This window comes from Cygnus atratus, chromosome 1 (assembly GCF_013377495.2).
Source record: "Cygnus atratus isolate AKBS03 ecotype Queensland, Australia chromosome 1, CAtr_DNAZoo_HiC_assembly, whole genome shotgun sequence".
Taxonomy (NCBI): Eukaryota; Metazoa; Chordata; class Aves; order Anseriformes; family Anatidae; genus Cygnus; species Cygnus atratus.
The window spans coordinates 147,414,092-147,558,270 of record NC_066362.1 but is presented as its reverse complement, the minus strand read 5'-3'; the positions used below and the strand labels follow the sequence as shown (position 1 = coordinate 147,558,270).

General features: G+C 42.6%; 1 protein-coding gene across 1 annotated transcript; it reads right to left on the bottom strand.

Moving 5' to 3' along the window:
- Positions 1-44,259: 44,259 nt before the first annotated feature.
- On the bottom strand, positions 44,260-45,384 carry SOX1 (SRY-box transcription factor 1). The gene has a single exon (XM_035557088.1). It carries the CDS (start codon positions 45,382-45,384, stop codon positions 44,260-44,262), a length of 1,125 nt encoding a protein of 374 aa, XP_035412981.1.
- Positions 45,385-144,179: the final 98,795 nt, after the last annotated feature.

The following is a 144,179-nucleotide window of genomic DNA, read 5'->3' as shown; positions in this document are numbered from 1 at the left end:
GCTGACTGCACTCTGAGCATGACACATCTACAGAGGAAAGTGTCCTCTTGGTGGCTTCCCTGCTGTAGCTGGAGCTGATGCAAATAATCTCCCATGCTAGAAAGAGCTGCAAACCCTTCCTCTCATGGAGATGGGGTCGTAAGTGTTGCATGAGCTTTACAATTCTGCGTGTAATACAACATGAGCTGATAAGAGTCACATTTTGAGTCAATGTGTTTTTCCATACATTGAAATCTACATTCAACCTTTGCAAAAAGTTACCTTAAAATAGAACATAAGATACACCCCACTTTTCCTGTGGCTTCATTTTTTGCTTTTGTGGAAGTAAGAAACCAGAAGAATGCATCCTTAAGCAGAAGCTTAGAAAAGATTTTGTGTGTTACTAAGGGCAAAGAAGTAGTAAAACAGGACATGAGAGGAGGGAACAACAAGCAAAACTGTCTAAGGAACTCTTTCTCCTTTGCAATGTTAACAATGACTGAATAGTAAATTGCTTTTTAATAAGTTTTGTATTCTCCTGGGATATGGTTAAAGGGTTAATTTAACGCTTGACCCATTAAAACCGTTGAGTGCAGTGAGAACCTTGTAAGGCTGATCAGATGATTATTTCTGGAAGATAAGTGGTTGAAAACCGAGCCTCACTAGTTCAGGTAATCAAGGGAAATCGGCATAAAAGAGAAGATGCGGCTGAGTAAAGACAGAACAGCTACCTGAGATTCTATTACTTGTCGTCTTTCAAGCATAATGATGAGATTATAGTAACCCTAAACTGGCTGAAAACAGAAATCTGGCTGTCTGTCAAGTTCATTGTGTTGAGTTTTACAACACTCCAGATCTGGTTCCTCTGAACCTACAATAATTATACCAGGAAGACAGGCTCAAAGAAACCCTTTTCAATCTTGGACCTTTGTCAAATTTGGGCTTATGACTAGAATACCATTGTTTGTGTCATGGGAAAACAACAACAACAACAACATTGTTAATGTTCATTATTATTTTTTCATCATGCAATTCTTAAAAAAAATAATCGCCACAAGTCTTTCCTTGCTCCAGCTGTCACACTGCCTTCTGATTTCCTGAATGAACTTGTTATTGAACCATGAGCCTCTTAGTTTCTCTGTGGTTATTCTAGTCAGAGCTTTTTGCTGTAATAAGTTTTCACACCTTTAATTGTCACATGCCCTCATATCACACACGTGATAGTGCTCATACTTTAAAAATATAAAATAAAAAAAAAAATTACATGAGATACAAAGATAAGGAATCCACTACATTAACCTCAAGTGTACATTTGTTTCCAGCCTGGACTAGTCTCAAATTCAGGCTGTCTTGGTGTGGAAACAATTGTCTAAAATATTGCCTGTGAGACCCTGTTTTGAAACTGCTTTGAGATAGCAGCTGAAAGATTGCAGTTTGGGAAAGGTTTTAGGCATGTTTGAAGCCCAGCTGGCTCCAGCTCTGTTGGGTGCATCATTCCTCCTTCTCAGTGGGAAGCCGTAGCTGTCCTTCCTTCTCCTATGATTCATGTTTGTAGAAAAGCTTTTTGAGGTTGACGTAGGCTTGGGCTGCTCCTGTGAAGAGCTGTTTGCATCCACACTTTACTTCAGACTGTGAAGAAAGCAGTCGGGTTAAAAGTCTATGTTTGTACTGCAAAGAGCTGTGTGAGATGAGAGTGTCCCCAGCCTGTTACTGGAGGTTGCTGTTGTCACCGTTCTATGGACAAAGCTGCCTGGGTTCTCCTGGACAAGCCTGGCAGCTGGCATTAACCTGGCTGCTTTCTGCCAAAGTGTTCTTCAGCCAGAGCCACTGAAGTGGTAACATCCTGTGGTGGCCAGGGATCAGCATCTCGACCTAGTACTGCTTTCGCTTCATACAGCTGGAAGAGGGAACGTCTTTCCACAGCTCCAGACTTCCTTGCAATAGATGCTGATTTCCTGGCACTTGATGCTGGCAGATGAGCTCTTTTGCCTCTATGCGATTTGTGGTCTTGTGAGCTGATTTAATTCAGCCTCCAAAGAAACCTTTCCCTTGGTCTGAACTGTGACCCCGGAGGGAGGCAGAGTGTAGGAATGTCAGTCTGCAATTCCAAAAAGTCCTTGAGACAAAGATCAGGCCTCAAATACAAGTATAATATATATAGGAATTTGACTAACTGATTTGTTGAATAGCAACCTGAGTTTGTAGCAAGCATACTTCAAGCAGGCACACAGGCATTCAGTATTCGTTAAAGGCTGCACCTTCAGCAGGCTTTCTCACGCCTATGGGATTGTGACATTGTTCATAAGCTGCCTTTATTCTCATTTTCAATTCCTTAATATCCATGTAGAAAAAAAAAATAGTATATCAGTCACCCTGAAAGCTCAAATTAGAATATATCTATATTTTGAGCTTCCTTTAAAATGTATTTTAGTTGCTATAATGTAGAGTCACAATCAGCAACACTATCATGGGAAAATTCTCCAACACACATCACTGGTGCTAGAACTACTATTGACATATCACATGCTACTGATTATGGAATAGGGATAATAACTCATTCAGCTGCCATCCTTGGTTGCCAATGAAGTAACTACTTTGGATGCCTAAATACGTTTGAGTCCTTAAAAGTGGACAGAAGCCTAATTTTAGATGCACCTATTTTTTTGAATATGAGTTCTGTATCTCAATGCAGAGATGTGGCCGTGAGAGGGCCACATCCTATGGACCTTTCTCATGTCAGCAACACAGAATAGTTCTACAGCCTTAGCCTTAAAATTGAATGGATTTGCCCTCACCAGGGTTTTTGATGAAACACACAGTGGATGTATTTATTGCAGATATATCTTTCCTGTTCATTCTAAAAATCTGATTCTGTTCCTCATGACTAATAACCAAGGACCATACAACTACCCAAGTATTTGTCAAAGCAGAGCTAAATTATTAACAACCTTTGCAGTTTCAGGCAGGACCTGGTTCTCATAACTCAAAGTCTATTCAGTGATGTCTCTGTAGTTCATAAATCACTGACTGTGAAAAATGAAAATTCACAGTACTATGGTGTTTGTAATTAATACAGACTGCAGTGCCAAACCTTCAGAGCCCTCCAAAATAGCATTTTGGGTTGCCTCTTAATATAGTTCAGTGCAGAACTAGTCCAGGAAAAAATGAAATACTGAAGTTACACAGATTGGGGGATTTGGCAGCAAATCAGATTTTTCACTACAAAATGATGGCTCATCAAAACAGAACCATTTCACAGAAGTGTATGTTTTAGCAAAGCTGCCCTGGGAAAGTTTAACCAACCTAAGAGGGGAATGCTGTTCATTGTGTAGAGAGAAAACAGCTTGAGCCAAGCGGAGCTGTGCTGAGATGAATGCCTGCAAACTGAGCCACTATCACTGGCTTTTTATCTTACTGCATATTTTTATTCAAAAAAGAAAAAAAAAATGTTGGGTATGAAATCCTAATACTTCCTTCCTTCCCAGATTGCACAGAGAAAGCTCACAGCACCACCTGAGCTGCCCAGAGGGCGTAGGGGTGCAGGATTTGGACAGAAGGGATTCCAAATGCTCCCATGCACAGTACTCTGTTCTTTCCCTCCTGACCCCATCTCTGACCCTGTATCTACTCTCATGGACTCAGGAGTAGCTCACAGAGCCTATACTTCTGTCATTTTCATCAAATATTTCTGGCTAGATCAAAGATGCTAATTTCCATTTGTTTGTGGAATAGCAGGCTCCGCTAACGTAGTGCTGAGAAACTCATTCTTGTTTCTTCTTTCCAATAAATACACCAGTGATACAGTTTGGACATCATTTTGCCTTAACATGGATTTAGGATCTCATCTTTATATGTCTCTTAAAAAAATAAAAAGATCCTTATTTGTGTGAATAAGTGAAACAGAAATGTGAAAAGAAACATGAATATTCAAACAGCAGCCTGAGTCCTGAAAGCGAGGAGTTAAGGATGCTTCACTTCAATTATCTTAGTATTAACAGCTTTAAAAAAAAACAATGCTTGCAATAGTTAATGAAACTCTACAGGGTTGTTATGGACAAATGGTATGAAGGAGTTACAAAGAAACTGCAGAATTAATAGAACTGATTCGAAGAAAGGGTTTTTAAAAGTGACTTAATCTGAGGCTTGAAAACTGAAAGAATTTTTATCCTTGTTGAAAAACTGCTGGCTCCCTTCACCCAAACATATTTATATACATATTTAACTGATTTCACTAGTGAACAAGCTAATGTATTCTAGAACAATTTATTTTAAAATGTGAACTGTAAAATTATGCTACAAAGTTTATTAAACTTTCAGGTGTTACATTTTGACATACTCAGATCTTTCCTTTAACAATGACAGAATGCTACACAAAAATACTGCATTTCATCTGGTGTAGGTCTTTATCTTATCTTGACAGATTATTGCTGGTTAAATTGTAGAGCTGACTTAAAGGCAGGACTCTTCAAGGGAGTGAGAAATTAAGGCTTCACCAAATGGTAATAAAGCTATTAAAAATGCAAACAGCAAACAGCTACACTGTACAGGTTAGACAGCTAATCCAAACTAGCAGTTTAAAAAAGCAGAGCAATTACACTTTTATTTAAATGCAAGGAATATGAGCAAGAATAGAATGAGGTGCCTTGTTTAAATGCATTCTTTTGAATATTTATTAGAAATAATACATGTAGTTAAGCCACTTATCTGATTTCAGTGAATAAGTAAAATGCAAAAGATCAATTTTCATAATTATACCAAAGAAGTCTGTCTTTCATAAAAATCTCATTAATAACACCATTATTACTGAAAAAAATATCTCAGTATTATTATTGTTATTCTAATTATCAGCAAAATGCTACTGATAATGTTGTCATAAAATTCCTTTTTAGTATCCTATTAAGGGAGATAGACTAAGTAGTGGTTTAAGTTAAATCTAGATCCTAAGTGGCATTTAAAAAAATCTTCTTTGTGTATTTAGATACAATACATTATGTGTATAATTACATAAATTACTTCAGGTTTAGCAAACAAGAGATATATAGATAATGCACACATGCATATATATCACTATATCTATAGAACTATACAGCTAACTCAGTAGGAAGCACACCAAGACATGTAAGCACAGTAAGAAAATGTAGCCCAAGGACAAAAATAATTTTTGAGCAAAATTTCAATTAATTACCATTTTCACTTATGTACTATTATCAGAGGGCCCATCAATACTGACTATTTGGTTTTGTGCCCTGGATTTGTTAAATTGCTAAAGAGTTCTTGAGACCTGGATTTATTACATTGCTAAAGAGATTGTGAACTATAGAATTCAATATTAGGAAGGGCACATTGTCTTGCACATGAAGGAAATTTTAGCTGCTGACATCCATTATCCAGTACGCTTCAAAACTAGGCCAACATGGGTTGCAAGACAGAGGGGGAAGCAGGAAGAATGTTTGGAGCATGAACCTGACAGTTCATCTTTACAGCAGACAAGGACATGCCAGCATGGATGGAGAAGAGAATTTGTTCCCGCCATGTTACTCATCACACATATTCATAGCACATCATCATGATGTTCAGGAGCCCCATGTGAGGACCAGAACCATGTGTGTTCCCAGACAAACAGAACAGCTGGTTCCCCACCTAAAAACGAGATCAATAAATAATAGTTACAGTAGTCACCAAAGTGAGACAAAAACAAGGACGCAGGCATCGTTGGTAGGTCTGGAGCTGTGAATAACTTTCTGAAGCAGGAGACACCTGGAAGATGAAGAGACAGCTGGAAAAGTGCAGAAGTGCTCATGGGAAGGCAGTCTGCCACTCTGCTGCCCTCTCCGAGTTTCCACATCACATGAAAAGAAACATGCCACTGGAAGCATAGAAATCGTACAGACTTTATCTCTGCCAACATAATGTTGTGAGACATGTTTAGGCTTCTTGAGTAATAAGATTTTCATTTATTTAAAAGTTTCTGGCAGCTTCTGGTTCTTTCTTTACAACCATAGTGACTTAAACAGTCATGGAGACAAAAACATTTGGTGGTGTAATGGAAGTCCAGTGTCTGGGAGGCAATAAACAGAGTAGGCTGAAGGATACTTTTCTGCCCAGATCTTATTAATTATTAATAATATATTATATAATTATTATATTAATTTATTATTAATATATGTGTATATTATTTATATATATATGTAATTACATGCACAAAAACACCTGGGGGAGTGACGGGGGAGTGGGTATTTACCATAACACTGATAATGCAATGCCTACAATCACAATTAAGAAGTAACTAAGCAAGAACCCAAGGTTTTTCCTAAACAGTGTTAGAAATAAGCACATGGCTATGCAGTTAACAGACTGATTTTCTGTTAAAGCATGTATTATTTTTTGTTAATTGTTATCTTGTTCTGAAAAACTACCTAAAAGTGAAATTTATTTGTATCTATAGCTTGACAGTCTTCCCCGTCTTAAAATGCTTGAACAAAAGTAACTTATCCAAGCAGAGAGAGTCAGGTAAGTTTCAGAAGCAACTTTCAGTGTATTGCAATCACTGGATGCAATAGAGATAGTTATACTTATCCCAATGTGTCACAGGTGGCATTTACCACTATGCATGAGTGTTAAAGCAAACAGAAACAGCTTTTATCACAGCAGAATGTCATGATCTGCACTTATGGTTCAATCTTTCCATCCAGTATGTGGGCACAAATTGACATGCCTCAGAGAGTAGGATTGAATTCTCCACTTATTTTAGAAAGCATTCTAAAAATACAATCAATATAGGGGGATGTAAAAATAACTTCTTTTTTCTTTTTTTACTTGCTAGGAAGAACTGTGCATAAATTATGGATTTATTTTCTTCTACTTGGGAATTATGTAAGTTGTACAAAAAGCTCAAAATAATTTAATACAACTATTGTGCATTTGCATCTGCATGTCTCTAGTGATTTATCTTTTCCCCCTTTTTCCTTTTTCCCCATTCTCTTGTTCTCTCTCTTCCTCCCTCTGTCTCAGTCTCTCTCTGTGACTCACATGCACACACATACATGCACTCTCCAGTAGCAAGGGCATCTGCAGCAGGCAACCCCCCAGTTTTCCCACTTGAACAATGTTCCTGTGGTTTCCAGTATGATTTTCCTCAGCTTTTATGTACAGCCACCAACCTCTGTAAGACAATTTCTGTTGATCTCTTGGGTGAATGCTTAGGGAAGGTTTCACTTAGTCTCTGTCTCCATCCTACTGTTTGGAGGTATTGTGGATACTCTATAAGTAGTGACTGATTTTAAGGAGGAAGAATACAAATAAAATAATAATAAGACTGCATACTCTTCAGGACAAGAATTGTCTCATTTTGTCTAGCGCTATTTCTGCTATTGTAACAAAGTGGATTATAATTAAGCAGAGACACAAAGATCACTCACATTTGGACTTAATCCTGCAATTTTCCTGTCCAAAAGCCCTCATTGGATTTTCTTTGCCAAACAGTTAAAAGTCATATAACAGCAAAGCTTCTGTCCCATATATATAGTTAGGAACACGGGTTTCCTATGTCTGTGTGTATAGTTAACTGTACATTCACAAAAGGAGTGACAAAACTCATTATAATCTGGAGGTGCTTGCACTGTCACAGTCTTTAATCAAGTGATCTTAAAGCACCCCCCCAAAATTATACAGATTTTGTCTAAAAAGTTAGGCATGCATGGCATTTTACAATACTCTTTAACAGAACTACATTGATTTACACGTCAGAGTCTCTGTCACTGTAATCTCTCTTCTCCCTAACATGTTAACAAATTTATCAGCCTTGATGTGCTGTGTACTAACTAAAAGAAAAATCTTGTTTTCTTTTGGAGACAGTACATTAGAAGCAAAAGTGCTTACAAATGTCATTTAAGAATTTAACTGTCTTGGTTTTTACTATATCTTCTACATAAACCCATACCTGTTTTGTGTTTTTCCTATGACCAGTCCTTAAGCTGTTTCAAGACTGGTATTCATTCCTCTGTTAGATCTCTTTTTCTTCTTTTTCTTGTCCTTCTCCTTTTCCTTCTCTTCTCTTCACCTCTCCTTTCCTCCTTTCTTTCTCTTTCCCTTTTTTATTTTCCTTTTTCATCGGAATTTGCACCTTTTTTGCTGATTTGTAAGTCAACATCATCTCCATAAGTCAGTAAAAATAATCTAAAAAAAATTTTCTCAGAATAGATACTTAAAATATATGTATGTATTCAAATGTTAACCTTTCATATTTTAATGAGCACAAACACAGAAATAATATTTACAGTGGATATGCATTCTGTGGGGAGCTCCTGAAGCATCATCTTTTGCACAAAAGTACCACTGCCTCTTAAGACTACTTATATGCATGAAAAGTCAAATTTGGACACTTAGACACTTTTGAAGACTTGAAACAAAACATTAGTGAAATAATTGCTGAATCCAGGAAATTACGGTGAAATGATATGTGACACATAATGTCTGTCAGTGTTTCCGTGTGTGAATATACTTGAATATACTTCAGGCCAGAATTTGGCCATCCACTGAGCATTGCCAGAGAGGCAGAGTTGGCTTTGGCAGCCAGATAGTATTTTTCTCAACTAAAACAATCTTTTCTGTGCTGTGCTGCGGATGTGGCTGCTGTTCCCAGGATGGGACAGGGAAATGGGTCAGGGAAAATTAGATTTTATGGTTACTCTTTGGGGTAATCACTGGATGTTAGTCCCCACCCAGAATGGGTTCTCCTGACAGTGCAAGCCAGGGCAGACCCATCACTATTCTTGCTTTGCTCCAGGGAGCAAAACCAGCCATTTTCATAGAATCATAGAATCATAGATTATCCCAAGTTGGAAGGGACCCATAAGGATCATCAAGTCCAACTCCTGGCACCGCACAGGTCTGCCCAAAAGTTTAGACCATGTGACTAAGTGCACAGTCCAATCGCTTCCTAAATTCAGACAGGCTTGGTGCAGTGACTACTTCACTGGGCAGCCTGTTCCAATGTGCGACCACCCTCTTGGTGAAGAACCTCTTCCTGATGTCCAGCCGAAACTTCCCCTGCCTCAGCTTAACACCGTTCCAGCGGGTCCTGTCACTGGTGATAACAGAGAATAGGTCACCTGCCTCTCCACTCCCCCTTGCGAGGAAGTTGTAGACTGCGATGAGGTCCCCCCTCAGCCTCCTCCAGGCTGAACAGGCCCAGTGACCTCAGCCGCTCCTCACGTGTCTTCTCCTCTAGGCCCTTCACCATCTTCGTCGCCCTCCTCTGGACACTCTCCAACAGTTTAATGTCCTTTTTGTACTGTGGTGCCCAGAACTGCACACAGTACTCGAGGTGAGGCCGCACCAGCGCAGAGTAGAGCGGGACAATCACTTCCCTCGACCAACTAGCAATGCTGTGCTTGATGCACCCCAGGATACGGTTGGCCCTCCTGGCTGCCAGGGCACACTGCTGGCTCATATTCAACTTGCTGTCAACAAGCACCTCCTCACTTGGAAAGCAGTGGGGAAGTCTGTGCCTGTGCTCTGCTCTTCCATGCTGACTCTCTGAAGGGACAGCTGCTACATCACATTGAGGAACCGAGTTTTGCCATCCTTACAACAGCAAAAAGTGTTGCTAGCCACTGCTCCCATGAATCAAAGATGATGGGGAAAATGTGTGTTTGGTGAAAAATAGGACTGTGATTACAGCAGGAAATGTTCTGCAATGTATGTGGTAGCTGCTCTGGAAATGTTCAGCACACATTCCTGGTATGTACAATGGGTTTATGCCCTGTCTTTTCCCCACCATCAACTCCCTCTCTTCCTCCTCCTTCCTCTCCCACTGCAGCACGCGATGCCCACTGTTGCCTCATGGGAGCACCCAGAGCCCTGCAGCCCGCTACATGGTGTGACTGACCCACTCGTATGCCCACGGGAAAACCCGCTATCCCACTGGAAGTGCCAGGTGCAAGCAGCCTGACACTGGCACACCGAGGAGCATGCTACATCCTGAACCTTGACTGTGTCTCCTTGGGAATATGACCAGAGCACCGTGGATGTGCACAAAGAAGCTCTCACCTCAAAACATCTCAGGAAGTGTGTGGCAAATCACCCATTGAAAGTTAGAGGGAAACAATGTTCTGTAAAGCTCACCAGGCAGTCCTTAGATGCACCTGTAATCCTTTCTCCACCTGTATTATCATGAACTGCAGCACTTGTTTTCTTCAATTTCTAAGTGTGGTATGTCCTTTTAACTCCAAATCTCTTATTTTCTCTGTTATATATTTCAGGTTCTCTACAACAGTTCCTGTAAATGTCAGCATGGCTCCATATGTAATTTCTCTTCACTCATAGCTGTTGTTAGCAGAACATTACACAGAAAAACATATACCCCATCTCTCCAGGCCCTCCACCCCAATCTCTCTCCTGATATTGGAGGTGTATTATGACTTTTATTTCTATTTGGTATTTTAGGAGAAGGTTATGTTTATAATTTTGACAATGCATGTGTTTATGTTTAAAGTGTATTTTCTGTCTCAAAGTAGGAAGGCAAATAACCATTATCAGTCACCACTTATTAAGTAAAATTGTAGCTAGTAAACAGACAACTTTAGCCATTTTTAAGTCCAGCCATTCAGTTAGTATGGCATTCCCATTTAGAATATATTTACCTTTAAGAAAAAATACAAAAATAAAAGATATATGGGAAAGGGAGAGGAGGACTGAATGATTCATAGGAAGAGTCATGGCTCCTGTGGAGCTATTCTTTGTTTCACAACACAATCTGATCCATAATCCTGTCTGCTCAAAAAACAGTGTAAAAGGATATGTTATTTCACCCCTCGTTTACATGGTAAGAATGTGTTGTGATCCCCAAATGCTGAAGAAAGAAATACTGTAGTGCATGCCTCTAATTGTACCTCTTTCTTTATGAAAAATCACATTACTGTAAATAATAGCTCTAATAGGCCTCAAAACCACTGTTCTTTATCATTGTTGTGACAAACATCAACCTGTCTTGGCTGTGACTTGCCCTCACTTGATGGTCCACGGCTCTCTTAAAGCTGCCTTTTGCCAAGCCAGCGCAGCTTGGCTGACCCAAGGTGTACATAACTGTGCCACACAGATGTACTTGTGCCATGGTGTCTTCACAGGCTTGAAGCTCCTTTGAACTTCAGGACTCCTGAGGGAACATAGCTCTTTTTGCTGCATACATTTCACAGAATCACAGAATGGTTCAGGCTGGAAGACGCTGGAGGCCATCTTCTCCAAGCCCAGAAACCCAGAGCAGGTTGCCCAGGCCCATCTCCAGGTGGCTTTGGAAGGCCTCCAAGGAGGAGACCCCACAGCCTCTCTGGGCAGCCTGTGCCAGGGCTCCTCACCCGCACAGCACAGAAGTGCTCCTGGTGCTCAGAGGGAGCCTCCTGGGTGCCAGTTTGTGCCCAGGGCCTCTGGTCCTGGCACTGAGCACCTCTGACAAGAGCCTGGCTTTGAATTCTTTTCACCCACCCTCCATATTATGATGCATATTAAAAAGATCCCCCAAGCCTTCTCTTTTCTAAGTTAAATAGTTCCGCCTCTCTTAGCAGTTGCTGTATGTGAGATGCTCCAGTCCCTTAACCATCTTCATAGCCCTTTGCTGAACTCTCTCCAGTAGTTCTCTCTCCTGTACTGGGGAGACTTGAACCTAATGCAGTACTCCAGCTGTGGCCTAATCAGTGTTAAGCAGAGGGAAAAGATCCCCACCCTTGACCTGTTGTCAACACTCCTCTTAATGCAGCCCAGGATACCATTAGCCTTCTTTGATGTGAGAACACATAGCTGGCTCATGTTCAGCTTGGTATCGGGATTCCCAGGTCCTTTCCTACGAAGCTGCTTTACTGCTGGGCATGTCCTGGTGCCAAAGTTTGTTCGTCCCCAGGTGCAGGACTCTGCACTTCTCCTAGTTGAACTTCATGAGATTCTTGTCAGCCCATTTCTCCAGCTTGTTGATGTCTCTCTGTATGGCTGCATGGCCCTCTGGCCTATCAGCCACTCCCTCCAGCTTTGTGCCATTTGCAAAGAAGTGGTTTCCAGGATTAGCTGTTCTGTCACCTTCCCAAAGATTGAGGTGAATGGCCTGTAGTTCCCTAGGTCCACTTTCTTGAAGACAAGTAACATCTGCTTTCCTCCAATCTTTGGGCACTTCTCCTAACCATCATGATTGATCAACAATTATCAGGTGGCGTCTCAATTATCATGAAGTGATGGAAGTCCACCAGTACGCCTTGGCATCCTTTCTAACTGCTGAACAGGCTGATCATCAGCTGAAGGGAAAGTGACTGCTAGCGTTGTTACCCAAATGCTGAGGCAGGATTGCCAGCCTGGGTTGAAAACAACATCAGACTCAGGTTAGAGTTTGTTGGGATAGATGGGAGGGATGTTAATAGTGTAGGAGCAGGGTTTAACCCTGCAACAAAGGCTGTGTCCACTAGTTTAGCTTTACATGTTCACCCTGCCATCTTACACACACACTACTTCACACCTAATTCCTTTCTACAGTTAATCACTTCTTTTCCTGTGAAGGGAAGTCTAAGTGCAGTTGGTGGGGTAGTTTACTGAAATAACCCCCCCAAAAACCAACCAAACAAACAAACAGACAAAAGCTAGGCTGTGGACTGCACCAACCATAGCTCATTCTGCCTTGCGTCATCCTGTAAAACTCTCCCAGAGAGTTGCATGAGCTGTCATTCACATGTTATCATGCCCCCTCCCATGTCACACAGCACATGCCATCAGCATCACACAAGAAAATTCCTCTCCTGCAGGTTCTGACCCAACACCTCATCATATTAGACACTTTGCACTGACAGCCCACAAAAATCTGTAAAGAGTGATGTCTCACACCCACAGGAGTCCCACGGGGGCCTGGATTAGGTTGTTGCAGGTAATGTTATGCCAAGGCAGGGAGGACAACAGCCAGCCCCACATCACGCAAGGGCCCTGAGGTCCCACCCCAGTGCACTGCCTGGAAGGTCTGGATGTAGAATAAAACATAGTCTCTTGTATCTCTCCATTTTTTAATGTTATTTTTTTTCTAGCTGAAAACAAATAAAACTATAAAAGATAACAACAAAAACATCATGAAGAAAAAAAGTCACACACCCTCCCATGGGTACACAAGGGGCAAGTTCCTACTGTGTTGCACTGCAATTGCAGGCGCCCAGCATTGAAAAAAAAATAATAATAATAATAAAAGATGCAAACCCTGCTGAACAGCTGTGAGAGACCCCTGTGAATTCAGTGGAGGGAATAGCTTTGATCTCCAAAGACTGGATGCTGCAAAGGGAGCTGCCCAGAGCTGCAGTAGAAACAGAGCTGAGCTCCTTTGTATTTCTGCAGGCAGAAGGGCCCAGCTTTGCACTACACATTTGCCACCCCAGTCTGCTCAGTTCAACAGTGTCAGTTGATTTTGGAGGAGTGATATCCAAGAGACAATGAGAAGGCCTCCTTTGGCTCACCACAGCAAAGAAAAAAAAGGAAGCAACAAGCTTTCAGACAACATGCAATCTGAAGCACAGTTGAAAGTGCTCTCTCATGTTTCTGCAGAGTTCACAACACCTCCACAGGGATCAGGATACCCTGACAGAGTTTGAGCCTATAGCACCCACATCTCAAGGTACACCCCTAATATCAGGTCCTTGGGTCACCTTGTGGGCATATTCTTCATCCTAGCCTGATGCTAGAACATGGGCACAACAAGAGGGCGAAGAACTTCAGTCATTAGGCTCTCACTGAGTAGACAGTTCTTGGAAAAAAAAAAAGTTAAAAAGTAAAAAGTTTTTTTTTTAAAAAAAAAAAAAAAGAATTATCTTTCAGGACGTAGGTGATGTTTAGGTCTCTTTGAACACATTTAGATCACGAAGTAGCTCAGGCAAGCGGTTAGTCACCAAAACTTCCATACTGGGGTTTTCTGAAGGTGTCTGAAAGCTAACTTTGAGCACCTGAAAAACTCAGGCTAAACACTGAAGCAACCTGTGTAGAGAAAAAAATAATCTTGGGCACCTCAAGATTTTGTCCCAGCCATTAGGTGACAGTCACTAGAGACCATTGTTGTGATCAGTTAAACTCTGACAGTCTCTCAGTCTGAAACAGAGATATGCCTTGCCATTTCTTGGTGGCTTCAAGAACTTCAACAGTTATTGCATTTACACCAATATTTGTGCTATGCTCACTCACTATTTATAATGCTATTACAGATCAATCGTCATTGTAATATATATTCTGAAAAGTGGCAAGGTACTTTGGGTGAGTAAAGAAACACTGGCTATATCCAAATGAGGTAGCAGCTACTTATCTTAATATATGTCTGATATCAAGAGGTTTTGACTTCTGTCCACCAAATATATTCAACAGGTTTACTTTTTATTTTTCACTGAAAAATTCTTGAAGTGGGATTTTACAATACCATTTGTATTAGTATTATATTGTACACATTCCTATTTTCATTACTGTATCAAGTGTGAGATTTCCTATGTATGAATCCTGAACTAAAAAAGATGCATTGCAGCTTTCTTTCTGTTCCAGATAAGGTGTTGACAAGTTTATACAAATACAGAAGGGAAGATAAACATGCTCTGTATCAAGGTCAAAGTAAGTGGAATCATCATTTCAAAAGCACTGACAATTTTAAAAGTGTTTTATAATGGTACTAAGAGGTTTTCCTAAATATGTAACTTCTACTAATATTGTGCTATGATACTCATATACAATAATGTCAAACACCCTATAACGACCTAGAAAGAATATAAAACTTTCTTAAATAACCATGAGTCAAATTTTCCACCTATGTAGACCTTTGGATGTTAATGGAGTTTTACAAGCTGCAGTACAGAAGATGATTAGACCCAGTCACATTTACAAGACAGCATACCAGAAAAAATACAAACTGTAACCAACATGAGGCTGCTGGATGATACATTTCCTTGAAAGTTTAAAGTTATAAAACTCTGAAAACTAGGCTGCTGAACAGAAATTGAAAGCACAGTGGTAAGACTCGAGGGGCAACAACTGAGGAAATTAGAAACTGAATTTTTATTTAAACTCACATTAAAAATATTTAATTTTACATTTAAGCTCTCCTCTTCTACTGATTTTTGACAAATATTCAGGCAAGAAAAAATACACTTTATTTTTCCTGAATATAATTCTGTCCAGGCTTATGGATGTAGTATATGTCAGATGGCAAGACTGCTTATCTTCCCATTTTTTCCAGAAGCAGTTTCATAAGCCCTAGTCTGCTGGGCCAGAGAAGTACCTTGTTCATCCTTAAACCACTTAAATCCCATGAATAACACCACTTTTCCTTTTATTGTATCATATGCTATTTAAAGCCCTCTCTAAAATCATGAATAAACACTGAACATGTGAAATGAAGCCACATTTCAACCTCCTGCTGAATGTTCACCAGCTTGTGAGTGAATGCAACTTTTGGATACCAGGTGTAGCCTCTGAAGAAGACAGACCCAGACTGCCAGGCTTAGGCTGGACCCAACAGTCTCAGCTGGAACCATGATATGATTGGTATTGCAGGGACCTAGCAGTGTCCTCTCCATCCCAGAAAATGTATAGTGATTCATACTGGGTCACAAATGTTTGTGGCAATGTCAACAGTGCAGCCAGAATCAGTCTCATGACAGTACAAGGCACAGACCCTTCCAAAATAAGGTGACTTTTGCTGTGGTCACGTCAATAACAGCTCCTTCCTTCTCTGGCCTGGAATTCCAAGCAGTTGTCCCAGCTGCCTGTCTATAAAGGAGACTGGACGCATTGTAATTCAATTTGTTAATATATCAACATACAGTTTTAGTTTGGGAGGGAGTGTTGTGAGGAACAGCACCATGGAGCAAAAATACTACCGAGGACCAGGCAAAGCCTTGGGAGCTCTGCACTTACGCAAAACTGACAAAACTGTGTGGACATCATTTTTCACAACCAAGAGTTCCCCCAGAACCCCTCCCAGGAGGCCAGAGGAGCAAACAAAGATCTGACCATGCCATTCAGAAGGCCTTAGATATGTGTGTCATGTGCAATTACTTGTATCAGTAGATGCCATGGTCTTATGCTTATATTGTTATATTTTATACTTTATACTATACAATTTATAACATTTATTAACATTTTAAGAAGTCAAAAATTTAAAAGACATGCCAGAAAAATGTCCAAAAAAGTCACAATATGCTCCTTTCCCAGAATAGCATAAAATCTTAATTTCATGGGAAACAACCAAGATGGTGAGAAATCAAAGCAGACAGGAAAAGTTGTAGGACTGGAAAAGGAGCTTTGGAACCATGGACCTAGCAAGAAAGTCATGTGAGTCCTGTCAATGAGACATTGCCTGCTTTCTCAGTCATAACTCCTTACTTGTTTCTCTTAAAATGGAGGAAAATTGAGGGCAGGGGTGCAACCACAGTGAAGTACATCTGGGAAACTATACTTCAGATATGGAGGCTGGCCGAGGAGACTGAGCATAGATGCTTATGAAGAAAGAAGATAACACGGATGCTGGAACTGATGTGTGCCAGGGAGCAGAGAAGGAAGAAAACAAGAACACAATGAGCACAATGGGTGGAAGTAGACATGGCCACTGGCAATAGTTTTATATTCTGACAGTTTCCAAGGTTATAATATTCAGTTTTGTTCTCGCTAGCCATAACTCAGCCATCTTCACAAAACAGAATGTATTTTGATATTTTATGAAGATTAAAGAAAAAAAAAACAACTGTAATGACAATAATTCTGACCAGTCTTAGCAGAAACATTAGCAGGAGATGAGCAATGCCATTCATTGAAGGCACGGGAACAAGCACTGACTTCATAGGTGGCAGAAACACCATGGGGTGAGATGTGGATTGAAGAATGGGTCAGATGGGTGAAGCTACAGTGAAACACAAGAACCATAAATATCAGTAACAGGCATGTAATAAATTAAAATTAAACAACATAGTATGGAGTATTCACCTTGTTGGAAAGGACTATTTTAATCACAGAAATCATAGACAAGTGGGGCTACGGGATACACTGCAATGTGCTAAAATTCTGAGCTGTTAAAATATGATTAAGGTGGAGAGACCGAGCCATATTTGTAGAAACCTCCATCACATGGCAGACACACAGAGATGGTTGTTGAGCCCAGTAAGACTAACTGATGGGATGTAATAGATTCCATTTTGTTTGTTGGCTTTTTATTTAAAGAGAAGATGGTGTCAGCATTCTTCCATGTGGTAGATGTCAGGAGAACTGAAGTTGGTCCCCAGAAAACACATTTCAAGATAACAGACAAAACAATGATTATGTGTGTATGTATTCTCTAAAGAATAGAGATAGAAAGTAATGAACTTTTAGATCTTTTTCTACCTGAGAACAGAGCAAAGAAATATTTGAGAACAAGATTTCTTGCAAAACTGATAAATGAGAATTAATTTTAAATTTGTTCTAAGCTTGTGACTTCATATCATAAAGTTATAGGAGCAGCTTACCAGAAGAAAAAAAATCTGAAATTTTCACTATAAATGCTGACTCTCAATTTTTATTTATTTATTTTTTTTCTGAGGGAATCGAGAAACAGGAATCTTGAACTTCCAATATGATATATTAAGCTTGAGTTGAGTAGGCTTGTGCTTGCATAATCAAGTCAAAGAAAAAGGGATTTGATTTCCCAGTAAGAAATCAGAAATTAATTCATAATTCCAACCTCCTATTGATTAGTTCCACTCACCCAGCAATGGACAAGAAAAAAAAACATGTGACTAGGGGGACCAGTTTCTCTGAGAAAATGGCAAGCAATGAATAGCAAAGGCAAAGATCGAATGTGCAATAGATTGAAGTTGGATGAAACATGTTCCCGTCATGTATTTCTTGAATACTTGTAAATAACAGCAAAATACCAAAAATTAAAAAAAATGAAAAAAAATTGTTCCAATGGCTTAGTAAAATAACAATAGCCCATCATTTGGAGAACAGACTATTTGCCATCAACTGCTTGTCTGTCTCTGCTGATGATGGGAGAGAAATGAGTGGACAGATGTTTCTTTCTGCTAACTTTGACAACACTTGGGTCCACAGTCCTTGACCAGAGGAACTAATTAAGTAATAAAATCAGCTCTTTGTGAGACAGGAAGAAAGAAAGGGCAAAACCACTGAAGAACTTGAAGCACTGATTAACTCACAAGTGTTTCCTGTATAATTCAAATCATTAATGCTTAATGCTTTCTAAGAGCAATAAACCAGAATTGTAAGTATAACCACAATATCACAAATCATATATGTTGCCTACAGGATTCTAGGATATCCTTCTCTTCGTGAATTGCTCAATCTGTAAGAAGAATTGTTTTAACTTCTTATTTTAAAACCTTTATATTTTGATTCTGTAGATTGCAACTGAACTTAGCTTGTAGGTTCTTTGTATCATGGGGAATGAAGAAATAAAAATAAAAAAATACCTCTCCTCAATTAACAAACTGTGGAAAACTTGCCATAATTAACACAAATGCAGGCTATGATCAATCTAATATTAAATGAAAATTCAGTGCACCTTTCCTCTGCTTGTTAAAGTACTAATTGACGTGATATTGGTGAATAAAAGAGCTGGTATTTCAGCCATGAGCTCACTTCACCACTGCAGTTTACTGAGAGCCCCAAGCTGCCGAGCTCATTACAGATCCCTTCGCTGAACTGGCTTTACAGGCAATTTTGTGAAGGGGCAGCATCAGAGCTAGCCCACTGATTGGGACTCCATTGGCTCAGCAGGGCTCCAAGAGTTCAGGGGAGAGAGCACAGCATTGAGCTAAAAATACGTCTTTGCCTCCGTAGTGCCAGGAAGATTGCCTGGCTGTGCTAATTGGGAGGGACCTAGAGATCTGGGTGGTATTTTAAGCTAATCTCAAGGTGGGACCTCTGCAGTGTGTATGTGGCTCTGAATATAATCTCCTTCTGCACTGTCATTTATACCATTGCAGGCATTTACAATCAGAACCATCCTTGATTGACTCGTGGCTGTTGCTGCACCCTAGACTCGTCTTGCAGGAGCGAGGGGGGTGAAAAAGGTGAAATGGCTGTGCACTGAACTGACTTATGAAACCATGTAACAGTTTTAGCACGACATTGAAGTTGCAAAATGGGAGAAATTAGCCTAACAGGACCAGGTCTTAGGGGGACAGCACAGGTATGTGGTCCTCCCTCAGAAATTGACATTAAAGTCACACAACAGAGATGCTTTTCTTAAACTCCCTCTTGTCAGGATTTATTTTTCAGCCCTGCTTTCTTTGTCCCTCTAGTCTTATTTTTAATTATCTGAAGCAGTTCCCTAGCTTACCTGTATTTACATCACAAAACCCACATGTTCAAAAACCAGGGTGGTCAGAGGAATCTGTGATTGTGCTCATCCCACATAGACTTGGCTAGGCAGAAGGAAAATAGAGGAGAAAGAAAAACAGGAGGAGTGCAGGAAACAGTGACAGAATAAAGGCATAAACAAAACCAAGAACAGCAGAAGCAAAAAGCCTGATGGAAAAGGCTAGAAGAAAAATAAGTTATTCATGGGAAAACAGCATTTTTTCTTTAAATAACAAATTGAGCTATGCCTTATGTTTTTGTTTGTTTGTTTGTTTGTTTTTTTGAACAGATATGTAGCTTTACTTGCATTTCTTGCTCTATTGGTAGGACATATTTCATCAAAGCAGGGAAAATTAGAATATTTCACTCCTCCAAATTTGACAGGATCTATTTTTGTTAAAGTAACTTTGTAAAATACCAATGTGACTTCATGAAAAATGCCAAATGCTCATTGCATGAAATATCTGTGTCATGGATCAATCTACCGACCACCAATTGCCAGTTGAAGTAGCTACAATAATTTTTATAGGCTTCTTCATGTGACATAGTAACATTTTCATGAAGCAGTTGCACTAGAGGTCTTTTATCAGCTATGAATTATAACAAAATAATTATTCAAAGAAAATGCAATTATGATAATAAAAATTTTGTCCCCAAAGCAAATGCTTTATAAACTTCACTGGGACTGTTGTTTTCCACAGCATCAGTCCTCCAAAGATGTTTCAGCAGTGACCTTAACTTTGGACACAAACATTAGGCAGCCTTCCAACAGCAAAATGAAGAATGGTGTCCTCACTCAAAGCAAAATGGAAAAGCTTAGGGTGTGAAAACTGCATTTACAAACAAATAAAAGGAGGACTTCTCTAGATCATCTGAAATAGTGCCTCATGCCAGGCACTTAGATGTATATTTAGACAATCAAATCAAGAGGTTAATATTTATAAGTCCTAAGGGCATAAATAGCTTTTATTTTCATGTTAACTCTCTGTCCCTAAAGCTCTAAACTTGAACTGCCAACTGATATGTCTTTCTTTTTTTTTTTTTTTTTTACAACTCTTGCTATGTATTTCTAATATATTTATGAATAATATAATTCCAATAAGAACTTAACACAAGCTGATACTCAAGGTTTAAAATAGTCTTAATGTTGCTTAGATGCTTGAGAATACCTTGCTATAAACCTACATGATGTTGGAAAGACTTCAGAGGAGTATGGTTACAGGACTGGAAAGCATTATTGAAAATGTATGTAAAAGAAAGAGAAGGTACTGTGTCTCGATCGGTCATATTAAAGCCTAAGTTAAAGGATGACTTGATCATGCAAGTTTCTATATGTGGGCAGAAGGATGGCTGCAGACAACTCTCCAGTCTAGCAGACAAAGGAATATGTCACACTGTGCCTGAAAGTTCAACTAGACAAATTCTGACTAAAGAAAAGGCCTAAATGATTAATGATGGCAACTACCCACTGGAATCATCTACCTAAGACTATGGTGGATTTTTCATCCTTACAAAGGTCTCCAAATAAAACATCTTTCTATAGTATACTCCAATTTAACCACAGGTTTTTTTTTATTTGAAAGAGGAAATAGTGCAGGGAAAAGTAAAAGGCATTCATAGACCTAACATCTATAATACTTACTACATCACTGAAATGTAATACCTAACATAACAGTGGGCAAGTCATTTTCTTTTAATGCTCAGCTAACTCTGTCCTGAGAGTCACTGGCAATATATTCTTCAAGGTTTTGCACAAAACTATCACTGATGCAGAAGAACAAAAGAGAATAGAAGGAACATCCTGATTGCAGATCTGTGTTAGTCAATAGAAAAGAGTATAGTTGGTTTCAGTGACATTTGGTTCAGGGTCTTACTTAGAATTTGAGAAAACAATAACTATTATGTTTTCTGGCCATATGTGTAAGTGGGCAAAGACTTAGTGAATTTTCTGTTTTGGAGGAAAAAATATGACCTTCTAGTGAGGAAAGAAAGAATGTTTCTAATTACCATGGTCTTTATTGTGTCACACTGGTAAGTTTTCTGTCATCTGCCTGGTATAAGTTTGGTGATAAACTCAACTGATTTCTGCAAGACAGCTTCAGCCCTATCATCAAAGCAAAAAGTTATTTCATCTCTAGAAAACTCTTTCTGGAGTAAGTGTGCAAAATGAGTCCTACAATTTAATTTAAAATGTTGAAAATAATGCTGCATATGGAAATCTTGTTACCATTCTTTACCTAATCAAGCAAAGAAAGTGGAAACATTTCTGCTTCCTTGTAAATTTTGAATCTTTCATGGTTTTGACTGAATATGGTTCTGAACTCCAGATTATTAATAGTAATTATAAACTTGAGTTTCTGGACTCTGTAAAAGCATACACTCAATTGCAAAATTAAGGAAAAGGAAAAAATGCACATTTAAAAGCAATATCTTGTTAGTTCTTTGATTCCATTGAAACTATAAACTCTGCTTTTACTGGCTTAAACTCTGAATTTTTAGATTTCACGGTGTCAACTTTTCCTAGCACACGGAGACAAGCTGCATTCATACAGTGAATGACCTGATAAATTCTCTTTAAACTTAAAGTCATGCTAAAGTGAGATCTGGACAATAAATTTGAAAGATGCCTAGTATATAGTAGTAGAAAATAGCATCTTGAATGTATTAGCACATACAAAGATTGCTTTTTAAAACCAGCTCATTGTCTGGTTATGGGTTCCTGGAGGAATCTCGATGCAAGAGGCATCTTTTTTTAATATTCCCTGGAACAATAGGAAACATAAAGCCTGGTATCTGTTTCACTATGAGGTCCTGCATTCACCCACCTGAAACTTCCACCACGTATGGAATGCCCAAGAAACATGGGAAGGAACTGTAACCATTAAGTGATGGTATAATGGTGAGCATGCTGCAGTTCATCTACACTGGTGCAGGAAAGACCTGCACATTAAGTTCCCACTCCTGTGAGTTATGGGTCATTTGCTCATTAGTGAAGTGACTAATCCAGTAGTGAAGAGGATGCCTAGTGAAAATAAATTGCATTATATTACCGACTGCTATGATGGATTCTTTATATGCTCTTTGTGTTATCGTTCAGAGAACCCCTTTTACCCAACCCTTGGTGTTTCAGCCATGTTATAAGGAATTTTATCAGAGCGAACAGGAGTCTTCGCAAGGAAAGAAACAATAGAACAAGCAGGAAATAAATAATAAATAGATAACCAGGAAACAGCACTAACACAATGGATGTTCAGTCATTAGTTTAAGCTGTCACATTTGTCCTGAAATGATCAGAACAACCACAGTGAAGCAGCAACAAGGAAGTTTACAATAAATCCATGCTTATGGATTTTGAAGGCCACTTGAGGAGAGTTAGAGAAAAACAGAGGCTAAACTTAACGATTAAAGTATGTGAGCTGGAAACATTTTCAATCATTTAAATTCCTTAAAATTTCCAAAGCACTTACCACTTAAAAGAAAAATTGCTTCGCTTACCCATTTATTATGACCTAACAATAACAGGATAATCTAGAGGGGTCATTTAATTATGATTGGCTTCTTTCCACATATATCATCTTCTTGGACGTGGTTTGATGAGGGGAGTCTGTTCTGCCTTTTCAATTCACGTAAATGGTACGAGATAGTCTCCACGCATAGAAATAAGATTCTGCTTCTGTCAATCACTGGTAAAATGTTACTGATTATAGATTATGTAACCAGATTACATTGATTCTGAATATTGGACTGAACAATATTTATGGGGACACTGTAATCTGTGAAAACTAAGGCCATTTACATCATGATTTTATCTGATTCAACCTGTGCAGCACATAGAGTATGAAGCAAAGAGATGGGTAGGTTCAAGTTGGCTTTGTTACCTATTAATGCTTACCAACACATAAGGACTTTGCTTTATACTTATAGCATTCAGATTGTTGATTTCTCTTCTATACCTCTTTTATTGGAGACGTTTAAAATAAATTCTACCACTTTGTGAATAAAATAAACTCTAATAGTCTGCAGCAAAGTTCTACTTGTTTTGCTTTACAGCTCTTAGAGTTAAAGCTAAGTTTAATTGGAGCTGATCTGAGTAATCTCAAAGAAGAAAAAAAAAAAGAAAACTTTTTTCCCATACACATTGCCATACAAAGCAGAAAGAGATTTGAGGTTTTAATTGTGGTTGTTTATGACCCTCTTCGGTAAGACTTGCTGAATTTCTAATTATGTGCTTAACAACTGGAACAGTCTCCATATATTACTGCATAAAAAGTCTCCCTTGATCGCTTTCTTACAAGTTACACAGCAGCCTCGATCAGCAAAGGTGTGGGATTGCTTTTCTGACATTTATTGAATAACCATTATTTAAATTATTTTCCTTGTTTCAATGAATTTGTCATACATTGTATTTTACAATAGATTCCCTTTTCACTTGTTATTTACATAAAAATTGCAATGCTCTGTTGCCAGAATAAGGCAATGAACACATACATGTAAAGGTAAAATGCGATTCACCCCAAAATCAAAAATGAATGGAAATAAACTGGAAAGTGCAAGTTTTTATTTTGCTATCAAACTGTATTTGTAAGAAATATTTGAAATATGAAGTATAGCCATAAAATTTAATGCCAAGCATCTCTGTTCAAGCATTTCCAATTCATTCCAAATTAATCTGATTTCACAGGAGAAGAAAGACATAGCAAAAATAGCTTTTCTCATCCTAGCGGCAATGGTGTAAAAGGCCTTGATCCAAAGCACACTTGAAGTCATTACAGTGACATCACTTAGCCTTGGATCAGGGCTACAGCAAAGGATAGATTGAATTTTAAGCAGATGTGACACCAGAATCCAGTTCAATATACAGACACTGTAATAATCACACTGATATCTCTTTCTCTATTTTAGCAGGCTCACATAAGAATTTTGCAATTGTACACGTGTACCTTTTAAACAGAAATTTGATTTTTCCAAAAAAAATCTGACTAGCTGACAATTTTGTCCAAAGACATATTTTCTTTCACATTTTAGTCGAAGCTATCTTTCAATTTAGGAAAAAAAAATAAAAAGAAAAGAAAATGAAAAAGTACCCCAAACAGTTTTTTCTTAATAGTATTTGTCACAATTTAGCAATGGCATAGAATTCTAACTGGAAAATGAAACATCAACAACAACAACAAAAAAGTGTGTTTTTCCATGGTGTAGACGTTGTACTATAAACAACAGCAACTCAGATTTCATCATTATCTTGCATTTCTAGGGGTTCTTCAAAAGTTTACTTGATAATGAATTTAAGATCACTGACTTAGATCACGATACAGTAATTACATGAAATTAAAGTAAAAATTGCAAGAAAATGAATCAAGTAACACAGCACACAGAGCAGTATTTTTTTCCACAGGCAACTCTACTTAATAATAATAATAATCTTACAATGCATGTATTATTGTGCAATAAAAATGCTTTGACTATACAACTGTTACAAAACTACCTTTGAAACAAGGTGGCAATGCTTTCATAGAATGTACTGCATGTATTTTTGTATCTACTATGTAGATGTATTTTTACATCTATTTTCATGGTAGCAGTGAGAATAGCAAAGGTCTCAAGGGCTGTGGCGTGGCTCACAGTGTTCTAGTGCTTCAAAGTAGTATGGTTTGTTACATATCACTTGCCTAGAATAAATGCCTTGTGGTTAAAATAACAACTTGAAAGACAAGAACAAATCCTGGGCAAAAAGAGTTAACACAAACATTTGAAAGTAATTCTCTTCCTTATCTGAACACAAGGTGAAATGAAACACAGGAGGAGGAAAAGATGAAACAGTGTTTCAGCAGAAGGTGTGTTCTTGTCTTTTCTTGGTGTCACCACTCTCATGTAATTTTTAATTTCGTAACTGGGATTTCTGATCATTTTTCATGAGGGTGAATTGCTCAGCTATCCCTTTTGCATAATTTTAAACTGAAACTGGAAGAATAAGAAAAACAAGACAGAACAAAACCTAAACCCTGTATGCTCCATTTGCTGAATATATGGTTTTCTTCCCCCCGTGTGTGCATGTGCCAGATGGCACTATGCTGTGTCGGATGATAATAAACATGAAAAATACAGTCAGTGCACGAGCAGAGATAACTGTGGCTGAATATACCAGGGCTGGGGCTGGTAGGGGGAAGGGGCAGAAGTTCCAGCTGTGAGAGAATAGCGAAGTTCAGCTCCTCGCAGGAGGTGCTGCTGTTGTTTCCAATTATCTCATGCTGGCAGGGGGACCTGGGGACGCAGGGAAGGAAGGTAAGGGGCTGAGTTGGACCACCCTGGCTGTGGGGCCCCGGCTGCTACCCCACATTCCTTCCTGAGGGGCAGATTTGGGGCCTTTTGCCTTCCAGCAGAGCCCAGCACAGTCAGCCTGTGGCGATGGGTCCACAGAGGGACAGCAGGTCTGAGCAGGGGGTGTCCTCTGGGCTCCCCACCACTAGGGCACGAGGCTGGCAGCTGGTGAGAAGTGGTGAGCTCCAGCTGGCAACACGGGCCTGAGGGTCATCATCCATCCCACCACTGAGCTGGAGCTGTGAAGTCCACAGAGAGGACCCCTGCCTCCACGTAGCCCCATGGCAGCACCTTCATAGGTGTGTGGAGGCACAGCTGCTCCCCTTTGAAAGCTGCTGCACCCTCCTCCTCCTCTCCTTCTGTCTTGTAGTGCATTGGTGGGGACCCAGGCAGAGATGCACCCACTTTCTGCAACAAGGTGTTTGGCCCCATGCCATGTGCATTGCTCTTGTGCCCTGCGTAGGCCTTAGCTGCACACCACTGCTTTTCCTCGGGGTTTCTGTGCTCAGGGCCTCAGAAGGCAAATGGAGCATGCTCAGGACCTCCTAGGAGATATAATTTTGTGGATCCATTTATGTTTTAGATAAAATTTTAACTGGTAGGGGAAAGAGTCTTGTGGACTTCTATCAACAAATCCTTGGAGGGGAAGGGTGCTTACAGTGCATATCATCTCTATTGAAATATTTGCATGAAGTGGGGAACACTCTGAGATCCTGCTGTTACTCATTTGACCAAGAGGCCAATGCAGTAGGAAATTGTTTTTCTTTTAAGCTAGAACTTGTCCGTGGAAGATGTCTCTCAGGTTCTGTCTTTGGGAAGGGGAAAGAAACTTCCAGACAGAAGATCAAATGGCACCTATGCAGTCATTTATTTGCCTTGTTCAGTTCAACCCCTCTGTGCTTTTGCTAGTCACCCTCACCTTTTTCTTGTTATAGACACGCTGTTTTTCAAAAGTGGAAAACTTAAACTTAGAAAGCTAATCAAATTGTAGTGGACAATTTAGTTTTAAAAAATCCCATCATTTTTTCCTTTGTAATTTACGTGACTTTATTACAGAATACATTACCCCATCAAAAGTGAGAGAGCTTGTTTAAGGAACGGGAAAGAAACACTGAGGTTTTCTTGGTCCTGCAAGGAACACAATTAAGAGTTTCTTAGCTTAGCTCTCCTAGGCCGATGAACCTTTCTTCTCTGTTCCTGGGTGAACACAGTCTGCCCTGAAGTGCGACCACTCAAATCCATGCCCACTCCGTCTAGAAGCATCCAAGACCGGCTGGGCTCTATCCACCTCTGTAGGCCCGCTGTTGGAGAAGCAGCCTTTGGTTCCCAAATTCCTGCTAGATAAGAGATGGTGAGGAGGGAAAGGTAACCCCCAGCGTTTTGAGATCCCTCTCGCACAGACCTTTGCTCCCTGAGCACAGGCTGCTGGCATGAGGGTGGAAGCCAGGGGAGTTTCCTCTGCTCGCCACACGGTAATCACAAATGTCACCTGCAGACAAAAGGAAACGAAAAGAAACGAGATGTGAGACACGGGCAGTGATTCAGCCGCTCGAAAAACGCACATTAATCATTCGGCAGAGCGCGGCTGAAAGTTAATTCCCCCCGCCGGGTCCAACTTCGGGGCCGGCACTGGGAGGTATGCTGGGGAGCGGCAGCTGCAGGAGATGCTCCCAAACCGGGTATTCAGGAAAGTCCTAACGGAGCCGGCTTAGCTGCGTGTTAATCACTCGCAAAGGCACTGGCTGACTCCCCTAAAAGCCCGCGTATCCGAAGTTTTGGGAGCAATTGCGAATAAATGCTTCACTGCTCGCTCACAGCGACGTTTCCTCGGAGTTAGCTCATTAGCTTGCCTGAAAGAGACCCGACATAAAATAAGTTAAAAACAACTTGAATCACCATCTGATTCGGCTCTAAAAAAAAACACCAAGAAAGGCGATGCAACCAGAAGGTAGCAAAAAGCATTTTGCGTCGGCTCTACCACAGTAAGTAGGAGCCCAGGAAAAGGGAATCAGGGATCTTATGGGACAACGTGGCTCGAGTCCCAGTCCCCAGTTGTCGTGTGTTTTTTTTTCCCTTTATTTTTTTTTTATTTTTTATTATTTTTGGGTGACTCCGAAGGATGTCACGGAAAAGTGAAATCTTCGCGGAGGGCTGCTCATGCATTCAGACTGTATAGTTTTCAAAATGTGATGTTTTGCAATGATGACATTAGAGTAGCAACCAAGGGTCCGAGACAGCAACGCCTGCTGCAGCTGGGCTTCGCTTTGAAATTCCCAAGACAATGGGGGCCACTGTTCTCCATCGCTTCGCCTTTCCATTCCATTTGCATAGTCTGTTCTGCCTGATTGACCAGCTTGGGCTGTCCAAGGGACCAGCATTGTTCACAGATCACTTCAAGATGGCACAGATGACAAGATTCAGGTGAGAGATGAAGTGGGATGATTCTCAAATGCCATAAGAAAAAGCTACCCTGGGAACTTTCAGCGCAAGTGAAAGAGCCCGAGAACTGAAGCAGTTTTAGGATTATTTTTTTTTAAGACACTGATCGTATTTGGAAATACTCTGCCTTGACACACAAACTAGTTACAGGAGGCGGTGTGCTTCGATGCGATATTTTGCTTGGTTTGTGTCTGGGTGTGTTGACTTTTTTTTCTCATCCCAGACCTCACCTTCCCCACGGCTAAGATGTGATCTGTGCCACCCTTTGCAAATCAAAGTTTGCTTACTAAAATCACGAGACGACAGTAAATAAAGCACATCGCAGCGGCGAGTTTGGAAATCCCTTGGTGCCCGCTCTGCAACCAAGTGCCAGGATTTTTTAGTGAGTGTTTATAACGCGCTTTGAACGTGGCAGAACCTCCTATAAATGCAAAGCGCGAAGCCAGTGATTAGCAAGCACCGCACAGCACAGGCGGGACTGCGGTATTTCCAGCCCTGCCGGCGGGCTGGGAGCGACAGGGAGCGAGGGGAGGCTGCAGCACGCCTCCTTTTCCCTGGAGGAGTCGCAAACTCTCTGCTGTCCGAAATTCCCCACCGAAATGCCACGATTTGGACTTCTTTCCTTTTTTTATTTTTTTTCCTCTTTTTTTTTTTTTTTCCCTCACAGGTACTCGAGTAAACACTCACACGGCAGCGCCCCTAAAATGAATTTCATTTGACACCGCTGTTTTGACTTCATCTTAAAAAGACAAAATCTTTCTCATACAAGTATGTTTTCCCTGGAGGGGTTTCCAGCACAATTTGCTATAATTTCTTTACACCTAACGGAACTGATGGGATCTGAGCAGTAAAGCGTATTCCCACAGTAGTTCCGCTCTCTCGCACTCTCTGTTACCCTCCTGGGGTTCAGATCACTCTCTAGTACAAATATTGCCAATAATTGTGCTAATACGGGGAGTCTCAGAAGGAAGTAGAACTCTCTCCTGCTCGGCTGCCAGACCTAAAGCCATGCAACTTCTGCCTAGTCTCCCCGTGTATTCTCTCCTAGCTGCTCGACTTTCCCCTGCAGCGACTAATACACTTAATTACATGATTTACAAGAATTGCCAACAAGGTCCCGGGGGCTGCTAAAGACTGAACCCTGCACAGCGAGCGGGGCGCAAGGTGTGCGCCTGGGTCCGCAACACGGGGACCTCGAAGGAGGGACGAGCTCAACGGTGCTGGGCTCCTCGAAAATACCTAAAAGTTCAGGCCCTTCTCCTCTGTTTCACCCCCCCCTTTCGCATCCCTTCGGTTTTGGTCCCGTTTGGGGAGGTTGGGTGGGGTGTGGGGAGGGTGGTTGTTTTGTTTTGTTTTGTTTCATTTTTTTTTTTCCCCCCAGAGAAGGGGTTTAAAAGCTGCAGAGGAAACTTAAGTGGCTCTGGAGTTTGTTTAATTTCCCTCCAGTGTTTACCGATAATTCGAGAGACGCTTATCTCGGGGAATATAACGATTAATACAACCGCAGGTTTCCAGATAAGTGATTGTGATGGAGATTGTTGGCGAGAAAATAGACAATTATCCGCTGTTAGCTTTACATAAAGATCGCATTAACTTGAATTAGTTATCAGACAAAAGAACATCAGAAAGCCGCACCTTTCTGCCAAGGCAACCGCTCGCAGGCGGTGCGCCCCGCGCAAGCGAGCGCATCTCGCAGCCGTGGGAGCGGGGGGCGCGGGGCTCCGCGGGGCTTTGCGGGGCTCTGCGGGGCTCTGCGGGGCTGCCACGCTCCTGCGGGGCCGCACCGGCCGGGGGATCGCTTTAATATCAGCTGCCCGGCCGGGCCGCTTTCATTTCCATAGGGCGAAATTAACATGGACGTGGGGCGGCCGCCGGGGCCGGGGGGGCGAAGCGCGCCCGAAGGAAGAAGCGGCGTGGCTGATCGCCAAGGAAACCTCGCTGAAAGGGAAGGGGAGAGCATGTGGCTGTTAAAACCCCAACACAATAATAACATTAAAAAAAAAAAAAGGCGCTATAAAACCATAATGATAACTTGGAGGCAGCTCGCCATTTGCATATGAAACCGGCGGCCAGAAGCACGGCAGCCCCCTCGCCGCATTATGTGCTCCGCGGTCCGAGGTTCCCCCCAGACTGAAAGCCTTTTGATTATTTCGCCTCTCCGTAGGAAAGGCTGATTCCTCGGTAATTGATAGCGGGGAAGGGCCGTAATTAATTTCTCAGCGAAGTAAGTGCGGCTTCTTCTCCCCGCTGGAGGGGAAGGGCCAAGGGAGAGGAAAGGGGGTGAGGGAGCGGAGGCGAGGGGAACCCACCCCTCGAGAACCGCGAATTGGAGGAAATCACGCTGTGGAGAGCCGAGACCCCCCTCTGCTCCTCGCCACCCCCTCTCTCCCTGGGGAGCAGGAAGGGCAGGACCCGTGGGCTGTTTTGGGGAGGTCGGGAGCAGCCACCAGGCGCTTGCGTGGCAGCGGGATGCTGCGGGAAAAGGGCGTTTGGCGTAACTGGGGGGGCCGGGGGGGCGGGGGCGCTGTCTGCTGGTGTCTCTCTGGAAGTAAAGGCGGTCTGCAGCACAGGGCTTTTGTCGGGGAACTTCGCCCAGGAGGTGCGCTGCCATTTAGGAGCAGCGCGTTTTTCTGCGCCGGCTTTCCAGCCGGCTCCTTACGCACGGGGTTTTTCGGGGAGGGGAAGAGAGGAGCGGGGGGGGGACGACAAAGGGGGGTGCGGTGGAGGGGGAGAGAGACCCTCCCTGCACGCTGGGAAAGAGCTGCTGGGGTACACTCAGCATCGGGGGTACACCGACGGCTGCGCTCAGGAAGCAGCGGGAGGGTGCTGGTGAGGGACTGTGGGGAATTGGTGAGGAGGGGGGGTCAGGTGCAGCCGGGCCGCCCCCTGCCGGGCCGGGGAGCCCCGGGAGCCGCCCCCGGCCCCGGGACGTGCCGCTGCGGCCGCTGGGTCCCCGCTGAATGGAGCGGATAATGATCCCCGGTTCCCAAGGCAGGCTTGCTGCTGCCTGGTGAGCCTTGGATTTGTGTGGTCCGAGCCTTTCCCAGCTTGTCCCATTCTGTCACCGGGATAAGGGGCTCCCTCGGCTCGTTTGCACCTGCGTCGCTTTTGGCTCCTTCAGGAATGCGCTGAAGCTTGTAATCAGCTTTGTGAAGCCATTGAGTGCACGGCTGAGTGAAACTTCCAAAGCTCGCGGAAAACTGGCCCGCTGAATAGGAGTCAGCATGGGGCTTCTCTCCAAGCCCCTGGCCTGCCAAATTCCAGCAGAGCCCCTCACAATCAGTCCACACAAGCTTTACTGCTCTCCCCGCACTAAGAGAAGGGAGAAAAGAAAAGCTAAAATACCAGTCACCGAGGTTAGCAGTTTGTTCCCAGATTAATGGCAAACGCCTCTCCCTGATGCAACTACCCAATTCACTCGGGAGAAGTGTGTGTACATATATGCAGTTATATATACACGCATCTGAATACATATGTATGCCTCTGTTATAACAAGGGAAGGCAGAAAGAAATAAGGGAAGGTTGTTAATTTTCACTTTATTTGACGGCCGGCGTCAACGGGTCTTTTGGCAGCAAACAGGTAGCGGAGCTGTCTTACTGTCCCGCAGGGTCATGCTTATCATCTCAGCATCATCTGCAACGGCACAGCTTAAGGCTCTGAATGAAGGTGACCCTCAACCGCAGCCTGTCTTGGGCTTAGGTTTTTGTTTGTTTGTTTGTTTGTTTGTTTTTTCCCCAGGGAGAGGTGGTTGCGTACCAAGCTGCTGCAAAACTCCGTGGGAGAGAAAGTTAAAATGGCCAAGACCACTGCGAACCTGAGCAAAGGGCAGGTTAAAAAATACAAACTCAACAAGAGCCCCACCAGCACCAGGTTCCCCTAGTGAACCCTTATCTTTACGCCGAGCCGAAGGCCCCGGGGCGCAGCACACGGGGGGGGTCCCGCAGCGGAGAATTCCCGGGCTCCGAGCACCCTCTGGACGCTTACGACATTTGCTGCTTCGCTGCTGCCTGCAACTCTTTCGGCATCTGATTGCACAGGCAAGCGTGACGCTGAGCAGCGTGGCACGACTTTTTTTTTTTTTTTTTGGAAAAAAATCTGTCATCCGGGTTCTGAGAGTCTGTACGTGGTTGGGGACTCACATGTATTAGGGGAAGCAATTACTCGAGTTATATAAATGCCCTGCTTTCTAAAGCAGCCCTTTCACAGTAACGAATGCTGCAAAAAAAAATCCGTACATCTGCTAAAATTGTAAAGACGCATGCACTATGGCATACAATGTATGTTATGGGTATAGATCCACTGAGCAAGGATCAGATCTTGGGACCTTTCAGTCTTTCTACGTCCTGCTTCTTCTAAATGTGTCTAAAACAATGAAGAGAACATTACCACAACATGAATATTTTCTCAAGTCCTTATCCTGGGCTACAATAAGGGGGAAAAAATGGAGAATTCCATCCTTCCAGAGATGATCTCTTTTGAAGGATTTTGCTATGCCTCTTAATTATGTCATGCAAATCATGTTTTCTTGACATCCACATCGAAATAACCATGGCAGAACGGACAACGCTAACTCCATGGAGTCGGTAGCTATTTCTTGTATGTTCAGCGGGATTTTGTCTCATCTCTGCTGTCGTGCTTATGGCGTAATTTCAACTGCAGCATTTTCAGGAATGTCCAAGAAATCAACAGCAAAAGGAGGCCTTTTGACCTCTGAGGTCTGATGAGTTTGCAAGGATTTAACAGCACTAGTTGGGCACACAGGGTATGATCACGTAAAACAGTTCATCAGCATCAGTGCATTGTATTCTGATCCCCAAGTAACTCCAAAGGATAACACACAGTAACACCAAATGCAAAAAGTCGGGAAGGAGAAGTGTGGATGAACACGACTCGTGTTGAAGTCTTGACGCTTACAACCGTGGAGGCCCACAACCTCCTGAACATGCCCACAAATGGTTTAAAGCCACGTCTACTTCTGCCTTCAAAGTTTCTTTTCTGTTTGGAAGTTTGATGTTCTATTTTCGACCGTGTTGCTTCTTCCAACCATTCTCAGTGACAAGTCATGAGGATATGCAGTAATTCAGAAATTAGTGAAATTTTATTCTTGGTGGGGGCGTTGGATTAAGAGGCTGGGAGAGTGTGAAACAAGTCAACGTGTAATTGTATGATAAGGCTCTCACGAGGAATTTATTGGCCAAGTTGCTATTTCTATTCCTTCCTAATCTCGTTTAGCACATTCATTCTCTGCAATCTGTCTCCATAATCTTCTGTGACAGAATGGCAGCCAATAGAAGCATGCATGTTTGGAGAGAAGAGAAAATATGCAGAGGCGTGATAAACTGATGCTAATTATCCATATTTAGGACACCGAGTGCAGAAGATCAAGGTTTACAAATAACAAACCAGAGCCAATGATGATGGCTTCCTAGTGTGGAATATATTGGAGGGGACAAGATAAGGGTTTCACATGCAGAAGAGATTTATTGGTCAAAGGGTTCACCTTCCACTTTTCCACTTTTATATAGCAGTAAATTATTTAGGCTAAATTCACCAGAACATTACTCTTTTATTTGGCAATGTGCCATGACTTGCTCTTTCTTTGTGTCCTTTCAATGCAAATCCTTGTAGTGTAACATCAGTTGATAAGAAACAAATAATTGAAGTAATAGGTAATTCCCTTTAAATTGTGCATATAGGACAGTAAGGTAATCATCTAGTGTAGAATGAGACCGGAGTATAGAGCAGATAGCTGAAAGTGAAACAATATCAATCTCAGCTATTAAATTACATTTGTACTAGAGAAAAATAACTTGCAGAAGACATGTAGGTTGAATGAGAGACATCACTAATCTGGTCAGCTTTAGACCATTTCCCTATAAACTTCTCAAATTTCTTTCTGTTTTAAAGACAGATTTTCCTTTTTTTTTTTTTCTTGCTTTCGCTTTTTTTTTTTTTCCTAACTACCATTTAAATTAGGGATGAGGCATTCTCTTTTTAACAAGCGTTGGCTCTGAGAAATAATAAGGGAATTCAGTTTGGCAATATCTGTGTAGTATGACTGAGGGTCAGTGGTAGTGATCTTGGTAGTCTGCAGCAACTGTATTGTAAAGTTTCCAAAATGAGAACAATATTTGTTGGGTTTATGCTTATTTAGAAGTCCAGAACATATTTCTTACAGTGGTAAAATTCTTACTGTTATTTTCCATTAGCATCTTCCTGTCAGGCGGAGATAACCTGTTCTTTGAGAAATACTTTAACTACTAAATTTTATGTCAACATCTCTTCTCGATTCTCTAGCTTCATTTTTCCGCTGTTGGTAATATGATGGCACTCAGCAAAACGCAGAACCCTGCTGCTGAAACGTAAAATTCATGTCTTAGAAGTGCTCCATTTAGGAAAACTCTTCAAAATATCTTTCACTTGATATAAGGGAAGAGATTTCTTTAGTGGCTACTCATCTAACGGGGAAACAATGCTCTTTTGTTTTTCTGCAGAATTACGCTGTATTTATGTCTCTCTGCGATATTCCTTTACACTGGTTCACATTTTGTGTCTTGTGAGCAGGCACAAGCACCGCGGTGCCAAGGTGAGCCTGTTCACAGGTTTTCTAGGAAGGTTTCTAAAAACGCTCACATGATTTGGCTCGCAAAGACCCAACAAAATACATCGCCAGAAAAATGAAGGTGGCCGAGCAGGCAGGCTGACACTCAGGCCATGGATGATGCCATTTTGTCACCGGTGAACAGAAGCAAAGGGGATCGGGAGAGGAAAAAGTAGGTGATCCTTCGCGAACACCACCTCCAACCCCGAAATTCCCGGGATTTCACCCAAAGCAGCCAGATGCCCTCTGCAAAAGGCACGATGGGGACGGGCGTGGGGCGGGGGTCCCGAACCAAAGACTATTTACTAAAATAAAGAGAATTAAATGGAGTTTGACAGCAGTGGGTGCTACAGACAGAGCCGGAGTAAGACTTCACCCTGCTCGTGGGAAAAGGCAGTCTTCCTCCACAGAAAACTCCAGGAGGTTGTATTTTTATTTATTTATTTATTTATTAAGTAACATTTCACAGCTTCGTTTGCCATCCCCCGAGATACCAGAAATCCCTCTAATCCGGGTTTTGTTGCTGAGCCGTGCGCACCAACTGTGGATACGTTAAGTTTTGCCTTCAAATGTTTGGCGGCTGAGCTTCGTGTCCGATGTCCGATGAGGCAAAGGGCTCCAGTCCAGATGTTGCCCAGCTGTTTCATTGACTAGGAACGGAGCTCCCGCGATACGCTTTCTGCCCTTTTTTAAAATGTTCCTTACACGACTCTTCCCACAAAAGTCCAAAGCAATCCGCTGTGAATCTTAGCCACGTTTTTACTCCTCCGTCTTTCCATCCATCATTCATATTCCAGGTTTGAAGAGAGGCCCCTACATGTTAGACAGTGGGTGTATGTTACTAAAATGACCGGGTCTGAGCTTTCACTTCACCATATCCAAATCTGTTGCACTTGTATAAATCTTATATTTACAAAACAGCTACTTTCCACTCTCTGGCAGACTTTTATTAAAGACGAATAGCGTTGTTTAATGTGTATCAGACTCAGCTCCTTGAAGGAGGCCAGCAAAAAAGTCCTTAGGGGCAGGGTTCATGCTTTGAACAAGAAACACGAAGTTTGGCCATTTTCATGAAAATAAATTTACCTTCCAACTGTAGTGTCTTCTTCTGTTTATGCAGCATCTAAGGCTACTCTCAGGTAAATGATAAAAACAGCCATCTAAACAGGAACCCATCATAACTGAGAATGCCTGAACACACGATTCAGGTATTATGAAACACTAAAAGCACATCTGGAAAGCACAAACACATTTATTTAGCTGATCTACCTCCAACTACCACTACATGGTACAACCAAATATGAAGATCCTACCAGTTGTTCTGAATAGCTCATTTGGATGTCATTTGCAATGAAGACATCTCATTGCTTTCCTTATCTGAAGTATCTGGATCTGTGGCATGTTTATCACGATGAGATCGTCTCACTTCTCTAGTGAGATTTGCTATGCGACTCCTTGAACTGGGAGAATGTTATTATATTCGGGAAAATCAGGCATGGCTTTTCCCTGCAGCTGCCTATTCAAAGCAAAACAATTAGGAGACTAATTCCCCTGGTCTCCTAGGGGAGGCTATTCCCATTCTCCTAGTCCAACCCAAGAGCTGGTCTGCTAAATGGACCTTTTCGGTGGAGGGTTAACAAAAACTTTCTCAGCCTTGCTGGAAAGTTAGAAACTGAGAATTTGTAACAGATGGAGTGTTTTTTGTTTGTTTGTTTGGTTGGTTGGTTTTTTTTTTGGGGGGGGGGGGGATCGTGGGGATGGGACGGACCGGATCTGCTCTCATCTTTTCGTTCTTCTGGCTATTCTGCAGGACACACAAGTCGTGGTGGCACACCAGGGTATGGAAAATCAAGTCCCCGTTTCAAAGATTAACTGATGCCCGTGTGCCTTCCTCTTCACCCTATGGCAGTTCAAGATACACCACTGAAAAGTTTGTCCTTTATTTGCCTGTTCATTTCTTTTGGGAATATTTAATCTTCCTGAGCATTTTTCTGGAATGCGAGGTTTACGTTTCTCCTCCAGGCCTCCCTGCCCTGAAACATGCAGGGTTTACCCTTGCTACAGCCGTGTACTTTAAAAGGAGTTTCCCACCTAGTTTTCTTCCGTTTTTCTCTTGTTCTCTGCCCTTTCCAGGTAGGAAGCACAAGTGTTCAACGTGACTCCACCGTATAAGCATCTGTTTTTACACATTGTCTCCTACATTCTACCACTCGGGGGGAAGGAGGAGTAATTTAGAGAAAAGTAGGACTGATAGAAGAAGAAGAAAAAGGTGGAAGACCTAAAACAAAGCAAAGCCCCTCTCTGTTCTCTGCTGTGTACAGGCAAAACGAAGTGTGTAATTGCGGAAACCTAATCGGATCTCTTGATCAAGTGTTCGCTCGAGATTTACCGAAAGGTAAAGGTATTGCCCTGCGTGTCAGGCAGGAGGAGGAGGACCACGGCTGGGGTGTCCCCAGCCCTGGGGCACTGGAGATCGCTTCCAGCCCGCAACTTTTCACACTTCGGTCTGAGCTCCTGTACCTGGAAATTTCCTGGAGACCTCTGGAGGTCTTTCCTCCTGCGCTGGGATACTTGTGTTAAAACAGTTCAGCTCGACGCCTGAAGAGCCCTCTGCTAATCCGAGTACTGAACTCTCTCTTTTTTTTTTTTCTTTCCAGCAGTTTTAGCAAAACAATCTTTCTATACACTTTTTTTCCTGCTTTTGAGTAGAAAAAAAAAAGAGAGAAAAAAAAAAGAATCTGAATTCACTACTTCTGAAATTTGTGCGAGACAATTTTGAGTAGGAAATAAACGCCTCCCTGCTCAACCCCCCCCCCCCCCCCCCGCCTCCCCCTCTCCGGTGGATAAATTATACTGCCCAAAATGTATGGTGTCTTTGTTCACCGCTAGTCCCTAGTTGCTATGGAGAGTTTTACGCCTTAGTAAACTATATTTCACCTCCTCCCGGTGAAAGCTATTCTGCTCCCAGATGCACACGTTACAGCCCACGGTCTTTGCAGCACCCCCCCCCCCCCGGCGTCGGCTGCTCTCCCCCAGCCCGGCGCGGCCGTCCCCGGGCCGCAGCCGTGTCCCCACGCTGCTCGGGGCTCTCCGGCGGCCCTGCAGCACTCGCCCAATTGTCTGCCGACCGCCAGATGCTCTCCTGCTTCTCCCCGTTCCCATTGTCCCTTTCTGAAGGATAGCCCCGTCCGTCCGAGGGCCGCAGCTAACCGTGGCACACGTCTCCTCCCGCTCAATGAGAGGTGCCCGGAGCGAAGGCGTGAACAATGGGATTTTGCCGCGCGTGAAGCGCATTGCCCCCAAACCCGGCGTGACAGGCCGTGCTAAAGCGCTTCAATGACTTTCTTCAAACGAGACTTAGCCCAAAGCTCCTCCCTTCAGCGAATTACACCGTCCCGAAAGGAGAGGCACCCCAAGGTTTTGCAAATAGGAGGCGAGGGATTTGTCCCGCACCGGACCCCACCGCTCCCATCCCCTGCTCCCTGCGCCCAGGGCGGTGCAAAGGACGGGGTTTGCTTTCGCCCTTTTGCTCGCCTACCTCCGGACTTTGTGGCGGCACACGCGAAAGTGATGCTCAGTTTAGCCAGACCCTATTGACTCCTGGTATATCGTACCCAGGCATCACCAGAGTTGCCCCGACTTCAGGCTTGAGGGCTAGGAAGGCTTCCAGGTCTCCTGCTAGCATCCCGCACCACCTCGGGTCCCCTTGCACACCCCGCACCGACCCTACAGGAGAGCTCCTCGAGAGTCTCCAAACTTGGGTTCGCCCATCTTCACTTCAGCGGCGTTTCCAGCAGAAGCGGCCCGGCTCATGGTACCGGCCTGCCTTTCCATCTCTTTCCTTTTCCGACCTCTGATGCCGGCCCCCGACTCGGCCATACCTGCGCACCCAGGGCCGGGCCAGACGGCACGGGGATGGGCGCTGAGCCTCCCTCCCCGTCGGGGCTGTGTGTGTGCCGCGGCTCCTCCGGCATTTCTCAGTGCCCCTGCCGCCTTCCAAGGCCTCACCCCCCCCAGAAGCAGCATCCCGACGCCCCCACCCTGGGGGTCCTCAGCACGGTCCAGGCCCACCCGCTTCAGCTCCCCTATTTCAGCTCCCACCCCGGGGTGTGAGCTCAGGTGCTGGGTGTTGCTCTTGGGGTAGTGCCGAGCCACGGAGCATCCCGTTTTTCGGGGGCTGCGCTTTCTGGCAGAGGACGGACCGAAATGCCTGCTTGGGACTGCTTGGCACCCTCCCACCCTCCAAAAAAAAGTGTTCGCCCCCCACATCCCCATCAGTGTGCACGGTGCGTGGGCCATGAGCACGGCACGGCAGAGCAGGACCGAGGCGCCCACCCGCCGGGGCCAGCCCAGCACGTCGGGGGGCGCTTCCCCGGTCCCCCCCGACCCCCCCCCCCCCCGTCGGCCGTGCAGCAGATGGCCTCCGGTCCGGGGGGGCGGCTGCGCGCATGACTGGAACCGGGCCCTGGTGTCGCCGGGAGCCCCACGGAGGAGGGCCCCGTGTGGAGTTCAAGCGCGACAGCAAGGCGCTTGTTTTTCTCCACCCCCCCCCCCCCCGTACCCCCTTGTTCCCCCCCCTTAGCCCCCCCTTCCCCATTGCTCTGTGCCGCCGGTGAGGGGCCGAGGCGGCCGTGCCCTGCTCCCCATCTCCCGCAGCTGAGCCTCCTGCCCACTGCGACCTGCTGCAGCCCCCAGCCCCCCTCTGGGACCTCCCCCCGTCCCCCTCGCAGCCTCCCCCCGGGCCGTGGCGTCTTCCTTCTCCCCTTCCCCAGCCTCCCGCCCCGCGGGGGGCTCTGGGCTCGCTGGCTGCCCGGCCGGCCGCGGGCTTGCAGCGAGAGCCGTCGGTGTTCCGCTGGGTGATTGTAAATGGGTTTGACTGGCCGTTGATCTCGGGGTCAGGACTCTCCTCGCTAATCCCTCACTCTCCAAACATCGGCCCTCTTACTCACCCCCCCCCCTTCCTTTGGCTCCCATCTCCCCCTTGCATCACTCATCTGCGGCCCCTCCGACGACACCCAAAGGGGGGTCCCCCTCCCCTCTTTAGCCAGCCGGGGGGCACCTGGCTTTGAGGGGCTGCAAAGACACACGGACACCCCAAAATGTAGCCCCCCTACACACACACAAACACACACAGATGCTGTCCGCCCCCACGGGGCTGCTCCTCCCCGCCGCTCCTCCACGTGTTGTTGGGCGAGGGAGGGGAAGGGGCAGAAAGGGGCTGGGGGAGTCTCTGGGAAAGGTGGGGGATCCCAGGGACCGGGAAAGGGTCTGGGTCCGGCCCAGAGCGCGTCCCTTCCATTTTAAATGGGGGCCGGGGGTCAAACGCAGAGGCAGCTGCCAGCTCGGGTGCTTTGGCTGCGTTTTGCTGCACAGCGCCGCTCAGATTAGCCGTTTGGTTCGGGTTTTGGTGATGTGGGTTTTTTTTTTTGTTGTTGTTGTTTTTTTCCCCTTCCGTGGCAGCTTACTGGTGATGCTAAAACACTCTAACCGCGCCGGGCGCCCCAGTGCCTCCAGCATCTGGCGCAGCTGGGAGGGAGGAGGAGCCGCGCCACAGGGCAGCTCGGCGGGCTCCGAGAGCCTGGGGGCTGCGGACCCCTGGGCAAGGTGCTGGAGCCGTCCCTCTTTTTAAATTCACGGGTCATTTCATGCTCCCCCCGCTGCTGCTCAGAGGCCCGGAGCAGCCCCATCGGTGCCCCCTGGGCGCGCTGCGGTGAGGCTCCGACTGAGGGCGCGGGGGAGCGGAGCTGGAGGGAAGGGGCTTCTCCCCCGGGCCCAAGGAGCCCTCCAAGGAAAAAGGAGGGAGATGGAGAAGGGAAAAATAAATAAATAAATAAATAAAGGAATTAAAAAAAAAAAAAAGAAGAAAAGGAAAAAAAAAAGGAAAAAATGGGGGAAAAAAAAAAAGAAAGAAAAGAGAGAGAGAAGCGTTGGGAAGGGAGCTGTGGAGTTCAGGCCAAGTTTGCGTTTCGGCTCGAAGTTTGGAGCGGATCAGACCTGTTATCACTTCGTGCCGCCTGGCCTCCTGGCTCCTCCACCTCCCCCTCCCAGGGGAGAGGCAAAGCCGGGCCCGGGGGCGGAGCGCGGCCCGGCCGCGGGGGGCCCTGACCCCAAGCCCCCCACGCTTCAGGCAGCCTGACTCGGCCGAGAGGACACCTCCGCCCTCGGCCCTCCGCCTCAGCTCCTGGATTCCCCTTCATTTTACCGAAAATGAGATTTTTATTTTTTTTTGCTTCTTTCGCATAGGTGATTTTAATAGCTCTGTCAATCACGTTATAGGGGGAACATTTCATACAATTTTAGACCTAAAGTACTTAAATCATAAATCGTTTAAACCTATTCTTAGTTTTGCATATTCAATTATTCTCTTATATATAACCTGCTCAGCAAAAAGCCCCAAGACTGAATTATTTTACCATACCGAAAGCCAACTCCTCTGCCTCGCAAAGTAGCTCTAACTTTGTTTGTACACCCAGTTCTGGAGTTTAACTCGAACTGAACTGCAACGCCAAGCCAATAAACCACGAACAGAAATAAATCGTATAGGGATTTTTTTTTAAACATTCGCAAAGGGGGTTGCATTTCTTTGAAAGGCAGGCTGAGAATATTCGAAGTTTACTTGAATACAGCCGAGACCGGGGCTGCTTAATCCCCTTGTGTTGAAAGTGCAGGTATTCCTATTATTCCAGGCATAACGCCATCGAGCCGCTAAATTGTGGGCAGAGGGAGGAAGACTCGTTAAAGGAGCTCATTTAGAGCTGCTGTGTCTCTTCTAAGAGATTTCTGTAGTATTCCTGCTTGGACTGTACAAAGGCTGATTTCCTTTCCTCCCTTGACCGCCCCACTACTCTTACTACTCCAGTCGTGTTCAGCCATACAGCATCAGCTCGCTGTGGGTTTTCCCTTCCGCTTTGTCAGTAAATGCGAATTTCAAAAGCTGTGACCCTTAAAGAAAAGGCACGTAACGGGGTTGCATCAGATATATGTGCGTCTGCATGTGCACGGGCACACACACACACACACATACACTCACACACACTCACTTCGGTCGTGATGCTATTGCTAGTGCGTACAACTATGTACGAGGACGTATACACTGGGCGGCTAGCGCGTTACAACAAACAGTTCAACAGGTACCCAGCTTGTTCTGCACGGTGCAAGGTACGCCTATTAATATTTTAAATGACACATAGGCTCACGCTTGGCTGGAGGGAACCAGCACTACAGAGGGTTTCTCACAGGTTCCCCGCTTTGTGTGTGTGCTATTTGACACCGAGCGCTTCCAAAGTGTCTGGACCTGCACACACCTCGCTATAAGAAAGCCTCAGATAGTTATAGGGGAAGCAAAAGGGGTGGGGATGGGGGTGGGGGTATTACCTAATTAGAAATTAATGGACATCTAAGAAAATTTTGCATTCACTTTAACGAATGAGTGGCTTAAAGAAAATGATCCAAATGACTCCGAAGAGTTACACATATCAGTCGTCTTGTCAGCGTTACAGTTAAAGTGCAATCTCTAATATGGACCGAAACGACTCCTTTTCACCCAACTAACATTTCCCCACTCCCGGACGAACGAAGTTCTCTTGGCCGTCACGAAAAGACGGCTCGAACAGCCCTAGAAACTGGCGCGACCGAGGTTTCCGCCCCTGGATGATACAAATATATATATATTTTCCCTCTTGTTTAAGCACATTATGACCAATTTCGAAAATTTATTTGCTACAGAGCGATTTTGAAACGCAACGCGTAGTGCCTTTAGCGCTATTAGACGAAGTTTACAGCAAACTTTCAATGCCAGGACACCGATAGGTACCGATAAACGACCTGGAAGGGGGTGTGTGTGAAAAATAATAAAATCAACTCAAACCCAAAATTAAACAGACTTCAAAGCGCCGAGCAAGGCGACCACAAGCGCGCATCCCTGCGCCCTCCGGCACCCAGCTGCGAGCCCCCGGGGCCGTGCGCGGAGCCCGGCGCTGCCTCTGCGCGGCCGCGGAGGGTCGGCGGCGCTCGTCCCGCTCCTGGCCCGGGGCTGGCCCTCTTTGTTCCGTGATGGCCCGGGCTGGACACCGGGACAGCCGGAGGGGAGCGGCCGCGGGAGCCTCAGCACCCCGCGGGCCCCCCGGTGCGGGGCGGAGCGGAGCGGGACGGCGGGAGAGCCCCGCTGCCCCCGGCCGGGGAGCCGGCTGCGGTGCACAAAGGGAGCTCGGAGATGCAATTTGGCCTGCCTCGGAGCCAGCGCTCAAACAGCCCCGGACATCCCCGGTCAGCCCTCCTGGTCTATACCGAGCGTCAGCCACCGCCGGTCGCCGAGGGGTTGCGCTTCGCTCCCCTTTCCGCTCCGCTTTCCGCTCCACTTTTTAGCATCCTCCTCGTTTGCTAGGTTCACTTGTCGTTTGGTCGGGTATACCGTGGTAAACATTGCTACGCTCTCGCCTTTTTTTTTTTTCTTAAAAAAATAAAATAACAGGTGACTTTTTCCGCTTTGAAATTTATTTAACTCAAAATTGAACGCATCCTTAGGATTTCTGTTTAGCAGAAAAGCTTTTTAGTAAACTATATACACAATCTGAATTCCCTCGTAACGCCTAAATAAAAATTATTTCACAATGCATTTACAAGAAATGATACAAAAAAAAAAAGAAACAAAACAAAACCAAAGAGAAAACAATCAAACAAAAAATATCCAGATACAATAAAGTTTTACAAAACCCAGAAAAATAAAACATTGCAGCCTCAAAAAGGAAAAAAAAAAGTTTTATAAATAAACAAACGAAACAGAACAGAACAAAACAAAAACGCGAGAACATCTACAAAAACTTTTAAGTGTTGGTTTGGATTTGCTTTAGTACATGAGTAATAAATGAGAACTGTTTCCCCATCAACTTCGACTTAATTAGGCAGGAATAAGCCTTCGCAAGAAGCTATCCGTGAATGAAATCGTAGCGGTTCTGCGCGGTATAAAAGTTGGCATCGCCTAGAACTTTGTGTGGCTATTATTGATATATTTTTTTGTCTTTTCATCGCCGTGTTTCCTCTCTCTCTCTCTCTCTCCCTCTTTCGCTCCTCTTTTGCAAATAAACGCTCTATGTCTCTTGGGTGAATGATAAATACTGTACAAAAAGTCTCGATAAAACACAGAAGTTCAGTCTAAAACTAGTTTCATAAACTAGTCCTCCTAAAAAAAAAAAAAAAAAAAGGTAAGTAAAGCAACCGTTACCTTTTTTCTCTCTCGTTATTATTATTATTATTTATTATTATTATTACAAGAACATCAAAACATTTCTTTTCTGTACAAAAAGAAAGAAAAGAAAAAAAGGAAGGAAAAAAAAAGAAAGGCGGGAGGGGGAGGGCGGGAAGGAATGGGAATAAAAGGCAAAAATAAGAGGGGGGGATCGGGGCCGGAGAGCCGAGGAGCCGGGGCGAGGCGGGCGGCCGGGGGGCGAGCGGGAGGCGGCGGCGGCGGCGGGGCGCAGTCCCGCGGGGCGGCCCCGTGCCGGGGCCGGGGCCGGGGCCGGGGCCGGTGCCCGCCTCCGCCGCTCCCGTTGCCGGTGCCGGTGCCGGTGCCGGGGCCGGCTCAGATGTGCGTCAAGGGGACGGTGCCGTTGACCCCCGTGCTGGCGCTCTGGTAGTGCTGGGGCAGGGAGTGGAGCCGGCTCTGGGCGGCGGCGGCCGCCGGATCGCCGCCTTCCCCGGCCGGTAAGTACATACTGATCATCTCCCGCAGGTCCCCGGGGCACGGGGCCCGCGAGTGCGAGGTGACGGGCGGGCTCACGCTGGGCTCCGACTTCACCAGCGAGCCCAGCGCGCCCAGCGCCCCCGAGGAGGCGGCCGCCGCCGCCGCCGCCGCCGCCGCCGCCGCCGCCGAGTTCTGGTGGGGCTGGGAGCCGTAGGGCAGGGCGCCGTAGCCCGAGGGCGAGGCGCTCATGTAGCCCTGCGAGTTGGAGATGGGGCTGTACTGCAGCGCGCCCATGTCGTAGCGGTGCATGGGCTGCGGGTTGTGCGGGTGGTGCGGGTGGTGCGGGTGCGGGTGGTGCGGGTGCCCCCCGCCGCCCGGGTGCTGGCCGTAGGCGAGCTGCGCCTCCTGCATCATCGCCGCCGCCGCCGCCGCCGCCGCCACCGAGCCCGGGTAGGCGCCGTTGGCCCAGCCGTTCATGTGCGCGTAGCCGCCGCCGGCCGTGCCGCCGGGGCTCTCCAGGCGCTGCCCGACGCCGCCGGGGCTGACGCCGACGCCCATGCCCACGCCGACGCCCGCCGGGCCGCCCCCGGCCGAGCCGGCGCCCAGCAGCCCCCCGGCCAGCGAGTACTTGTCCTTCTTGAGCAGCGTCTTGGTCTTCCGCCGGGGCCGGTATTTATAATCCGGGTGCTCCTTCATGTGCAGCGCCCGCAGCCGCTTCGCCTCGTCGATGAAGGGCCGCTTCTCGGCCTCCGACATCACCTTCCACTCGGCGCCCAGGCGCTTGCTGATCTCCGAGTTGTGCATCTTGGGGTTCTCCTGGGCCATCTTCCGCCGCTGGCCCCGCGACCACACCATGAAGGCGTTCATGGGGCGCTTCACCCGGTCCTGGCCGCCTTTGCTGCCCCCGCCGCCGCCGCCGCCGCCGCCGCCGCCTCCTCCCGCTCCGCTCTGCCCCGAGAGGCTGCCGGGGGCCTGGGCTCCGCCGGGGGAGTGCAAGTCCGTCTCCATCATCATGCTGTACATTCACGAAGCTTTGTCACTTTCCTCCGGCGCCGGGCGCGGAAAGCGGATCGGACATAGAGGAGCCGAGGCGAACGGGAGCCAGGCGAAGGCGAAGGCGGAGAGGAAAGCGGGAGGGAGGCAGCGCGGGCTCGGCCCCGCCGGCGGGCACCTTGCCCCTCTCGCAGCCCCCTCGGGGGGACCGGGCTCGGAGCTGCTCGCACAGGTGCTCGGCAAAACTTGCTGCAGCACTTGGCCGCCGGGGAGGGAGGGAGGGAAGGAAGGAGCGGAGCGTGCCGAGCGCCCGGCGGCTCTCCTCCTGCTTCGCTCGCTCGCTCAGCTCTCCCGGCACACACGCGCACACCCCTCCTCTCTCTCCGCCGCTCTTGTTCTTAACAGATCTATCTTTTTTTTTTTTTTTTTTTTTTTTTTTTGTTCTTCGCTAACTTCGAGGGAGAGGAGGGCGGGAGGGAGGGAGGGAGGGAGCGCGCTGTGTGACTTGCATCCGCTGATCGCAGGTGAAACGGGGAGCGGAAGGGAGAAGGCAAAACCCACCGCCACGCCAAAAAAAAAAAAAAAAAAAAAAGTATTTAAACGTTAACTAAAAAAAAAAAAAAAAAAGCGGGAGGAGGAACGGGGGAGGAGAGGGGGGGTGGGGAAGCCAGCCTGGCCGCGCCGAGCCCCGCCGCAATTTGCTGGCGGTGGTCTCCCTCCCGCGGCCCGGGCGGGACGGGACGGGGCCGGCCGGGGAGGGGAGGGGAAGGGAGGGGACGGCCGGGGAGGGACGGGCGGGGAAGGGCGGGGCGGAAGCCGGCCCCGCCTTCCCGCGCTCGGCGGCGGCCAATGGGGGCGCGCCGAAGGGCGGCGATTTGCATAACGCGCGCGCTGAGCAGTGACGTCCGGCGGGGCGCGCCGGAGCCGCGCGGGAAAAGGGGGCGGGCGGCGGGGTCACGGCGAGGACCCGCCCCTGCGGTCTCCCTCCCACCCCCGGGACCCCCCGGGGGTCCCCCCGTACCCCCGTCCCCTGTCACCCCCCCCCCCCCCCAAGCGGGGCGCCCCCCGCCACAAGCCGTTCCTGGGGTCGCCCCGTCGGTGCGCAGCATCCCACCAGCCCAAGGGGGCTTTGCACGCGTGGATTTCCCCCAGCTGCTTCCTCATCCGCGGGGGCAAAGCACGGGAGGCCGCTGCAATTGCTAAAAATGAAGGATTAAGCACAGCATCGCTCGGAGTGGAGGGGCGGGAGGGGACAGCAGGTCGCTTCCCACTCGGGTGGCCAGACGAGGACACGAGGAGTACAACCCACGGGAAGAGCAGCACGGCTCACACGCTGCGCGACGTCTCTCACCCCACGTCCTCAGGGCCGTCCTCACCCCGAGACACGACGCTAGGCCTCCCGGCATAGGAACCGGCTCGGGACAGCCCTTCCCGACCCGTGAGCCCGGCGGGGGTGCGTGTTCCCGGACAGGGAGTTCCCAGAGCGGGAGCCCCGCCGCCCCCCGGGCCGCCCGCAGGCCCCCCGTGGCCGCGGCGGGAGGGACGCCCCGTCGGGGCGGGGACGGACGGACGGACACACGGACGGACGTGCCCGCTGTCCCCGCCGTGCTCGGCCCCGAGGAATGGGCAGGGGACAGGGGGCTGCGGAGAGGCCGAGCCGGGCGCCCCCGGAGCAGGCGGCGATCGCCGTCTGCTGGCTGCCGCCGAACCTTCCGCAGCCCCCTCCCCGCCCCGGGCGGGGGGATCCGGGGAGATGCCCCGGGGGAGCCCCTCTGTCTGCGTGTCCCCCCCACGCGGGGCTGATCCCTCGCTGATCCTCCTCTGAAACACGCGTGGGAACGGCTTGCGGCTCCTCCGGCCCCACGGGGCCAGACCCAGCCCGCAGCCTTCGCAGGGATGCCCGGGGGTGCCCCGTCCTGCCCGGGGGTTTGGGGGCTCGGGGCCCACGGTGCTGAGCACGGAGGAAAAGGTGTGTGAGCGGAGCCCCGCTCCCTTTTCCAGCACTGCCAACTGCTCCGAGGGATGCTGCGGCCCCGGTCCCAACTCAAACACGGGCTCTCCGTGTGTTTTGTTGTCTCTCCCCAGCTTGCCGGGTAAAAGCGTTTGGAGAATCTCTGGAGCTTTCGAGTAGGGGCTCACCCTGTGAACGGTACTCACACATATAATTCAAATTTCACAGCTGACCTGCTCTGAAAACCTCAATCAGCTTCTAATTGAAGGGAAAACAAAATATTGCTTCCCTACAGCAGAGCTAACGATTTAATCATTATATCAGACATTATAGCTTTTAATTAGGCTAATGCTGATACTGTATGGAAAGAGATAATTCAACACAGTTCTTGATGAATTCTGTAATTGGGTTAACGGAGGAGCAGTTGGGGGAAGAGACGTCAATATTCAAGCTGCGTCTATAGCCACCAGGTTTATGAATGGAAGGCAAGGGGGGAAAAGAGAAAGGGAGGGGGAGGAAAGGGCTAAAATTCCCCGACGAGAAATGTCTCCCCCTTCGCCCAGGAGAGCTGTGCCAACCAACGGGAAGCCTGAAAAGGGTAAGGGCCGTCCTGCCACCCAGGGCTGTCGCGACAGCGGCGCGACATCACCGCGGGACCTCGCTGCGGCTCCCCGCGGGGCAGCTCCCGGGCCCCTTTCCGTGGGTCCCCCCCCGCGGCCGCGGTGACAACACGCGGGGAAGGGGCGACCCGGGCCACCGGCGCTGTGCCCGGCTGGCTTGCCCAGGGCAAGACCGGGGGCAGCGGGGAAAGGGACAAACGCCGAGGGATGGGATGGCTACGAGACGGGGCCGAAAAGCTTCCTAGACGCCGCGGGGAGCAGCCAGGTGCCCCTCGCTCCTGGGACCGGCAGGGTGGGCGCTGGGGCTCCGCCGGGCCGGGGGGGGCAGCAGGGAGATGCTCTGCGGGGCAGCCTGGTCGCGGCAGAGCAGAAGTGTCCGGAGGGCATCCGCTTATTTATTTAGTGGGTCAGCTAAAAGGGCGGCTGGAGCCCTTTTTCTAAAGGAATTTAGAAATTCCTGCTTTTCTCCCCCCCTCCGCGCTATCGACAAAATGCCCCTTTCCGAAGAGTTTGAACAACCCAGCCTTTTTTCTTTCCGCTCCTTCCTTTCTACTTTTCCCTGGCTCGGAGAATTGGGCCGCATGCCTTCGGTGCGCCTAAAAGACCCGCTATCGATCTGCGCACCTTTCAGCTGCGCTGTGCCCGGGGGGTCCCTTGGGGGTGCCCTGGGAGTGCCCTGGGGGTGTCCGGGGGTGCCACCTGCCCAGGCTGCAGGGCAAGGAGGCGTCCAGCCCACTCCCGAGGCTCCCTTCTCCTTCCCTTCTCCCCCCGCAGGACATTTGGAGCGGGCCCGACCCGCAGTCCTGCGGGACTTTGGAGTCCGCAGGGAGAGCAGAGCCGGGGGCTTAACGAAGTTTTGCCAGCGGGGGCATTTTGGGAAGTGTTTGTTTATGTTACGCATTGGCTCGACTTCCAGCACGATATTCCTCTGAAAGAGAAATATTCTGTATTGTGATCTAGCCTTGTCTTATTTTGTCAGTAATTACATGAAAATTAAACGGGTCATTGATAACATTCCAGTGACACAACCCCCTGTAATTAACAGTCTGAATACACCTTTTTACGTTACACAAAAGTTGTAATTTTCAAGTCTGTTCGGATTTTTTTTTATATATTATTTTATTATTTTTATTAAGGCGCACGCACGGAATATGGGCTAAGCAGAAGGCAAAACACCTAGCGGGAGGCGAAGGTTTGCCGTGTCTTGTGTTTTGGGGTCTGGGTTTTGTACCTAAGGGGGTGGCCAGAGCTTGTACTTTTTACAAGATGCGTTAATCGAGAGTCCCGGATAATAATAATAATAATAATAATAATAATAATAATAATAATAATAATAATCGTCATCATCATCTGCCCAATGATTTTCTTTCTAGTATAAGGAAAATATTTCGAAAGTACAATTTCGAAGCGGTAAACTTTTAAGGGAAAAAAACAAGAACTACGGGAACGGAGGGCTCGTCGGACTGGTACGACACGGGAGTTATTATGAAGTTGATCTTTAAAATTGCTCCGTTGAAATGTCAGTCACGAAACCTCGGGAAACAGCTTCACAAGGCGAAGTGCCATTTGCAGCAGGGCAACCTGGCAAGCCATGGCGCATCGCCTGGAGAAGTGGGCTCTAGGACCTCATGTAAAGGAAATCTTTCTGTTTTGCATCCCCGAATTGCAAAAGCGTCTTTGAGGGCAAGTCAGAAAGAATTTGCGTAAAAAAATAAATGAGGAAAGAAAGAAATGAAATCATATAGAAGCCTTTTTTTTTCTTTTTTTCTTTTTTTTTTTTTTTTCTTGCAGGCCATCCTGTTATTGCAAATTAGATTAGCTACACAGGCTTCAATATAAACATGACATGAGGTTCACAGGACAGCGAAAGTATCATCCACTCCAATCTCTCCTTTCATCGAAACATCCCACATAAATTACATCTTCTCCTTTAATACACTTTTCAATGAGATTAAAACATCACTTTGACGCGATTTCAAACCTTTTCAGTCGCATCCAGTGCTTACTTCAGAAAACAGAAAACAAGGGGAGAACTAGAAACATCTAAATAATCTCAGGCTGTTATTCTGGAAATTAAAAGTACCCAGAGGGAATAAATGATCCTCTTGCTCCATCCAGTGCAGTGCTGTGGCCAGAGGAAGGCGTAAAACGAACCCCTGGGAAGCAAAGAGGAAAACCTGATTTCCTTCCCCCAGCTGTACTCGGCTACTTGGCTGGAGCCAGGATACAGGTTATTTACCTTTGGGAAAAGAGGTGATTTTCACAGATCTGTGTAAGGCAGGGCGGTAGCACAATTCCTGACGCCTTTGGCAAATGAACATTTTATGGGGCTATCGCTGGCAAACCTGAAAAAGATGCTGGTGCGGGCAGGGCAGGGCAGGGCAGCCCATTCAGAGACTGCCCGGTTTAGGGAACAACTCGCAACTTTCTGGGGGTGCTGTGCAGCCCACCCCCTGCCCCACAGACGCAGGAGGACCCCCAGACTCTTCCCAAACACCCTCCTGGCAGCAGCGGAGCCTGTCCCGGTGTCACCAGCAGCTCCCCCGCCGCCGGAACCGGTGAGCCCCTGCCCGGCGGGGCACGCGTGAACTTTTGCCGTGGGGTCTGCGGGGAGCCCCTGGAACCCCCCAGCGCTGCCCCCCCGTTAGGATCTCCGGGCTGCGGGGCTCGGTGGGCAAGCAAACGGGAAAAGGTGGTTTGGCACGTTACTCGCCCGCGCGGTACTGTACATTTGGGGACAATTTGCACCCCCCCGTCCCCAGCCATCCATCCACGCACACACCCCTTAACAAAGAGGCTTTCAAACCACCACCTTTTATGGCAGCCTGCGGGAATCAATGCGATAAAACGGGTTTTTAATGGGTTAATTGACTGGAGCCGCTATCATGTTTAAACACCTGTTTCTGGAAAGAGATTCAGCCAAAACCCGTCCCCTCCCTGATCGATAGATGCACAGCCTTGCTCCATTGCCTGTTGATCGACCCCAAACACCACCGGCAAATAAGAGAGAAAAAAAAATCCATTTCGCCTCTTAAACATCCCGATACTTTATGGCAGTACGGGGAAGCTGCACGGGCACCTAGGAGCTGGAGAGGGCACAACCCCGGGGCGGACCGCCCCGGACAGCCCCAGCCCAGGGGAGTTCCTTTAGCCGGGACTTTACTGCCCGAGCCTGGCCAAAGTCCCCCCACCGAAAGCCCCCGGCAGCTGTCACCTTCGCGGGGGACAAGACCGGGGATCCCCCCGCTCCCTGGGAAGATGGAGCCGGGCTCAGCCCGGCCACATTAGCAATGCTAAGAGCCCATGTGAATGCTCGCTCCGAGGGGCAGAGATTAAGCTGGCATTAGTTGTAATAGCCGAGGGCTGCTCTGCCTATTGATTTTCCTTTTTTTTTTTTTTTTTTTTTTTGGCAGTATTGATATAGCCGAGCCGGTCGGTCAGCCACAGCGAAATTGATCCTTTGCCCAAAACACCTCTCCCTACATGGCCCCCGCGCACCGACACGTTCATTTCTTCACGCTACACCGGAGCGAGCCGCCCCCGGCTCCCTCCCCGCCCTGGCCCGCCCGCAGCCCCCGGCCCCGACCCCGGCCCCGGCCCCACACCCCAGCGAGACAGGCGGAGGGGGGCAGCCCAAAACCCTGTCCCCCACCCCCCTCCCCAATCCATGTCACAGCCGATAACCCAGTGACTGCGAACGGCTCTTCCCTCCTTTGCAGGAAAAGTGCCTGGGAAGACCTCCCCTCGTCGGCTTCCCCTCCTCCCTTCCCCAGACAGGGTGAAGACCCCCTCAAAAGTTAGAGGCACACTTACAGTTGCTCTTCCAGCTCCAGCCTCCTCCCAACATATCAGCTCAAGGGGCAGCCTTTTTTTTTTTTTTTTTTAAATAGATATATTTTTTCACCCCCCCATCTCCTCTCCAGCCTAACTCACGCCTTCCTCCGACCCAGCCAGGCGCTTTGGGGCCGGAGCCCCCTTCGCCTGCCCCCTCCTCGCCCCTCGGCCAGCCGCGGCTCCCAGGCGGCTGTGCCCGAGCCACGAGTGCCCGGCGACACACGCACACTCACCACTCGCTCGCTCGCTCGCTCGCTCTCTCTCTCCCTCGCACACACACACACACGCACACACACACACACACACACCCCGCACGGGAGAGGGGGAGAGAGAGGGAGAGGGAGAGAAGAAAATGAAATTTATTATTGATAGAAAAGACTTTAAAGACAATTTCTGGTTATTGTTTCGCTCTGGAGAGAAAGGAAAAAAAAAAAAAAAGAAAAGGAAAAAAAAAAGAGAGGGGCTTTTCTCCCCACCCCGACATAATGAAACGTCTTTTGTGTGGCACCGAACAATACCAAACAAGTATTCTAATAAATAGCCACTTTTTTGTTCCGCCGCGGCGGTGAATAGAATTGAGCAGTTGCTTTGCGAGCAGCTGGAGCGCCGCGCCGAGCAGGGAGGTGGAGCCCGGCGCCTTCCTCCTCTTTCTCTTCCCTTTTTCCCCTCTCCCTCACGCACTTTCTCCTCTAACCTTGCCTCTCTCTCTCCCTCCCCGCTCCCGCTGGGCCGCTCTCCCCGTCCCCTCCCTTCGCTGCCTCCTGCAGGACCGGGGCCGCCGCAGGTGATGCTCCGCGCACCTGTGCGGCACAGGCACCTCCGGCCGCCCCCCCTCGCCCATCCCCTCCCCGGCAGCCCCGGGACCCCTCTCCCGCCCCGTCTGCCAGGCCCAAGCCTTGGCAGCCTCCCCCCCCTCCACCGGCGAATTTGGGGTTCCCAAGGAGTGCGTCCCTGCAGAGCGCCGCCGGTCCCCCCTTGCCCTGTCCTCCCCCTATTCTTTTCCAGTCCCCCCCCCTTTCTGTCAACATGACGAGCGCTCTAGGAAAGGCACTCGATAGAGGTTATTAAAACGGACACAAATCAGCTAAAGATTTCCAGGTAAAGCCCAGGGGAACCCGTTTTCTTTGCCGCGCTGGACGTGTCAGGGTGCGCGCTCGCATGTGCGCGCCGGAGGAACCGGGGAGGGGGCGGGCGGGGGGGCGGGGGCCCGCAGGGGATGGCCCTGACCCCACCGGGGCCCGGGGCGGCCGCCGGGAGGGCTGTGGCTGCTTTCCCCCTGCAGGGGGACCAGGAGCACCGGGGCCAGAGAGCTCCGAGCAGCCGCTGGGGACAGTCGCCCTACCGCCGCTGGAGCTCCTTTCATCGCGGGCTGGAGCTAATCCTCGTAAAAAAAAACAATAAAAAAAGAAATATTGATAGTAATAATAATAAACGCTTGACAGCTAGAGCCCTGCTTGTCTCGCAAAGGCTCCAGAAAGCCCCCCGGGTTCAAACAAACCGTAGCACCTGCTGCGAAGACTGGAGCGCGGAAAGGTTGCCTCGCCGGCTGGTTTGCCTTGCTCAAGGCTGGTGCACCCAGCCATTAGGGAGCCCGCAATAAAAAGTACTTTTCTTTGGAGTTTCAGCAGCCGCCGCCGTTTGCAGACCCCTACCCTCGGCTGGAGGCTGGGGGGAGGGGGGGCGGGGGGGGCGGACTGGCGGGGGCTGGCGACCTGGCATCGAGCCTCACGCCCTCATCGGGGGGGCTTCGAAGCCACCCCTTGGCCAAGGCACGGCGCTCGCACGCCCCTTCCCCGCTGTCCCCAGCTGCCCGGAGGTGGCGAGAGCCCCGTGGGTCCCCGGGGGGGCACAGGGGCACCCCTGTGTCCCACCCTGCTCGCCCCTTGCTCTGCCAGGGCGCGCCCGTGTGCGTGTGCGGAAACACTTTCTTCCCCCTCCCCCCCCCCCCCCCCCCCCTTTCTTTTTTAAAACCACCTCCCCCCCTCTTTTAAGTGGATTTTTGCTCTCACTTCAATAACACGCCGGCACTAATTAGCTGCAATATTAAGAAACGCTGCTAAATGACAGTTTTATCGGGTTTGTGCAGATAGGAGGAACGCGGGGACCCAGCGCAATACCCATCCAATGCGTTCGGCGCTGGATCCCCGCCAGCAGCCACCGCTCTCCCTTTTTATATGGAAAAATGGCAACATTTTGGAAAGCAGCTTTAAAACTTTGACTTATATTTTACATGCTAAATAACGGGGAGAATGGCGACGGCGTTACAGAAAGCTTCAAACCCTGCAAATATTTGAATGGGGCTTTTTTGTAAAGTAGAGCAGCTGTCAGTCAGCTGGCTTTGACAGCCTGCCACAATTTTGTCATTTAATAGTGGGTGTTAGGCTAAGTGCAAAACACTCTGGCAAACAGATGTCAAACCTACATCTCATATAAATGGGGGTTGTAAAATTGAGTTTTAACCCACATATAGGGTTTTAAAAAGCGGTGCCAGTGTGTAAACTGTATACCAAATAGAGATGCTGACAATCTCCCGTGTGGGCTTGTTATTTAAAGTAGGCTTATTTAGAAATCTGACCTCCAAATTATGCTAAATCTTCCTTCATTTCAAACAGTGGAATATGAGAGCACTGCTTGGGAAAGTCGAAATTAAGGACAGATATGATGGCTCACTGAAAGGGGCTGATTGCCGTATATACTGAAAAAAAAAAAACAAGGCTCCTCATTTCCTCCACACGCCGTCGGTCTTCCCAACATGAAGTGCTTGAAGAAAGGAAAGAAGAAAGGCAGGAGGGAGGCACGAAGGGAGAGAAAGAAGGGAGAGAAAGAAGGAAGGGAGAGAAGGGAGGAAGGGAGGAAGGAGGGAAGGAAGGGGGGAAGGAAGGGGGGAAGGAAGGAAGGAGGGAAGGAGGGAAGGAAGAAAGGAAGGAAGGAAGGAAGGAAGGAAGAAAAAGGAAGGAAGGAAGGAAGGAAGGAAGGAAGGAAGGAAGGAAGGAAGGAAGGAAGGAAGGAAGGAAAGAATGGCTAGGCAGGGTCCAAGTTCTCAGGGACCACTTTTTTTACAGCGTACTCGAGGGGCTTGCTTTGGGAGAAGGTGGCAGGGAAGGGAAAGACCACGAACACAACGAGGAGGCAGCGGCACCAGCCTGCGCCCTTAGGGCGAACGGGGTACCCTGCGGGAAGGTGGCCGGAGCCGGTGCAGGTGGTGTCAGGGGACATGAGGAGCGGCAGCGGGACAAATAGCGCTCACCGCAGTTCGTCCCATCCGAAGTCACGCTTCGACAGCCGCTTTTCTTTCAGGAGCTCACGTTTCTAAGATTTGTCTCTTCGCCGAGATGTGGTTTTCCCCTGTGCTTCCAGGAACCCCCCTGACAAATGTCCTTTGAACGTGTCATAAATATACTAAAAATTGTTCGTTGCCTCAGATGGCTAGAACGAAGCAAGAAGAGAAAAGACGGTAATTCATCGCACAACTCGTATCGTATGGATGGTAACAAATTCCCCAGGATAAGTCTGCACCCACATTATCGTTTCGGAAGCTAAACGTGTTGCTTCCTAAACAAGTCGACATGAGGGGATTAAATGAAACAAGCGTATTTAGAATTGTTCCTATTATTAATTAACCGTAGTTTAGACGCGCTCAGCTGATTTCCTTGCCGAGCACTCAGTTGCAAGATCTGCACGGTCCTCGCTGATGCTAAACGAGTGGAGGAATGCACACGGGGCGACTATTGATGGCACAGTTACAGCTGTCCGCCGTCTTCGAGTCCCATTTGCCCCGAATTCTTCCCCCCACCCTCCAAAATAATAACGACAGGAATAAATCCCGCAGGCTCCTCTGTCTGACTGCAGCGTTCCCCTTTTTGCAGCTCTGCAGAGCCCCTTCGGACCCCACCTTCGTGGATGCGCAGCGAATGCCCGGGCCACTGGCTCAGCCCCCCAGGAGCAGGGGGAGAGGGGATGCCCACGACCCCCGGCCGGCTGCGGGAGGGGGCTCGGGGCCGCCCCCAGCCGGGGCAGCAGCCCCGTATTTTTCTTTTCTTCCCACCGGGTACGAAATCAAGCTGAGGGAGAAGGTAGCGGGGGATGCTCGGGTCACGCCGGCTCCCATGCCACCGCAGCTGCGTGCCTGGCACTGGGAGAAATCGTGACAGGGCAAGGCTTGTTTTCTCCTGGCACAGCCGCCTCCGAGTTTTTAGAAGTCGGCTGCAGCCGCAACTCTGCCGAGCAGCTTGCGAAAGCGCACCGAGTGGCTCTGCGGCTCTTCCCCGGGTCCGGGGTGCAGCCGGGGACGGTTCTTTATTCTATTCCCTCCCGAAGGAAAATGCCCGCAGCTATTATCCAGCCCATCTGCCCGAAAAGAAAGGCTCTGGTAAAACCGCGACCCTGATTTTCCAGCAACAAACTGACCGACAAATCTCGAACAAAATATTTACCGAAGCTGCTCTTTGATAGATAATGAAAAACTCCCGTTGCCACCTAAAAATGGGCATTCTGTTAGCTCTACTGTTACTGTTTTTTTACCAGTGTACTTGTACGAGCCCTTCATTGCTTTCCAACGCAGACACAGCTGCCGCGACACAGTTCTGAAGCTCAGAAGTCAAAATACAATTGACCTTAGATAAATAGATTTTCTCAACTGCACCGGTTTTATTAAGTCTTGAAATTAAGTCCGGTGACTACCTGGCCATCCTAAAATTGCTCTGAGACGTGGATCTGCGCCGTTTCTAACTGCAGTGTCATCAGAAATCCAGGCACTCAACTTGTATTTATTTCTGTGCTTTGAACACTAACATTAGTATTTCTTCAAAGGGGAAAGACTATGGCACAAATTCAAATGATAGATCAGGAAAATGACTCTAAAATAACATGGGAAATGGAAATAAAGATGAGTAAGATTTTACCATTTAAAGATTAAATTGGGCTTGTGCTGTTGAATTGAAATACAAAGATGGTTAAAATTGTGTCTTCCTTAGCTCAATTCCTGTAACTTCAGTGGAATTATGCCTGAGCTACACTGGAAATCAGAGTAAAGGTATGAGATTTGTAACATGAAGGCCACGGCTTGTAAAAATCAACAGGTGAAATCTAATTATATTGCTTTACAGAGCTCAGTATTCACCATTTGTGTTGTTTCTCTCATCTTATTTCATTTTAGAGCAGCAGATAGCCATTGAATTGTTTTCTTAGTGGTTTGTTTTTTCCTTGCATCTCAGATTTGCCCCCGCAATGAATACGTTCTCAAGTCTGAACCACACTGTTCAGGTGCAAAATATACCTTGCATGACCAAAGTGCCGATCAATTTTTCAAGTGGCTTGTGAGTAGAAAATATGGGGCGGGGATAAGGCATGCCGCTGCAATGTGATCCAGTCCTTTGAGGAAATCATTAAATTTGAAGCTAGTGCTGTAAAATGGAGCTTAGTCTAGCATCAGGCTTTGTGTCTTATCAGAGAGGAAAAACTATCACTCCTTGTTGAGGAATGAAGCGTTTGGATGCTTTGTCATCACTGTCACCTATGAGACCACTAGAACATTTTACAGCTTTAAGAAGTCAGATTCTTTCTGGGCATTCAAGTACACGTACCAAAAGGTTTGCTTTTTACTGTGATGGCAAAAATGTTTGCCTGTGTTTTATATGCATTTAACATTATTTATTTGTGTTTCTCAGGGGAGGTGATAGCATACTGTCCATTTGATGTCCTAGCTATAAATGCAAATAAAGTGTATGTATTTTGTTCTATTAACTATTATGTTAGTTTCTAATGCAACTAATAGTTCAGTGCTGGAGAAGTGCTTTCTCAGGTCATCAGGCTGAGAAGACCATAATGAAGTCTTGCTAAGACAGCAACTGCTATGAAACTATTTGAACCTTTCAGCTCCTCTTCCAGTGAAGATGATTAACTTTTGCTGACCACCTCAGCTCTATCATCAGGACTGCTGCTGATTCAAGTGGGTGAAATTGCCTTTCTGTTACATTAGGTCCAGCTGTGTTGTCAATTTGTTGCCTCAAACTTCACCCAAGTGTCCTGATACCCTGATTGTCCCCACCGCAGAAATTCTGGTCCTTTTACCGAGATGGACATTTCATTTCCTTTGTGAGGAAGCTGGAAGAAGGACAGAGGACAGTTTGCTCCTGATCCCTCTCCTTGTAGTCAACTCAGAGACGAAACAATCTGAACTAGGAGCCACAGATTCATTCCCTGCTGCAGCTCACAAAAGCAGTACATGTACATTGAAATAGTGGAGGCAACTGCGTGTCACCAATGGCTAAGAAACAGCCTGAGGTCCTTGGGTAAGTCCTTTAGACTCCAATATTTGTAGGGATTCAGGATATTTAGAAACAAAATTTTCACTGAAGTTAATGGAAGCTGTGTACCTAAATCATTGGATTTAAGCCCCCTTGAGATGAAGATTTGAGACATCTGACTTAATCTCCTCGAACCTTCACTGAACCTTGGCTACTCTGGGTTGTTCCAGGAACACCCAGGAGCATCACAGAGGAATTACAAGTATAAAAGTGCCAATACTTTTAATGAGAAGTAGAGAGGTATCAAACGTGTTAAGGTTTCTGAATACTATTTACCACCACTACACTTACCATGAAAGTGAGAAATAATGTTCAGAATATCTGAGGAATGTTGCCTAGCTTGAAAACTTCTCTGCTAGTAATGTGATGACTGTCTTGTGGAGTTGTGGTTGCTGGGAATTCACACTCTGATTTTATGGAGAGATAAAAGAGTGGAGTTTATATGGAATAAACCCCTTTTGAATAAAACAATCTGCATAAATGCTTTAAGAAAGCCTATAATTATGATAAAAATGTTGCTCAGAGTTAAAATTATGAAGCAATCAAAATTTATAAACAGTCTCTCATCGACTTTTAATCATACTTTCTCATATACAAACTGTAGAAAACATATAGTAGCAATATATAACAATACACATTTTATTTTCAGTAAATTAGGGTCCCATCCCATACTCTTTAATCAGACAAAGCTTGTCTTGTCAAGCTCTTCTGGAGTACTCTTAAATGTTGAAAACCACATAAAGGCCACTAGTTTCATATACACTCAGCCAAGGCTTTATCCTGCTAGTAGCTGAACACCCCTGGAGAAGCACTGTGCACCCTTTGGGCTAGATCCAAAGCGTTCTGTGGTCATATTTCCATCAACAGGCTCTGGATTGGGACCTCTTCTCCCACTGCCTTCTCTGGGGACACTTGCTCAGTGTAACATGGGATATGACCCATATTTCCCCTGAAATTACTTTGGAGTCATTGCTCTTCATTTGTAATTCATTAATGAGAATGGTTAAATTATATGCATCATCTAGGACTTGGATGGCAAGAGATATTCAAAGGAAGGAGTATGTGCAATGGGAACCTTGCCAATTTGAATGGTAGCCTACCATGTCTATAAGCTCCATTGTTTCCTTTGAGCTGAACTAGCTGAACACATTAAGGACGCGTTCTGACATGCACTCTGCATGCCTCCCTCTGAGTCATGAGAAATGCTATCACTGATATGTCAAATTAATGAAATATTTGCTTCTAACAATATACATATATATATATACGTAAAATCACAGCATTGCTAGATTTCTTTCTGAAACAGAATAGCATGCAAACCCTTGCACCTGGATTCCTTATAGATAAAATGAGATGATAGGGTAACTGTTCAACTCTCCTTAATTATCAGAATAACCTTTTCTGCTAAAACATTGATTTAAATGGAATTTTCAGGTAGGCTTATTAATAAGGAATAACTGCAATGATTTTCACAGGGTTTACACCCTTCTAATGGAGGTCAAATAATGTCCATAAATACACTATCTCAATGCTCTCGAGAAGGCAGACTCCTGTGTGACCTTATATTTATTCTAGTTTTCTTCAGGTCCTTGGGAGCTTGTCCACATTTCCATGATCAAAAGTCTGAACCAAAGGTCCCCAGGAGGGTAAGTGGCAAGGAGGACTCCAGAAGTCTCCTTCTGAAGTCTGGGGGGAAGAATCCAAGAAATGCTCATCTTTTCAGTTTGAGGAGCAATATGAATATTTTGAATATACATTGAAATATGAATGAATATACATTGAAAGAAATGATGTTGCATTTTGTATCAGTTCTACATGCTTGGAAGGGAAGCATATTTTTGGCTTGAGAAAATAAAACGTCAGCCTCATCTACAACTGGATGATTTAGATGGCAGTATATATACATATATATATATATAAAAGGATGAAGAAGTACTTGCATGCAGTTTTATATGCTTTTTTTGATAGAATTGGGATGTCAAGTAATGGCATTCCAGGACATGTTCGTTCCATCCAAAATAAATAAATAAATAAATTTATTTGAATTTGATTTTGAGAGAGAAGAAGATTTTTTTTTTTCTTTTCACAGCTCATTTTTATCACTTTTGGGGTATGCCTGCAGAAGAATTGTGTAGAAGTTATCTTCTGTGATTAATATGATTAATATGTCATTCTTTTTAACATAGACTTCTTTGCTATGAACTTTCTATATTTAACAGTCTATAATTAATGAATATAAATTCTCACCTTATATCTACACATGGGCCTAAAAATGTAGTTATGTTTCCCACAACAGCAGAGATAGATGAGTGCATCGTGAATAGTCTCTGTAGGATGGAGGGGAAAAACACTCCAAAGAAACCTAAACAAACATAAAGTATGAAACCAGACATTCCTTATGCGTACATTAAAATTATATTGAAAATTGGGAGCACGAACTACTAAACTAGGCTTCTTTCTGTTTTACAAACTGTAACATTTGTTTAAAAAATCTAGAGCATAATTGTAAATTCAAATTTCCTCCCCATTCTTACATCGACATTTGTGTTTTTCTCTTAACATCTCCCACATGTTAATGCAGCAGTTTCCTAGCCCTCTTGTTACTTATCGCATTCAACGTAACAGTTTAGCAAATTCTCCAATTGTGTTCATGCTCGCTTTCACAGACATGGAGAGCAATTTGATGTGTCCTTTTAATGAGTCATTTTCATGCAAGGAGGAAAACAGTGGTTGGGGAAGTTATTAAAGCTTTCTGCTCATTGATTTTAGGGCTCTCTACTGAAACTATGTTTTTAGTTTTTAATACTTGGGCTCCAAACAGAGAGAATGCAAAACCACCTGTGGATGGCAGGGCAGATACCAGTCCAGCAGGGACAGGAGTTGTTCTCTTCATTTGTAGGAGGTGTTGACTCTAAATCATAATGGTGTCAATATAATTATCACTTTTTTTTTTTTTTTTAACCTGTGCTTCTGCTGATCATTTCAGTGACGTGTCTAATGAATTTATCTTGGTTGAATGCTGAGGTGGACACAGGTTCGAATGCCTGAGAAAACTAATTTCAGAGGATGTTTTCTTCAGAGGAACAAGGAAGTCAGGGCCCAAAAAAATGACTGTGATAAGAAGGATCTGCCAGATCTCCTGCACTGTCCACTGAGGTCACTCTTACTCCTACCTGTGGTCATATGTGGTTTCTTTTCGGGTTTCATTCACCTGACAGGGCTTGGAAAGATGGAACATACTCAGCTTTTCAACAGATGCACCAGAAAATTACTGCGGCACATATGCCAATGGGTGCCCTGATCTAAACCATCCAGAGTTATGGCTGCTGGGTGTACTGCTGAGCATGTGCACCCTATGAGAATGCATACGGGGGGGAATGTTTAGCAAAAAAATATAAAAGAAGGTGTACCTGGCACCATGTTGTACATAAGTGTATTGCACAAGCATTCCCACATATGCTTTGCATTTGGCAGGGGTTGCGTGCAGTGCGTGCATGCAAGGGATGCATTTTTGGTCATCCACTTTTGGCCATGCTGTTGGGGTACGGGTGCATGCTGGGGCCCTTGGGAAGAAAGGTTGCAGGACACAAACTGCCTGAGAGATTCATCTAGACTACAGCTCCCTCCCTGGGGCAAGATGGGGGAGCAGGACACAAGAAAGAGGCTCCAGGTTTGAATTAATGTTTTTCTGGACTGGATCTTGCCTGCTGCACACATGCTAAGTTTTACATAGGTACAACTTGTTCCTACTAATCAGTCTCACAAAAACATATTTTATTAGAATAAGTGACTGGCAGAAGGCAAAACCTGTAGGACTTACATGAGTAAAAATAAAAATATATTTCAAATATATATATTTTATTAACTAAAGAAGAGTTTTACAAAAACACTGATGTCCCACAGTTTAGTGAAAATATAGATGAAACTGGTAGCTGAAGCTACTGGTAAACATCATTTATGGAGCACAGGCTTAGGAATATATTTCCCAAAATTAATAAACAAAATGCCAATTATTTATTAAAAATACTAATTCAATAATAAAAAAAGTTTTAAGTTTATTTCGTGCATTAGCAAAATAACATTGGCTGTACTTAAAGTCTGTATAGAAGAATGACACAGGTCATTGTGAAATCTTAAAAGTCTTACCAAACAGTGAAACCACTGCAGTACATGCTGAACTACTTAAGACAGACATGAATTGTCCAAACAAAATAATTTGATACTGGCTGTTTTCCACATTTTAATTAGCAAGAACAGATGGCTGTTGCATAATCCTATTTAATGTCTGTGCTTGGTATCTCCTAAATAGCTCAGTGATTAAGTTCATACCTTAGTGTGGCTAAATGCATTAGCTGAAAGCAAACCACTAAGATTCACTTTCTGACATGGGCATAATGCAAGCGTGTTTCCTTCCACTAACCTGAGAGAAAAGCCTCTATTAACTCATAGTCTGTTGGTTGTGAAGATGCCCAGAGGTATTTTGTATAAATGCATATTGATGTCCCATGCGAGTTTTAACTCCCCAGCAGAGTTTCTTTGGTAACTGAGATCAGAGTGCCCCCATTACATAATCAACATTCTCAACACATACAGCCTAATCATGCAATTGATCACTCCAAATCAAAGGTTTGGGAATTCTCTGGACAGCTCTTTGCAGCTAACCCTTGCTGTGCAATGGGTCGTGCGGGCCTGGCAGCTACCAGAGGTGGCATTGTACAGGGGCAAAGGAGGGTGGGTAGGGAATATATTGAGCTCTGCAGCCCAACTGCCTGTTGCACAGGGTCCTGAGGCACAGCAAGGCTGTGAGCATCTCTCCTCCTCCCCATCATTGCTGCTGCTGCGTTTGGCTGCTATTTACCGCAAAGCAATGAGTTCTATTAATTATCATCGATAACAAGCTACACCCACATGTGTGTGCAACATGAAAAAAAGTAAACTCTCACCATTTAAGCCTGCTGGTATCACAGACAGCAAAGTTCTACCCTGCATACCTAGTGGTATCTTTTTTCTTTCCTTTTTCTTTCTGCTGATTTCATTGAGGTTATATGATACAAGTTACATAGCTGGCAACTCATTCTTGCTTCCTCGTTTGATTCTTAATGTTCAAAGGCTACTTTGTCCAGTGTTCATGTAAAAGGGCAGTGCTTTAAGTGTGTGCTTTACTGCATTAGGATGTATATTTTAAGATGTTTAACTGTTTCTTCGTATGAGAAAATAAACTTGCTAGTTGCACAGCAAGGGTATGAACAGTTCATGATTTTTTTTTTTTAAACTTACAGTAGAAATGTACATGTGCTACGGTAAAAAGCAATTCTAAGTGGTTACAGAAGATTTTGAATTTTACTATCCCAGCTCAATTGCTCTCACTTAAAAAACAAACAAACAAATGAACAACAAAACAGAAAAAAAAACAACTCACACCCTAATTATGATATATGTTATCTCTCCAGCAATATATTTTGTTACACAAGTCTTGAACATCTACTGTGTAGCTTTCTGTGCATTTTAATAAAACATAAAAAAATTTAAAGGAAAGATACACATCTCAATTTGTTGCAGTATTGTATTGGATGACAGAATTTATGGATCTCAGTGAGGTGTGTACATATGTTTTTATAAGGAAATGGTAGTGTATAGCTGGTGTGAAATGGCAGGTTTGCCTGAAAGTCAAAGCAGTTCCTTCTATGACTGGCAAATTTACAAGGAACTTGATTATGTCTTTCCCTACTGCAATCTGCAAGTCCTGATTTCATAGTGATAGATACCAATTCATTTTTGCATGGAATTTTTGGCATCATCTCTCCACCTGGAACTTACTGTATGAAAACTCCACATACTGACACTGGGACTCATCCTTCTTATTTGTATGATTCTGTCTGATTTTCAAATGAAATAACCGTCTCTTAGGTGAGGCCTAGGTGGAAGCACATTGTGGAAGAACAGATATATAATCTCATGTTTGGTTTTCTATACAGAAGTCATTTTCATGAATATAATTATTAGAGTTTAGTAAAAAGAGGAAACACCAACATGGTTCTGTGTCAGCACTGGCATCATTTGCTGAACCAAGACCACAAAAAAACTCACCAAAGTTTTTTTGTCATTGCATTGTAAATTAAGGACAGCCTATTTCTCTCTGAAGGCCAGCAATGGTAACTGTTGTACAAATGATAAATAGAACTGAACTTTTAACAAGTCCAAGAGGCCTTCTTCATGTCCTCAAGACATTGTCTCTGCAATGCCTTTGTCTTTACCTGTAAAATGTTGCTGCTGCCAGTTTCACTAAGTCTGGCTTTCACTCAGGAGGCAGAAAGAAACACAACTCAAGCCCAAGCAAATGTTTGTGGACAGGACTTGAGATAGATGTGTCATAAAAAAGATACCTCTCAGATCCTAAAGCAGATTTCATGGTCAGTATTCACCAGTCCTTTCTTCCACAGACCTCCTGCTGGATATTAAAGAGACTTCAATGACAGAAAACAACTGTACAAGTCATTGTCATGGTGTATATTGGAATACGTCTAGAATTAATTTAATACTCCAATGAAGAAAAGGTGAAGAAGCAGTACTACAGACAAAGTAATATACTATTACACCGGGGAAAGGTTTTATATATATATATATATATATATATGATGTCTTTATGCACTTCTGCTTGTGTGTTTTATTTCAGGCAAAATCCATGTAGAAATGTATAAAAAGTCCCCTTATCCCATCCATGTCCAACAACTGCAAGAAAAAAAAAAAGTGTTCAAGGAAGTTAGATTCATCATGGGGTATTCTGTGCTTGCTTTTTTTTTTTTTTAATGTTCATTTGGAGTAAAGGCATGAAAATAAATGATAAGGCTCTTTTCTTTATACTTTTATGAAGTCCTTATGAAAGTAAAAAGTTTTTGATTCCTCCAAGCAACCATAAGTGTTTAATCTGGGATGCTTGATATCCAGCACAGAGAAAGGAATCTTATTTGAAATCAGGCCATTCTTAGCCTCCATTTCTACTTCCTCCATTACTCCACTCCCAAAGACAGTTTATGTGTTAAGCTCTGCATCACCAAGCGAAGCAAAGTATTTCCTGCAGACATGGGTGTACGTGGAGAGTCCTTAGGAACTCAAGTATCCCTCACATTGAATGCCTTTTCTCTGTCGGCCTGGCTTGGAAATAAAAGTTGAAACATTCTCTCATGAGAATCAATGGCAAATTCAAGAGAACACGGAAAATAAAAACATAGCCCAAGTAATGAATGAAATAATTTTAATTGTGTTTGGTTTGGTGTATGGACTCAGTAAATCTCACTTATATAAATGTGTTTTGAAGTTAATTATCTACTAAAATTTCCATCTAAATATATTAAAGAGACATTTTCCTCTTTCTTATTCTGCTGTGAAGTCATTCTAGCGTCCAAATGATTGAGCTCTGGCATAAAGCCCTTGACATTAAAACGAGGTGTAATAAAGAGAAAAAGGTAATTGCCAGAAGGTCAATGAAGAAAAAAAGGAAACAGCTGTCCTTAATTTAACAATAGCACTATTAGCAGTGCTGGGAAGTGAAATAGTCACCAAAGAATGGCCATTTGGATGACCCGCATTGAAAAACCTGAAAAATAACATGTCATTTTCTGATTTTCAGATAATCAGAATCAAGTTGCAGATGCTTCTGTGATTGAAAATTTATACAGACAAACTGAGTGGCATTAACTTCATGAAAAAGTCCATATGAAAGTCAATAGAAAGAGTTTTTTTTTTTTTTCCCAAGGGCACAACTGACTTTTTCCTAAAGTACATGTGTAAAATGTTGTTCTCTAGAACTACACCTAATTTTCTACATTGGATATGAAGAGACATGGAGGTAACAAGTTTATGTATGGATATCTAAAATTGCATGAGGTAAGTCCCATCAAACATCTCTCTGATGCTGGAACACCAGCAGCCGCATAGGTGGGATCAGGGAATAGCATCCTTCAACACCTGCCAGCTGCTGCCACATCAGGTCTTTAGCAGGGAACACTACTACTGTGCAGTGACACTAAATACACATAGCAACTCCGCCAGCCCTTGGTTGTGTGGGTTATATACAGGGTGTATTCTGTGGTCCCAAACTTGGAAAGAGGACTCTTGTCTCATGATCTGCATCTGTATTGGGTTTACGTGGCAAGGTTTTGGTAGTGGGGGGATGCAGGAGAGGCCTCTGTGGGAAGAATCCAGCAGCTGCCCCATGTTAGGTAAGGGCCAGTTTCAGCTGGCTCCAAAGGGACTCGCTGCTAGCCTTAGCTGAGCCAGTGAGCAAAGCTGTTTGGGCCTCTGGGAGAGAAGATTTAAGAAAGGGGGAAAACAAAACTGCTGTGCAACAGCAGCTGGGCAAGAGGGTTGAGAAAATGTGAGAGAACCAGCCTTGCAGACCCCCTGGTCAGTGCAAAAGGAGGGCAGGAGGTGCTCCAGGCACGCAGCAGCAGTTCCCCTGTGGCCTGTGGAGAGGCCCCTGGTGGAGCAGGCTGTCCCCCTGCAGCCCATGGGTCCCACATGGAGCAGATCTCCACGCTGCAGCCCATGGAGGAGCCCCCGGTGGAGCAGGTGGATGTGGCCTGGAGGAGGCTGCGGCCCATGGAGAGCCCCCGCAGGAGCAGGCCCCGGGCCAGAGCTGCAGCCCGTGGAGAGGAGCCCACTCAGGAGCAGGGGGTCTGGGGGGGGGAGCTGCCGCCCGTGGGGGACCCGTGCTGGAGCAGTTTGCTCCTGGGGGATGGATGGACCCCGTGGTACGGAGCCATGTGGGAGCAGTGCTTGAAGAGCTGCTGCTTGTGAGAACCCCCCGCAGGCTCAGTTTGGGAAGGACGGCATCCCGTGGGAGGGAACCCGCGTGGAGCAGGGGCAGAGAGTGACCGTGAAGGAGCGGTGGGGACAAAGCGTCATGGACTGACCGCAGCCCCTATTCCCCATTTCCCTGTGCTGCTGGGGGGTAGGAGGTAGAAGAGGGAGGATGGGGGGGAAAGATGTTTTTAGTTTCTTTTGAAGTTTTAGTTTCTCACTGCTCTAGTCTGCTAGTGATAGGCAATAAATTATATTAATATCCCTATGCTGAGTCTGTTTTGCCCATTATGATAATAGTTGAGTGATCTTCCTGTCCTTATCTCAATCCTTGAACCCTTTTTGTCATATTTTCTCCCCCTTTCCCTTTGAGGAGGGGGAGTGAGAGAGTGGTTGAGGTGGAGCTCACCTGTCCAACTGAGTAAAACTACCCAGCATCTTTCTCCTACTCAGTTTGCTCTTAACAAGGACATTGAAGAATAACTGATTTCCTCATGTTTCCTTAAAGATAAATTAATCTGGCAGCCGACTTTTTCTCCAAATTGAGTGTAATGTCCCTCCCCACTGCGGGGGATGCTTCCAAATATTCCGGAGAGTGTAAGGGATGTCTTAGGTCAGGTGGGAAAAGCTATTGGTATACAAGTAGGGTTGGTGTTTTTCTTTTTTTAGTGCAATTATACAATTAAAATTAGAGAATTAAAAATTAGATTCCCCATCCCCCAATTTTTTTTAATGCTTTAATTCAGTTATCAATTGTGATTACAAATCAAAACTAACAGCTCTGTGTATGCTGGAATAATATTCAGTTCTTAGGGCTAAAGTCAACTTCCTGTGGCTAATGCCAAAACTTCAAACACACCATTAGAATACGCTCTTTCCCTGCAGCACTTTGATTAATTAAATTTCTAAATGCAAATTGTTCAAGCTCCCCTGTCCTTTTTAAATTGCAGGAGTGCTGGCTGCTGCTATTAGTGTATTGAATAACTCTTTGGAAAATGTATTCCATCTCGTGACTTTGTTCAGAGGAGAAACAGAAATCAAAGCTTCAATACAATATCCAAGAAAACTAAGTCCCGTTCCTTCTTTGGGCCCATCTTTTCTGCCAAAGCCAAAGCAGCCTGAGAGTCACCCGTAAAGGCGGAGGTAGACTGTAGCTCAATGTCCCTTTATCCTAAGAGATTGTTCTGAATCATCTGCTGAGAATGGCAGGTCCTCAGAAACACCTCACTCATATCTTGCACTTTAGGCAGCACTCATGCATAGACAACTATCAATGTAATCTCTAATCTGAATTTGTAATCCAGAGAATCTCTGTAATTGACAGTATGAAATAGTCTTCTCCAAACAGTGAAACTAGAATCACTCATACCAGATGGGATGAAACACTGGAGGCTCTTGGCTCTCACTGCTGACTACAGAAAGTGCCTAACCAGGATTACATGCTTAAGAAGGCTAAAGTTATGTGATTTGCACCTAGATCAAACCTGCTGTATGAACTACTAAGCTGGCTGTATACATCAAGGTAATTCTGAAAGGAGAAATTCTCAGGGAGCCTTACTTTCTTATATTGGTTAGTGATTCATGAAGAAACCAAAGCAGGAACGCAGATCTTTAGCCCTGTAAAGCCTTAGATTTGATTTTATTGTTGACTCAAAAATATACACTGAGATGAAGCTCTTAGCTGTTACTAGAGCTAGTTATAGGTTTTACTGAAGAGAAACCCGCTTTATATACTCCGGACCCCTACAAACAGCTGTTTGTACGTTGTTTTTTGTAGATGTTTCTCTAAAAGTGTATATGTCCTAATGCTTTTATGCACTTCTGATTTGGGGAACGCCCTGCAATGCTGCAATTTGCTTTATTACAAAAATATTTTTCCCACTGTGATTTTCAGCTATTTGTACAGTTGAAAAAATTCATTTTTTGCACTTTCAATTCAATTCCGGACAACAGCCTGTTTGCCTGTGTTATGGCCATCTGTAAACAGGCAGTTGAATGTGTTCTGATATATATTCATGCATTTATTCTGTGATCGTAAATTTGTAAGAGCTCTTTCATGAGTACAAAATAGGAGGTTAGGCCTTTCTTCAGTAGAACAACCTATCTCATCCTCCTCCTTTCAGTACCTGTTTCTTTTCTACATACTTCTAGTTAATGTAAATATCTCTAACATTCTGTAATGGCATACCAATTACAGAAAGCACCCCATCAAACCACCAGCATTCACGAGGCTTTGATCTCCTACATGAAGCAAAACACAACACTGGCCTTTTTTTCTATCAAATTATTTTCCAGAGCTATCCTTGGATATGAGTATTTTTTATTCTTTATTTTCTTTAGTGAACAAGTGCTTATAAATCTCATGCTTTCATATACTGACAGTCATGTCAGTTTATTTATGTGAAGTTTCGCCTTGTCTGCTTCTTTTTAAATACATGGAATAGATGCAGTTTTGGGATATGTCTTATCTATAGTATGGTGTCTTAATTATATGTCAACGTAGAAGATCTAGCAGACTTTCAGAAAGCTTGGAGTCCAGCTCTTGAAACACTTTTTGTACTGCTCATTTACTGTCTCAGTTAATTTGTTACCTTTATTATAAACTAATACTATTGCATCATCTAATGACACACAATGGTTATGATACTATTGCAAATTAACCAGGGTGGGAAAGTACTGAGCTCTTGATAAAGGCATTGAGTGTCTTCAACCAAGTCTAAGACATTTGAGTCAATTAGACACTTATGTTTGGGCCAGAGAATCTTAAAAAAAATCATCTGTATGACTGTTTGGTATCTCTTCCTTTGTTGTCAAACACATCACTTAATCTACCGAATCTTCACACTTTTGGTATCTATTCCTACATGGTCTGACAGTCTTGATGGCTGTTTTCAGTCTTGCTGATCCCAAATTCTTGTTCTGTTCTAATGGCCTAGATCACAGAAATCTATTTACTGTTCATTCATAACCATCACTTACTTCAGTAGGAAAGAACAGTGCGAAACATCTAGAAAACAGGTGGAGGGGCAGCCATAAGACATATCATTAATGATCAGAATCAAACCTGAACAGAGTTGAAATCTTGGCTTTGCTGGAGTCAATGGGAACTTTGATTTTAAGAGCTTTTCTTCTCCACATTATGGTTATATAATGTGCTAAATATTCTTTTTTGTGAAATTTATTCTCATTCTTTTTCCTCCATGCTCATTTAATGGACACATGAGTACAGAAGGAAGGAAATATATGATGCCATAGTGCTCAGAGCCAGTCTCTGATTAAGTGGCCTAAGTGAATTAGGCCTAGTAACACTAGTAACAACACTAGTAACAACAGGTGGGTCTCCATCTCATTTACACAAAAAATCATTTGTGCACTAAAACATGCTACGGTGCCCAACAACCTAATCTGCAGATACACATGCAGGTTTTGGGCATGGGTCATTTTACAGTTAAACACATAAACATATTTGTAGAACTAAGGTAACCTTGAGCTTACTGAAAATGTTCTTCTTTTCCATGTGTTGTCAGTGAATGCACAGTGGAAAATTACCTCTTCTATATGTTGAAAGATCCATCAGAGTAGTTTTGTCTGTTATTTAATAATTTTAAATATATGTCAAGTGGTAAAATGTGTGTATAAAAGAATGATGAAGCATGAAATTATTCATAGAGGGGAAAGTTTTGCACCAATTTATGGAGATCTGTCTCCTCAGAGTGATCACCCTGATAACTCTGGGGCCTGCAATGTGAGAAAGACATAGACCTTTAGATCAGTACTTCTGTGAGTTGTCCTATGCTATGCAGGTCGTGGATCTCATTTAATGTCTCCATATGTAGATAGAGCAGATGTCTGTGCTCTTGGAGTGTATTTGATACCAATGGCAGAAAGAAAGGCAGAAATCAAAAAGTTATGTTGATATTACCAAACACAGATGTTTCAGACCTCCAGGTAGTTTTCTCTGTCATTTCTTTGCATAGGACAATATAAACGGAATGGCAAAGACAGGAAATATTAAGGTCCCCACGTTAACAAGGAAAGTGGTAGAAAGGGAACACAAATATAACCATAAGCTATTTGGGTTGCTGTTTAAAAGAGAACACCTGTACAGCAACAGTAGATTTTCACTTAACCAAAATGAAATCAGATTACTGGTTTGGAAAACTAATTTTTATGTGTGTAAACCAGTTGTGGGAGGAAAGAGGTACTGAGGAGTGCTGAGGTCCTATTAAGGCATCTCTTGGAGATCCAAAGGTAGCTGCATTTTCTTATCCTTGGGTAATACCCAAGGGAAAAAAACTATAGCAGTTACAGATAGATTGCGGCATACAAAAGTAACTCTCTAAAGATCATACAACATGTAAAATGGAGATAAAGATAAGATCACAGGGGGAAGGCTGTTTAAAAATAATAAAGGAGCTAAATAAACACTGGCACATAGAAAAAAAGATAAAATTTATGTAAGTGTCTATGCACCATTACAGGAGGCTTAAAAACAAAAGCCAGGTTGCCAGGCATTGGAGGAGAACCTATAATCTTCATTATCAAGCAAGGTGTAGTCACAAAACAATGGGACATGGTTTGTCATGCATATAACCGTACAGAGAGAACAGATGGTGAAAAAAGAGGTGTGGGAGTGACCTCGTACCTGAAAAAAAATATAAAAATCCACAGACTCTAATAATTTCTGAATAGCATAGGTCACATGATATAGCACAGATGTCCACACAGAAGCCTTCAAAACTCCTGTATGGGAGCTACCCCAGCACTTACATCAGGAGAAGGGCTTTGGGTTAAGTCCTTCCACTAACAAGCACATCAGGAGTTTTGCTATTGGCATCAGTGAGTTTAGGATTTTATTGCCTTTACGGGGTTCTGAGGCTGCTGGCACAGCCCTACCCACTCTAGGTCTGTGCAGCATCCTCCTCCCTGAGCACTCCTGTCTGGCTGGCACACCACCAGGCATCCATCCACCAGCTGTGAGTGGAGCAGCCATATGGATGGAGAGCTGGCAGGAGGTCGAGTGCCACATGCTTACAGCTGTCCCAGGACAGCTCAGAGCTGTGTAGTTTTAGGGGACTGGGAGTGCAAACATTATTCCCAGAGATGCAAGAGGTAATTGAACCTCAATGCCTTAAAGAAAGAAATAGAAAGCCACTGTAGTGAATAATAACAATGGCAACATTATCCATAACATTAAAGATGAAACCACAGACTGAATATGTACATAGCTTATTAAATTATTGATAACTCAGTATACTTTTTTTTTGGAATAGCTAATTCTAGAGAGAAAAATAAAAGAGCCTATTCCTGAAATGATATTATCAGTTAAAATGTAATCTTTTCAGCTCTTCTTCCAGAAGATGATGTTTTAATTACTACATAATGCTGGTGAAATAATCTGAAAATTTGTAACAGGAAACAAGTGTTGCTAGAATAAATTAAACATGTCCATAACACATTGTCTCATCCAAGCAGCCTAGCTGGCAGGTCTGAGTGGCCCATGGAAGCTTCCGTGGAAGAAAATCCCTGGGTCAGAGGCATTTGGCTTCCTCCCCTCCTCTGAGCCTGCCCCATGGGATAGGGTGCAGACCCATGCACTCCCAGGGGCCTTCCAGGAATTCAGCTGCAAGCTGTCCGTCACAGGCGGCATCATTTAAACCATTGTATTTTGAAAGTAAAATTGTAAAACTGTCTTAAAAATCAGTCAAATAAGAATGCTGTCAGTTCTAAGTATCTACTGACACCAGGGGAAGAAACAATGGAAAGGGAAGCTGCCAGAAGCCAAAGGTGAAATCATCCTTACCAAGATGGAAGAGAGATCAAATGAGGAGAAAGCTGTGCCCTGGGGGGATAATTCCATTTAGAATAGTGTTCTGCTGGTTCTTTGCTGCTTCTGTACCTGAAATTTCTGGTAAGGCTGGTAGATTTAACCTGAAGTTATTCATGTGAATAATTGTTCAAACTCACATTCTGTTAGGACAGAAGGGAACACATGGGCCCCAGTTTTTTACAGTCATTGTTATGAAGGGGTTCGAAATTAACACAGAAGAGGGAGGCTTAAGGAAAATTAAAGAGACTGTTTTCCTTATTCATAACAAGACGTATCTGGGTTACAGTTAAGTGAGTACATCCTGGCTTCTTGCCTTATACTTCCTCTCCAATCAGTAATACTTATTGTTTTTAGTAAAATCAACTGTTACAGTGAACTGAACAGGCAAACATTGTTGCCATGGCTCTTGAACTGATCAGCATAAAGCATTGTTCACCCTCAGACCTGTTATTGGTTTTGGGGAAGATACACAGTCAATCACAGAATCACAGAACCACAGACTGGCCCAGGTGGAAAGGGGCCTCTGGAGGCCACCAGGCCCAAGCCCTGCTCCAGCAGGGCCACCCAGCGCAGGCTGCCCAGGCCCATCTCCAGGCGGCTTTGGAAGGCCTCCAAGGAGGAGACCCCACAGCCTCTCTGGGCAGCCTGTGCCAGGGCTCCTCACCCGCACAGCACAGAAGTGCTCCTGGTGCTCAGAGGGAGCCTCCTGGGTGCCAGTTTGTGCCCAGGGCCTCTGGTCCTGGCACCGGGCACTGCTGAAAAGAGCCTGGCTCCATCTTTTTTGTACCCTCCCCTCAGTTATTTATAGGTATTGATGTGATCTCCCTGATTCTCCTCCAGGCTGAGCAGTCCCAACTCTCTCAACCTTTCCTCACAGGAGAGGTATTGTTGTCCCTTGACCACTTGGTAACCCTCTGTTGGACTCTTTCCAGTGTCCAGATCTCTCCTGTACTGGGAAGCCCAGAACTGGACACAGTACTCCAGGTGCATTTTTGCCAATGCTAGGTAGAGTGGTGTTCTCTATGCCAGGTGGTGTTCTCCTCAGTCCTGCCAGTGAGGTCAAAGGGTGTGAAAAGAAGGACGCTTAGTACAGGTCAATACTACAGAACTGATGTTGTCAAAAGGGTTTATGGTTTTTACGAACATGGGACTGTGTTTGAGGATCAGCATCTGCTTGGAAGAATCAGGATGCATGCCACTAAGTGGGCAAAGACATTTTTGCTGATAAGATGGCTGACCTCATAAGGAGGACTTTTAACTAGAAAGGGGAAAGAAGGGAGGGGATAACCAGCAGCTCTGGGAAAGAGCGTTGGACAGGGTTGCTGAACAAAGGGCACAGTGTGATGTGATAAGGAGGGATCACAAAATCAACAAAATGGGGATGAAGCAGAGTCAACTCCAGCACTTGCAGGTTGCAAGGAAATGCCTACAAGGTGCTGTTATGGAAAAATCCCCCCCATACACACACTTTCTAGGAACACAACTTGCTGGGGTGCCCCTTTTAAATGCCTGTACGCTAACATATGTAGTAAAGGGAATAAGCAAGATAAGGTACAGGTGAGTGTATGGTTGCAGGGCTACAATCTCATTGGGGTCATGAAGATGTGGTGGGATGGCTCCCAAAAGTGGAGTGCTGGAATGGAAGGATACAGGCTCTTTAGGAAGGACAGGCAGAGGAGGCAAGGAGAGGGCATCATCCGCTATGTCAATGAGCAGCTGGAGTGCATGGAGCTCTTCCTGGGGATGGATAGGGAGCTGACTGAGAGTTTATGGGTTAGGATTAAAGGGAGGGCAGGGACAGGGGACGTTATAGTGGGGTTCTGCTACAGGAAACCTGACCAAGAAGACCAAGCAGATGAGGCCCTCTACAATCACCATATCTGAATATTACAAAGGTATACACTACTCTAGGAAAACTTAAAAGGACAACTTTAGGAAAAACCTAAAAGCACAACTTGTAAATTCCAAAGGTTCTAGAGATGAAAAAGGCCTCAAATTTTGTGTTCAGACTGTAGTAAATGTTACTGTATCTGGCAAATGACCTGGAGGGAGATGGTAGCTTTGTCATATCCAGCTCCTCCAGAAGATTCCCTGGGCCACTGATAACTCCTCTTACACAGTTAGGCTAAGCAAACTTTACTCTGGGTGATAGGAGCATTACTGTCATGAAAGATGGTGATAAGTATGTGAGGACCTGCAGAGAACTCAAGTTACATGACCTTTACTCAGTTTGCACTAACAGGTTAACTGGAAGGACTGACCATTTACACCAGTGGTGAGGACTGAAGACAAGTGTAAGATTTCAAAAACTCTTTAGTTTGGGATAGTGTCTAGCTGTGTATATTCTGAATTGCAGTTACAAAGTGTTCTTCCTCCACTCTAAAAAGGTACATCTAAGAAAAACTGAAAAGAATCTATAGTGGCCTAAGTTTGGTTTTGCTGTCACTACCTTTACAATAATGGTGTAAGGTGCCAGTCAGAAATAAGGGCTTTTGGAAGCATATAGGAAGATGTAGTCTCTGCCACAAAAAGACCTTATCATCCCAGAATTATCCATAGGGCCCAGTCTGCAATACATATATCCCTTTGAAATACCTGTACTTGAGGGTATCCCTCAAGAGGCATCTCTGCAGTTCTCTATTACATGCCACCCCACAAGCTACACAGTCAATCCAGCAGTACTACATGCCTTTCTACAAGTTCTTGCTTTGAAGAAAGCCACTGTTTGGAATAATGAAAATGTTCTCAGATGAAAAGAAAAAAAAAAGGCACGATGAATGCATTTTACGCTTTGAAATTGCACAGTTGTCTAGCTGAGGAGATGCATTTGATGATATAAAAAACAGGTAGATGAGCATACTGACATTGCATTTCAGGTCTGCCTATGCATTGTATCTTTCTGATGGGACCTGTTCTTGATGTGCTGGCTTCATGGAAGAGTGAGTGCTTTACTGTGCACAAGTTCCCTGAGGCAAAGAGAAGGTTAAAAACCACACTTCACCCTGAAAGGTTGGTGCTCAGTTGCAGTCTTTGCACTTAGGTGGTGTATAGAAAATTCCATTGTATCCTCCAGAGGTGCACACCACTGTCAGCTGGACACAGAGGAAAATAACAGCAATAAACTACAAAACAACTGGAGAAAGAAATGACATTCCCGTGGTTTGGGTGCATTAAATTCAACTGAGAGGCTTATTTGTGGAACATTGTCATCCTAGGCTCCCTTTGAAATCAACAGAGAAGAACAGGCACTTCCATAATGTGATTCAGATGAAGAATGGACTCACTTTTTCTCTGGAGGTTTCCTTTCTCTCTCAATTACCTTTGCAGAAGTCCTTGAACAACTCTGTTCCTAATTAGGCAACTATGCTGCTACAGTCTCAGTTGGATGCTTAGCATTGGGTGTGATAAGTTCAGGGCTTAGGTCAGAATCTGATTCACATGGTTTTGGTGCTTAATACATATTCAGGTAGAATTTAAACACTACGACCTATACAGCCTGTCAACCAAGGCCGCTTGACCGAGTGTCTGTATTAAAAATTAACAGTAAAGAATACTTAAATAGCAGTGACAGCTGGGACCGAGCCTCAGGACTCTCTCATGCCTGCCCTCACCAATGGGCTGCAAAATCAAGTTCCCTCTTACTTATTCTCTCTCTGCTCCATGGCCTCGCATAGTGAGCAGAATGAAGAACTTCTCTAGCTTGATGGGTAGGCTAAGCTCTGAGGAAAAGGGAATTGCGGTTCAAACCCCTTCAGTCTGAGAAAGACATAAAATCCATGTTTCCCACTTCTTGTAAGAGTGTTCAAACAATGAAGTTATTCTGAAGTGGCTGCTGCCTCTTCCTCCTCCATCATTAGCTGCTTGCTCTCAAGAGAGGACTCAGTGCTCTGGATTTCAAGTGGATGGAGGTGACCAAGGTTCAACACTTGTTCAGATCTAAACTGAGAGGTTTCCCAGGTGATTGGTAGGTGGGAGTTTCAGTGACCTGCTCAGGCAGTGGAGAGAGATAGGGTCTTCGCTGCTTTGAATGATTTCAGAGGTGACTACTTTTCCCCACCAACTGTGTTTGGAATTGAGATGCCTACCTCAGGTACACTGAATCGTCCTGCTGGGCCAGGGGCTGCCTGGAAACATGGCAGCACCAAAGCTGAGCAGTTCCTGTTGACAGTCTGAACATTGCCTTTATTTCATTACACAGTTCTTAGCCATTTCTCTTTGGCATGTACCGAAGAAATGGAGTTTCTGTGACAAAAATATTCTTCACCTCCCATCATCTGTTAATCACAGCAGTCTAGAATAGAAGAAAGAGTACTTTCAGCAAAAGACACCCGAAACATACTCAAGGTGATTGAGAGCATTTTTTTCATCTTTGAAGATTTCCCTTCTATGAAGAATTGGTGTAGTTGTTTGTGATCATACTATAGAGTGCACTGGAGGACTGGGAACATACATGCAGTTATGTACTGTTTGCCAGCCTACGCTTGACATACTCTAGTCCATCCTTTGGCATAGTAATGAGCATAACAGGCAGAGAAAGTGTGTTCACTCTGCTATAAATAGCTAGTTGCATTAAGTATAACATTTACATTTGCTTGTAGTTGTCTGAATTCAGAACAAAATTCGATGCACTACACTCATGCCAGTAGATCCTCTATCCCCCCCCCCACTTAATTGCACTCTTTTTTTTTGCTAGCTACTTTTCCTCTTCCAGTCCTCAGCATGCAAATTATGCCCACTTTCACATATTTTCTGACCAATTTAGACCTAAAATTTATGCTGCTGTTCACATCGCTGCTGAAATTGGCTCAGAGCTTTCCAAGGGAGTTGCACTTGTTGACAGCAGGTATGAATATATTTCTTGGATTTGAATGCCTTCGTGTGAAAAAAAAATTGCAGAGCACTGTCAAAGCTGTGGCTGATATACTGCATAAATGTATAAAGTAAATAACCATACTTACTATGATGAATTCTAGTCTTAAACCCTAATAACCACCTTTTGCGGGTAATGAAGTTGCTGATCTTTTATGTGGAAAATATCAGCCTGGCACCCTAACATTTATGTTCAAAAAAAAAATCAAAGGCTGGTTATCAATATACTTACTTAAATCCTCAAATTCTGTATATGGATAGGTGGTTAAAAATTACCAATTACTGCAATATCAGGATAGGCTCTTCCAGCAGGAACATGGAGCAGGAAATCCCACAGGACAGCTGGAGTCTGAGAACTATTTTAGACACTTTTTTTTAGGCAGAAGGTGCTGAGCCTCCTTTCAGAGGATATTGATTTTGAACTCTGTATGATATACAGACTGGCCTGATATTGACCTTTATCAGAACTGCAGCTGAACAGTTTTCAAAGCATCTGCTTAGCAAAACAAAAGTAAACTACAGAAGCATATTAGACACAAAGCACTGACCTCTCTGGGCTGTTATTTCCTTTGTTTGCTATTTAAACATGAGTTTGTAGTCTGAAAGGCAGCTCACTCAGGCTAACAAATTCTCTGAATGAAACACTGATGTTTTGGTCATATCCGATAATTTTTTAGAGAAACTTGATTCTTTAAAGAATGGTAGAGACTTCCTCCTTTGGTAGCAAGTTACATAAGAAATTATTTCTGTAATACAAGAAAAAGACCAAAATCCTGTACCAATGCAGATTTTTTTTTGGAATGAAGTATTCAGTACTTTGAGGGGTAAATACTGGGGATATGAAATCAGTATAAACACCAGCAATGCAGACAACAATTAGGCATCCTGACGGAATGGAATAGATGTAGCTTTTCTCATTTGTCTTTAAAGCATGTGGTTCTCCCTATTATCTCATATTGGTTTTTATTAAATACAGCATATAACATAAATACAGTACTTAATGATAAACATTGCCTAAAAATGTCAGATGGATTGGCATGGCTGTGGCCACACTGCATGAGGAGACCATGCCAAGGAAGATCACTGTGGGTACCAGTGGTGTCAGTACTGCTGCACCGGGTGGCTTGAAGCTGGGCTGGCCCAGAAGCTCAGCTGCTGAAGTGAGACAGTTAGGTGCTGAGAGCATCATTACAGAAAGGCAGAAGTAGGGCTGCAACACATGCAAGCACAGCAAACTGGCCCCGAGAGCAATGAAAATCTAGTAACAGTGTTTTCAGTGAATCAAAGATCATCCAAGCAAAAAACACAGTCCTGTGAAGTTGTAACTAGTAATTGAGAAGATGGAGATAAAAGAGGAAATTCAAAATAGAAAAATACCCATTGGAAACGAGAAAAGGAAAAATTTCAGAGAGAATCTGAATTTCCCATCAAAACTATACTTGAGAACAGAGCTTTTCGGTGAAAAAAACCAAACAAACAAATACAAATCCTTGTGAAAACATAATTAAAACAACCGAACTACAACAACGAAAACACACACACACAAACCCAGGAATAAACAGATTTCACAGTCATTGTTTTCCAAAGGGGTTTTGACAGCCACTTGGCTGAATGAGCAGCTGGAAGGCCCTAGACCCACTCCAGCAGACAGACAAAAATATGCTCCTAGTAAATAGGTAAGAGTAAGAACATACACATGGGGTAATGCCACAGCCCTACTTATTGCTCTATGGTAGGTAGGAAAGAAAGGCAAAAAAAGTCAAGTGGCTGAAGGTACAGTGGCTGGTGTCAGGGCTGGTGTGCAAATGCTAGTAGCACTCTTTCTTCCTGTGCCTTGTGCTGAGCTTGTTTGATTCCCAATCGCTCCTTTTATATTTATTTTTTTCCACAGAATAGTCAGAGAACACAATGAATATATTGAATGCTGAGGTCAGAAACAGGCTTAGAAAAGACTAAGGAGCTCTGCACCAGCCAGCCAATGGGCAGAACAACCTCCCAGAGCCACAAATGAGTCCCAGCTCCCAGATTATAATGCAAGGGCTTCCAGCTGCAGGTCTAAGAGACTCTAAGGCCAATGAATAGCCTTGGGCTGTCAGAAAAACAGCCCTCCATACCACCCCTTGAGAAAACAACCCAGTCGTTTGTTAGCCTAAGTAGCTGGTTTCCATTTTTATTGAGAATAGTTAGAGTCAGAAAAAAAGGTTAGGGGTGGGAGAAGAGGAAGAGAGGTGAAGTGAGACCAAGTATTCAAGGTCGCTGCAGGTACAGCGAGACACAGAGGCCTCTATGCAGTGGGTGCTGCTGAGGAGGAGGATGCAGCGCAGTTGCACCTGCAGAAGTGTACATATGTAAAACTGATAAAACCAGACGCTTCTGAAAGTGATGCCAAGTCTAACCATGGTGAATGGCCCCTGGAGGGCTGACAGGTTTGTGGGTGACACCCTCTAGTGTTCATTTCATGCAGAGAATGAGGGCAAAACGTAGGAAGGGGCTATCTGAAGTTTTGTGTGGTTTAGAGAACAGCTACATAGAATTATGCAGTGATGCTTTTCTATGCTTTGTGCCCCAGAAACCTAGCGTAATAGAGACCTTGTTAAACGGGGACAACTGCATAAACAGGCTACTCAGGTACACACCAATCCCATCACCTCTTCTATGGGTACCAAGCCAAACATTGAATAAACAGCATTTGACACAGAGAGAGGATTGTTGAAGAAAAGTGCTGTGGTAGGAAAATTCCCTTGCTTACTCTTTGCAGAAGGCGATACCTAATGCACAGCAAAGCATTGCACTGACAGAACACACACAGACTGAAGTAAAATAATGAAAAAGGTAGCAGTACAAGTGAATATGGGTCAGCAAAACTTAGCTGCAAGAGGCTAATTTCTTCGTCCAAGTCTCTGACTTCTGATGCATATGCAAGATCAAAGAGACAGCCTTTGTGTTCAGTTCAGCACAGTAAGGTTCTCATTAGTATGAGTGTGAGCAAGAACTTGCTGTAGAGTCTCATCATAACAAGTCTTTTTAGGCATGTTAAAAAAGTCCCTGGTACAGCACCACAGACATAGCTCATCTGCAGAAATATGATACCTTATCATATGACACAGAACTGAAAATGACAAAATAAGCACTGATCCATTAAACAGATTGCTTCTGACAGGGCATGACATTATGGCAGAGTGTTTTAAAGAGCAAGTTCGTGTAATCACGTCTAATTACTTGGCCCGAAAAAAAGAGACTGACAAAACTATAAACTAAACAAGGTCCTCGCTTACCCACACCATTGGAATCTATCATTACCTATTGGTCAAATAAGACCAACAGCACCACTCAGGAGAGGAAAAAAACAAGGACAACATCTGAGTAATTAAGAGTTGGATCTAGTGTTTCAAGTGACACACGTGTCCTGTGATCACAGGGAAGTGACAGCAAGCGCCACTCATTTACAAAGTACAGGAAAAGGGACATGTCAAAACAGGGAACTGCGGATGCAATTAAATCTTGGACAAGCTTATTTATAACTGTGGACATTTCTTTCCTAAATTTAAGCATATCCTCTGTCATTTGTTTCTCTTGTTCTCAGGGCACCCACTTTAAGAACATTATTTTTAAGTGTCAAATTGCTAGATCCTAGCAAGGTAGTTCAGGACACATAATGCTGTCAGGTGGGACAGGCAGATATCTTCATAAGATCAAGTAGTTCCCTGGCCTATGGGATGGGTAGCCTCTCGGCAACAGAAAACAGAAAGCGGTGGATTGTGCCTAAACTAACACATGGTCCTAAGCAGAAGCACTAGTTTAGAGCGGTATGTATACAGTGGGCATAAATTCTACCTTCAGACCTATGCCTGGTGTTTTCCTGTCAGTTACAGTACTCCTCCAGAAATGCCAAGCTACAAGGAAGTGATGTAGAAGGAATTCAGGTGATCTTAAGCTAGATCCCTAATATGCAACCTTACGTCAAGCAATGAAGCCTTGAATTTGTTGTGAGCCAGGGTCAGACACCCAGGCGAAGAGGAACAAAGAAAAGCCGTGAATAGGTGAGGCTGGCAAGGGGTTACTTCAGCAGAAGAATTTCATCTTTTCCGGTAGACATTAAATGAAAACTGCAGATGTGAGAGTAAGGAACTGAGTTATTCAAAGAGCCAGAAGAGCAATGTCTTGGCAAAGCTCCTGCAGGAGGTGTCTGTGGGAAGGAAAGAGATGGTAACAATGAAGGGAACTGTGGCAGCAGGAGTAGGCAGTAGATTTGTCTTGATGATTCAGGAGACAAAGGAGATGGGAAAGTATTTATAGAGGCAAGCAGGGTTGGAGAAGGTATTTTCAAAATAGAGGTTGCAAGAACAAGGTTACTGTGCTTGTGTCTCCGTCACTGACTCATTACGACAATTTCCCCATCTGTAAAACTGAGATAATAATACTTACCTATCTTACAGAGGGAGGGGAGTGTGTTGTGAGGATTAATTAGCCATGGTTTGTACAGCACTTTGAACATGTAGAGAGCGATATAAGTGCTCAGTACTAAGATTATTATTAATATGGAAGGAATAAGCCAGGGTGGGGGTGGAGAACGAGTGAGCAAGCTTTTAAAAGATAAGAGGAAGGAAGTAACAAGAGGATGACAGAGAATAGGAAGGGATGGGATTAAGGGACAGGTAGAGGTAAACACAGGGAGACCTTACTGGAAGCTTAACTGAAGGAAGAAAATGAAGAAGCTGAGCTATTAGAAGTGGAGGCCTATGAGCTCTGATGTTATTCTCTTGTCATTTTCTCTTGTTTTGTCAGCTTAGCACAACACTGTGGGATCTTTTTGTCTTCCCAGAAGTCTTCTGGAGCACTGACTGCAAGTAAAATAAATGCAAGCTGTCGTACTCAAGCTTTGCTCTGGCACCAGTATTCTCACTGAATCCATGAGCTGGGGGCCTGAAAGCAGAACTGAAAAAATGGGTAGTTCCGTTGTTTGTTCTAGTTGTGCAACCTTGTCTCCCCTCCCTCCAGTAAACACATAATAAAGAAAATCAACCTCCTTTCCAACACTACTGTTAAAGATAGAAAAAACAGTATTTTTGGTAGATCTATAAAACAAAAAATTAAGTCATCTTTTCCTCCTCCTTTTAATGAAGCAAAGCAAGTGAGGGTGTTCCCTTTGCCAAGGGATTATGGCAGGTTGTCCATGGCTGGCAATTTTAAATTGACTGGACATTGCTCAAACAAGGAACAATTTCAGGACACTCAGTGGTCTGCTTTTTGAAAGGTGTAATTGCAGTGGTCACCCCAACAAAGCAATCTTCAAATTTATAATGGAAAACTAAATTTCTGTCTACCAAATGCCCAGCTTCTATTATGTAACAGAAAAATTACATTAATTACAAAATTAAATTGTTCTGAATTTTACCCCAAATAATCAGACAAAACAAGTGGGGATGCACTCTCTGCTCACCCAACAAAGGAGATATAGTGCAAAAACTTCCAACTAAGATAAACGAAATGGACTTCAAAGTCAGTGCATCTTAAAGAGTTTATTTCAGTCTAATAAAAGCCCTTAAAAAAGCAATGTTATTAAAAGAGATTATTTTTCTTACAGACCAACATGTCCTTAGCCCTACTTTGGGGATCATGGATAGAAGTTAATGTGATTCTAGGTACGTCTTTTGATTCTTTTGGTAGTAACAGCACTGGAAGTGACCTGTTAGTTTACCAAGTTCATTACTTCATGTAGCTGACTCCATGCATGTCATCCAATTCATAAATACGTGGAGACAAAATTTCAAAATGGCCCATTTTTTTTTTTTTGCTGTGCCCAGGTTCACAGAAATAACTACTAAGTCAAGATAGGGTACATAGTCACTTCTACAATGAGACTTCATTTACAAGTGCTTACAAAGGGGGCTGGTTGAAGCAGAGAAAGTCCACTTATAAAGCTAGGTATTTCTGAAAAATAAATAGAAAAGACCAAACATGGCTTGCATTTGCAGTGGCACCTGGTGCTAGTAGCTGGTCAGTGAGGTATCTGAAAGAAGCTGAGAACTCACCTTCTGACAGCGAATATCCATGAAAGTTTTCAGGCTGGTTGTCTTCAGCTTAAAGGCTGTTTCCTTTTGAATAAATGGTCTTAATGTAGCACGAGAACACATCGGAGCTTTACTTCGGAGAAAATGCATACATTTGACCCTTGAATATAACGAAATCCAGTAATGCAGAAAAAAAGAAGGTACTTCATTGCCTGCGAATTCTCCATTGAATAGTGTGAAAGCACCTTGTACAGTTTATTGACAGGGTTATCCGGGCATTTATTCTACTTTATTTAGAATGTTGACTACAGAACTTCCTGCCCTTCCCATTTCAGGCCAGATTTTTTAAACAATTTTCTTTCATAGTTAATGATATGTTTCAAATTTAGTGTGCTTTAGCAAGGTCATGGTCTGACTTTTCTTACACTAATAGCACAAAGCACACACACACACTATTTAAATATTCAAGCAAACGAAATGTCTAGCAGCAGCCTCGTAGGCTGACTAGGAGATGAGGGTGCCTTGGCTGTATAGCATAAATGAATGCAGAGATTCTTTATGAAGTTTGCTATGGTCCTAGTAAAGATGGCCTCTTCCAGTAATTCCTACCACCACCTAAGTCTAACTTTTTTTTTGTTGGATAACTACATCAATACTGCTGGTTTCTTTGCCAGTGCTTTGCATGAGAAACAGCACTCTGCCCCACCTGGGAGAGCAGTGTGTCTTTGTGTAAATAAAAGTGTGTTAATGTGGTGCTCTCCTGTTCCTTCCCTGTTCTTTATACAGGCCAGAAAGCTGTGGTGTTTTTGTTTGTTTTGTTGTTTTTTTGTTTGTTTGATTGTTTGTCTGTGTGTTTTCCTGGGAACTGCCTGTCCAGTTATCCAGGCATTGTTGCCTTCAGACCTCCCTTCTTAACTTGGCCCTTCATTTTGTTGTTGCACTTCTTACCCTGTTACCCTCTACTGGTCCCAAACTCTGAAGTGCAGTTAGCAGCCATATTAATTTGTGCAAAGAGGACTTGCTGTTATTATTAATGCTGTTAGGTCCATCCATACATCTCAGGGGTTTATAATGTCTGCAAAGCATTTCAATGACAAATGCAATCTGGAGAGGGTTCTCAGGACATTATAAAATCTGCACAGTGTTTCAAAGACATCGTGATGTTCAGAAGAGACTTCACAGCTCTTCCAACAATTAAGTTTAAAAAGGAATATATTTTTTAAAATAGGCCAAGGATTCGTGAAGGTAATCCAGTATAAGAATTCTTGGTGAGACCTTGCAAGTAAAAAATTGAGGGTTTGTCCATGTGAGGAAATTAACTGGCAGAACTATGGCAGTATAATTATAATGCTGCAGCAGCTACTGCCTGTGTAACTCTCTGTTCCTGCACAGACACTATTCTGGATTAAAGTTTTTTTTTTTTTTTTTTTGGTAGACCTTACACTGCTTTGGAACTGACGTAAACTCTTTCTGCCTCATAATCATTCGGCCCCCTACTACTGAAATCAGCCTTCCACTTTCTCTTTTGTGCAAATGCCCCTTCACCAAATTACACTTTCACAGCACAACCAATGACTACAGAAAATGTCTGTAACTACTAATTATAGGCCAAAAAAAAAACAAAAAACAAAAAACCACGCAAAAACCCCACCACCAAAAAAACAAACAAAAAAACCCAAAGAACCCAACAGGGTAAGGGAGTGTGTGCAAAAGAGTGACAGAAGTCCAGAGCCAAGATGACCACGTGTAACATACGGTACCAAGGGGAATGGTAAGGTGATCCCTAAGCAAGGAGAGAAATTACTGTGTTCCATACAGTGATACAGATTTTCTTTCCTCACTTTTTGGGGCTTTGCCAGTTTTTTGTGTGCAGCACTTGCAGATGAGCCCTAACAAAGTTTTGTGCAGTGTTTTAAAAGAAAACCAACACGTGGTTTACAAAGAAAGCTGAGGCAGCCCAACACAGAGCTTTCAGGGAGTGAATTTCAATTGGCTTTCAAATTAGTATTTCAGGAATCTTTAAGAGAAAACAGATAGAAGTATTTAATGTTCATATAAACCACAACAAAAATAGGAACTTTTTTTCACTTCTCTACTTGATGAATAGCAAGAAGGAACAATATTAAGCTGGAAGCTTAAAAATTTCATATGGGATAATGCATAAGCAGGTTAAGTTAAACTGAGGATCTGATATTGTAATAACCAAACAAATACAGAACTTGAATGGCTTATGCATGTTATCAGAACTCTTCAGGTGAATTGAAGTCTTAGTAAGAGGATACACTTTTTATGTAAACTGTACAGTCTTTTGATAAATGTTTAATATTAAACTTATCTAAAATTCTAATAAAATAAAGCATACAAGGACAACATATACGTGAAGTAGTTCAAATTGCTTTTATTGTGGCTCTAAGAAACAGTTTATATTATGTTGGATATGTTTAATCAAAAAATGTGAGTCAGAGTCACATAAATAAAAGATTCTGTCTCACTCAATGAAACTGGCCACACTAGACTGTGTGGACTGGTTTGTCAGTGTACACCTTCCTGGAAGGCACACAAATCTCATTTATTTATTTAACAGAGAGTTCTTCTCAATTCAAAGTTTGTAGTCCTAAACTTTGCATGCTTGCCAGGATGGGACAATAAAGAAAAACAACCACCATATCTGAACTTTATGTCCACAAATATTCATGTTTCATTATGAGAAATGTTTTCAGGTTTTTATTCTTTTTCTTACAAAAACGTTTAAATAATTAAGATCATTGGCAAGAATATTAATCAAACAGGACTGCTTAAATATATATAGAAGAATATTTATTCACCTAGTAAGAATTCTATCAGGAGATGGACACATAGATCAGAAACCATGTATCTAACCATTGGAATTTGAATTCTGGGTTAGAAAACGGCCTGAACAAGGCAGTCAAGTACAACACCTAGATTTCATTCAGAACTCACACTGATCTTAGTGCTGATTTTGTACATTGCTGTTCCAAACATCACTAAGTCACCATTCCTCTATCCTACAATTACTAAGGGAGTTTATTTGTGTAAACATGTTTTTAGGAAGGTGCATCTTCCACACAGACATCATCAGCATCAGTGCTTAAGCCAGCCCATGCAACCAAATGGTCCTCCATTGCTGGGGACTTCAGAAACACTCCAATGTCTCAGCTTCAGCAACCACCTCACCACTAGGAATGTTATGCACTGCTCTGTACCAGGTAGTATGGAATTATCTTTATGACAAGAATAGCATGTAGAAGCATATAAACCATTCTTTCTGCAAAATCTAGACTTGACCATGCAGTTACAAAGGATAATAAAGTCCTCTGCTGACAGGAAAAAAAAATCAGATTTAATGTAGCTATCCCAAGGTTGAGTCTAAAAGGTCTTTTCTCTCCATCTCTTTATCTCACTGACAAGCTGTTGACACTTAATTTGTACACTGTAGGATTCAGCCTTGATATACATTTCGTCTTTCCAGATTACCTTAGTTAAACACCCACCTCATCACCTATATCCAAGCAATTGTTTCCCAACAAGAGATAATCTGTGGCCAGTCATCAGAGAATTTATTTAGTCTACGGTAGAAGAGAGATGCAGAAGCTGTTTCAAATGGAATGGGTTAGAAGAAACATGTTTGTTAGGTCATCCACAGGCCACAACCAGTGAAATTCATGAGAACATAAGAACCTACTGGGTTGTACCAGTTGTTCATCTAGCCCAGTATTTTGTCTCAATGGCAAAAAGACTTGTCACTCAGGGACAGTGTGTGAGCCTCATTATTATCTGCAGTCCATTTCTTTTGTACTCATCCAGCATACAAATAGTTCTACTAGAGGTGTTAGAGAACATCTCCCTGTCTAGTCCTTTTATACCTCTGTATGAACTTGCTGTTCATGATTTTTTCTGTCTCTTGTTTTGAATCTCCTCTTAGGGTCTGCCTCCACAAGCTCCTGTGACACCAAGTTCAGGAAATTCACAATACAGTGTGTAAAAAGGACCTCATCTTCTTTGTTTTAAACCAAACTCCTACTATTTTTACCGAGTGTCCTCTATTTCTCATACTGTGGGATATGGTGAGCAACAGTTCTGCATTACCTATCACCTTTGTGGTGGAACTTCACCCCTCTGCCACCTTAACCCTCTCTTCTCCAAATGAAAGAGAGGTATGACTTCAGTTTATTACACAACTCTGATTTGTCACACAGATTAACACATCTGTGTTACGTATATTCTATTGTAGCAGAGCATTTTGAACCTCTTGTAATACAATTTTCTAAGCAGCTTCAAGAAGCCTCGATTGAAAAAAAACAACTGTAGTGTTCACATTTCTCTCCACTCATAGGCACAGAGAAGTTATCGTTCCAGTATATAAATCTATTATGAAAGTTGTTCATATAAACCATATCATTTATGTTGTGGTATTTGAGAATAGATAAGTCATCATTAAACTAGGTATGGAAGGTAGAGAAAAACAGAAATTTTAGGTACATGTGGAGACCCTCTTAGGAACAGGTCTTTAAGATTTTCTGAAAAACAATAGAGATTAAGACAGAGTTGAGAATGAAAGGCCTGATTGCCTTTGACTTTCAGTGAGAGCTGAGAACAGCTGTCCCTTTCCCCAGAAAACAGAACTTTAGAATCACAGAATGGTAGAAGTTGGAAGGCACCTCTGGAGGTTATCTGGTCCACCCCCACTTCCACCTTCCGGTCAAGCAGGGAGCAGGTTGCCCAGGACCATGTCCAGATGTCTTTTGGATCTCGGAGGAGACCCCACAGCCTCTCTGGGCAGCCTGTGCCAGGGCTCCGTCACCTGCACAGCAGAGAAGTGCTGCCTGGTGTTCAGAGGGAGCCTCCTGTGTGCCAGTTGGTGTCCACTGTCTCTTGTCCTGCCACTCAGCACAGCTGAAAAGAGCCTGGCTCCATCTTCTTTGCACCTTCCTTTCAGGTATTTATAGGTATTCATGTGATCTCCCTGATTCTCCTCTTCTCTAGGCTGAGCAGTCCCAGCTCTCAGCTTCTCCTCTCAGTAGAGGTGCTCCAGGCCCTCCATCATCTTGGTGGCTTCCCTTGAACTCTCTCCAGCATGTCCATGTACTGGGGGGCCCAGCACTGGACACAGTGCTCCAGAAGTGGCCTCATCAATGCTAAGTGGAGGAGAAGAATCACCTCTCTTGACCTGCTGGTGACATTTTGCCTAATGAAACCAAGAATACAGTTAGCCTTGTTAGCAGCAAGGGCACATAGCTGCCTTGTGTTCAATTTCTTGTCCACAAGGACTCCTAGCTTCTTTTCTGCAGAGCTGCTTTCCAGCTGGGTGGCCCAGCTGGCCAACAACACCTGGAGCTGTTCTTCCCTGGGTGCAGGACTCTGCCCTTCTTGTTAACTTCATGAGATTCTTGTCAGCCCACCTCTCCAGCCTGTTGAGGTCCCTTTGGATAGCTGTGTGGCCCTCTGGTGAATCAGCCACTCTTCCCAGTTTCATGTCATCCATGAATTTAGTTTACCCCATTGTCTAGATTTTTAATGAAAATGTTAAACAGGACAGGACCCAGTATTGACCCCTGGGGTACCCTGCTTATTACTAGTCTCCAAGTAGACTTTGCGCCACTGGCCACTACCCTCTGGGTCCATCTGTTCAGCCAGTTTTTGATCCCCATCACTTTTCATCCAGCCCATACTTCAACAGTTTCTCTGTGAAGACGGGAGACAGTCTCAAAGGACTTACTGAACACCAGGAAGACAATATCCATTGCTCCTCCATCATCCATCATGCTGGTGATTTCATTATAGAAGCTCATCAGGTTGGCCAGGGAAAATTCCACCAGTATGTCATTTCCAGAATTTTGAGTTCCTGAGTGTACAATTTAAGCATCATCACAGTATTGATGTAATGTAACTTTTTGGGGTGTCTTTTCTTTTAAAAACTATTCTAAAATATGCAACAGTTTTAAGATATATATATAATATATATATAATCAGTATATGTCTTCCTATGTGTCATCATACCATCTGCAGAGTTATCTCCTTTCCTGTAATCTCAAAAAACTACTTTCATAATCCTGAAGTCAACCAGACCAAGGTATCTCACTCAATTTTGTCTATTTTATACCTATTGTTGTAGTTCCTGAAGGTATTTCCATAGAAATATTTAGGATATAGTTACTAGTCACGCAAACGTCTTAGCACCATGCTCTGGGAAGTCTGGGGACCAAGGTCAGGACACTGCTTATTTCAACATCCACATCTCCTGAAAAATGTGCAGCTGAGAAAATCTGACACATATGCACAGGTTGTTTTTTTCAGCCATTTTCTTGCACGTCTCAGAACAGTTGTTTAAAAATGTCTCCCTATTTGCAGGGTGAAATGCTTTAAGTCTTGCAAATGACTTATTACTGGAAAGCAGAGGACCAGTTTCTTTAGTACTGGAAGTGAGAGGACCTTTGAACTCCAGCCACAGCTAGCGGGACCTGCCAGGCACCTCTTTTTCAGCCTCTGCTGCCCCCTGAAGACCTGGTAAATAAACCCAACCAGCTTAGCTTGACTCGTCTTTTGCACTGTGTCAAAGGAATAATCACACCCTAATTACTTATTCAGCCTCTGGCTCTTCTTGTGTCTTGTTAGAGCTTTTCTTGCTCCCTTTCCCATGCTCTGCTTTATGCTGTAATTCTCTGGTTTATGACCCTTGTCTTTCACCTTCATCTTGTTTTGCCCTTCAGATTGGTACAACTGTATCCAGTTTCCTGTCCTTTGACTTGGCTTCTGATCTCAGCTCTTGCCTAGATGCTTGCCTTTTGTAAATTTACTTTTCTGCCTGACTTTGACTTGCCTTGGTCTTCCTGTTTATTGGGCTCTAGGCTGAATTCTAGGTAGATCCCAATGAGGTATTGATTACTTGTTAAAATCCTCAAAGAAGATAACCTTCCTCCTTATCCTCTCCTTATTTGTTTTTGATACATGGAATGATCTGCTCTTTGTTTATGTGAGGAGGATGTTTCTTTCTTTTCAGGATGAAGTTGTATGTCTCATATTCACCTCTCAAATCTGGAACGATGAACATTTGCCCAGCCATCAACCTTTGACCCATGCTTCAGCCAGAAATTGTCTTGCCAACAGAGCTCAGCATCAAGCAGCTTCATAACAGAGATGTATTAGTTCAAGTGAAGGACTTTTTACCTTGACAGAGAGCTGACTTAAACTGTATTCCCAAATTGTGGAACTGTATTTTTGATCATATGTTTTCAAGTGCCTGTTCCAAAGCTTTGAGAAAATTGTTAGAATGTGAAGCGGGATCTACCATATAACACAACAGTAAATGTTCTTTGCTTTGAGGCAATGAAAAGAAACAGGCTCACTGGATCATATTCTACCTTTTTCTGCACACTAGCAACACCAGTGATTTCATAAAGCGGCAATCAAGAGAAATGTTATAAATACCATTTATGAACGTACAGTTTATCCTTGTGTATAGTCTATACTCCCATTCAGGAATACATTTAAGCAAGTGCTTGAGTGCTTTCCTGACAAGGGATAATTTCCAACCAGGGTCTCTGCACATCATCTCTTTTGCTAGGGCAAGAGTGAAAGCTAAGATTATCTTGAAAGTTCACTCTAATTCTTCATTTTCACATTGTCAGAGTTATCTGAGGAACCCAATTCCGAGTAAACTACACATTTTCCAGATACGGCTTAGCAGCGACCTTTTTGTTTTAAACAGCAAAACTCAGTCACTTAGCAGCGACCTTTTTGTTTTAAACAGCAAAACTCAGTCCTCTTTTTTAACAGCTTCAAAGAGGAAAAATATCTTTTTATTTCTTTTGTTAAAAAGGTCTTAAAATCTGGTTTTGTAGATTGTCAAAGCAAAGGGGATATGAAGTGGCAAGTCCAGCTCCCTCAGTTATAAGTTTAGCTACAAATTGACCTTGGTGACTAGTGGCACCCAGAAAAAAGAACCCTCCAATCACATGCATGTGCACATAGATATACAATTGGTGGTTTTTTTTTTTTTTTTTTGCAGATTGACAGACACTTCTCAGACACTGCAGGATCACTGTCCTCCAGACACATAGGATCTGTTCCTGTTGATGCCTTGCTCCTCTCAGAACATATCTCTGTTGACACACTCCCTGTCTTGATTATCAAATAAACCTTACAGCAGGGGAAGGACTTCTATAATGAAAAGTATTATAGACCTACAAGACTGCAGGCTGACTATTCTCTCCTCTTCATCTCTGGACTTCATCATCCCATTGCTAACCCATGTTTAACACTTTTTATACCTTTTGACCTTGGTCCTCTGTTCCCTTTTTCCTTTTCTCCCATTTCCAGCTCAGTATCAATGATTTCTCAAATCTTTCTCTTTCGCCAGGTATTCACGTCCAAAACCTGTGGCTCCCATCGATGGGGTATGTGCACCCAGCAACATTATTTGGACAGAAGTAAGAGACCTACCTTTCAGCAGCAAGTGTTAATATCTTTTTATTCCATCCAAATAAATCATTCTAAAACAAAACAATGAGTGGTCTTTTTTATCCAGAATTTCAGCTGACTTCAGCACCTGGATTCACAGGGAAGAACTTTCTCAGCTAGCACACCCCTGACACATCTCCCAGATTGCATATAAATTGGACAAAGAGTGTAAGCCTGCCATCACTTCTGCTCACCCCAAACTGATCAATCATCAGACACAAGATACTGGAGCAGGTAGATTTGAACAGAAAAGGTGATGAAGGAACCTCCCTGACTCAACAATGGCCTGCCTCAGCTGTAATCTCCAATATATTATTTTCCAGTTCTGTGTCTAAAAAATTTAGACATCTCCTCAGTTGGAAATCCAGACTGTGAGAGACCAAAATTATATATTTACTAATGCACTGAGGAGTCATTCCAAGCTTTTGGTCTGGCCATATACTCTGGCAATATCCAATTTCATATTTAGGGATATTTGGATGCACCCAAGCGTTGTTCCCTGCTGTCATTTCCACTCCACAGTGCTATTCAATGGCTGTTGACAGAGGTCTGTAGATATTCTCATATATTTAAAGGCTTGGGGTACACAATGGTATGCACAGAAAGATAAATCTGAGTGGTGATCAACAAACATGACTTGCATTGAAAACTGTCAGTGTAGGAATGGAAATGTCTTTTTCTCAGGTAGCATTTTTCATACACAGAAGCTCTGAAATAAATGATGGCATCAATTGTGTCTTTGCAAGCAAGGGAGCATTCACACAGTGAATGTGTAAGTATTCCCACACACCATAGCAAGGGAGAGACTTTGAGATGTTTACTTGAATATTGACTATAAATTCTCCTCACTTCAGCCATCCCAGAGAATTTGGAGGGAGGATATAAGGCTCATCCACTAATCATCTCTAAAAATATGAAAAATAGAGTGCTCAGCTCATGATGGTTTATTGAGTGTGAAAAGCTGAGCAGAAAAAAGAAGTAGTTAGATTTTAATTTGCTTTGTTGCATATAGGCCTTTTCTAATTCCACTTTTCTTATTCCACGATTCTTCTGCTTGTTGTACTTCTTGAAAAGCAATTTTGATAATTTACTAAAGACAACTAGAGAATTATACAGTGTCATCCATTCATCCAACTCTGTTTTTCACTATAACCCCAATTTCTTCCATTTTTCTTTCCAACCTGAAAAGTAGGGGCTGGTGCTAAGCTTCCTCTTTTCTCCAGTCCTCCTAATAAAAATTAATGATGTGAACACCTACAGGCCAAAATGCAGAAATCTGTCCTCTGTTTTCACTCAGGCATAAATCTTGTTAACTTTAGACAAATTTGTACTATTTTATACGTATTTTCTTTTTCCTTCTCTTGTTTCCTCAACCCTGCATAGCAGTACTCAGGGAAACAAGGTAAAAGAATAAAAGTTGTAGTCTAAGTAAGAAATTTAAAATATTTAAATATTTAAATTAGCTTTTCCCCCTTGTAAAACATACAGGATATTGGTATTTACCCGCTTCCATTGCTAAAGTGTGGCATGACAGTGTAGTGCTTTCTGAGGTGGCATGGATATGTCACTGATGGCTTTGCCATTAATAAATAATGTAGGCAATCAAACCTAAATTTGATGATACCATTATACCATGATTTATCATTTTTACATATTTTGAGGATAAGGTTTTTTTAGCTACATGTGGTATAGAATTGAGCAAAAAACCCCACCCCTAAATGACATAATGATGTTACTGAGGCTGGTTTCTGTGAAAATAGTACTTACAAAGTATAGCACAGTAGTCGCTATATATTCATTCCCTCTCCCATCACTTAATTACATCACCCTTTAAGACAGACGTATGATGTAATTAGAGATTTGAACAGTTCACAGCCAGATCACTTAAAGTAACATTGTTAATGGGCTTTAGAAGTTCTCCCTTTAATATTGCCAGTGTTATAACTTCTAATTACCTTAATAATTAGGGCTGTGTCATTCATGATTGAGGTAACAGTTGCTAACACTAATGGGTATTAGAGGTCTCTCACAAGGCATGTTTTCATGTTCTCCTCCAGTTGCTTAGGGCAGGCAAGAGCTATTTGTCCTTAGAAACATAGCCGTTGCTATGTGGTGGCTTGGGCAGAGGCATCCTCACTAACCACTTTAATACTGCCACCACCACTGCTGTTTTCATTGAGGAATGACTATATATAAAATGCATTCACCATGTACTGCTCTTGAAATGCAAATATGGCACCTATGGACGAAATCTGTTGAACTCTAATCGCTATTGTTGCTATTTCTACAAATAACAGCATAAACTTGAGCGTCACACCTGACCAAAATTAAAAGAAATCCATAGGTAACCCTTCCCACTCCCAATCCCACAAATTAGCAAAGGTTTAGATTTTCAAAGTTTAAGATGACACATTTTCCTAGACGTTTCTTCATGGCACATAGGTAATTCAGAAGAGTAATTAGAATTAGGTTAAAGCCAAAAGGAATGTAATTGGAATTCATAGCTATTTTTGTCTAGAGATAAGGCTAGTATCCCCTTTTCAATTTTTTTTTTTTCCTGAAGACTTCTGGCATATAATAACAACAATATTCTTCTATGAAGATTATGAAGAGTCAAAAGTTCCCATTCTGTATTTGGCTGAAAGTAAAAATTCAGAGATACCAACCTGCGTGTTGGTCATGTTGCACATCAAAACTTAAGAGTGTGGTCACAAGAGAACGAATAACTCAGAAATTACTGTACTGTTTTACGTAACCTAAATTAATCAAGATTTGTGTAACTGGAGAGCAAAATAAGATTTGGAGTACTATCAAACACAGGAAGATTGAAAAAAAAGGAAAAAATGTAACTTCATTGGACATTCACCAAACTTGTTTTAAAAACATAGTCAATCCCAGAGGACTGATTAGGGAATGGATCCTGTTTACTTTGCTTTTTTTGAACTTTATTATGCTCTATAATATGACTGTGCTAGAAAATCTTAAATTCACAGAGAAGTGGGTGGGAGCATTTACATCATAGATTTGTTTGTTTTTCAGACATGGATGCAAGCTGGTTTCCTGACTCAAGTTAAATTACTCTAAACAGGTAAAAGGGCATCTTTGTGGGGCAGAAAAGAATGCCCTAGGGATAAAAAAAAAAAAAAAAAAAAAAGATTGATTCATGTCAGTACTACTAAGAAAAATCAAGAACTTAACATTTATTAGGCTGGACATGAAGGACATAGTCATATAGATAAGATACAGATGGTAAATTAGCCCTTTAAAGTACAACATTGAAATCAATACTCTGCACAGACTTCACAAAGACACTCCCATTCCTCTTCATCTAAATTAAAATCTGGGTTAAAAAAAAAAAAAAAAAGAAAACAAATCTCAGACTTACGTATCTACATGAGCAACAACTGTGAAAATTTCCTTCCCTCATCAGGTAAAAATATATTGCGCTTATGGTTGAATCAGATTTAATTTCCATAGGTTTCCAATATTTGTTTGGCAATTAACCTTGCTCCTTTTGTGTATTTTGTTAGTAAAAACAAACAAAAAAATAAATAAATTGTGATAGTACTACCTTTGACTGCCTTAACCTGAAAAAGTATTAGGTATAATCCCTCAAACACAAGTACGATCTCATCAAGGAAAGAATTCCCATTAGGAGTGATCGCACTTCCTGTTCATTATGAGATGTAATTCCAGGATTCAAAAATCACTACATTCAAGTAATTTTGAAGGTTTTTACATAAGTAAATATCTATATGTGTATATATTCACATAGATGTATTCGTATACATTTGTGTATATATATATGTACCTATTTACGTACATGTGCACATGCATATATTATACTGACATGTGTCAAATGTTTAGATCAAACATACCTAAAAGATTTCAGAAAATCTTCACTAGCCTTTTGTATACATATCTATTTCACTTAATTTCTGAATTCTCATGATAGAAATTCTACAATTATGCCCCTGAAAAGAAAAGACAAAACTATTAAATATGTTGCAGATCTTAGGTCACATTAAACTATGCCAAGATCATTTAAAAACCATGAAGTGACTTGTAATGCAACAGAAACAAACATAAACAGCAAGTAATTCAAAATACTCTATGCAATGTTTATAAAGATGTCAATCTTAGATGAATAAACTGAGCAAAGAATACCTGCATATATACTGTCATGGATAACTCTGTACCAGATTTCCAGGTATACTAACAACATTCATTATTTATGGGTCTTTCACTGTGTCTTACTATTACAGTAAATGCCTAAGCAATTTCTCATACGCATAATCCTATGTCATAACTATATGTATATTAATGAGGGTGTGTATGCATAGTAAAATAGTAATAAGGGTATAATAGTACTTCACATTAACTCTTTTATGCCTGCATTGTGAAGAACATTTTAATGCAAGTACTTCTATTAGACATCTGAGATAAAATAACCTGGTGATTCCAACTTGGCAAAAGACAGGCCAACACCTGTATTACAGTATTACACATGTATTACAGAAAAATATCTTTTAGCTCTTCTACTAGGAAAACTTTTATTTTCTTTCTGCTCTAGAAGGGGACAAACCCAGCCTTTCCATGTGGTAGAGGACAGTATACTGGGGCTACCATTTCTCTTACCTCTAGAGACCTGCTCACTTCTGTCATGACAATTCCACTTAGAGCTGTCATCTAGGAAGAAGCCCTGGTGCACCATTCCTGTGCCGTGTGCAGTTGGGCATCATAAGATGCATGATCTCAGACTTACAGTGTGCATGTCACACAACACACACATATTTTTGTTGCCTGGAAAATGTCTTCCTCAAAGGGGACAGCAGTCAGACATAAATAATTCACCAGTTACTATGGTATAGAGTGGGGTAGCAAAAAAAGAAAAAGCAAGTTTCCCATTTTTAACTCTAAAAAATGATTCTGTGTTTTGCGTAAATGAATCCCAAGTAGATGGCAGTATATGTAACGAATGACATGCCTTTGTTTAGTATATCCTACAACCATGATGTATGCATTTTCTGTGTAAGGTATGTGAAACTGTCTCACTATGTGGAGACTCCACACAAGAAAAGTGCAGTGTCTTGCTTGTGTACTCACAGGCTTTGTACAGCATGTGGGACACGTGCTCCACCCTGCACCATACAGCCATCCAGACACAGACCTGGCCAGACCACACACTGATTTCCAGTGAGCTGCATGCCTGGGTTTCCTTCCAGTGAAAAACAGGGATGTGGTGGGGAAGAGCTACTGATATGAACTAAGACAAATCTCTCTAAATATCTGTTAAAAACAAAACAAAACAAAACAAACAACAACAACAAAAACACAAAAAAAATCAGAAAACAACATCACAGTAACATTAATGTCAATGTTACATTTTGCCATCTGAGATCAACCGGAGAAATATGTGGTCTCACATCAACTGTAACACCTTCTCACTTGGCACAAGGAGAGAGATACAGACAGAATGTGCATCCAGATGCAGAACCGGAGAAACACTTCCAAACCTCAAAGTATTTGCTTGGCAAAACCACTTTTCCTGCCGATCGATTTCTCAGTCAACAAGCTTTCTCTGCATCAAAGTCTTAACCTTGATATACCCATTTCTTCTAGCATTCCAGGTATAGAAATAAAGAAAACAAAAACAAGATAATTCCTCTTCTTCCCAAAGGACATGACTTTTCCGCTTTCTATCACATGTAGTCAAAATAAATAAATAATAATAATAAAAAAATCACTGAATTAGAAAAAAAATCAGCCACATATGTGTTTTACATACCGAAAACATAGAAACTTTTTAGATATATATATATATATATATAAATTAAAAACTCCATTGTTTTCTTCCTGGAAATAATAATGTTGGTCAAGAGCTTCCCAGTGGGGTAAATGATGATATCTGCAAGTGCCAATTTTATTGATCAGAGCTGAGCTAAGAAAAAATATATTCAAATACATATATTATATCCAAAAATTCTAAGAAAGTCCAGCAACATTCCTGTCCATGTTAAATTGACATTAGAGAGTAAAAGGAGAAAAAAGCAACCTCACTTCAAGCTGCACTGTGATGTTTTCTCAACTTCTAGAAAGGCGCAGGCAATAATATGCTTTTCTGATATTAATATAAGCAGACTACCAGTTTTAATAGTGTTTAAGGTGAAACTACTTCACCCCATTGTCCTCATGCATCAAAAAATCATCACTGGAGTTACAAGAAGGCTGAACATCTGCATGTTTATGAAGAAAGGAGTGATGATTAAGATAAAACCATCCCCTTACTGATCTCAGGCCGCTCTTTCAGATTAAAAGAATAAAATTAAATAATATCATAGCATTAAAAAACTCAGAGCTTGCTGAGGGTGAGTGAGTTCATGACAGGCACAAACACTGATAACTACATCCATCCAAAGCATTCTTTGCTGACAAATCACCATACTACAGGTGCATGCATACAGACTAGCTTAAACATACTGCTATGTGCTACATGCTTTTTATTTTTTCTCCTTAAAATGTTCTCTTTGGGCCACAAATATGTTACTCCATTAACAATTTCAACATCCTTGAAGAATATTGGAGAACTGACTACTGTATGCTCAAGCTCATGTGCTATGCAAAATGCTGCGTGACTCGATTGCAGTTCCACAGGTCCATTTTGCAGAGTTTCAGCAGTTCATTGCTGAATAAAGATCCTTTTTTTTTTCCCTTCTATCACATACTTCAGCAAGTGCACTTTTAAAAAAATGAGTAATTGCATTTGAGTCAACCTGCACACACTGAAGTTAAGCACTGCTTAAGTGTTTGCAGGATTATGCCTTAAGCTTGCAATTATCCCTATTGCAGCTGTGTGCCATACCCCAATGAATGTATTTCTCATCAGTTTTAATTCACGTTTTCTCTTTTGGGGGACCAAAAAGGGCAAACATGAGTAGAGGCTGAGTGTTGTTGCTTCTGTTAGGCCTACTCACCTAATAAACCATAATATTTACTATTTTTATTGTCATCAGTAATTGAGTTAGAATTAATGATTCACTATATCACCCAGTAATCATGCCATACATGCTACCTCACTTTAGGAAACAGCGTGGGGTTTGAAATTCAAAACTGAGTAACTTCATAATGTGTATATATATGTAACAGGTTCAACAATATGTCTTAAGAACAAAACCAGCAGTTGCTAGTAAGGTTTTGTGTCTGTTATTATTCAGAAGGTCGCAGTACACAGTCCCTACTTACCTTTGAAAATACTGCTAAGAATTTAAGGCTGCACAGGAATTGTTATGTGGGCATTCTATTCATTGTTAATTGCGCATAATCATTTTTTGATCCAATATCCAATAGAATGTGAATGTATGCAATTTTTAGAAAGGGCAGCTCTGGACAGATCTGATTAGCACAGAGTGCCTCCAACATTGTTTCCGAATAAGATGCCAAAGAATATGTATAATTTTTCTAATTGTTTGCTGGCAAAAAGGTTCTTGAGATTCGGAAAACCATGTTAGTGATTCAATATGATTTCCCCCCCCCCCCCCCCCCCCCGCATATTCATTTTATTCATTATTTTAGTCCTACTTTTGTAAGGGAAATAAGAGCTATACACTCTCATTTAAGCTTTACCAGTATTTGACATTTTGTTGCAAGAGTCTTTACTATGCTAAATAACTCAGAGTTCAGGACTGCTTTCAGTGTGAAGCTGTGTGTTCACATTGGGAGTTTGCCTCTTACATTCACCTGGAACACTGTCTCCATGCTGCTGATGTTTTGTGCACATAGGAGAAACTCTCTGTCCTCACCCTCCAGCCAACGTACACAGCACTACTGCTGGCTCTGTTCAAGACTTCCACATTCAGCACAGAATTGGTTTATGAACACTGGCTAACACAAGCAGCAGCTACTCTCAGGTAGCCTGGTGGCAGCACTCCCCAGAACACCTCTCCCAGCAAACTCAGCTCAGGTGCTGGTTACATTTCTGAACAAACCAACAGTCGCATTTAAGAGCTCTGATCCAGGTTAAGTGGAAAATGAAGGTTGGAAATAGGAATAGAATCTAACCCTCCTGTCTTTTAGTGGTATTTCTTAATCAAGGTATCATGATACTGTTGTTATATTCAGTCTCAGCAATATAGGACTCAGCTGCTGGAAAGTGGGAAACATGGTCTTAACTCCTCTGTTTGTTTTCCTTATAGCAAACAGGAAAACAGCAGGGAAAGGAGGAGTTTGTTGTCACCCCCTGTACCATTCTGTAAGTGTAAAAAAAAATAATTTTGATGTTGAGGTTGAGAGAGGGAGCAATGAAAATGCAAAGATAACACAATGGAGGACCTGCAACAAGATAGTTTTTCAGGTTACTGTTGCATAGCATGTATGTGGGCAAGACAGAAGCAAATCTTCCTGCAGGGGTAGAAATATTCTAAGCCATAACCTGCAGAGGGTTTCCAGGAATATTAATGGAACAGTCTGTCCTGACAAAAACATCATGGATAAGCTAATAATCAGACAAGGATTCTGAAAGAAAAAAAAAATAGTCTTCACATTTGTTAATTTGAGTGTAAGCTGGTGCAAAAGGGAAACCAAAGCCAAGTGTTCTCAGTAATTTTACAAAATTTAAAACCTTTTTAAAGTAAGTTTTCATGTTTTGTCAGACTACTCTAAAGTGTATGCATGGCAAAAGTGCCCTTCAGGCAGCATCTTATATTACAGATCTGGCCAAATGACTCCTCTATTAGGAAGGAGCTCCTCATTAGGAAGGGAGCTGAAAGAAAACTCCGTAAAATCAGTGTGACAGAGTGTGTCAATTCAGTGCCATGGTATGGCACAGAGGGCTATGTCTGCCGATTTCTTATGAGGCAGACAAGGCCTTTCACCTGAAACCAGTACCATATAAATCCATTAAGCTATTTGTAAAGTGATGGACTACTGGGTTAAGAAACGCACGTTCGGAAGCTGTATGACAAAGATCCTGACTCCTGATGTTGGGATTAAGGTCTGTAGCATCACAATTGTATTCCTTGTCACAGCATGTTTCCATATAGCCACTGATAAATAAATGTGGAAAGGTTTTTGGAAGGAGGGATGGGAGAAACAGGGTCTAGATGCAGAGCTTTTATTGATGTCAGCAGAGCTGGTCCTACCTGGCCCTCCTGTAAACTGAAAGAGAAAGGACATTGCTAAGACGGAGAGTACTGCAAAGACAGCAAGGCTTATCCAACTCAGCTGGAGGGGCGAAAAGAAAGGAAACTTTATTTTTTTTTCTCTAATTAGTGATGCTTCTGGAAATGTGGACAAGCAACAAAATGCTGAGCCCTAACACATGATCACAGTGCTTGTGCAGTCAGTTGGCAAAAAGGTTTCATCAGTGAGCAGCCCCTGGTTTTCTGTCTGCTAGTGAACACAAACACTATCTCAGTAGTAATTCAGTTTCAGTAAAGAGCCTCCATAACCTTACCTCTTATTTAACGATGTGCACTTAAATGGTCCACAAACAAGAAGGGGTATCACATTTGGTGCCAAAAGAAACATTTTCTGTCCAAGAGGGTAAAACATGAACTATAATGAAAATGCAGGTAATGACTATAACTGCAGAGATGCAATTATCCTAATTGTAATGCTACCACCTATAAGTCGTGTTCACTTTTTTATGATTATATCAACTTTTTTTGGTTACCATTGAGTTGTTTGATCAGCTCCACAGTGCACCAATTGTTTCTGCCTTAGAAAGGCAGACCATCATCAGACCATTATAGCTGGTTCTATACTAAGGTCTTATCATTCTACTGTTGTACAAGTAAATTAGGTTAATTAGGTATTACTAACACTGCTACAGCGCTTTTACAGTAATAGAAAAGGGCAATACCAGTCTGTTGTCAGTGCTATTTTTAATTCCAGTATACTATGTATCTATTTAAACAATGGCACTAAAAATATCCCAGTAGCTTATTAATTATGTGAGTGGTATGGTCTAAGGAATCTGGCTGAGGTAATTTTAGTCCTATTCATTTCTACCAAATACACATACTTAGTGCATACTGTCTGAGATTTATGGCAGGATCAAAACATGGGGTAAAACGGTGCTCACTAATTTAACAAGCAACATTTTTCTGTCTGATCAACACAGTTTTGCATTTTAGGAATTCAAGAGAAACACCTGGCTTCACCGAGCCAAGAATCTGGATTTAGATTCAAGCATTAAATCCACGTAGGAGGAGACCACACCAGTCCAAGTGCCCTGCAAAGATGGTATGCATCATCTGCCAACAACAAATGTTGGCGCTCTGTATCCTGTGCATGCTTGTAATATTGAGTCCATGAAGCATATAATACTCCCCTTTTTTTTTTTTTTCCCAAAATTTTCTGTTGCGAATTCATCCTCAGTCTGTGGTTTGAAACAGCCCTTCGAGAACCTCTCCATAGTAAATGCTCCCACAAACATTTCTTTCATAGATTTTCCTTGGGTTTTATAAAGACGAGTCTTAAAAAGAAGAAAAACATATGTGAAACAGAGCTAGATTTTTCTTCATTGTCAGTAAAAGGACACAAATACTGCCTCTATTTTTCAGTTATTCTAAACATAATAAATTGCACTGCATTTTTCTTAAGAGTATATAAAGACGCCAAGCTTCAGTATCTTAATGTATGGTGTACAATCTTTAAAGAGATCAAGGGAAGTTCATCCTAATGTCCCTATCTTCAGATTCTCAAATACCTTAGGTAAATGACTGCTACAAATATTTGGGGGTTAGAAGTACACACAAATTACCAGTAACATTTCCCCTTTGATTGCCATCATTATGAATAACAAACACTGTCACAGCAGAAAGAGAGCAAGATGACATGATACCATATAAAATGACACTACCAGAAACATACCTGTAAATGAAAGCTTTGAGAAACTGCTATCTTTTTAATAGGAAATATAGCTCACTTGAATGAATATGCAATATTCTCTGAGGGTTTGAATTAAATACAGACCTTAATAATTACCCTAATTACTTCTGTTGTGATTCTACCTTTGAGTCTACATGAAACAAACATCTAACAATTAGTTACACTCTCATTTAATCAACTGGTTTTTGAATAAATGGTTGTTAGTATTTCTTTTAACAAACTTGTTCTTTTAGAAAGACCAAAGATAAAATTGTTTGTTTCAATTTAGCATTTAACATGTCACTAGTTTGGAATAACATATTTATTTATGTTTTTTTGTTTGGCATTTTTTTTTCTTCCCCAGCAACCGAAGTCCTCTATCTAGCCACAAAAGAAATACAACAAAAGCTACAGCAGAAGGTGGAACACATTATTTGGTAACACATCTCAAACACAGCCTGGACAAAACACCTCTGAGGGTAAAAACATACATCACGTTTCAGCTTCCAAGCCCAATTTAGTCTTCAGTCTCTCTACTGAGCCTGTCAATTAGGGTGTCAATTAGGCCTTGATCCAGCAGAGCACCGAAGCATGTGTGTAATCTAAGCATGCGAATAACCCTGTTGCTCACTGCAAATCAGGATGATGGTGACGGGGAACAAATGAACAGGGCCACCAGATCATTCTCGCATACAGCAATTACAGCATACTTTAAAATATTTTCTTGATGAAGCAACATACTGGAAAATTGTGGCATTTGTCATCTCTGCTGCTTTTGGAGCCAGTATAAGACAGGGTTGTTGTTCATTTTTATTTATTATTTTTCTTTTTTTGGTAAGAAGAAAGAAGTTAAATGTGCTGTCCTTTAAAACTATTTGTGAAATGACCACGTTTCCAAAATACGCCTGTTATGTAAAGTGGCACCTCTCTTTATAAAGCTGCATAGTAATAAAATAGTTTTTGTATCATGCAAACATTGAATTTTCAGTGTTTGACTTTTTACTAGACTCAGCCTTAGCACGGCTGTTGCTCCTAGCTGTATAACTTGAGCTGATTCCCTGTGCTGTGCTGAAGCTTGCCAGAACCTAAAATGGAGAGAGTGATCCCTCTCTTTTTCCAAAACACTGAAGTACCCTTATTATAAAACTATTATCTTACAGTAACTTTTTGCTGGTCTTGCTTAGGCATACACAGTGGGTCATGAGTCAAGTCAGCAGTCATTGCAAACTGATGTGTATTCCTCTCCCAGAAAGTAAACAATCCAGAGAAAGTGCGAGATTCCCCAGTTAGGGGGAACCAGGCAAAAACACACAAAGATGAGACTACAGATATCCTAGTTGAGACTGGGCTGGGAACCCCACAGCTCAGTCCATTTTGTCAGACAACTCAACTGGGCTGTGCAATAGTGTCACTTTCTCTCTGGAGCGCTCCTTTAGAAAAGAATTACAGGCATGTCACCTTCAAGATCTTTCACCTGACCTCTTTAAAGTTGACTTCCAGGAATATATTCATATTGCAAGTGTTTGAAACAAGCTATGCAACATTGAACTTGCTTATGACAGAGATAAGCCTCCCCTGGCAGACATGCTTGCCATGCCAGGCAAATGCAAAATAAAATACCATGATAGAACTGATGAACATTTTGCTCCCTGAGTCTGAGTCCTAGCTTGAGATTCTGACACCCAAACAAATTCTCCTATCTTAACTGTGGAGCAAGTGATATAATGAATGATACAAACCTAGGTTCAGGGTTTTGCCACACTTAGTGATGAAACGCTTTAATGCAATGTAATGCCAGTCACAAAGGATAAGGATCCAGTAAGAGCCTAATCTTGCTCCCACTGGAGTTTGTAGCAAAACTTATGTGGAAACAGAATGAAACCTAAATTTGACACCAATGTTAAAATTGATGGACTCCTTTCTATAACATGTCAAGTCAGTGATAGGTTGTTTGTACCTTCGATTGTTACAGGCAAATTACCAGATCAGAATTCTGAATCCCTGTAATACAGGAACTTCTAAAAGCGTAACTCTTGCTTCTCAAACACTATGCTGCGTGTTTTGTCAGGATAGTATAATACGAAAGGTTGTGATGTATACATTAAGATTTAAATGCACTCTCTCTGAAAGTGACATGAAATATGCTTCCTTTCCAGCAATTTTTACATGAGAAAATTAACTCATTATTTCTACCTCAAGATCCAACTTCAGAAGTATTTTTACAGCAATATTTTTTAGCTTATGAAAATTGCTGATTCTGAATATTTTTATGGTTTTCTACTGAAGGAAAAAAAAAGATTTTGAACAAAAAGACTGGTATTAGCAGAAACTTTTCTGTCCAATGTATCAACACATTTACTCATTCACACATGGCTGCAGTCCACCCAAATACCTTTCACATCGAACAAAACATTGTCCCCAGAATTTCTTGTTTTAAGCAGAAGACAGCGGAAGGTGCACACCATCTATCACATGAGAAAGCCACTGAGCCAGAAAACAATTTTAAAATGTGTACAGGGCTACAACAGTTAAATCTTAAAGCTGCTGAGAAATTGCTTGGATGCTGTGAGCAAAAAGTGTGGTTCCAGAGTATAATCCTAGTGATACACTATGTTCTTTGCAAAAGGTTGTGAGGCCTTGGCCTAATAAGCATAATCTCATTACACTGCAAATAAAAGTTTCCTATTTATCTCCAGATTTCAAATGAATCTAATAAGGCTTATGATACAGTCACCCAATACCCTAATCATATTTCTGCCTATCTAAAAGCAATCAGTAATTGTGTTATAGCAGAACGTGCTGACAATACCTCTGACACAGAAAGGAGAATGAGAGCCCAGCTGTACTAATTAAATTAAATGCTAGGCTGATGGAATACATTTGCTGAAGCTTGGAGAGTATGGGTGCAGAATTAATAAGCATTACAGCTTAGAGCAGGAGATGATATCATAATGGATGCAAGGTTTTGATGTGGAGAGCCTCATTCAGATTCAATGTACCATAATGTACGGATGTGACAGCTGCTTAGAGAGGTGCAGAACCTTGAACAAAGTGCACAGGAACTTTCTCCCCCCTCCTCTTTTTCTTCCTCTCTCCAGCCCTCCTCCCCCCACCTTTTTTTGTTAGGAACTATATTTTAATATCATCCATCAGCTGGAAAATGACTTTGTTGGGGTTGCAGTTTACTATTTGTTACAACCCTGGTTTGCTCTGTGGTTTCTTGTCTTCCCACCTTTCCCCTCTGTCTACTGTTTTAAACTTTCCAGCCCTGTAAGGTAAAGAAATCTTTCTAGAAAATTAGTCTACAGCACAATATATACATGGCTAATCTTTGTTTTGACTCTCTTCCCTCTTTCTGCTTCTTCCTGATCATTTTTAATGCCAAAAACCCTGAGTGCAGGGGTACTCCCGTATGCACAGCGGAGGGAGAGGAAAAAACAAAAACAGCCCACCTCTTGTCACTTCAGCCAAGCTATTGCAGGGGGAGTTAGGAGGATTTTGGAATGAATAAGAATCACTTAAATGATCCAGATCTGTGTATTTTCCCCAGCTTAGCAGCCACTGCACGCAGCCAAAAGGCCCCACCACCGAGCCACTCTCGCCTCGGCCCATGCCAGCACAGCACAATCTCCTGCCCATAAATTAGCGGCGCTATCTCGGGAGCTGCAGCGCCCGGGCTGCCGTGCCAGCCCCGCCAGCCAGGCCGGCCAGGATTCATTATCATGAGAATTTTGACAGGATATTAAATTTACTAATCCTGAACTTTCCGGGCTGACCCCTAACGCGCCAACAGACAATACTGGTGTCCGCCGCCTGCCCTCAGCATGGTTTACCACCCTCTGTCCCCTTGCAGCACCCCATACACACACTCACACACGCAAGACACACACCCACGGACCCCCCAGATGGGGGCTGGTTTGGTGGTTGGCCTCTGGGGCCACCTCTCCCCAGCGGGTGTCCCCTCAGCACCTTCCCACCCTCATCCCCTCAGCACCTTCCCAAGTGTCCCCTCAGTGCCCTCCCGTGCGTCCCCTCAGCGCCTTCCCACCCTCATCCCCTCAGTGCCCTCCTGGGCTTTTCCTCAGCACATTCCCACCCTTGTCCCCTCAGGGGACAAGGCTGCCTGCCCCTCCGTCACCCCATTGTGGGTCATGGGGCACCACTCGCTGCCTGCTCTTCCCCTTGCTCAAGGCATGAAGCCACCTGATTGTTTTTGGAAAGTTGGGACGCGATGGGCAGAGCCCCCGGGTGGCCTGGCCAAGAAGCTGCCAGCGTTACCCTGTGCCGACGGGTCCGCTCTGCACCCCCCTCTAAAAACAGCCCCTCCTGGAAACACAGTGCCTATTAAGTTGCTGAAAACAGCAGATTTCCACTGATACTATACAGATAAAGCTGACCATTAAATCGCAATTTAACATCCCCAGGCAGCAGTGGCTGCTGACAGCCTCTAAAGCTTGTAATCCCATTTAACCCCCTCCTGTCACGAGCAGGCCCACCCTTTCAGAATAATGCTGCCCAAATTAAACCTGACATGGCAACAAGAGAAATAAAAACCCCTTTTGCTTAAAAGTCATGCCACAGTGGGTAACCCTGACCTTCGGTTTCTCCACTCCCTCCTCCAGGGAGCCCCCCCAGGCATTTGTGTTGACAGAGATGAGCTCAAAAAAAAAAAAAAAAGTCTTCGCAAGGCGGCTGGCTTTCCCTCAGGGCAAATTAAAGGGAATTTGGCTAGACAATAGAAGAAAATTTCACTTGATTTTTTCTTTCTTTTTTTTTTTTTTAGTTCTTCCTCTAGTAATAAAAGATGAGCCCCGATGGCTCCCTGCTAGCTGCTCCAGCTCAGCCTGCAGGCACTGGCTTCTTGCAGCCTCAGGGCATCTCTGCATCTCGCCTCAGACCCTGCAGCAGCAACCAGCCCGAGCCCGTGCTCTCAGGAGCTCCGGTCTTCAAAATCCATCGCTGGCATTTGGTGGCTGGGCCCTTTTCAGGAGGAACCGGATGGCTCCTAAGGTCCCCTAAAACAAACACAAAACTGAAAAAAAAAAAAAATCCCCTCCCTCCCAATCTCTGGCTTCTGCCCGTAGTCCATCTGCTTTGTTAGGAGAGGGAGGGAAAGGCAGCGTGCGGTGATGAGACTCATCCTGAATTATTCACACCCTACTAGCCCAGGAGCACAGGAGGAGCTTTCGGACCTAATCCGGGCAGTGTTGTGCTCGTTAGTCTGAGTTTGTTTGGGAAAATAATGCTGTTCATTGACAGCATTTTCGAGAATGATGGACTGCACGGACAAGCCCTTATAAACAGCAAACATCTCTGCAAGCACAGAGGATGGCCTTGCACATCTAATCTATGCATGAGAAGAGCAGCACAAATTGCTCCTCGGTTCTCCCCTCTGCTTGCTGCCTGCTCAGGAAAAGAGCCAAAAGTCAGAAAGCACTTTGACACAGGTAAAGGTCACACTGTCACTCTTTCCTCAGTTTCTTATCCCTCTCTTTGCTACAGACGCAATGGGAATATAAGAGTCTGTGACCAAAATACAGATCAACATATTTTTCTGCCATCCATCCAGCTACCTACCTCTCCATAAACACACACCCGTAAGCAGCGAGACCTGCCCTCGCCACCCACCACACTTTGCTCAGCAGTCCCCCACCTGCCCTTATTTCCGTACACTGAAGAGCACGCAGAAAAGACACCTTGCGAAACATAGCTATGGCGGCTGCAAGAGAAGCATTCTCCCAGAAGGAGCTGAAAGTTTGCTGCAGAAGTTTGCAAGCTGCAATGCACCCTGCCTGCACCACCTCGTCCTGCCCATAACTCCCCCTTTCACCCTCCCAGAGGCCCCGCAGCAGGGACGAACTTGCAGCGCTTCTAGGAAGTGGAGCACTAAAAAGCAGGCTCATTACCTGGACATATGGCTTCTCATTACTCCTTTGCTTCAGACGCCACATCCCTTGGTGTTGCAGATCGGCTCAAAAATTTGAAGTACTCCTTTTTTTTTTTTTTCCCTCCCCTCCCGTTTCCCTCTTTCTTTCGTTCATTCTTAAAAAAAAAATAAAAAAGAAAAAAAAAGATGCTTGACTAAAGTTAGCTTAAATTTGTTAAGAATAAGACCAGGATAAATGTTTATTTCAACTTCCTAGCGCGGCAGTGTACCGAAGCCCAGCCCGCCCAAGCCTCTTTAGCAATGGAGTGGTTTATTTAATTTGTCAGTATAATAGAAGCAGCTGAGTGAGAGACAGAGAATGCAGTGTGGTATAAAAGAAACAAAGGCTAAAAGTACCACTATTTTGATTCCCTTTTTAAAATTACTTCCAAAGTGTGGTATCTATTGTGAAGAATAATGCTGAACAAAGCACAGTGTCTTGGCAATATTCACAGAGCTCATTCACAGAGCCAGTTCTGTCTGTACATTCAGAGGTAGAATACACTTATAAATGATGCATTGGAAGGACTATAGTTCCTATTGTATTCCCAGTGTAAACAAAAAGACAGACAGAAGCTGAATGGCATATGGGCAGCGGGGCCACACTTTATTCAACGGTTCCAGCACCATTGTGAAGGTAAAATGCTACGGGAGTTCTCTCCCTCTCTAACTTCAAATCCAGTAAACACATTTTGGGTTAGCTTAACAATTTATGTATATATAAAACACATAGATCTGGTGGCGATTCTGTACACTCCTGAAGAATAGTGATCTTTAAAGCAATCTGCAACAGGGGAAAGCTGTCAAGTTTTGGAGGTCGTTCCCAGTGGGAATAAGGAGTGTCTGGAGAAGACTGGCTGAAAGAGGTCTGCGCGGTGTCTGTGCAGGCGGATGCTTGATGCACAGAGCCCAAATGCTCTAAAAGAGCAGTTGCAAAAGCCAGGAAAGAGGCTGAGGTGCTCATGATCTGACCTACTTGGACAAAGACCATGCCTCTTGCAAGGCTTTTCAGGAAAGCCTCCTCCCCTCCCCTCCTCGTGCCGTTAGAAGGGGCAGTCTTTGTATGGACTGCAGTCTCCCCCTCTTTTCCCACCGCTGCCCCCTGATTGTTCACCAGCACAGACTGGGCCTGCAAATGGAGATCGGCAACTTTGCCAAATGAACATAAATTGCCTTGACGAAGTCAGGCGATGTCCCTACTGAGCACTGTGTGGTCAGAGAAAGCTTCTTCACTGTTTTTGATAGGAAGGAAAAAACATTCACATGGAGGCCAGATTAAAATTAGACACGTCCTTTCTGCCCTCGCTGTGTCAGCTGAAGCCAGGAAGTTTTATGATCACTAGCTCCTCGCCCTCCCTTTATATTCTCTGCTCTTACATAAAGGCTCACGTGCTGAAACTCTGCTCATTGGATTCAGTCTTTCTGATTCATGCAGGCATGCCTGTGTCTGTGTGATACAGCATATCTGCTGCACATCACACCACTCGGCCGCATTTGGAGGGATTTGTGCAAGTCGTGCTAAGGGACCAGTCTGCCTTTTCTGGTTTTGTTTATTTATTTATTTTGCTGGTCCTGTTGCATCTGCTCCTTGCTCAGTGTGGGTGATCACTGATTGAGCTCCAACAGCCAGATTAGGAACTGGGAGTTTGGTTTTGCCTGACAGTGTGCTCCCTGCAGGTGGGGGCGAGGCAGGATGTCACAGCTGCTTGAAGTCACTGGAGAATCCTGTCCTCTGGGAGCCCAGGAGGGTGGCTTCCAGTTGATGTTGGACCTGCCTGGAGATGAGCCTGCCTGACTTATTCTGGCATTAAAAGGACTGGCAGAATTTGCTTTGTTCTTACGTGATGGAGATTTTGTGAGTTTCTGCTTTAGATAAGTCACTGCCTTATCAAGATCTAACATGACCATGTGAATACAAGAAAGCTCCAGATGAGGATTACTCAGCTTGATCCCTATAGCTGAGTGCCTGCCTCTCTTTATGAGTATTTATAGCCTTTAATTAAAATCAAATCTGGAAACTCTGTGTCCCTGAGTACTTTTCTAAATTCTTTGATTCTATTCATAGAAAAATAGTACTTGGATTAAACTATGCTTGATGTTTCCAGGAAAAAAAAATACTGGGTTTTCACTGTGAGTTGCTGCCTTCTAGAACTGATGCCAAGAAACCCAAAATATTTTAGTGACTGTGCTTAGATGTCAGCATTGATTACAGATGTTTGTGTCCTCCCACTAGGCTTTTCCTTCACTGGGATTAAGTCAGCAGAAAGAGCACTCAAAAAAGAATCTGCAGCTGCAGAGACTGGTCCAAAGTCCCTCAAGGGACTTCATGAACACTCTCCCTTGCACATCACTGGCCACTAGGCAGAGCCCTAGGTGGTGTACCCAGTGTCACCATGTCTGGGTAAAGGAGGAGGAAAAAACAAAGCCTGTGCCAACAGACTGAGCAGGCCAGTGACCAGCAGAAAACAGCGCAGAACTTGGAAGAAGACTTGAACTGACTCACTGCTATTCAGAAGGCCTGAAGTTGTTTTTCTCCTTTCAACTTGATAGAAACTTCGCTTTGCTTTCTTCTGGGGAATTTGAGATGCAGATGGCCAAAATGCAAATAGGCATTTTGCCTATTTGAAACTTATTGTCTAAATAGCATTCAAAAAACACATCTGTGACACAAATGTGGGAGTTCATGATTTTTTGAATGTTCTTTTCTGATTGTCTCAGGTGGGCACACATATTTTCATTCCTGAGAAACTATTAAAGATGTGCAGATGTCAGATGGATGCCATCAGTTGCCAAGGGGCCAAAAAGTTATTGCTGAAGACACAGCAAAAGGTGTGCCTCTGTAGCTTTGTGGAGTTTGGACAGGTAACACAGGCTTATCAGACATTTACTGCAACCAATAATAAAAAAATGAGTTTAAAAATGAGCCAACTCATGTTAACATTTTCCACATCACTAAGACTTCTACATCCTTAGACATTTCAGAAAAGGCTTCTGGATCTTCATATAGAAGGCACCTCTGCACATCTCTGCACACTGATAGGAGTTGTTTGAGCTAAGTGTCTAAAACCAGATTGTTTATATTTGTCCTACAGACAACATCAGCATAGACTGTTTTTTTGATCTTTTTGTGTCTTTTTCAGTCACTCATATTACGACTGCAGGATTCCAAAATAGGCATGATTGTAACTGTTATAACTTCAAGTATTATAAGTAAAGATAAAGACAACTCACAACTCACAATATCTTAAAATGTTACTGGGGTACAAGGTATTGTTTAGTATGAACGAAAATTTATGTTTTTGTATTTACATATGGGGACAACCAAAGATACAACAATTCCCCTTTAAGGTCATTGGGAGTTATTTATAGCCTGATACAGGGGAAAAAAAAAAAAAAAAGACTACTCTGCAACCATTTGACGTGTTCCTAAAGAAAAGTTTCTCTTTCTGACTCTTCAGCACTTAAATTCTTCAAGAGGTGAGTGAAAACTCAGAGCAGAGAGTGTTCATTTAGGAAGAAGAAATTCTGCCAAGAGCAGGCAGTAGTCCTTATGTGGTAAATTTCGGTGATTTTCCTAGTACACTACACATCATATTAGGGTACTGCCGGAAATGGAGCATTTAAACAAAATATTAGAGGAAGAGATTTCATGGTTAAAAGTTTAGTGCTGTATAGGCAACATGATTCTTAGAAATGGGTTTATGAGGGGACAGAAACAGTAAGTCCTACTCTGTATGTCCTATCAAAAACTAATCAATCTCAAATTTCAGCTACTTTCTATCCACAAGAAGACCAAGGAAAATTTAGAGAAATAATTTTTTTGAGAAATTACATGGGGAGTACTTTTGAATTACAAATACTTTCAAGAGAATTATAAGATGATTGAAGCTAATTCATTAATAGATAAAGACTGAAATAATTTAATACATTATTCATGATATATTATTCTCTAGCTCCCTTGTTGATGACCTTCTGGTTCCTTCTTTTTTTTCCCTCTTTTTAAGTGCAAGTGGAAGCTATTCTTACAAGTGAATATCCAGAATTCCTGACATAGCTAAAATAATAAAACGTGGAAATCATTGTACAGTATGTGCATGTGCATGTTTTATCTTTTGCCAAAGATTATAAAACTTCTTCTCACATCAGTTCAACCTGGTGTTACTTCTGATTTATACCGGTGTAACTGAGATGAGAAAATTGTCTTTTCACCTTGAAGGTGATAGAGCTTCTGTTAGTTTTCATTTACAAATCCATACTTTATGAACCATTCATTCGAACACTGTTATAAGTGCCTGCAAGCATTAAATAGCCTAACAGCATTTCATTCTATATAATTTTTACCAACACACTAGTCAGGCCTTTGGAAACATGGAGGAAACAAGTTTTTTCAGGAGCAGTGGACTGGTTTCCTGTTAATTTGCACTCTATGTTCCTACAGCACCAAGCTGTGAGAGCTCAGCTTCTCCTCCCCGCGTCCTGTGACTTCCCCTCCACAATAACCTTAACTCCTCCAAAGGTCCTCAGGGAATTTCCTTTCCCATGTCCCCACACTGTAGTTCTCTACTCACTCACTTTCACTGTATTTTGCCCTCCCTCTGGCATTCCCCACAGCTCCCCAGGTTAAGATCCCTAATGAGCCTTCCCCAATTTCCTCTTCAGTCTCCAACTACCAGCTGAACAAGAGGCAGCATGTCTTGTGGGTGATGCCATGCTGCATCTGTGCTTATTAACCATGTGGTGTTTATTTACTAGTTGCAGAAAAGAGAACATCTGTGCGTGTACTGCAATCTTCTGTCATTGGTGGGTAGGGAATGATTTGGATTTCTTGCTTCCTTGAAACAAGTAAACACTGAATATCTCAGAGGCACTCTTCCTCTGCCAAATTCGGTTGGACTTGGCAAAATCTCGTAATGCTAGTTAAAGAGCAAAAATGCATTGGGCTACTCATTTTAGGAATCCAAGCTAAAATACACTTAATGGATACATAGCATTTTCAGGCTATTAAGCATACCCACTTCTATACATTTGTTTCTCAATTAATTTCAAGTCTGTCTTTGCCTTTTCTTGTCATTTTGTACAACAGAATTATAGGAAAGGCAAGCTGTAATTTATTTATTGTTTAGCCCTACATCCTTCAGTGGACTGCTTTGTAAACGGACAAGTGCCATCCATTTTTTGTTTTCAGTTTTCATCTTCTTTTCTCTCTCCTCTAATTCACTTCTCTCTGCTGCTGTTTTGTGCACTACAGTTTTTAAGTCTTTTTTTTTTCTCCTAACTGCATTATATTAAATCATCTCTGTTCTAATTCTTTCTCTTGCTGCCTCAGTTCATCACTTCTATATTACAGAACTTGGATTCTTGCCCTTTTATTCACTAACTTGCTATTACCTTACTTTTATTTTGAAGCCTTGCAAAACACTTTTCTCCCTTAACCATTTCTTCTTTCACCCTGCTCCTGTTTTTCTCTATTTGTTATTCCGTTCCTTTAACCTTTAATTTTCTGTGTTTTCTCCTCATCACTGAAACCCTATTTCCCTCAGTGAAAGTCTGACAGGTAAAATATTATTGCTACCTTATATACTTTATATACTTTATTTGTTAAATTCCTTCTTGAGAGAATATTACATTATTTTTCCAAAACATTAGAATGTTACTAGTTGCTGAATTAACATAAGCACATTCTCAAAGTTCTCTCTTTCACAAGAAGGCTGACTGCTTACTAACCTACAAGTAAAATAAATTAGTAACAGTGAATTGAACTAAGGATGATAGGAGCATTTTTCTTACAAGGTACATGTCACTCAGGTATTATATGTAGATAGGTAAAAGAAAGTGTTATGCATATTACTTTTCTTGACATGAAAACTTAGGTTTTATGAGAGCCTGACAGGAGGGAATCTGTAGTATTTTCTTTCCTGAATTCCTTTTGTAACTGTGTTTGACCCCACACAGATCTTCCAAAAAGCAAAATTTGCCACAAGTAAAAGTTCCTTGTAATAGCCGGATGCACTTCAGTGTCATTCTTTTGACTTTACTTGCAACTACAGGCTAATTGAAGATTTGGTGTTACGGGAGATGTCACCAGGTCTAGCTAGGTCTCCAGGAGCGGATCCCTAATATTTGGACTTGCAGTGACTGTTAGGCTGACTGGGCTTGCTATACAGATTGCTCTTTAATGTCCCAGGGTGGTAGGGGAGCATATTTACATCTACACGTTTCACGGAAGCTTGTAATGAAGCATTCATTTTTATGAATGCAATTGCTAATTTTTCCATACCTTCCTTTGCTATTTTTGTTAGTGTCTTTCCTAGAATAAGGATTTTTCTTTCTCACAGACCTTCTACTCTAGTGCTACAATGGCAGAAAATTGAAAGAGAAAAATGCTAGCAGATGTATTTATTCATGGAAAAGCAGTCCGATCATATAATTCTCCATTTTTCCTAAACTGTATTTACTTCGGGAAAAATAATCACTTAGGAGCTTTAGAATTATTAAATAGTTAAATATAATCCCAGGGGAATCTGCCAGGGCAAAACCCATCAGTCCTGGACTGGACAAATGTGCTGGCAGGATGTAGTTCCCTAAGGTCATAATAAATGGTAATAGTAAAGAAAGGAAGGAAACAGAGGCATTCTTGCTTGATACAGAAGCCAGTCTGATCCTAATGCACCTAAGGATTTGACTGCAATTAGTCAGTGTATACACTGAAGTAGCAATGTAATGCTGATGGTTTCAGCAAGGCCACTACCCATTATTCTTGGGACTGTGTGTACAGTTGAAGGTCTGCTGTGATGCATTTAGAGTGGAGTGTTGGAGAGAAAACACAGTTTGCTTTCTGATTGTGATCTGACTTGTCTTTCTCGTCTCATCTTTGCATGGAAAAGAAAGGGAGCAGCAAGAATCCCTTTCAAAGCAAGAATGCATCTTCAGTACATAAATTGTTTCCACCCTTATGTGCACAGAGGAGAGTCCATACTTTCAGGCTGTGGGGTTTTACACAGCTCCCCGCAACTTATGCTACTTGGAATTCCCTCTGTAAGGCTTTGCCATGTGCATGTACATTCTTGCCTTTAAAATTAGCAGAGTTCCCTGAGTCATTGCTATGCATTCTGACATACTTTGTCAGCTGCCTTTGGTGGTTACTTGCCAGAAGAGTGCAGGGCAAGGTTTTCTGCAAAGGTGGACTACAGAATAGTGGTTTTGTTGTCCAAGAATGGGTGGACAAACATGCCTAGAATATTCATAGGGACTTAGTGCCTTTGATGCGCCATGAACTTTGCTGCACTCTTCTCCCTTTGTGTGGCCATGTTGCAATGGTTGGAGATTGTTTAATGCAGGTTTTCCAAGAGAGGTGCAAGTACCGTTACTTCTATTGTGCTATCCTGAAGCTGGACATAGAAGAGAAAAACATGCATTATTACCATTTACTATGGAATAATGCTTCAGTATACAAGGGACTGTGGTCCATGGAGAAGTGGGTTTTAAAAAACAAGGAAAATGATGGCAACACAGGATTACAAAAGAAGTTATACAGTTGCTTTTTTCTTCTAGAATTAATTCTGTAAGTTTTTCATTGTTTCAATTCATTTATTACTGATTAGAATTTTCACACATCGTAAAGCCAGAAAGAGCAGTTAGAGTCAGCTGTTATGGCTTTGGGTGGAACACAGCTTTGTAGACTAAGTTTTATTTGATGGTTGGGCTATTGTTTTGTAAAACATTCTCAAGTAAGAATTCCTAGTGAAGGATAATCAACTATAGCTACATTTTTTTTTTTGAGGGGCCAAATATGTTATTAAGGACAGATATGCTATTCTTAAACTGTGTTTATCATTTTTTATTTTTCAGCACTAGTTCTCTCACTTGCTTATATTCTAGTCATACGAACCCTCTGTTAGCAGATTTTTGTTCTTTGCATGAGTACTTTCAGACTGCCATCAAGTCACCTCTAAACATATCATTTTTCAGTTAACCAAGTTGAATTCCTCTTGCTATAAATCATGTTTCCAACTTTTTAAACATTTTTGTGGCTCTTCTTTGAATTACCTCTAATTTATTATCCTTGTTCTTGAACTGAGGACATGACAGCCAGGCAGAGGATCTGAAAAGCACTCCCAGGAGTCCTACTTTCTACTCTCATTTCTTAATGAACTGAAGAGTTATACTAGTACTTTAGCACAGTAGCACAGTAGTAGACTGAGAGTCTGAGAGTACATGTTCAATTCATCACCCATCATAAGCCTTAAGTCTTTTCCAGGGTCATTTTTCCAAGATAGGGATATGGGCCTTTTTTTTTTTTTTTTTTTTTTTTTTTTTTTTTTTAAGTAGTAGTAGGACCTGAATTTGTTGTTTCCAGCCTAATTTCACACTGGAGAGTAGTTAAAAATTTGACTTTTCCTTGCACCTAGTTCAGCAGTCCATATCAGTGGGTTTTTGACCTGTTTTCATCATTACCCGTAATTGCACTGTCCTCAGAGCTATCTGCAAAAGTAAAGTATCTGTTGTCAGTAAAGATTTTGTTTTCATTTTCAGCATTTTTGAAATGCAGGATTAAGATGAATACCTCTAGGACTACACTATAAACAAATCTCATAAAGAAGATTTTGGTCTTTGAATGATCTTTCAGGTCTATCTTTTGGGAGACATGTCATTTGCTACTGATCCATTTTCTCCTTCAAAGCAGACTTCTTACAATTTCTAAGACAGATAGTAATTTTCTGCTGCCATGAATTGCCTTGTCCAGACTATGTTGTAACAATTTCCTGATACATGATAGGCTTTAAAAAGTTCTATGTTTGATGCACTGTCCTAATCTCGAGAAAGGACATGTGCTCACTGACAAACATATTAAGAAGGTATATGACTGAGAGTCGAATATTTTTAATAAGGGATTGGCCAATAGTTTATTTGTGGCTTCTGTGACATGTAATCCTCCCTTTCCAGGGCTCATTGTCAATAAAAGCTATCCCTTTTCTGACAGTTTCTAGCACTTCTGCCCACGTGTAAAAACTCAAGACCTTCTGAATGACTTGTTCTCTCAGTTCTTCCAAGTCTAATTTCCCCCAATATCTGCTTCTTAACTAACGCCTTCTTCACACATTGTTTTTGATATTAGTTGTTCCCCATTCCTTTTTTTTTTTTTTTTTAAATACTGTCATGGGTGTCATTCCCAAGAAAAGCCTCCTCTGCTTCATAGTCTGGAAGAAGACTGAGTGAAGAGAAGGTAAATATTCTAGGAATGGAATGGAGCACTTGGACAGATATCCTTTCTGGAGCCAACTGGTCACGTGAGCATGCCCAACAGCTTGCCACCATCAGCTGAAATGAAGCTTTGGAGAAGAGCTCTGCGGATGTTCCCTGTCCTCATTCAGGCAAAAACAGCTGAGTTAGCTCACAGCTGGCACCTCCTGAAATAGTCTGTCTCAGTTTGCCTGAGATCGGGGTGCACACATTTATTGCTTTATTTCACTAGGGCTATGTAACCTCCAATGCTACTGGGGGAACAGTTGGAGATGGCAATTTCTGAACCCGATGTGGCTGCTAGCAAAGTGCAACTGGATAAATTTCATCAATCTGAGCTTGTTTACGCATTAAACTTTTGCAGTTAAACCTCTATGTCTTTGTGTGCAAATGTTTCCTTAATGACTTAAATGAATTTGTACTCTCTATTTAGTTTGGACTTAAATGTATAAATTTGGCTAATAAAAATCAGGTTAAACTCTAGTATGCTGGCAAATTAAATTTCTGTGTTTGTTATAAATTGCTGCAACATTGTAAATTAATGAAGAAAAAAAAAGTAACAAAGAGATTAGACAAATGAGATTAGGAATGAATGAGGGGATGAAGTGCAACAAGTTTTCCACTTTAACCAAACAATTGATACAAAATTGATGTAGTAAATTTGGGCTATCATAACTACAGATCTGTACCGATTTTATCAATAAGGTTGTTCACAAATTCTCTTTTAAGGAAAGATTTAAGTCTGTATGCATGTGCTTACCTCTAAGCATATACGTAATATCATTGCTTGTGTGGTTACGTTAAGCATATAGTTAAAAATTTTGCTGGATTACAGGTAAAGCTTGCAGCAACAGGCCTAGAATTACAGCTTGGTGCTGGTAGTCCTCATCTTATTACAGTGTGTTAAAATAGTAGATAGGTTATTAGTCTGAATAACACAGCTTAAAGCATTTTAATAAAAATAAAATTCCCATCTCTTCAAACAAAATGAAGTTAAATTGATTGTTTAAAGAACATCTGACTGGATTTTTGTATTTGATAAAAATAGCTGATATTATAAAATATTTCACATTCTTTTTATTTTTAAGGACAAAAGGAGCATCCAGCAATTCTTACCCCATACATGATGCAGCAGAAGATTTAGCCAGAATGGAAATCAACCAAAATCACCACAGAAGACAGAAACCCAAATAATCAAATTGTCAAATAAACAAAAGTAAAGAGGTAAAAGCATGAGGTTACTATAAGCTATTTTCTATAATAACCCTCCCACTCCAAGAAGGAAGATAGAAAAATCACTAGTCTCTTTATGGAGTACATCAAATCTCATTTTGTTTTAATGTGTTAAAGTGCACACTGAAAAAGGCAGAGTTGACTCCTGGGGAAATAATGTTAAATCAGTTCAGAAAAACGAAGTTTGGAAAAATACTTTCATTTTCCTTTTAGTATTGCAACAAATGTATTCATCTGCCTAGATAATCTGGCATTTTAAATAACTTCACACTTAAGCTCTGTCAATTTGATCTCCCAGGGTTAATTGATTATTTCTACAACAGTCTTGCCAGAAAAGATCAGAGCGCTTACATCTTTCCATTAATCCTTGCTGTTGAGGGAGAGGGTGCAAAACGAGAGTGCTATGATTGGCTTAAATCTTTACAGGTCTCTCATTCCCACTCCCCCTAAAGTTGTCTCATGTCTGATTAGTTTCATGTCACGGCACTCCATTTCGTTAGTTTCACTGACAGGGCATTTCAAGTATGGTCTAATGATGGGAATGTCAAATTTACTTCTGAGCATCCACTACTGTTTACCACCAAAAGCCCCAACCCCCTTATCAAAAGGGGTAATGGACCAAGGGCAGTAAAGAAATAGTGAGAAATCTAACTGGTTTACTGGGAGGAAAGGAAAAGTTTCAAAACATCACTTTCATAAAATTGACATTCAGCATTTTGCTGCAGTAAACAACCATCAACATTCGACAAAGCCTCTCAGGGGTTTTCTAGAAGAGACAAGCTTTATCAGCAATTGCATATTTGTTATTGACGTTGTTCTTTGCAGTGGCATAGACAACACAATGGGGGATTAACCCTCACGCAAGGCAGTGTGACAACTCATCAGTTGAAAAACAGAACCTGGTCAAATGTCAGCTTTTTAACCAGCATTAAAACTGCTGGCATAGAGGAATCCCTTAAAAACAACTAGACAAAAGCCCTGCTGTGGTTTGTGGGGAACCTTCATTTATTTTAAATGATGGCAATTTGTGTTTTCCTGTCTGGAAACAAAAATATTTCCTCCCATCAAAAGGCTGGAAATAACCAGAACAGAAAGATCTTTCTCCGTTGTCCCCCCCTTCTCCTGCATTTCACCTCCCCTCTTGTCCCCTCTTCAATTCAACTGGCAAGTACACCTATTAGTGGTTTCCTCTTCCTTTTGTTTTAAATGTAAATGAAGACCTAGCTAGTTTTAAAAGATGTTGAATTTCAGACACGCTTAACAGTGGCAGTAAAAGTCTCTGTCAGTTGCACTCTTGTGAATTAAAAGTTCCACAGATAGCATTCCAAGTCTGTAGGTGAGTGCAGGATTTGGCCCTTAGAGAATATGGGAAGGGTTGGCAAGGGGGTGCCAGGTCTCCCTTCTTCTTGATTCCAGAGACAATCCCTACTGGCCACAGCTTCACTTAGGTGACACTGATGGTATCGCTATCAGCAGGGTTTTACCAGGATTAGCGTATTAAATGATACAAAGCAACGATAGTGACCATCTCCCTTTGCAGTGGTTTATACTTAGATCAGCGACAGTGAAGTCATTTAGAAAGATCCAGGACACCAGAATTAAAACCTGTGTAAATTAAACACACGTGAAGTGCACAATATGTGGCAAATTAGTACAGAAAATACCAAGAAATGTGCATCTTCAGGGTTTGCCTGCACACCATGATGTGACAGGTATTATTGCCCTTTGTACAATTATTTAAACCCTGTAGGAATTCCCAGTGTCAGAGTATGTCAGCATACTGTTATTAGACAAGTTTAATTAGGATCTACCCTGCTGCTCCTAACAAGTATTTAATTAACTTCTAGGCAGGGTAATTAGCTTTAGATTGTGGCTGATTTTCTGCCTCACCTTCTGTTGACACTTGGCCTACAGTAAGGCAGCTTGCTTTGCTGACAGTGTAATGGATAGTAGCTTTGGGAAGACTAATATCAAGGCTGACTAGTCTAATAAAAAAAAAAAAAAAAAAGAAAGGGGGAAAGGAGATGAAGATAAAAGACAAAATAATCACTGCCAGGTCAAGGTCCGAAAGGAAAAAAAAAAAAGCCACTCACCAGACAGGCAGATACAAAAGCCTGGTAATGGGAAAGAAACAATTTGACTTTAAGCATTTCGGAAGAACAGAGGAAAAAAAGTGTGACACTGAAAAATCAAACAAGCAAAGCAAAAGGTTTTGAAAAGTATTTGTTTCATGTATTTCCTTACACTGGATAAATGATGAAGCTTAATTACTATTTACATAGTACTATTGAGGTGTGCCTGTACTTTTCTGAGAAAGATTTTCCAATATAAATGTATCCTTGAATCCCTGCTCTAAATAAATATGCCTTGCTTCCCATCAGCACAATAAAGAATATGCCACAAAGTGAGCATTTAAAACAATTAGCATAGACCAAATGAACCATAGCAAATTGGTCAGGTCACCGTTTAACCCGTTGGTGGCGTCTTGAAGAGCTATGTGATTTCCAAGTGTGTAGCTTTTGATATATGGTATGCTATTCTTCTACCCAGTCCTGATATATCATTAAAATTAATGGGACTGCATTCAGTGCCACAGTTACAAAAATTTTGGGGCTAGAGGGAGGGAACACTCTGGAATTTAAAACCCTTTCCCTATCATTAGGACAAAAGGGTTATAATTCTCTTTCATTTTGAAAGAAGAATAATTTTTTAAGAAGTCTTTTAATTTTTGCAGAGTGCCCCAGGTATCTAAATGTTGGTTCTCCCAAGCTTGCCTTAGTAACAGAAATATGCCAGCATTGCTCCAAAGCATTACCTCTTGCAGAAATACTACTGGGATTTGCACCATTGTTACAGAATGTTCTTCTAGTCAGGCTCAGCCTGATCTGTGCTACTATAAAAGACAAACTCCAAAAAACACCTAAAAATTTTTCAGAGGGGGACCTACGTATTTTGCATAGCTTTTTGTTATAATATTTCAGGTGACTCAAAAAGGCTTGTGTTTGTTTCACATTTCAGCAGCACCACTGCTCCTTGATGAGGCAGTACTACCCCCGAACTGAGTGGACAGTAAACCAGACGTGGGTACTGGCAGTACCCGCTTGGGTGGTACTGGTCCAGGGACGTCCACTGAAGAACAACGATGAGGAGTGTGCATAAAATCCCTCCGTGAAGTTAAAAAAATTCCATCCCATAAACTGACCACCCCCTTGAGAAGAAGGCCAATTCAATTGCAATAGTAGTGAGATGGTAAAATCATATATGTGGATCCCATCTGTCTGCTGCCATGAAACACACCCTGGGACCACTGAAAGCACCCACCTGATCCAGGTGCTTTTAGCATGGCAGCAAACATGAAGAGTCACTTAAACTAACAACCATCAGTTTGGATAATTGTGGCGGCAAATAACTTCATATTTGGTGAATAATGACATTAAAACAAAATCTGAAAACTATTTATTTATTTATTTACTTATTTGAGACTGCAAGGATTATACCTTTATCACCAGCAGACAAATCAGATATCAGATCTCTTGCATCTAAAATAGAGTTCACTGGGAGGTGCCTCAGCTAACTGCAGCCTTCTTTTGAACTAGAACTCTCTGATTTTATGCTGCGTTATGCTGATCTGTAGAACAGGAGTGAAAACAGAGTTAGCTTCATGACCCTGTGAGAAAAAGCCATGTGGCATTTTGTCTGTGTTAAAGGAAATCTCTGTGGAATAAATCATTATCCATTCTTCTTGTCTCTCACACAGCCAGTGCTATTAAAAAAAATAGAAGAGCAGGAAAATCTAGTGAAAGTGTTGAAGAAAGACTAAGTATGCAGATCACGCTTTCCCTTTCCCAAGGAGGATGAGCAGTGTTCAAGTGCACTAACTAAAGAGACTTGAGGGGTGTCAGATCAGACTTTGACAACTGAAATTGCCACGACAGCTGAGGGAATTTTAATATCTATATTCTACCCTGAGGATGCTCACAGCACCACAGCCTGAGGAGTCGGTAACACAGACTAACTGGAGGCACCTGTGCCATTTGAGAGAGCAAACCTCTAAAACACCCCTCCAGAATTTGCACTCTAGTAGAACTGCCCGCTGTGTGCCTCCACATCCCAGCTCCTCAATGAGGCACTTTGAACTACTTGACTAGCAGGTCCATCATGAGCCAACTGAGCGACACACAACAGTGGAAGCTTGGTTTATTGCAAAAGAATGTAATGTGATCATTTTGTACATTGAGTAGCCACAGGTACATTTTCGTCTTTCCAGCCTTACTTTCCAGTCCCTTTTGTCAATCCAAATACACTGCCCTTGCCCTCTGAAGACATCATGACACCTGTACCATGGCTGATACTGGTACACATGCCTGCACAGCATCCTCAGACTTCTCAGGGCCCTGCCTACCAACAGAGGTAGATAAGAGGATCTTAAAGGTTACATCGTTACATTAGTCAGAACTTCAGAAGAAGGAGAAAGACACAAGAAGAGGAACAACTGACACAACATTGCCATGAGCTCTCTCATATCCCAGTGCCGATGATGAAAAAATATTGGTCTAGCCTTCAGAATAATCATAAAAAAATTGTTCTTTAAAAATACTTCACTTCAAAAATAAATCAGTGCTCTTCAGTGAATCTTTTAAAGCTCTACAGGACAAAGTACACTACAGCGACCAACACTGGGGGAGGGATATGAGCAATATGACCTAATGTATGAGATCATTAATTCTGTAATTTCTATTCTCTGTGATACAGTTGTTTGCCTGCCAAATACCTATTACAAATTTTCTAATGAAAGCTTCATATAAGAGATGAACAGACTTTTCATACCAGACAGATATTCCATAAGCCTTTAATGAAACAGATTAGCAGAGTTACCCACAACAGCTTGGAAAAAGTCAGTCTCTTTGCTACCAGGATCCAGTGCATTTGAATAGATATGTAAGGGTTGCATGCCCAGAGGAGCTCTTGAATAGCACGATGATGGATCCCTGCCTATAAGGCTTGTAGACAGGGAAGCAGCTCTGTGCTATACCTGCTATTTGTAGTAAAATTGTAAATCCAAATGTTTGTCCAATCGTCTGTCAAACATTTTAAAGTAGACAAATGTATATGGATCAGTATTCATTATCATACATATCTATAATTAAGATGAATTACAGAACTCGAATGAGGCTGGTTAAACATTTAACTTTAATTTAATTCTTTTTCTAGAACATGAAATGCACAATTTATCTCATAACCTCCTTGGCTGTAGCTATCAGGAGCACTAATCACACCCCTGTGGGATTAGAGAGAATTGGCTGTTTCTCCTTGCCTTCTAAGACCCCAGAGGTGTGATTATCTCATGGTTACCACACCCCTGTTGTGTCTCACTGCTTCAGTGAAATAAATGAACTGTTAAATTGACAGTTACAAATGAAGTTCCTGCTGGCCAGCTGACTGTATGGCATTTTGGAAGAGAGAGACACAGAGAGAGAGAGAGGGGAGAGAGAGAGAGAGAGAGGAGAGCAGGGTAAAATCTTTTTTTTTTTTTTTTTAATTCTCATTCTATTATAGCTTGTTTTCTCCTAAAGTCATGGCATGGAACCAGTATTGCAGAGAACCATCCTCCTGCCCAGCACTCCTAACCAAGTCATCTGATAGCTAGGAAGCCAGAAAGCTCAGCATGAACAAGCAGAAAAACTAAGAAAAAAAAAAAGGAAAAAAAAAAAGACTGCTAGCTGTCAGAAAAAGGCATTTATATAGAGTGTATTAGTAGTTCAAATGTGTCAGTCACGGGAGACTGTTTGTCAGGTTACATCTCACCCAGAGCAATGTATTTGGCTTTTATCCTCGTGACAAATGATTTCTCAACTTCTGTACTGCTGGCAACCAGCCAAGAGACTACAGCGAGTGCTGTCGTACTCCATCCAACCCCTCCTACTGCCTCCTCGCCCCACACAGCCACAAAGCTTGCTCTCTCCCTCAAGTGCACACACACATACCCTGGTCACACAAGTAAGTCAGCTTTCTCTCTCTTACACACTCAAAGTCCACAAAATCAACTCCTTTCTCACTTTTGCTGAGTAACCCTATTTCTGCCAAGCTTTGCTTGCACTGGGATTTGCATCGCCTGGCCCTGTTCAGCAGGTGCCACCTGAATCCTCCAGTTATGCTGTTATCTATAAAAATGGGGATAGTGGGGATAAGAAGAAATGTGGTTTATTTTTCTCTCTCACTAACTGATACTGCTAACCACCAGTTTTGTGTTTTTTTCCCTATAGACTATAGGTACTATAGACTTCTGAAGGACGATTCGCCACAGGACACTTTTTCTCTTTTGGTCGTGTTTCTTTCCTGTCCCTCACACACAACCTGTGCCTGAGCACAGCCACTGCTCCTGTTGGAGTCAGTAGGAACTGCACCTTGTTCAGGAAGGCAAACCCAGGACCCTTTTGGATGGAGGGCCTCACTCTTGAGTTTTTCACCTTTTGAGTGGTTCTTGTGCTTCCTCTGGGAACCCCTCCTTGAACTGGGAGAAACAGATTTGGGCACAATACTCCAGGGGAGGCAAACCAGTGCCAACTTCAGTAATTGTGTGCTTTATTTACTATTACTCAGTTTTCCAAAAACAGCACTGGGTGGTTTCAGTCTTAATAACCTGGGAGCTTATTTTGCTCTCAGTCTTATGCTGGGAGCTTATTTTGCTCTCATTACCCATCCTCTCTGCAGCTCTTTTCCATTATTTTTTCCTGGTGATTCTTTCCAGGTTATCATCTCCAACACCATCTTTAGTATGGCCTTGTAATTGTTGGTTAGACAGTGTTAGACTGCTTTCTACCTAGGAGCCATCACTGAACTGTCATTTGACAAAGTTAGGTCAGCTCCTCCTTTAATTCATAACAGAATTACCTCCTTCTGTGGACAAATCCAGATCCTTTCCTCCTTTAATAAATTCTCAGTTACTTGTGGTATCTGCAAGCCACTTGCAGAGTAAAATTATCTTCAGTGTTCTTTTTTGGAAATTTCATTTCCATTTCATGAGTATTTTATGCTAGCAAAGCACTGTAAAGAGGTTTGCTGTAAATCATAATGTGGAGTCATGTCTGCTATATAATTCTTATATGTGCACCTTTCAATGAGGCCAAGAAGCTAGTATAGTAAACAGAAAGACATATCTGCCCATGAAGCTGTAGTTTTCAAAAAACATCTACCAACATGGTATTTAGGCAGTCCCTGGTGTTTACAATGGAAGCCAGACGTCAGGAGATCCTCTGAAGTGAAATAGGCATTACATAAAAACTTGCAGTTCTTCATTTCCATTTGAAGGTCCCACTGTTAACTTTTCCCTTTCTTCTGCAAAACTAGTTGCTTTTGTTTTGGCTCTCACTTGGACTTTGTCCCCATGGTAAAGATGGAAAATGTAAAGGGTTTTATATTTTCCTTAAAAAAGAAATAGGGAAGAACAGAGCAGGGAGGAAAGGACAGTAATCAACTTAAAAATTTACTTCAAGCTGAAGTGTATTTACCTTTTTTACACTAAAAAATGTATTGTGTGTCATTAGAGTAGCACATTGGAGCTACTGCCAGGAATATTTATGAACTCTGTATACATATGAATTTTTTAGAGTAGTGACAAATATATCTAGCACTAGTTATGGCATTGTTCTGAGTGCTAAAATGTTTAAGTGCAGCTTCTGCTTGTTGACATGTCTCTAAAATATGAAAAAGATTGCACTATTGAGAAAGAGAATGCCAATATTATTCATTTTTAAACAGAAAAAGAAATACATCTCTGTTAGAATGTTTGCAGCTACTATGAGTTTTAATATAAGATACTCATTTTAAATACTTGTTAGTGATCAAAATCATTTGGAAGGATTGAAACACAAAAGAAAAAATAACATTTTACTGTTCATTGTGACAGGAAAATATTCTGCATAAAGTGCTTTTTTATCTCTTCCCCTCCCTCCAGTTTGCCTGTTTTCTATATCAGACATCTTAAAAAATGGGGGAAAATTATAAGGTGTTCCTACTGGGAACGGAAAAGCTATTTTCCATATCTGTACATCTTTATCCCACTTTACCTCCAGTAAGACAGTCTGGTACACTCTTTCTAGTATGGCCAACCTTATGACAGTATCCTGGTGACAGAAGGTTACCAAAATGTGCTGCTGATCCAAATTTATTGCAACCAAAATTAGGCTGTGATCTCTGGAGGACTGAAGGAAAGTAGCGCTGCCGGGCCAAAATTATTCTTTTTAAATATTACTTTTTCTTTCTTATATTTCTACTTATTTTTCTTTCTTCTGATAAGATAAAATGAGATTCTCAGATAATCTCATGACTCTGAGAGTTAGACTACAATAAAGCTGCTTATTATCTGAAGGCATGGGATAACACTGCAGAAGCTGTTGGTGCTGAGTCAATTTAGGAACTTGCAGTGGGAATAGAAGTGGGTTGTCAGAGGAAAACTCCCCATGAGGAAGTTTCTTCTCTTTCCTGTCCAGCTCTTGACTAATTCTTAACAACCAGGAAAGAAGAGAAACTCTGAAAATATTATGTCTGCATGAGAGAACATCCTTGGACTTGGTGAAGACTGAAGCAATATGGCTTTGATCCCATGATTCCCATTCTGGATACTGGCCCTCCTTGGCAAAAATTTGATTTCCACTCCTGAAATGATACATAGTCAAAGGGACCTGATGCCTGAACTGGCTTATTGAAAATATCAGAATGAAATGAAAAGCAACATTTTTGTTAAAAGTGTTCTCATAACTCTGTGTGAAGACATACGTGTGTATGTGAATGTGCATACTGTATTTAATCTATTTTAAGCTTGCCAGTATTTAAATCTTCAGATGAAAAATTGGAACAGCTTCCTGAAGCTGAAGGCTCTCTGCCAGCTTCTTTTTGGAAGTTAAGAAAGTGAATTATTTGCTGAATGTTGTCTTTTGTATGTTTTCCCATGGATTCAATAATCTTTGATCTTGCCAGGGACTGTGACTGCCAAGAAGCTCATGGGACTGACAGGTAGAAACATGCCTAACTCCCACATTATTCATCTTTGAAAAGCTCATCTTGAGATTGGAACAGTGAACATTAGAGGAAGCCTTGCTTGAAGCTGCAGACGAAAACTGGCAGCAAAACTGTCAAGTCTGCCAATCTCTTTGGGACTTACCAAGTGGTGGAGAGAAGCACTTCATATAGAGAGGGAAAAACAAAAAAGAGCCTTACTTGGCTTACCAAAAGGAAAAGAAGAAAAATGGAAAACAAAACAAACAACCTCCAAACTATTTCAACAAAGATAGCACCCACTGAATGAGAAGAAAAATACATTTGGATCAGTGGCATCTTTTATCATCAATATATTGTCAAAAGATTGGATTTTAAATGCTTACGCTTGTATGTGGTCTGCTGAACAGTGAAATTGTTATCACTGTGATTATTGGTTGCAACAATCAGTTTACTGTCTCTGCTCCTCAAACTTCTATAGCATTATCTTAGGGATAGCATTTTACATCCACTTTGTGCAGGAGGGAATGACTGCAATATTAAGTACAAGCTGGACAATAAATCTGCTGTTATGCTTGACAGAGGGTTCACAGTAATGCCATCAGTAACTATTTTAGCTTATCTCCAAGAGGAGTGGGAAAAACCTTCTACAGTGTTTTGGTGAAGAAATGCCCCTGTCTAGGGGAAATGTTTTTTCAGAAATAATGCACAGATGAAGGCAGTGGAGCCAGCAGAAGTGAGAACACTGAAGTAGGGGTGTCTGAGAAGACCCCTCTGTCTGATGTTGAAGGGAAGTTTGGCTGTGAGGAACTGCCTGAAGGACATGGGAGGCTGTACTAATTGCATAGTTCCAGTTTATTTTGTGCAAGATCATTTCAGAAGTGAGGTTTGGTGTAAAGAGGGAGGACTGACTGATGCTGTTTGCAGCTCTGTTAAGTGCTGCAGCTCCATCTTAACTGTGAGAATTAGTAAGCAGAAACCATATTTTGGAGTACGATCGTCTTAACATGGGGAATTAGCACCAGCAAAGACAGACTAGAAATTTGTCTATATCCTTTTTAAAAAAAAATCATCAAAATCAGAATAAACAAGATATGAAATCCTGTGTGAAACCCTGACTCCATTGAGGACAGCAGTAGGTCTGCCATTGACATCGTAATGACATGATCTTGCTAATTTCTAGTTGTTATGCTATAATTCTAGTTTGATCTAACTTGTGGAAGTGAATCTTCCAGTTATTTGGACAAAATTATAACTTGCTCAATCTACAGCAGCATTTTAGGACATGTAGCTATCTTGGTCTACTTATCACTGTGTTTTCTGAGGGTAATTATTCCTCGAGAAGTTAACTAGAAATTTACCCCATGTATTCACTCATATGTATACTCAGCTAAGCTGGATTTCTCTATACCCCTAGCAGTGTGGCAAGCAATGCAGAATTAGACACTCTTTTTAAAAGCAAGTAAATTTTATCAAAAAAAAAACAACTTTTAAAAATTGGTATTTGATGTGTTGCCTTATAAGAACTGAAGAGTGAGGACCTATGTAAACATTTTAAACAATTTTACATCTTTGAGTGATCTCACAGATACAATACTTTAAACATGAGAGCTCTATAAAATTCTTGTACTATAGGATCTTGGAGAAACTACAAGTTTAATGTTTCACTGTTACTGACGTTTGAATTTTAGCGAGATTATACATATATATTATTTATATATATTTATATATATATCCCATAGGAAAGGTATTACAAAAGAAGCATGATGAACTGATATTACATTTCTGTCTTCTTTACTAAATTTACAAGAAGTCAAGTCAGGACAAGATAGGTAAAAAATGCTTGTGATATAATTGCATAGTATCTTTTTTCTTTTTTATTATTATTATTATTTTTTACAACTAGAGATGATGCTCTAAAAATAAAGTTCATGATAAAATTTCTCACTGGATAATATAATCTGCATCTTCCAAATCTTCTATGTAAGAAAGTCTCTGGGTGACTCTTCTAAAATGAGTCAACCCCTATGCCATGTTCACAGCTCTCCTGATTTAGATATTGCAGCCCAAGGAAAATTAAACTACGATCAAATGTATACATTTCTGTAACCAGCCATTTCAAATGCTGTGAATTGGTGCATTCTACATAAATAAAAGGACCTGATTTTGTGCTTTGAAATCAGTCCTTTGCCTTCTGTTTGCTTTACAATGCCATCTGACTTCTTAAAAATTGGCTGATCCTTTTTCCTCATCTGCACCTGCTCTGCTTCAGAAATATCACTTAGTGAAATCTTGGACTAGTTCTGTCTGCTCTGATGTTAGCTTTGCCACCAAGAGCAAGGAAGATATGAGGTGAGAAAAAAAAAAATAAAAAATTGTAATCCAAAGCAAGGAGAGGGAAATGATTCATCTAAACAATCAGTGCATTTCAATTTCATTTGAAAAAGAATGAAAAGACTCCTAGACCAGTATGTTGGCAATTTTTTTTCCCAAATTGGCACATTAGCTGATATCAGCCTATACCTGTTGTAGACTTGCACTACTAAACCACTAAAGAGTGTGCTCTGTTTTCGCCATTTTGTTGTGTCACTGACTTTAGTGAGACAATTCAGATGTGTAAGTTTAAAGCTCAGCATAATTACTTTGGACTGGAATGCTATAAAGAGATTTCATTTCCTGTGATATAATGAGACTCAACCTACATTATCTACAACAGGTTCACTCATCTTTAGCTGGAGTGAGATTTGAAGATAGCTATGCCAAAGAAGAACTAGCACTTATGAAATCACTGAGAGTGACAGACAGGCACAGAGGTAGAGGGAAAGGTGCCCTTGGGTGATGATTAAGATCAGGCCCTGTCTTAGGCTCACTCCAGGCCTTCATGTAGGCAGCCTGAATCTCCTTGCCTTCTACCTTTGAAAGACAATTAGCGCATGGCAAATTGCCATGTGGCTCACTTCCGTGAAGAAGTTTCTCTAAATGAAGGGAATTTATTATTTGAAGTTTACAATAAATTTTCAAAAGGCCCAAATTTTTAATATTGTTGCAAGGTGTTAGCTTCAAAAGTAAACCATTTTGCCACAATTTTTCCTACAAAGTTTATTTTAGAAATCATCTCACTGTAATGAAGGGTTTGGTCTGTGTCTGTGTTTAGTCTTAGTTTCCCTGAATTTCTCAGATAAAGGGGAGCAGCCTGCTGTGTGCAGAAGTCAGACAGTGTCTGGGTTGCCTCAGACTCCTGAGGGAGAGGGGAACTCTGGTCTCTGCTGATATCAGAGTCTTAGTGAAAGAACAAAGTGTTTAGATTTGACCAGCCTTGCTCATCATGGCTGAGATCAAATTGTATTGCTGTCTCCCACAATACTCCAGGTAAGGACTTTGCACTCCAGCCCTTTCCTTGAAAGGCAGATCTCAAGAGGTGAAGGACTGAGAAGTGAATAGGGAAGCCAGATGAAGAGACAGAACTGCCTTACTGAGATGTACAAGAAGTGAAGAACTGCTTTCCTAAAGGATCTTGTAGGACAAGGAAAGAGAGAGAGAAGGTGGGCAAGGATGATAGGAGCATGGTTCTGTACAAGGAGAGGTTAAATACACTAAGAGCTCTTTTGCTTGAGAAAGAGATGTTTGAAGACGTTTATAGATCCTAAGTGGGATACAAAAGCCATATAGAAAATGATTATTCTCCATTTCTCTTTATATGAGAACTAGAAGGAATCAACTAGGAGGTCATGGAATGGGTTCAAAGTAAGCACGAAGGAAATTTATTTTCAGGCGGTAGGGTGAAAGAGTGGGGATGCACTGCCAGAAGATGTTGCAGTTATGCAAATGCTCCTTGACTTCAAGATCACAACAGAATAATTTGTTAAGGGGAATTATATTTGAGGATAACTCTTCTGGTTTAGGGTATCCCCAAGCCTGAGATTTCTGAGAGGTGTGAGGGCATGCGCCCTGAGTTTCTTCCTAAGGTCTTCCCTGGCCTTTGGAAGAAAAGGCAACAAGAAAAGGAAAACAAGGAAAAAACAATGTGAAGAACAGATGAGAAAAGGGAAGAGGAGTGAAAGTCACAGGATCAAAAGTGTGCAACTGGGCAACTAGAGGGGTGTAGAGTGCCCAGACAGCTCCCGCTGTTCTGTTGACAGGACTGAGGTATCAGTGGATCTTGTCCTTCCCAGAGGCATGGTAGGAAACTGGAAAAGAAATGGATCCCTCAGTCTCCAGTATTGTCCCTCTCTACCTTCCTCCAGCTGATGGCTTGGATATCTACCTTGGATGGGCCCAGGAGGAAGTTATGAGGTGGTCTTGGTGTCTTGGTGGGCTTCTGAGAGGGAGGACTTGACTAAAAAGGGAAAAGGAGGTTTGGGAAGACAGTTGCTGTTGGAAGTAGGGTCCGTGATCTGAGGGTCCCTTAGGCTCGCCCAAGACAGCTGTTCTTGACCTCTGCATCACTGTGTCTACACAGGCATTGCCTGGACTGTGGGGCTTTCAATACAGTGATGGGGTACCTTCAGAAAAGCGGAAAAACACTTAGGAAAGTTTGTCAGAAAAAACAAAGAATCAAGGAAATGTAGGACTATAGCTGAAAGCTGACACTATTCCTTTATATGTACTTTTTCATTCACTAAATAATATATTCATAAATAAAATTCTTTTTTTTTTTCCCTAGAAAATGTAATGTAAGCTTAGCCTTGTTTTAAAATGTGTTCTGTGTTTTAATTGATCTTTTTTCTCTTACTTCACGGGTTCCTTTACCTCTTCTTTCCTTGAGTTAGTTCTAAGGGCCCCCATCCTCCCAGCTAATGATGAATATATATATATATATATGCCCCTGTCATGTGGAAACAGACGTTCCTGTTGCTGTCCTGAGGCAGGACCACTTGATCAGAACTTGTCCCTCCTCCTGTTGTCAGGGATCAAGCCAGGGGCACACAGAAAGATGGAGCTGTACTGCCATGCATGTTAAAAATTATTTTACTTGATAAGTGTGAAATTACATCTAATTACAAAGTTAATGTAAGTGAATGTAATCAGATAATTACAATGGGTAATGACATGATATTTACAACTTATAATGATCTTGTTATTATACTGTATATAATGACATTATAAAGATTCATTCTGAAGTTCTTTTTTCCTCTTTAATTGGCCTTTTCATACAAAACAAATGATCTTAAATTTTTCATAATTTTCTGGCTGAATCCTTTACATTCTAACCTATAGATTTAAAGCATTCTTAGGTGGTCTGGAAATATGGCTATTTACTTTTTTTTTTTTTTTTTAATTTTTAATGCCTTTTTTTAAGGTGTGGTGCATGAAAGCTTTTGAAAAAGTCTAATTTCCATTCTTTTTATTGCACACCACTTGAAGAAGTGAGCAGAATTGTTAATTGGAGGCAGCATGTGGGCAAAGCTCTACCTTAGGTAGCAAGTGACCTCGGGGCTATTCTCTTGGGCAAGATATTTCACTTTTTATGCCTTGGTTTCCCTGTCTGTAAAAGGGAAACGATGATATTGCATCACAACTGTGAAGTACATCATAATATACAGATGAAAACTGACAAATATCACAAGGAAAGGAAATTAAGAATTCACAGAAGGAATGAAGACAGACTTTAATTGTAACGAAGGCCCTACACTTTACTACGCACCAGGCTTGCCTAATTTATGAATATTGGTGCATGTCCCCTACCCCCTTCACACAAATCTCAGATAATTGGTCTTTGTTCAGGGAGCTGCCTATGGGTTGGAATAACAGCAGGAGCTCCCATTGTGAGTGCTTTGGGCCCTGCTCCAAAGGTCCTCTCAACACTGGTGTATTCAAGCCCGCTGCAAACACGAGGCCTGATTCATGTCACCCACATTACACCACTTTCATGCCAGTGTAATTCTGTTTAAAGTGATGGAGTTACTCAAGCAACATAATACTGATGCAATTCACCTGATTTCAGTGAAATCACTCCGGCATAGAACTGAAGTCAGAAAAGGACTGATTGGAGTTTGTAGGGCTTGAATCTTAACTGTTTTCTGAGGTCTCCTGGGTATAAATTGATAGGATTCTGACCTGCAAGTATTTGATACCTTCTCTTTGTGAAAGCAAATGATCTGACCAAGAAGGCCAGCTTTAAATCCTTTTCACTGCTGCCTCATGATATCTTTTTACATTAGAATCAAAAGAGCCAAAACATGGGTGCTAAGCTTGCCTACAGCACAAGAGAATCCTCCACCAGGACAAGTCTTTTTCTTTGCTCTGCCTAGGTGAGTTCAGGGCAGATAGAACATAAGTTAAGGCTCCATCAGAATGGCTCTAATCAAAGTCAAAATCCAAGCCGATTCACAGCAGCTTCGGAACACACAGCATTAGCAAATATCTTCCCTTCAGACTTAGAGGTGAAGACTTTTTATCTCTGTGGTAAACATGCCGTCCCTCACTGCCTTCCCATTATTAATGAGAAGAGCAAGTCACACACAAGTTCTGGCTTTTCAACTTCCATTATTCATTCTGAATCTTTACTACAGCGTATTTGTGAAGCCTGTTATGTAATAAGGCCTGTGCTGGAGTTCCCAGCAGTTTAGATAAACAGGAAGCAGCATAGAGGCTAGAGTAAGTGGAGGCGCTTGAGTTAGACTGTGCTGGATGTCCAAACTAGCAGTGGTAACCAGTGAATATAAAGATACCACTGACTGCATATGTTTGACTGGGATCGACTGGTATATGGATATTGCCCATGCAAAGCATAAGGGGGCATAGCATTAAAAGGAAGGTGGTTGTATTGGGTTTACGTGGCAAGGTTTTCATAGTGGGGGGCTACCGGGATGGCCTTTGTGAGAAGAATCCATTGTCAGGTAAGGGCCAGTTTCAGCTGGCCCTAAAGGGACCCACCGCTACCCAAAGCCAAGCCAATAAGCAACATTGTTTGCGCCTCTGTGAGAGCAGATTTGAGAAAGGGGAAAAAAAAAAAAACAACTGCTGGGAAACAACAGCCCTGCAGACCCCAAGGTCAGTGCAGCAGTTCCCCTGCGGCCTGTGGAGAGGCCCCTGGTGGAGCAGGCTGTCCCCCTGCAGCCCACGGGTTCCACATGGAGCAGATCTCCACGCTGCAGCCCCCCCGTGGAGGAGCCCCCGGTGGAGCAGGTGGATGTGGCCTGGAGGAGGCTGCGGCCCATGGAGAGCCCCCGCAGGAGCAGGCCCCGGGCCAGAGCTGCAGCCCGTGGAGAGGAGCCCACGCAGGAGCAGGGGGTCTGGGGGGAGCTGCCACCTGTGGGGGACCCGTGCTGGAGCAGTTTGCTCTTGGGGGATGGACCCCATGGTACGGAGCCATGTTGGAGCAGTTCTTGAAGAGCTGCTGCTTGTGGGAAGCCCCTGCAGGCTCAGTTTGGGAAGGATGGCATCCCATGGGAGGGACCCCACGTGGAGCAGGAGCAGAGAGTGACCGTGAATGAGTGGAGGAGACGAAACGCTATAGACAGACCACAGCTGAGCAAAACCACCACACAGGTAAAGGATTTTTTTTAGGATAAATTAAGAGCAGCAGCAGAAGAAATATATATTTGTTTAGATTCTGAAGACAGAATGCTTTAGAAGAAAGCTGTAAATCCACAGGTGTTCCCTTATGTCAAACACCAGTCGGATTCCAGGTAAATAGTGGAGTCAGCTGCAGTATAACACCAGAAATATCAGACTATAAAACCATGTTCTTATGTTGCCGATGTACAAGGAAATACTATTAATTCTAATGAAGCACAAAAGAGTGCTTTTATGAAACCTGGGGAACACAAGACCACCTGGAATTCATATTCCCCCCAGTTATAAACCATAGTTTCTATAGTTCTGCACTCACAGCTAAGTATTAAAGCAGCAGAGGCCATCTGCAGAGTTTCTTTTTTCGAAGACACTAGAGTAGGCAATGCTGTCCTTGTTCAGTTGCCCAAGATAAGGATCTTCTGAAACTACTGAAATGCAGATCTGTTCACTGAAAACCAGCCAGAACCTTCTTCAGTGACTGAGAATAAATGATATGGTTTACCCATCATGCAGGTATGTTTATATGATGTCCAAAAGGGCTTCCACCACAGAAAGCTAAACAAGCTTCTTTACATCTTTGAGTGGACATGCAGGGAGGGGGGGAAGGGAGAGGGGCATGTGGGGGGAGGATTCCATTTTGTCACTGAGATAAACGTAGAGGAAAGGATAAAAAAGAATGTAGCAAGTCAAAGGAATGGTCCTTCTAGATTTTCTGCAGATCTTTGGGAAGCCTAAGCACATTTCAAGCACTTAACATGCCAAGGTACAGTTTGCTTAATTGGATGAGAGAATAGACATTAAAAAACAAAGGTTAAAATAAACATGAAGACGGGCTGTACTCATCCTAAAAGTATGTTATCTGATATCATGAAATATGTTAGAAAGAAGCCAGCAGTATTTCAAAATAAGAAGTTCACAGTGCTTGTCAAGGTCTGACAGATCTGCAAAGGGATACAAAGACAATAGACTCATCTAGAAAGCCACTTCAGTCCCAGAATACAAATGATTCCACCAGTTCGTTTGTGGACACGAGATGAGCATCCAGTTTGACCAGGAAGAAGGTCATGCTACTGAAGCATAAGCAGATTAGCCATAGTGACTCTCTGTGTGTTTATTCATTAGCTCCTTAGGTGGGGATCATTAAAAATAATAGGTGGGGAGGCAGACACAGACACTGAACCGACACTGGCATAGCTATCAAATCAAGGAGTAGGGGGAACTGAGGTGATGTTACTCCTAAGGCAGTCCCAGTGATGAGAGAGGCAGAGAAATAAAAGTCTCCTGTACTGGAGGATGAGGGATGGCTCAACAGAGGACCAGCAGGATACCCTTCAAAGAGAATTTTGAACTATCAGTATGGCTTTCAAGAAAGGCTTTCAGGAAAGACTTGGAGATAATGGAAAAGGAGACAAAATTCAGGTAGAGAGAGTGCCTAACACAGTGTTTTTCTTTGACAAGAGTAGCTATCTAAGAAAATCTGGTGACCTTAACATACTCAGAGTATCAGGCCTGAGAGAAATTATGGGCAGATTTCCTCAAGACAGCCCTAGTAGTCACTTATTCCATATTCTATTTGATGAACAGTCACAAAAAGTGGGACCAAGTTGTTTGTATTTATTGACACAAAACTCTGTGGAGCCAATGACAGGGAGGAAGTTTACATAATAGTTTCCAGGATAAATCAGATTAATCCCTGGGATGAGCTGTAATAGTGCAAGACTATGCATATGATAACTGTTTAGAAGTAATTAACAATATAGCAAGGAATCAGACTTGTTAGAAGCAGAAATGGTGGAATACCGCTTAGGTAGAAGGGAGGATGTAGAAGGGAGGGTAGCATTGAAGGATTCTAAATCACTGTTATGATGCAGCAGAGAAAAAGCAAACATTATTCTAGTTGCTAGGCTTGTGTTTCCAGTAGAGATGGACATTTAAATGCTGTTGAACAAGATGCTTCTATGATAAAGAAGCTATGTTAAAATGAGGTGGATTCAAGTTTTAGTGGTTACAGAGAAGTTTTTGTACAGTAGTCAATGGAAAGGACAGTCTGTTTTGCAAGAGGAGAAGAAATACTCTGTTTGTATAGCCAAGGAAAACAAAGGTTGAGAGAGGGAATTACTGTGCTCTACAGATATATCCAGAGAATAAGAGAATAAGAGAAGAGGAAAAGTATTTAACTAAGGAACAATACTGACATAAGAATAAAAGGCTGTAAACTATCTAGGAATACACTTAGACTAGAAATTAGAAAACGCAAATGTCAGAGCTGTAGGGCTTGGGAACAATCTTCCAAAGGACCCGTGTGGGCAAAAAAATCCCAACCACTTTCCAGATAGAAACAGACCAGTTAATGAAATCAAATCTGCAACACAATCATATATGAGATCAAGGAATTGGATTTGATGATTTGAAGGTATCTTTGAATCCAGTGCTAAAACATAGATGCCCTGTGTTATTATCTAAACCTATGCCTCAGCTTTATCATTTGAAAAATGTGAATAACACTATTAACTTATGCCACATGATTACTGTGAATTATATCTAGAGTTCTGAGTATAGACATTTGTAAGCCTAATTATTGCAATTAGTTAGGAGGTTCCAGAGAGGCACTAAACATTCAGAAAAAGAATATGAATTGTGTGTGTATATATATATATATACACACACACAAGCTTTTTTTTTGGTAGTAATTTAGTTATATTTAGTTAGTAATTTAGTTATATTTTGTGTTTTATTTCTCTACAATTTTAATACACTTTATATTTTACTTTTTATTTATATAAGTATAGTAGATAAGACTTTGTGCACGTACTATATTAGCTAGGATATAAATGTATAGTTGCTAAAAGTAGCTTTTTTAAACCCCTGTCTCCCTTGTTCCCCCCAAATACTTATCCTGTCTTCTAGAGTTTCCAACCCCCCTAAAATCTGTTAGAATGCTTTATCCTTCCTTACCTATAGTGAACTCTTAAAAATAATGGGCTTAGCAATAAAAAATCACTACAGTAAGAATAGGGATTGATAGGCTGATGTCACTCAACATGTGTTGTCTTCAATATCATAATGTTCAGGACACAAAGATTGCAGGCAGTAGATACAAAAAACAAAGCAAAGCAAACAAAAACAACAAAAACAAGCAAACAAAAAACCAAAAAACAACTACACACAAATCCTAAGCAATAGAGAGCTAACTTCATGTACCATTTTAGTTTATTCTGAGCAGATAAACCTTGCTTCTAATCCTTCATAACAGTCAGGTTTAAGGAAAGCCTAGATGATATAGGCCAGAAAGGACAAACTTGGCCACTTACCACAAATCTATGCTTTTTTTGACTGCATTATTTATGAAAATATTAATTATAAATGAGAAACCTGCTGGGTATGGATAGATAACAGCAAGAAATGGAGAAACACCCGAAGGAAGAATGTGATCAGTTTGAGAGCACTCCTTGCTACAGAGCGTGGCTCAGTGCTGAAAGGTGAATACCGGTGATTGCTCTCGGTTCAGACCTGCCAGCTTTGCTCTGTCACAGAAGAGAAAGGAGCTTATCAGTTTCCTGTTGCTCCCAGGTATGTTTCCTCATGGCGGGGGGGTTATGCATCAAGCCTCCCCTGTGTTCTCCTCAGACAGCTCTCAGTTTATTTTCCAGTGTCTCTATTAGCGGCAGGATTTTTTCCCTGCACAGTTTTAGTTTCAACAGGTGCCAGGATTTGAACAGGTCAAAGTACAAAGATTCATTCATCCCTAAATTGTCACTATCACAGCCATAACTATCAAAGTGTTGCCGTGCCACTTCCTAGGTCAATTTATGGCATAAATACCCTGTCAAAGGCACAATGATTTATTCATTCCCCTCAAAGATAACTATCATATGGTGGGACTCATTACATGACTGATTTCAGCTTATTTGAATGATTGCATTGCTGATGGTGGCCGCAAAGGGAGGCATAAGAGTTCTGGGAACTAGACACATAACACCAAGGTGTTTTTCATGAAGCACTTTCACTGACACACTAAATCTTAGGGTTCAGCTTCAGTAAGGTTGCCAGAGTCCCTTAAAAATAAACAACAACAACAAGAAAAATTCAAAGCCAGTTCTGCTTAAAACCCACATGAGACTTGTAAGGATCCTTGGAATTTGAGCCTGTCACTCCTGATCTGTCTGATGGAAGTTTCACTAAGTGTTTGACTCGGTGAGATAGCAAAGCTCAGGGAACAAAGCAGCCTGGGAGGAGCACAACTTGTGCATTTCTCTCAGGCTGTTGTCAGATTGCAGGTCTTTGCTGGTGGCAGGTGGAAAAGAGACTGGATGACATTGGCTCTGCTGAACAATCACAGTGCCCCTCTGTGGTTCCACACACCAGTATTTATGTCAGCGGTGGTTTAGCCTTGTAAAGATGTAAGTGGAATTAAACTTTGGAATGGAATGGGAAGATTTATTCTTTGGAGGTAAGTGGAAACTTCTCCCTGCATAAAATACACAAGGTTTTGAAAGGTGTATCTATGACACATGCAACTTTGCTGAATAAATGTCAGGCATCTTGTTTCCCCACAATTATGCTCGGTGTTTTGAAAAAAACAATTGTAATGATTTGTTTTGTAGCAGAAGGCTAGGAACAGAGTTATTTTGATGAACCTAAGAATTTGGCTATTTAAATAAAGTCCAGTGTCCTACAGACCACTTCAGCACTTTCACAGCTTCAAGCTGTTCAGAGAGTAGCTTCTTGGATGTTGAGGGTGCATCTATCTTCCTATTTTAGTTCAGAGCAGGAATGTGTTACTGAAGTGAACCTCCCAGTTTCTCCCACTTGCACTTTGTTTTGCATAGTGGAGCAGTCTCAGATTAAACAAACTGGATTCCTTTCAGGTGAAACTAAACTGGAAGTGCTCCATATGTGCACCTAGTGCCACAAGTAGGTAGATGGGAGCCAGTCTGAAGTGAAAAAACCAAACACACACAAAACTGTCAAGTGTGCACTGTGAGAACATGAGGTCCTCAACACCAATTGCTTTACTCTGCAGAGACCCGCTCCTGCTCAGTCAAACTGTTTTCTGATGGAGACATAACCTGTATGAGGCCAGTCCAGTGGACAATATTATCTAAAAGACTGGTGTGATGAAAAGGTCCCATAGGCCATCACTTTGTGAAAATTGCACCAAGTGTTGTCTCAGCTTTTCACAAAAGCATCACTATTGCCATAATTGAAGTTTTGGGCAAGTGTGCTTTCTGGCTTATTTTTACAGCTGGAGCTCAGACAAGGCTTAAACATGTACTAATAACAGCTCAGACATCATCCTTTCTTCATTCAGAAAAAATCCTTGCAAAAATTGGTATTTTTAAAAGCTGCTTCCCAGTTATGAATAAGGAAAATAAAATAAAATAGAACTGAAGTTCAGTATAGGTTCAATTAAGTTCTGGTTTTTTTTTTTTTTAATAGAAAAAAAATCAGAATGTAAACTCTGAAGAGTCATCAGCAAATGAGAGACTGCCATTTTATTTTCTTTTATATTTTTTTGGTTTGGACCAGGTTTCTTAACTTTCTGGAGTTACAAAACCGAATAGTAAATTTATATTGTTTTAAAACTCACAGGCAGTTTGTCTCTCATGTTAGCCTGTTCCCGGTCCCCCTCTGTGGAGTTACTATTCTGCCTGTACTTACAGAAGCCTTTCAGTAGATTCCCTGGAAAAAAAAATGAGTTCAGCTAGTGTGAAATATTTTGCAGAATCACATTTTCTCATGCTTGAAAGGATACCTGTTTAAGAATGGTGACTTGCAAAGTGATCAGTTAGGTGACATGAAGAGACTACACCCCTGACACATACAGCAGGTGATGGGTTGCTTTATGCTTGCTGTTCTCTGGATGTTCTGATGGCACTAGTTTATTTTCATCCCTCTTCACCCTGAGCTATCATAAAATATAGCCTTAACTCACAGAAAGACATATGCAGGACTGATGTGTTTTACCTCATGGACCACACAGAAATATTGATGTGGTTTTATCTGTTCGATCTTGAACCAGTTATTATAGCTCCAGAGAACCCTGATATTAAGCTGCTCTTTGAGTCTTATCCAGGCATAATGTGCTGTTCAATTGAAAGGCTGGCACTGTGAAGAAGATGCAGAGGGTGTAATCACAGCCATTACAGAGAGCCATCAGTGGAGCCAAACCTACACTTTCCACAGTCAGCAGTAGGCAGCTAGATGAAAAGAAACTATTAGAAACCAAACCTAGCACTCGATGTGTAATAAACGGCAAAGAGAAAGCCTATTAGGGAACTGTTTCCACAAAAAGACAAAACGCTGTCATATAGAAAAAGAAAAGATTCGGTGCTAGTTTCAAAAGGTCAACTTTTCCGGATAAACTGACGACACTGATATTGGAAAGCTGCCACCTTTACCATCGCTACTTATATCTTCACATTCTGCCCTTCAGCCTTTGTAAGACAGAGTTTGTCCAAGGGATGTCTTCATAATCCTCCCTTCTCCCTGCTTTCCTCATTTATTTATTTTCTTTTTTGGAAGTAGATTATCTTTAAGGTCATTTTTAGGTCATTTTTATTCAGTGATTAAAAGGAGCTGGAGCATTCTAGGTATTTTTGATGCTCCCAGTGGACTCTTTGTCTCTCTTTCCTCCTCCCTGCCAACAGTGCTTAGGAAAAGTGCACTTCCTCCCTCGTTCTCAGCATGGGGAAACATCAGTGACTTCCTAAGCAGACTCTCCATGGGGAACGGAGGAGGTCAAGAGCAGTGTTAATAGTCACCTGTGAAAAAGGAGCAATAGCCAGTGAGGCCAAACATCGTTTAAAGTCAGTATTTATAAGAAGTTTGCATTCATTCACATTCATGACATGACAACCAGTCCATCTCAACAAATCATGGAATCACAGGGCTCAGAAACATCTCGTCAGATATTTATCCCAGCCATCTGTGTGCTAAATTGAGTGGCATTTTATTTAGTGTGTTCTCTAGCTCTGGGTCCTTTGATGATGAGGTCTCTGTCAGCTCTATAGGGGACTGAATTTATTATAGCCTTCCCTGTAAAGACATTTCTGGCAGTTTTAAACAGTTAATGGGTGCAAACAAGACATCTTCATACTGAAAAATCCTTACAGAGGTGAACCATCCTACTGAGCAGATCCTAAGGATCCAAGTATCTGGTTCAGTGTGAAGGCTTGGAATGGAATAAAGAGAGGACAACAGGGACAATGTGGATGGTGTTGAAGGAAAACCCTGCTTTTGTGATCCTGGAGAAGCTCTAACAAGGCAAAGTACTATCCAAGTGCCTTTTTGCTAACATAACATATAATCAGCCTCAGCCCATACACAATGCTATATGAGGTTATGAGGCTTTGTATGATTCAAGACTCAGCACCAAGCAAGTACTCTGTTATGCACAATATATTTCAAGAACTTGTCTTAGACTGTAGGTATAATTAAAGCTCAGATTCTCCAATGGCCTATGGTAGGTAACCTATTTTCATTGAAATTCATTGGTATTTGGATAAACAATTCTCCTAGGCTTTTTGAAAAAAAATCTCCTCAGGACTATGACTGAACATTGGAAGCACCATTTAAATGCTAGTAGAATTAATCTAATCTTCATTAAAGAAATGGACAAAACCCAGTAACTTAGGGTTGATATTGCTCGAAATATTGTAAACAGAACACAATTATTTCGAGGATTATGACAACCATATGTGAGAAAAATAAAAGCAGGACTATAAATGGGAGTATTGAGCTGAAATAACAACTGATTTATTTCTAGAGATTTATGCATAGTGAAATAGCAGATTTTACAAATACCACACAAGATATTGAAAGGAGATCTCACCCCAAGGGAGTTTAACTCCATATCTGTAATGAGTTCATTTCAGGAATTTGAAGACCCCTTGAATTTCTTTTAAAAATTCCATAATTCAACTCAGATAAGAGATTTTTATGTACAGCTGCACTCCTTGTACACAGGGACACATTAGCTGACACTGTCATAGCTTTTAATATAAAGATAAATGAAATTGTTGCTGATTCAGGTCCTAAAAAATGGGGCTTCACACACTTTTGCAGGCTGAGAATTTCAGAATTTTTATTTTATTTCTTCTTTCTTGAAGAAAAAGTTTGTTTTTATTTCATAGATTTAAGAGCAGGCCAACACTGTACACAATTTTTTTGTTTATCCTCTTGGACAGTGGCAGAGGTAGATCTATTGACATTTGCATGCATGAGGACACGTGAGCCTTGCAGATTGTTACCCAGGTAGCATCTCATTTCTTGTTTTCTTTCACAGTTCATTAAAGATGATGAGGAATATGATATGAAGATGAGCAGAAGACAACTTGTTGGAAGAG

What these genes read in the sequence shown, in the direction of transcription:
- SOX1 (XM_035557088.1), bottom strand. Translation starts at nt 45,384, where the DNA reads ATGTACAGCATGATGATGGAGACGGACTTGCACTCCCCCGGCGGAGCC.